The following is a 121,896-nucleotide window of genomic DNA, read 5'->3' on the forward strand; positions in this document are numbered from 1 at the left end:
TCTTGCAGTCATCTTTACAGGAAGACCGCGCCTAGGGAGAGTAGCAACAGTGCTGAACTTTCTCCATTTGTAGACAGTCTGTCTTACTGTGGACACATGAACATCAAGGCTTTAAGAGATACTTTTGTAACCCTTTCCAGCATCATGCAAGTCAACAACTCTTGATTGTAGGTCTTCTGAGAGCTCTTTTGTGCCAGGCATGGTTCACATCAGGCAATGCTTAATGAGAACAGCAAATTCAGAACTGGTGTGTGTTTTTTATAGGGCAGGGCAGCTTTAACCAACACATCCAATCCCATCACAATGATTGGACTCCAGGTTGGCTGACTCCTGCCTCCAATTAGCTCTTGGAGAAGTCATTAGCCTAGGGGTTCACATACTTTTTCCACTTTTTCCACCCTGCACTGTGAATGTTTACATGTTTTTTTCAATAAAAACATGAAAACATATCATTTTTTGTGCAGTAGTAGTTTAAGCAGACTGTGTTTGTCTATTGTTGTGACTTAGATGAAGATCAGAACACATTTTATGACCAATTTATGCAGAAATCCAAGAAATCCCAAAGGGTTCACATACTTTTCTAGCAACTGTATGTTAACTGGATGCACAGTGTATCCAGGTCAAATTCCCTCAGAATTTATGCATAGCTGGCCAATAAAGCTGATACTGATTTGGGTGAAAAAAACTCCAAAGAAATAAACTCATAGCATTAATTTCTTAGCTATAGCGGTGTTAGCCTGCTAGAAATCCTAAACTGATTACAATCTACAGAGTGAACAAGATAAAGAGAATAACTACAGCACAAACCACACAAACGCTAAACAAGAAGATAATACCAACCAAAACATATAAATACAGTACTTTACATAACTTTAAGGCATGTTTAGGCCAAAAATTGAGGCAGCAGTAGGGTAAGCTGCCTGAGGGCACCATCAGGAGTAAAGGAGGATTTACACAACACCAGTCATGATCTGGATCCCTTTGCATATTACCAGGAGTATGGGAAAATAATCTGTTGAAAAAAGTAAAGTCTGAAGGACTTCCAGCGTGTCTCCATCATGGCAGTAGCTTAAAAAGTGAGCTCCCCAACTTTGAGATGTAGAAGCTCTAAAAATAGTTGAGAGATAAAGAAATTTAAGTACAGTGTAATCTTACACACGGTGGGGCGTTTGATAATGCCTAGAGGGAGACAAAGGAAAACAACAGAAGAAAAGTTCACTCTTGAAGAAAGTACCAGACAAGCTAAGCTAGCAGCTGTGCTAACTACATTGGAGCACAAGACGGCAAAGCTAACAGGGGATAAGGTGAAGCTAGGGCGGAGATCTGGAACCCAGGCTCTCTGCAGCTGTGCCAAATTTGAAATAAAGGAAAGGTTGTTTTTTTTCACATTAGACGAATAATTTTTGTAATGCTATATAGAGAAAGTTTTGTATATTTTATCCAAAAAATGTATCTTAGTGCACATTTCCAAACATTTTGTGAGTGACTGTTGAATTTATAGTTAAAAGATTTTATTCTCTGTTTATATTGATAGCCTGAGCCCACTGACGTATTTTCTTGGGGTTAAATCAAGGCTTACTGACGCTGTAAAGCACATTAAGGGGTGAATTAAGAGAATTCACATCGTTATGCACTCTGAAAAGGTTGCCTTTGAGTTGTCAAAAATAAAATCCCTGCTACAAGAACCCCGTAGTTATTGTGTCCTGTGTGGCATTCTATTTTGGTGGGTTACAAGTGTCTTTATGACATTTTCAAAACCTGGCTTTTCAACAACACTGGGCTCATGTCTTTAGCGGCGTGTTGTTTTACTGCCGCCGTTATCTCGGAGTCATCTTGCAGCCTATTTAAACGATTACCGCTTGAGTTCAACCTCTTTCTTTTTAAAGCTGAACCCCTGGCAGATGACAGACCCAGCACTGTTTGTTGTTGTCTGTCTCTGAACGCAGATAACTAGCCGCTAACTCGCAATACTTTTCTGGATGGGTTGGGGGGTGAACGCTCTGCTGTGAGAGATGCATTCAGGGACAATGGGAGAAGCGTAACTTCAGTGAGAAATGCATGCTGACGGCTCAAAACTTCCACATTATTTATACTCGGATGTTCGCAATATAGTCATTTTATACAAAAGCCGCGATACATTGAGTATACTCGATTTATTGCCCACCCCTACATGATAAAGCAGTTAAGTAGTTTATATAAAGTTCTTCTGATAAAAAACACATGCATAGGTCTTTTAAGGGTTTTGTCAGTGAAAAATTAAAATCTGTGTTGATTTTTGGCAGCAGTCCGTCATTTTTTCTTCTTTCTTTGGTCCTGGGGGGACAGCTTTTCTGAGGTACATGTCGGGGGGCGCCAGGGAATAATGGTTGGGAAACACTGGTCTACACCTTTAGGGTGGAGTGCAGGGGTGGATGCTGCAAGTAAGCATGGCCTAAGGCAACATCTGGGTTGGAAGTAGGGTTGCCACGAGACCCTGGTCATGCTCAAGATGATCCAGGGGCCTGACAATCACTGCTGGTGTTCGAGTGTCACCAGGGGTGAAAGATCCAGGTAAAAGAAATGCTGTTGCTGATGTTGGCTTCCATGTGACAGAAGTGTTTCCTCCCCTGTCTCTAGCCCTGGGTTGTGGCACACAGGGCCTTGATGACTCCTTAGAGCCCTATATGCCTAAAACATATCAACATGACTGGATATGGGTGAATTTTTCATTAAACATTGTACTTCAGGGTTTTGCAAACCCCTTCTGGAAACTCTCAGACATTCAGCCAATCTCAATATGTCATACCATCATCCAAAATACAGTCAGTTATATTATGTAATGTCACTGGCAGATAGAGGACCACAAGCAGCTATGATACCCTGACACACCATCAACTATAATGTGCCAAAGGGTTTCTGCTTTTCTTCATGACGATTTGTTTAAATTCATTAAAAGCACTGTAAGCTGCCTATTGAAGTGATTTCAGATGTTCGGTAGTTTAATCAAACCAGGCTGAGGAGGTTTTAGGTACACTATTGGATCAACAAGGATAAATACGCTGCGTTCTGTGGTGCTGATCAGAGGCTGCTGTTGTCTGCATGTGGGCTTTAATTGCTGTTATAGAATCATGTAGAATAGTTGTGTGTCCATGTGGCATCCCGTTCTTCAACCAGCATTTGTTGCAGGTCAGCCAACATGGTTGTGTTGGTCACTCTGGCACGAACAGCACACCCAAGCTGATCCCACAGGTGTTCAGTGGGGTTGAGGTCAGGACTGCTGCCAGGCCACTCCATCCTCTCCACTCCCAAATTCTGGAGGTAGTCTCTGATAAACCCTGCTCTGTGGGGGCGAGTGTTGTCATCTTGGAGGATAGAGTTCTTGCTGACAGTGAGAAAACAGTATTCTTGGGGTGTTGTCTTTTTGGGACGCCCACTTCGCAGCCTGTCTCTGACATTCCCCGTTATATGAAACTTGTCCTTCAGTTTGGAGATGGTACTAGGGTTCATTCCAAACAATGCTGCAACTTGGTTTTGCATAACACCAGCTTGAAGTCGCCCAACCGTCAGGCTCTATCCAGATCAGTCAAACGTGACATGCCGATTCTTGAAGCAGACATCTACTGACCACTGAAGCAGGGCCCATGCTCTCAGGTGCTGCCAACTGGGAATACCAGAAGCTCTAAACAAGAGTCAATAGCAACAGCAAAATAAGCTGTTTGGCATTGGCAGAGAAGATTTGGCACATTTTTCATGGGCGCAACCCACATACTCAGCTCTGCTGCTCATTCCACAAATGCATGATCCTTACAAATGTGGCATCATTTAAAAGGGTAATAAACAGGCGTTCCAACCAAGAAGCATTGTTACAACAAAGAAATAATGTACCAAACACAAATCTCCTTACTTTTTGTTTTAAGTTTACATAGAATAGGCATTTCATTTTCCCCCAAACAGTGTCTCAGTTTCAATAATTCTACTTTAAGTTAAACATGGGGTTTATAAAGATTCCCACAAGGTTTTATTTACATCTGACACACAGTCCCATCTTTCTGGAGCCAGTTGCACATAATGTAGGGAATATTCGAACTCAAAACTACAAATCAAAATATTTGAGATGATCTCTTGCATTAATGCCTTTTTTGATTATAGTAGGTACAGATGGTAAGAATGATTGTTGGATTCATATCACTTTGGTGGTTTATCTTCATACCATGCTGTGTCACGCCCCAGCTCAATCAAAGTCCCGGACATTTGTTTCATGTCAAGCCTGTCTCCCCCTCTGCCCAATTTTACAGTCTCAGTTTTTGAACAACTTGTTGGACTCCACTAAATGCTTGAATAAATTAGGTCTACCTCCTCTGATCCAAAGTAGCCTTAACAATTTTCACACAGTGGATCTTGTTTCTGACATGTTTACAGCAAAGTGTCATCACGTCCGCCTGTGTCTGTCAGTCTAGTCTGTGGTGACGAACATGGTGTGTAACTGTGGTGTGTTTGCGTGCGCTGTCCACCGTCTTTGGTAGCTTCTGCAGCGTAAAGGTGTGATGTGAAGTGTGATTTTTGTGCTTAAAGTGAAAACATAACACATCTCTGGTAACACCTGTCAATCAAACATCTGAAGCTCATGTTTTCATGGGTCACTTCATTGGGGTCCATCCTGGATAGTTTTTCAGTTATTTTTTAATCATATTGGTTTTTTACATGGACCCATTAGAAGACCATGGGCCATGCCACACAACTCAAACAGAAAGCCCCAGTACTTTGCCTCAGTAACTCAGTGGTGAAAAAGATGACTCGAACTGCAGGCTTTAGATTTTGGGAACAATACCCCCAAAGGTCTGTGTGACATAGGCCGTTTTCCAGCTCAGTCATTTGTTAGTACAAACAACACTAAAGTTTCAGCTATAACAATGCTTTAAATCCTTGGTACCCAACCCGGGGTCTGGATCCCCCAGGGGGGAGCCAGAGATTTTGGGAAGGCGTGAGGCTCTGTCTGATCTGAGGCCGTTGAGCGTACATTAAAACAATAAATGCAAGATCATGAGAAAACAAACAAGTAGTATAAGTACACAAGGAACACAGGAAGTTAAAAACAGTTACACATACAGTCATGGACAAAAGTATTGGTACCCCTGGAATTTGTCCAGAAAATACACCATTTCTCCCAGAAATTATTGCAATTACAAATGATTTGATGTACACATGTTTATTTCCTTTATGTGCAATGGAACAACACAAAAAAACAGAAGAAAAAGGCCAAAATTTACATAATTTTGCACAAAACTCAAAAAATGGGTTGGACAAAATTGTTGGCAGCCTCAACTTAACATTTGGTTGCACACCCTTGGGATAAAAAAAAAAAAAAAAAAAAGAAACCAATTGTTTCCTATAACCATCAACAAGCTCCTTACACCTCTCAACTGGAATTTTGGACCACTCTTCTTTTGCAAACTGTTCCAGGTCTCTCAGATTTGAAGGGTGCCTTCTTGCAACAACAATTTTGAGATCTCTCCATAGGTGTTCAATGGAATTTAGATCCGGACTCATTACTGGCCATTTCAGAACTCTCCAGCACTTTGTCTCCAACTATTTCTTGGGGCTTTTTGAGGTATGTTTCGGGTCATTGTCCTGCTGGAACACCCAAGACCTCTGACATAGACCCAGCTCTCTAACACTAGGCCCTACATTGTGGCCCAAAATCTTTTGATAGTCTCAAGATTTCTTGATTCCTTGCACACAGTCAAGGCACCCAGTGCCAGAGGCAACAAAACAACCCCAAAACATCTTTGAACCTCCACCATGTTTGACTGTAGGTACTGTGCTCTTTTCCTTCTAGGCCTCATTCTGTTATCTGTAAACAGTAAAATGACGTGCTTTTCCAAAAAAGCTCTACCTTAGTCTCATCAGTCCACAAAATGTTCTCCCAGAAGGATTGAGGCTTACTCAGGTACATTTTTGCAAACTCCAGTCTGGCTTTTTTATGTCTCTTTGTCAGCAGTGGGGTTCTCCTCGGTCTCCTGCCATAGCGCTTCATCTCATTCAGATGACGATGTATGGTTTGAGCTGACACTTTTGCACCCTGAGTCTGCAGGACAGCCTTAATTTATGTGGAAGTTGACTGAAGATGTTTATCCACCATTCCAACTATCCTGCATTGCATTCTTTTGTCAATTTTTCTCTTCCGTCCACGTCCAGGGAGATTAGCCACAGTTCCATGGGTTATAAACTTGGACAAAGGAATTTCAAGATCTCTGGAGATGGTCTTGTTACCTTGAGATTGTTCATATTTTTCCACAATTTTGCTTCTCAAGTCCTCAGACAGTTCTGGGCTCTTCTTTCCCTTCTCCATGCTTGTTGTGACACACACAGGGGAAAGCTTTCTGGGGCCCGGCAAAATAAGGGGCCCAATGAAGTCAAGAAAATCATGGTCCATTGTTAAGTGAAAGGGTAAAAACAATATTTGACATTTAACCTGAATAATAACCGCTCCTATTAAAGCAACAAAAATGTTTGGTATTCATTTATGGTGTTGTACAATATTGCCTTCTCAAAATGTAAACTTATTTTATTCGAAAATAATTACCTTTCTATTTGTAATGTCAACAATGTGGGTTGCAAAAGTGTCAGGATACCAGAACAAACTAGGAAGAACTGAAATAACCATAAGGAAAAAAAAAGTTAAATAATTGCAGAATAAAGGCAGTAAGTGGTGAACACTGACTTACTGTAAGTGGCAAGAAACTGGCTGAAAGTGGCAAAATGGGCTGTGAAAATGGTGTAAAGCTGTTATGAAGTGGCAAAAATTGGGTAAGAGCAAAAAATAGGTTGCAAAATGGTAAAATTAAAAAAACATTTGAAAAGTGTCAAAAATTGGTTGAAAGTGGCAAAATAGGTTAAAAAAGGCATTTAAAGATAAAGCAGCAAATATTGTTTAATAGTGGAAAAAGTGATCAAAATGGGCATTAAAAATGATGAAAAAGGGGTCGCAGGTGGCCGAGTGGTTGAGGTGTGCCCCATGTGCAGGGACGGCCCGGGTTTGAGTCTGGCCTGGGGCCCTTTGCCGCATGTCTCTTCTCCGCTCTCATCCCTGTTTTTGACTCTGTCCACTTTTCTCTTCTGTCAAATGGAGGCATGAAAATGCCTGTGGAGAAGTGGAGAAAAAAAAGTCTAGTAATGTAAAAAAAAAAAAAATGTTTAAAGTGACAAAAATTTGCAAAAATAGGTGGTGAAAATGTTCAAAATGTGGCAAAAATTTGTTTCATGTTGCAGCAAAATGGTAAAAATGGGCAGCTAAAGTAGTGAAAAGGGTTAAAAGTAGCAAAATGTATGTGGCAAAATGGGCAAAAAAACAGCCCCAAATGATGTCACTGTTAGACAGGCTGCTAGCACCAATGCTACTGATGCAACAACATAAATGCATTGATAAAATCAATGAATCACAACTGGGGAGACCCCATTCACTGGGTTTATCAGGGACCTAGCCAACTCTGTGGGCAGGCCTGACTAATTTGTAGTATTGGTAAATCAGTACAAAACTGTCTCATCAGTGTGAAGGTGAGAATTCAAATGTGATAATACAAATGTAATGCTACAATAAATTGTGAAGGGTACAGGACCTAGGACCAAACCTTGAGGGACTCCATGTAATATTGTCTCATTAAGGACGTCATGAAAGCCTACATTACATAACCTCTGCAGAAGAACAGTAATGCAGTGCTAGTGCAGTGGCAGATATAGTACTGTGCTTGGCTCTGAAACTGGACTGGTGTGGGCTACAGTTTGTTGAGACAGATGATTTGAGCTTAATACTGATCAATGACTCCAGGATTTTGGCATTTAGTACAATTATTTTTATCACCACCCTTATGTAAAGGAACAACATGAACAGTTTTCCATATTTGAGGAGCAACTCCAGCATCAATAGAAAAGGGACTTTTTCAGTGGTGGTGGTGGGGGGGGGCATGGAGGTCAGCAAAACCGAGCTGCACCCCAACCGAAGGAGTTAACTCCATAGATAACTGCACAACACAAAACATGGTGACTGTAGACAAGCAAGTACATTATTTTTGTCCTTTTTGAAAGCAAACAACCCAAAGCTGTTCTTTGTTCTTCTTTTAACAAAGAAATGTCATCAAGTTCTGATAAAACTTGCGCTTCAGCAGCATCCACGCCAATCCCTTCCGCCATTACTGCACCAGCCTTTTCTTGCTGCTTGCGTATGTCAAGACTCCGCCGCGCCCGAAAGTACTGCCCCTCAACATTGATTAGTCCTGTCACTTTCTAACCAGATCCAACGGTCTCAGATGGGTGCTTTGCAAATTGGATTCGCCAGTGAGAAACACGTAAACTGGCATATCCATCTGCTTTGCAAGGTTATAAAATCGGTGGAAAAGGTGGTGAAATGGGATCTTGAAAGGAAGTGGTAAAAATGAGATAAAAGTGGCAAAAAAAAGCAAAAAATTGCAAAACTATGGGTTAAAGAGGCATAAACAGGCATACAAATCATCAAAAGGGATTACTAAAGTGCCTGAAATGTGTTTGCAGTGGCAAAAATCAGTGGGACATTTCGTGGAATGGGAAGGAAAATGGTTTAAATTGGCAAAAATTGGTAAACTGAGGCCAAAAACATGGAAGAAATGGGTTAAACTGACAAAGATGGGAGTAAAAAGATGTTAGTAGTGGCAATAATGGGTAAACAGAGGCAACAATAGGCAGAAAGTGGCAAAAATTCATGAACAAAAATGGGTTTTAAGTTAGGGTGTGACGAGATCTTGTGCCATGAGGTTTTGCGAGATCAAAACGTCACAAGATGTCTCGTCAAGGTGAAAATCATCTCGCGAGATCAGTATTGCCTAGACATCAGGAGCAGCAGCTCTCCTGACAGAAAACAATACCTAACTGGAATTTATAAAAAAAATCACAAAGATGCTCTGGACACTTTAAACTTGTTGGTTTGACAGCTAATGAAGAAACGGAGCTGATCCATGACCGATTCAGATCACCGCCCCAATCCCCACCCCCTCCTCGGCGTGGGCTACACAGGGCCGCACATGATCCGCAAATGCATAATAAGTTCATCATAACAGTGTGAAATGTGACTTTGTAACTTTGATTCAGTTGCTGCTTTGTCATGTCCACCTTTCGTCTCACTGTCTGTAAGTCACACATCCATCAGCTGTTGGCTGTGTGTATCATCAATCAGAAGCTTAACATGAGTAGCGCCACGGGTCGTTGTATGCTGCAGTGGTAAACTTAGCAAAACAAACTGTGAGAGCGCCATAGCGTCCACTGTTAGCTCCAAAAACCGAAGTTCTAGCCCCAGTTAAACGCGCCCTGTTTGTTGTCTAACAGCAGACAGAGCAGAGGCACACACTCACTTACGCACACACATTAACACACATGCTCATCTGTGCGTCATGTCCAACATTGTCAAAGCTCATATGAGAAAAAAAGACCACAAAACGATAAAATAAGCTTTCTCTAAATTACTGTAAAAAAGAAACATGTTATTGACAGAATTTTTTTTTTGAGTGTTTTAAATATGGATGTACATGAAGAGGATGAGAAACAGTATGATTTTACTGATGCAGCTCTTTATATTTCAGTCTGTTGTAAATAGTTTTTAAATTACTTCAAATTAATTAAATGCTTTTATTATTATTATTATTGTAATTGCAGCGATGAGTGCATAGTGTAGTAAATTAAAGATGTGGAAGAATATTAAAATGAAAGGTTTGATTTGAAGAGCATTGAAATGTACAGTTTGACTCAGAGTTAGACAAGATAAACTGTGTAAGCACTGATAGCCTATTCAGTACAAGAGGAGTTCAAACATTTCTGAATAGATGTGGTTGCTTCTCAATTATGACTTTCACCTTTATTAGGGACATATCTTCCACTCATATTTTTTTTCCAAAATTAAAAAAAGTGTAAAATCTCGTCTCATCTCGTGGGCCCAAATCTTGTCTCATCTTGTGAGATAAGCGTCTCGTCACACCACTAGTTTTGAGTGAAATAAATGTGGCCAAATTGGTGGGAAAAAGTGATGTTGACAGGTTAAAAGTAGTAATATGACTAATATGAATCTGAAATCTAGCAAGCCAGACTGAAAATGCCATACAAATAATTTTTGCCTTTGAGTTTAAAATTGCTCTGCATTACTTAGTTTTATCTCTCAAGCACATATAGTCCACTTGAGAGCTGGGCAATATGGCCTAAAATTGATGTCCCAATATATTTTTGCTATATCCTGATACACGATATATATTGGGATACTTTGAAATGTCCTTCAAGTGGCTGTATAATGTTAATCTAGCTCCAAATGACAATAGTTAGGTGATTAAAATAGACTGTTCTATTGGATTTTTAATAAAATTGTATGCAAAAATCAAAATTGTATGCAAAAATCAATCAATCAGTGCAAAAAGCCAAATTTAACACGCTGTTTTATTTTGAAAAGGACTTCATTCAAACTTTTACTAATAAATCAAACATGCATAAACAAAATACTTGTTTATAGTGTATGGACAGTCCTGAAATGTTTTCTGTGATATGTTTAGTATTGCTGATTATGAAATGATTATTTTCTCATTAAGGGTGGAGCAAGCCTACACAAAACTCACCAATCCTGCATGCAGCTGATGGCTAAAACCCTGCAGTCTAGTCCACCATTTAGGCTCACAGCTGTGATTACATTAGTCCGTTATCTGTGCCGATGAACGCTGGACCATTTTCTGACAAGTTCAGGTGAGCGTCTTTAGAGCTTATTTAAGAAGCTTATCCTGTGTGATCATGGGGGGGGGGGGGGGTTGTGTAGAGGCACAAAAATTTTAACTCTGCATTGATGGAGCTTTGAACTGTTAGGCTGAGATAAGGCTCCATAGTTGTGGAGAAGTGGATCACATTTGTCCGCTGCTGGGTCGTCTTTTCTCTGACACGCACGACTCTGGCAGGGAGTTTTTAGCATAATGTTTACGCCCAGTCAAATCACATATTCAGGGTTAAGTGTCTTTATGAAATTTTTAAATCCTGGCTTTTCAACAACACTGGGCTCATGTCTTTAGCAGCGTGTTGTGTTACTGCCGCCGTTATCTCGGAGTCATCTTGCGGCAAATTTTAACGATAATCCCGTGAGTTCGACCTCTTCCTTTTTAAAGCTGAACCCCTGCCAGATAACTCGCCACGCTGCTCTGTTTACCCATAGGGCTCTAATTTCATGGCGTAGCGCAAGGTGGCGCAGGGTGGCAGAGCGTGGCGCACCCCGCGCACTGGTAATTTCGTCTGGCGCACCACCATGCGCAGCCAATTTAGCAATTTGGTAGACCGGGCTGCGCCGAGATGGGTGTGGCGGTGCACCAGGGGGAGGTGTCAACAGATTCAGCTTGGCGCAGTGACAATTTCGTGCCAAAACACTGCGCAGAAGGTGCACTAAAAGCCCGCCAGCTCCAACCTGGTCTATTCTCGGCGCAGGCGAAGCACGCCCGATGTAGTGGTAATTCGGCTGACAGGCGCGCAGTGCGCACACGTCACCAAAACCTCAAAGGCAGGTTTCCAGAGTGTCAGGCACATTTCAATGCAATAAACAATCACAGCAACCACTATTTAATGTAACCATCTGAACCAGCATATACATTTGTATCTATATAAATTGTCCCATCACATCTGATGTCAGATCAAAGATGTTTGTCACGCGTAATTGAAACTCAACCTGATGGCAGCTGGGAGTGATAAAAACTAGCGAGTTCACATCTCTCAGCCAACCACAAACAGCCACAGCATCCGATACGGAGTATATATTCGGCTTCTGTCATCTCATGAAATTCAAAAGAAAAGAAAAAAAAGAGAGACACTCGCTGAATAAATGTAAGTCAGTCGGTGTCTTAAGGATTTACCTGTGATTGCCCATATTTCTCTGTTTTAATATTTATTCTTAACGTGATCTAAAAAGATGGAGTACATTATTGCAGGGAGGATGAGATACCATTACCATATATTTTGGTACTGCGAGCTTGCACCTCCCAGACCAGCACATCAGTTTCCTCCTGGGAGAAGTTTGGCCGCCTGGAGCTGCTGCTGCTGTCTTCGTCCATGGTGGTGGCGAGGTGAAATTGGCACTGCGCCTTGCCTGCAGCGCATTTAAAGGCAAGGAGAGGCATTCATTTGATTGGTGAAGATTACACTCAGCTGTGTTAAACCCACTCACGCCTTCTCTCCTCCCTCTTTGCCACTTGCGCCAGTGGGAGGGACGGAGGCACGGGTGCGCCGCGCCGTGCCAGACTGCGCCGTGCACGAAAATTGCAAAATGCCCTGGACACACCCCGTTGACGCGGCGAAAGCGCAGCGCAGGGCAGGTGCGCCACGCCTGCGCCTGATCTACGAAAATAGAGCCCATAGTGTTTACCTCGTCTCTCCTCCGCTGATACAAAAACGTGCATGTGCGGAGAAAGTTTTCTGAATAGGTGGGGGAATGAGCGCTCAGCCTTGAGAGATGCTTAAGGGACAATGGGAGAAGCGAAACTTCAGCGAGAAATGCACAGTGACGGCTCAAAACTTCCACATAATTTATGCTTGGATGTTCGCGATATAGTCATTTTATACATCATATACATCGAGTATACCCGATATATCGCCCACCCCAGTTTAACTTATGACCTAAGTGACCTAAGACCAGATAGTCTTGTGCTCAAGACTATTTAATAGTTTTAAAAGCCTTAATTTTGGCTAAATTGATTTATTAACCTTTAGTACTTTTTTAAGACCTCGCTGACACTCTGCTGTAAGAATCAAGAATTCCTATGGCTTTGAAAACTGTTGGGACATATCTGAGGTAATGTGAGTTCTTTCACTTTACATATTTATGACATCAAAGTAGTCATTTTTTAAAGTTAGTGTTGACATTTCCATGCAAAAAAAGTGCATAAGTCATATTTGCTTCTTCTTGAGGGAAATTGTGTGCAAATGCTTACATTTTAATTCAGCAAAAAAAGCTATTTAATGTTGTGGTATAAGGATCTATATGAAAGATATGATTTCAATTTTTTTTTTTTTTAACCACAGAAGAAGTATTTGTCAATGTTGTCACTTGTACCTTATGCCAATTTTTTATTGTGTATTGATGCTGATCAGGTTTCCTCCTCTCCATCCTATTTGTTTTATGCTGACAACCTTCTTCTGCTGTCTCCAGCTAGAGAACAATAGCAAATGTAACAAAGCACTACAGGGAAACCAGGCTCTGGCAGTAAACAGTATGAGCAAACATATGTCATGATTTCCCCCAAAATCCTTAAATATCCCAAAACAAAACACTTGTTTACCATAAATAATCATAAAATGCAGGATGAGTCATTTGGATTTTTAACCGTAACAGCATCATGATGGTTTAAAATGTCAGTAAATGCACTCGAAGTAAAAGGCTATAGAGCTTTTAATGCTATAAGAAGACAATACCATAATTATCAAATTCAAATTCTTTAAATAAATGTCATCTAGTCCTTTGGTCTGGAAGGATGGGCTCCACTTAGTCTTCATTGACCATTTTGGCAAGAAAAAAAAAACATCTGCAGAATTGTTTTAAACATACGGGGAAAAAACCCATCAAAACTGGAATTGATGTTTGGTGTGTTGTCTAAGTTTAAAACCCTTTTATTACTACAACCCCATCTAGGGACACTTATTAGTGTCAACTAAGTTATAAAGCAATATCAAGAAAACTGTAGTGGACACTGGAAAAACTGACATTTAGATAAGTGATAATTTGTCTGGAGCTAAAATGGTTATCATATACTGTAAGCTTTTAAGTTTAAAATGGCATTAACAGGAGTCGTCTGTGAATCTTTGCAATAAGCATAAGGGTCATCTAAGAGGAGAAGGAGCAGGAGGTTTCACAGTAAGTTTATCTGGAGCAGTTTTTACCCTGTACAGAGCGTGTGAAGCCCTGCCAGAATCAATCTGAGCGATCAATGTTAATAACTTTCTACCATGCTCGTGTGTGAACAGGAGGTTGCCTACGGGGGCGAGCGGTGTGATGGCAGGATGGTTCTTACATGACAGAACCACTGTCCTTTTAAATTTGCAGAGGAGACGCCAAGAGTATGGAGACATTTAGGCGACGACAAGTGCAAAAGGTGCAGTCTTCGCTACTGGAAACTAGACCTTCTTTGAACCTTGGTTACACACAAAAAGGGAAGCTTAGAAGATACATGACCTAATGTAAGATTAAGATTTTGTCAAATTAAGATGTTACTTAGCTGTCAGAGGGGAGGACTAGATGTAACCAATGGGTCAACAATGAGACAAATGATCTTTTTACATTCTTACAACAGCAGCATGAGCTTATATTAACCAAAAGTACTGGTTACCGTTCTTATCTCTCGTTTCCTGATTCTCTGATAATTAAACTTCCAGCGTTGAGACGTTTGTCACCGTCTTTGTAAAGGCAAAAGACAAAAAAATCCATGTGTAGTAGTGTCACTAGCTTATCTTACCTGTTGCACCTCACACGCCACAAAAGCCATGCCTCCTTCCAGCAGTGTCTGTTTTTATTTGCTGTCTCCAACAAGTTCACCCATTGCCTCTTCCTTTCCACACGCTCAACCTTTATTTCAAACATGAATCAAAACTTTGGGCATATTGTTTGATTGTAAAACATAAAAATAATATATGTACACAATGACTCTCAATAGCTGCCAATAAAATGGATGTTGACAATCTAATTTAGAAGTATTTGTGGTTTTCCTTAAAAATACACAAAACAAGGAGTTTACATCATACAGTTCTGTTACGTATTGAGACTGCAGTCTTATTGTCAGTGTAATAATTAATTGAATTATTAGTTAACTGACTGTATTAAGTTGTCTCTATATGGTGTATTAGAGCAGTATAAATAGTACTGAAAGGCTCAAGAAGAGCAAGTGCTGAGGACATTTTTTACAGGAGATTAATTGTACACATTATGTGATATATTGAGAACAATAAAAAAAAATCGTTTCAAGAAACTGGAAACCTTTGTTTTCCCCAATAGTGAAACCCTCAGAGATAACCAAGTGCAAGACAAAAATGATTAAGTCATTCTGTGTAATTATTTTATACAGTTGCAAGAAAAAGAATGTGAAGCCGTTAGGATTTCTTTGATTTCTGCATAAATTGGTCATAAAATGTGTTCTGATCTTCATCTAAGTCACAACAATAGACAAACACAGTCTGTTTAAACTACCACTGCACAAAAGTGATATGTTTTCATGTTTTTATTGAACAAAACATGTAAACATTCACAGTGCAGGGTGGAAAAAGTATGTGAACCCCTAGGCTAATGACTTCTGCAAGAGCTTATTTGGGCCAGGAGTCAGCCAACCTGGAGTTCAATCATTGTGATGAGATTTGATGTGTTAGTTAAAGCTGCCCTGCCCTGTAAAAAACACACACCAGTTTTGAGTTTGCTGTTCTCAAGAAGCATTGCCTGATGTGAACCATGCCTGGCACAGAAGACCTCTCAAAAGACCTAAGATCAAGAATTGTTGACTTGCATGAAGCTGGAAAGGGTTACAAAAGTATCTCTAAAAGCCTTGATGTTCATGTGTCCACGGTAAGACAGACTGTCTACAAATGGAGAAAATTCAGCACTGTTGCTACTCTCCCTAAGCGTGGTCGTCCTGTAAAGATGACTGCAAGAGCACAGCGCAGAATGCTCAATGAGGTGAAGAAGAATCCTAGAGTGTCAGCTAAAGACTTACAGAAGTCTCTAACATTTGTGCTGACAAATCTACAATAAGTAAAACATGAAACAAGAACGGAGTTCATGGGAGGACACCACAGAGGACACCACTGCTGTCCAAAAAAAAAAAAAAAAAAAAAAATTGCTGCATGCTTGAAGTTTGCAAAAGAGCACCTGGATGTTCCACAGCACTACTGGCAAAATATTCTGTGGACAGATGAAACCAAAATTGAGTCTGATCTCAGACTACATGATAAACTGGAACAAATCCACCACCCTCACAATAAATGTAGATACATCCCTTATCACATCACACATACCCCAATTACCACCCACTACTGGCAATATCACATACTTAGGCATACAATTCTCCACCAAGCTGTCAGAGTTGTTTCATCTGAATTTCACCCCATTTTTAAAAACAATACAGGACGACATAAACTGATGGATGACACTACCGATTTCAATTATAGGACGCATTGCCACAATAAAAATGATGATACTGCCAAAACGTAATTATTTATTCACAATGATCCCCATCCAACCCACATCAAAATGGTTTAACACACTGGACACAACAGTAACATCATTCTATTGGAAAAACAAAAAACCCAGGATAAAACTAATCACACTACACCAGTCAAAACTACAAGGAGGCCTAGAAGCACCTAATTTCCATCATTACTACCTATCCAATCAGTTACAATACCTCACCAAATGGATCCACTCAACCCATCACCATCACCCCTGGCTGGATATAGAACAGACAGACTGCCAAGACATTTCAATCAGAGACCTTCCGTTTATCAGTACCACAATCAAAAAACACAACTGTTTCAAAAACCCAGCAATCGCAACAACTCTGACAGCTTGGTGGAAGATCAACAAATTAAGAAACACATCATACTCACCCACAAGCCAAACACCCATATGGAACAACCCCGACTTCACTGCCAACAAATCGTCCCTAACAGGAACTAAATGGAAAGAAAAAGGAATCACGCACCTTCACCAGATCTTCCACAACAACACCTTGCTAACATTCCAGCAGCTCACTGACATATATAACATTGACAAGAAATACTTCCTCCAATATATCCAACTCAAAGAGTCAATCAAAACGAAAGTAAATATCACAAACATCCACCTAGAACATCCACCACTATTATACAGCATCAATAAAATAACACAGTCAAAGAAAAAAATAATCTCAAAACTATATAAAGTCATATCCTCCAACAACGACCCACATCACATACCAATAAACAAATGGGAAAGAGACCTCAATATCCACACTAACAGTCAATTTTGGAACACAGTCTGCACCAACATATTCTCCATGTCCAGCAACACAAAAATTCAGCTAATACAGTACAAAATCATCCATAGAACACACCTCACACAGCACAAGATGCACATCATGGGACTCACTGACACAGACATTTGACCACCTCCACGCACTCTGGCTCTGCCCATTAATTCACAGCTTTTGGAAACAAATAACCACCACCCTATCCCAATTCCTTGGCCACAACATCCCACTATCACCCTCCGTTTGCATACTTGGAAACTTAGAAGAACTAAACACTAACTCAAAACAAATCACAATACCCCTTCTTGTAGCCCTAACTATCGCCAAGAAAACAATACTGCTCAACTGGAAAAACAGAAAAAAACATCACAATAACACAATGGTTAGATCTTTTTACACAACATATATCAATGGAACAACAGTCAGCAGCTCATAAGAATCAATTACAAGAATTTGACAATATATACTCCACAGTTCTCACTGCCATCTCAGTACCAGTGAGTTAATGCCACAGCATAAGGATACAAAGGCTTGATCACATGGAGGAGAAGGGAAAATAAATAAATAAATAAATAAATAAAATGATTAAATAAATAAATAAATAAAAATAAATAAATAATTAATAAAAAGAATTTGAAAATGGAAATCTATCTGAACCTGAAAGGAAACCTACCATAACAAACACATCATGAAATACCTGCCAAAATGCCACTCTGTCTCATGCAAGATCACTTGGTTGCTACACTGTTTTGCCTTGTTTCCCCTCTTCCTTTGTCTTTCTGCTCTTACCTTTTTTTTAATTTATTTTTCTTTTATTGTCATTATTATTATTATTATTCTGTTTGCCTGCTTTCTGTCCTCCTTCTTTTCCTCCTTGATTTTTCCCTTCTTTTTCCTTCTTTTTGTCCACATCAATTTGTCTCTTATTTATTTTCATCATATGTATATAATTTTGTAAATCAACACTACAACTTGCCACCCGTTTATCTGTCTGTTCACATATATTTGTTTGTATGCACTTATTGGTGAATAAAGAATAAAAAAAAAAAAAAAATTGAGTTGTTTGGAAGGAACACACAACACTATGTATGGAGAAAAAAAGGCACAGCACACCAACATCAAAAACTCATCCCAACTGTGAAATATGGTGGAGGGGCCATCATGGTTTGGGGCTGCTTTGCTGCCTCAGGGCCTGGATGGATTGCTGTCGTTGACGGAAAAATGAATTCCCAAGTTTATCAAGACATTTTGCAGGAAAACTTAAGACCGTCTGTCCTCCAACTGAAGCTCAGCAGAGGATAGGTGATGCAACAGGACAGCGACCCAAAGCATAGAAGTAAATCAACAACAGAACGGCTTCAACAGAAGAAAATATGCCTTCTGGAGTGGCCCAGTCAGAGTCCTGACCTCAACCCAATTGAGATGCTGTGACATGACCTCAAGAGAGCGATTCACACCAGAGATCCCAATAATATTGCTGCACTAAAACAGTTTTGTAAAGAGGAATGGTCCAAAATTCCTCCTGACTGTTGTGCAGGTCTGATCTGCAACTACAGGAAATGTTTGGTTGAGGTTATTGCTGCCAAAGGAGGGTCAACCAGTTATTAAATCCAAAGGTTCACATACTTTTTCCACCCTGCACTGTGAATGTTTACATGTTTTGTTCAATAAAAACATGAAAACATATCATTTTAGTGCAGTATTACTTTAAGCAGACTGTGTTTGTCTATTGTTATGACTTAGATGAAGATCAGAACACATTTTATGACCAATTTATGCAGAAATCCAAGAAATCCTAAAGGGTTCATATACTTTTTCTTGCAAATGTATATTTGTATATATATCTAAGTGGGGCGTAGGCTTTTTAAAACAGTTGTTAATGAGAATAATTAAAAGCTACCCATTCAATGATTAAAAAAACATCAGAATTAATTAAACATTTACTTGTTTAAAATAAACACTGTATATCTAATTGCAATATCACGTCCTTGATAGGCCACTGCTGATGATGTGAGCTAGTCTCCTCTAGTCCATGACCATAAGTAATGATAAAGGAAGAACAGCTGATTTGTACTGCCACCCTGTGGCCATGAAAAGAAACACTAGCTAGTCGAACTCAATGTACCAGTTCAAGATTCTACCTACAGACTTATCACATCTGTTTTCTGGTGAAAAAGCCGTGCCGCACAGTGACAAAGGCCATTACACCACAAGAGCTAATCAGATTTAAGTACTAATGAGTCAATCTGTTTTTGATCAAAAAGTTATCTGATACAGATTTACAGAATGATGAAATCAAAGGTCAATGTATTGACGCAGAAACAGAAGTGAAGTATCCGGGAATCATTTTAGACTCTCAGTTAAATTATTAGAGCGATGTTAAGAGGATTTACCAAACCATTAAATGTATTTCTTTGCTGTTCTAAGAAACTTCTTGACAGTTGATTGTGCTATTCGGTTTTTAAATTGAATGATACTCTCACACCTGATGGTCTAACTGCCTGGCCTCAAGCGTATCAGTCAGTGCTCAAATCCTCAGAGTGCTGGTCTAAGAATCCTGAACAAAAAAAAAAAAAAAAAAAAAAAAAAACGAAATTAGACTTCATACTGCCGAGTCGTAAGTAAATACAAGATTTTAAGTTTCAGTAATTGCACCAATTTCCACTATGTAAAGTTTGTGTTCAAATGCTTAAATAAACTTGCTACTCTGCCTTTCTGAAAAGTGTCTGATGAAGGGCTAGGGCCTGAAACGTCACTTCTGTGGTGATGATCTTCATTAAATAAGCTTTGGAGCAGCTTCTGTTGTGCAGACTTATTTTTCTGTTGTACTCTGCCTTTCTTCTCATAAGGAGGCTACAGAGCTGCAGCACATCCACTACAGTGTCCTCAAATGGAAACTGTGTCATTTCAATCTGTAAAACATCATTCCTCCAGTTGAAACTTGGCACAAAAGTCACCACTAAAGAGCCACTAAACCTTGGTTATTTCAGCAACTGAGCTGCACTCATGTCTGACTCTCTGCAATACTGTCACTACTTCGTATGTTTGTACTGTCTCAGGTTGCATTCTTTTCCCTTTTTTATGAAGAGCTTTTACTTTTTATTCTTATAAAAGCCCTCCTAGGGAGGGGTGTTGCATATAAGCATTCGCAATAAACACTATGATCCTTACATGGAATAGCTGCTCTCAGTTTGTCAGTTTGTCCCTAACAAATACACTATAAACAAGTAAATAAGATTTAGACAGGCGTTCACCTGTAGTGGGTGCAACAAAGCCTATAGTCTTATGGATGTCAGTCAATGAGTCTGACTTTCATGCTGTAACAAGAAAACACAGTAACATCCCAAAATATCTCAATCCCATGGTTATTATTTGTGTTACTGTATCACTTAAGTAAGTGCATGCAGGCTAATAAGTGTTTCATTTGGTCTTGACTTTGCCCTTTGCTTTTGTAGTACTTCATGAGTCTCGTAGCCTCTCCACCAGGCCTGTGGGACACAAATAGCAGCTTGGGTCTTTGTAGATCCTTCTTCTCCTGTTTCCTCTTCTCTGTCTCTTCGTCTCTTGGATCTGGTTGAACTCCACTCTTGGACAGAAAAGGAGAGCTCCTGTACCCTCAGCTCCACCAGTTCTTTCTCATCATCCTTTCTAGTTGAATCCAGATGGGCCTACAATACAGAATAATAATATTTACAGTGTTTGGGTTAAAGCAGAAGAAAAACATTAAATGTGGAAAAAAATGACAGAGCATGACAATGTGTAAAAATATCTGATATAATTTGACAAAATCATAAAGTGATTGACTGATGAAGTGGTTGATAGATCTGGAAAAGGCTGGTAAATAGGTTGTCAAAATTTTCTATATGAGTATCTGAATATATTCAGTTAGATTAATCATCCTAAATAAAGTCTCAGTTGGTATATAAACTACTAGTGTATATTTTTCTAACCATACTTTCCAGGATTTGACTAGATTTTACTCTAAATGCTCCTGTGAGGAACTCTCAGTGTACGCTGATTTGGCATTCCTTGTGTAAAAAAGCAGTACCTCTTCATTAGTAACTTATTTTGTCATTTCAATATGTTGGATATTTTTACAGATAAAAACAATCTAATGTATCATTATTATTGTTTGTTTTCACAGTCAACAGTATCACTCCGTGAATCTTAGCTGTGAAAATGCTGCTTTGGCAGGAAGCAGTTAATTACTTAATCTGACAAATTACCAGGCGTGTATAGAATCATATCTTTTCAATTTTATTAAGTTCAAACTGTAGCCCATATAGATTAAATGTGAAAACAAATCAAGCATGCAGCTTAAAAACTTCTCATATTAGTTCTAAGGTGGTCAGAAATAAAGGTAAAGATACCAACTATGGGTTGACATCTTTTTTATTTCTTTTTTTTATATATATATATAATTTTTTTTATGAGGGACTCAAATCATGGTAGTGACATCTGGTAGTGGCACTTCTTGTGATAGGCTCAGATACCCCAGACTTGCCTCAGACTTGCTGCTGTGTAGAACACTTGTATGGAGTCATAATTGTTGCAAAAGTCAAGAGTGCATTTAAAAGTTTTAGGGCATAACTAATTGATTTTGGGCTCAGATTTTCCTTCAAACTTTCCATTAAAACTTGCCAAAAAAAAGGAAACTGAGTGGGAATTATTGGGATTGTATGTCGACAGAGATGATGTGAAATACATTGTAAATAAATATATCAATGGAAGTGAATATTTTCCCATAATATCAAGTGTCTGGGTCTCAAGTCTCTACTCCTCCTGAATTAAAAGTGTATTATATCTGTATTTATGGGAGTGTTTCTGGGTGAGGGAGTGTTTATGTTGGGAGAGCTTTCTATGTATATCATTGTTGCTGTCTTGTTATGCTCTTCTGTCTTATGTTGCCTGTATTGTAGCAGTCCTGTTGTTATGTTTTGTTTTGTCAGATTTATGTCTGGGACCCCATTGAAAACAAGATGTTTCATCTCAAGGTGCTTTCCCTCTAAAGTAAATTTAAATGTGCATGCATGTGATAGACTGTTATATCAAGTCACCTTCCAAAGTTTATTTTATCAGTCTATTTTTTTATTGGTGTAATAGCAAAAACAGACCAATGACTCTACAGACAAACAAAAAAGACAAGGAGACAACAAGACTGCTGAAACTAGCATTGTTAATTATGTGTCAATTTCAAATGGTATTGTTTAACACCACATAAAAAATATGTATCAGTATACACAGATATGAAGAAAAAATTTAATGATGTAAGGGGAAAAGAGAGCAAGAGGAAAAGAGGAAATAAGGAAAGGAAGTAATAAAAAGTTATTTTTAGAGAACTGACGTGTAAGATATTGTTGTATCTAGTATTCATACACTTATCTGTATCATGTATTACATATATCTGCAAAGACGGCAAAGGTTTTTTAAGTCTAGTAATAATAATAATAATAATCATAGATGAATTTATAAAGAGCTGCCAATCAAAGTTCTGTACTGAAACGGAAAATATAAAAAATGCAAAGAACATTTAAAAACTAAATAAACTTCTGAAAGTTTAAAATTGAAATAAAATTAATTATTGAAAACATGCGACATCATGGTACGCTTGCAAATTTACAGCCTGCCGTAAAGTGCTTCAGTGTCGTGATTATTTGTTGACCTAGCTGTGTTGTATATGTGCAGAGTTTGTAAATGCAGAGCGTTTCTAGCATCGTCCAGCCTCGAGCCTTATAAATCAAGGAAATATTAGTGTAAATGTTTGACTAGAGTGCTACGTAATCGGTTGAATGTTCTCAGAAGCAGCAAAGGCTATACGGAGATAATGCAGTGATGGGCAGAGATGGACTGTCTGAGCCTGTTAGCCTGACTGTGAACCAGTTGGTTCCGTGACAGATGCCATCTGTGCCAGGACAAAAACCAAATCTGATTCTGACAGACTGTACTCGGCATCCAAAGGCTACTAGATTAACCAAATGTATGGGCTTGTAGTTGGCTGTAATTCCGGTTAGGATAGAGTCAAAAGTCCTCGGTTATACGAGCTAACAGCTCACCTTAGCGTTAGCTAAGAAGATGTGCAGTCGTATCCTTGTTAGCGGAACAGACCATGTACTTCTTTAGCAAGTGCGTAGTGTAGATTAACTCGCCTAATTTAAACAAAGTACAGCTTGTTGCAGTCTGTGTAGCTGCCAGCATGGATGCTGACGACGACGTGCCTCTCATCTTGACCTGGGATGAAGCAAACAGCGGTCTACTCAGCGAGGAGACAGAGAGAGGAGACGAAAGTAAGTTTGTGCTGTAATGTCCTCTGATGTTTATGTAGAGCTATACATGATAAAAGCATGTCTAGGAGGCTAACTGGTGGCATGGTGTAGCATAAAAAATGAGAAAAAAATCCATAAATTTGCCAGCTTTTCGTTTATTTGGCACGCAAAATGATAAATGCTAAAAGCCTGTCATTAATCTTGCCTTCATGCAAGTCATAATGTGAAGAATTAGTGGGATGTGCTTGAAGTGTTGGTTCAGCATCATGCCTATTTGGAGGTTGTAATTTGTGGTGCTGTGTTATTCTAGGAGCATTTCTAATCTTAAATTTCCCCTAATATTGAATTAAAAAATTATACAGCCTCCAAATTCATGCACTACAGTTATTATGTGAAACATTGTCTTTCTTTCATGAATCTTCGTCATTATGTCTTTGTAGCTCAGTGATATAGGTTTTTTTAATTCACAAAAAGCGATTCAGTTATTTTGAAAATTAGGGCCTGTAAGGATGTTTAAAACAGCAATTTAACCGATGCCAGTACAGATGTTTTTTACTCCCTCTGTGCTAACTTTTCTGGAAGTTGAAAACAGATCAAAGTTTTTCCAATAGGGGACTTCTTCTGCCGGATTTAGGTCTTATTTGAATCATCAGGAAGGTGAACTCTGCCAGTGTCAAACTGATGGGAAACACCAGATAAACACTGGCTACTGATATCGATTCATACCCCATTTTTTGCAAATGGCTGATGTTTGACAACAGACCCGTTAAACTGAGTTAAAACTTTCTCCTGTGATTTACTTCAAACAGTCAAACTTTTATAAATTCTAGATTCATCTCATACAAAGTGAAATATGTAGTTGCTTTTGTTTTATTCTTGATGATTAAGATGTGAAGCTAAAAAATATATATAAAATCCACTATCTCAAAATATTAGAACATTGTGGAAAAGTCCAACCAGCAAAGGTTTCATGAGCTTCCATTCTCTCACTCTGGTTCAGTACACACAACTACAATCATAGGGAAGACTGCTGACTTGACAAATGTCTAGAAGACAACATTGACGCCCTTCAAAAAGAGGGTAAGCCACAGAAGGTCATTGCTGAAAGGGCAGGTTTTTCTCAGAGGCTTTATCAAAGCATGTTCATGGAAAGTTGACTGGAAGGGAAAGTGTGGTAAGAAAGGTGTACAAGCAACAGGGATGAGCTCAGCCTTCAGAAGACTGTCAAAAAAAAGCAGATTCAAGAACTTAGGGGAGCTTCACAAAGAGTGGACTGAGCCTGGAGTCAGTGGATCAAGAGCCACCACACAGACAAGTCCAGGAAATGGACTACATTGATTTGTTCCTGGTATCAAGCCTCTCCTGAACCACAGACTTCATCAGCTTCTCACATTGGCTAAGGAGGAAAATAACTGGACTGCTGTTCAGTGGTCCAAAGTCCTGCTTTCAGCTGAAACTAAATTTTGCATTTCATTTGAAAATCAAGGTCCCAGAGTCTTGAGGAAGATCAGAGAGCCACTGAATCCAAGGTGCTTGAAATCCAGTGTTTTCAGTTTCCACAGTCAGTGATGGTTTGAGCTGCCATGCCATCTGCTGCTGTTGGTCCACTGTGCTTTATTAAATCCAGAGTCAATGCTGTCTACCAAGAGACTTTAGCACTTTGTGCTTCCATTATAGGGATACTGATTTGGTATTACTGTGCTTGATTGGTCATCCAGCCTCCCTGACCTGAACCCCATAGAGAATCTCTGGGGGAATGTGAAGAGGAACATGAGACACCAGACTCAACAATACAGATGAGCTGAAGGCTGCTATCAAAGCAACTTGGGCTTCATGACACCACAGCAGTGACACAGACTAATTGGCTCCATCCCACTTTGCATAGATGCAGTAATTTGTACAAAAGAAGATCCAAGAAATTATTGAGTGCATAAATGAGCATAATTTTCCTGAAGTCAAAAAATGTTTGAACTGATGTTTTGTGATGTTATAATATTGCGAGATAGTTGATTTTTGTGGGCTGTAAGCTGTAGCTTAACCATCAACATTAAAACAAAAAAGTCTTGAAATATTTAACTTTGTAATGATGAATTTAGAATGTATGGAAGTTTACATTTTGAATAAAATCACAGGAAAAAAACAAACTTTTTCATGATATTCATTTTTTAAATGCACCTGTATGTTGAATATAACCAAAATACCAGCATATCAAAGGTCAATTCAATACTTTAAATCAGACATTACTCAAACTTGTTATGATGCGTTGGCAACAAAAATAGAAGTCTGATCCATTTTGGGTAATATCTTGTTTTGTAATTATTCAAGGTCTTCCCAGTTTATTTGTTCAGTTTAGCCAGTGTCTATGGGTTTATTTGACATTTATGATAGACTCCTGCCCTAAAGTATTTTTTCTACTATTTTTTAAATGAGTAGTCTGTACACAGCACTGTAAGGGACATAAAATTAAGTCTTTCTGGGACTCCACAGGGACTTTAGAAACATCAGTGTTTGCCAGTCTCGAGTTCTCTCTGGTTAAAAGTATGACTGAAGAGTCTTTTTGAGAACTTCAGTACTTTACTAATGATCCTTGATGATACAGGGTTTTAAAATGTGCAGTACTGAAAATTTTTAACCTTGATATGAAGTCAGTGTTACTTACCAGAGTTGCTCCTGTACAGCTTGAAGCCTTTGTTGGTGTTTACTCTCACTGCGTGCATGCTGCATGTCCATGTGTGTGAGCTCTATACTGGGTATCCATGCATCCAGTCTATATAGTAATCCTGCTGCTTTTGTGTTCCTTACATGTTATCTACAAAATGACCCTCCTTACTGCTGGTTCAGCAGGCCATGCGCCCCTCAGCCCCTCCCTGGACAGTATGTGCGTTGTGTGTGAATGTGTACAGCCTGTGTCTTGTGTGAGCTTGCTGGGACATTTTGGCTCTGGAGGTGGACAGGAAAAGGAGAGGGGTGCTCTTTTTCTCAGGATATTCAGGGAGAGGATAAAAAGGAGGAAGTGTCAAAATGTTCTTGCTGATTGCTGCTGAAACTCTTTGGAATGATAGGAAACTTGAACCTGGACACTGAGAAAGGAGGCTGCATTGTATCACCTCAGTGAAAGATCACATGCTTGGATGGAAGTTGAGTTTTATTGCAGGTTGTCAGGAGACTTCAGATTGCTACAGCGCTAGATTTTTATTTGATCTGGGAGAAGCAGTTCTAGCTGTGTAGCCTGTTTGTGATTCTGTAAGCTTGACACACCTGTTTTTTAACTGGGAACTTGGGAACAAACTTGTTATTGTTGTCGCACTAATGACGGGTCGGAGTCACAGTCTGCGGACACAGGATGCTCCTCTGCAAAGATAACAGCCAGGCTACTGCTGCTGCTGGACTGGAATTTGATCTTTACACTCTGCCTGCTGTTACCGTGACCAGGAAAAGCTTTTGACTGCATTTCAGAGACTCATATAGTCTTTTATTCCAAGGAGTCGGGCCTGAAGCAGAAACATGTGATATGCCGCATGTGAAAAGAGAACCCGGAAGGACCCAGACAGGATTAAATATGCAGCTGCACAAAGACACAAGGAGGGAAAATGTGTAAATCTGTAATATGAGGCTATTTAAAAGGCTTTTTTATAAATCTTTTTCTGTGCAGACTAAAAACATACCAACTATATCCTGTAAAAGTTTGCCTTTGATTGTCTGTGTCAGTCATCTTACTTTCTCTGTGTAAGCTAGATGTCTTTCTCTTCCTCTAGTAGGACAGGACTAATTTCTCTTGTGATATATCCGTACAGCGTCTGTATCCTGTGCCTGGCAGGAAGATGGTGTTATAGACAATGTGACATCAGTGCAAACACGGCATTTTCTCTGGGTTCAAAGTACAAACTCCATGGCTTCAGCAGGAGGGTCATTCCTCTCAAAAAGTTATGTTTTCACCACCACATGTGATCCTTTCTTCTATCACAAGAGATTTTTCCTAGATAAGTAACCCTTTGTGTAGGAGTTACACAGCTTTTTATTCATCCTCAGTTGTTCTGAATGTTTTTTTGTCGCTAGTTTCACTTTAAACCCTGAGCTTGGCCCAAAGATTTCCTGATCTGTGAGGAATTGCATCTTGAGCTTTGTGACTGTTTCTGGAGTTTGCATCAGGCTGAAGAGGAATGTTGAGCCATCTGTATCTCCAGATGTGTGTGGAGGCTGGAACTAGACCAGCGAACTGTGAATGACACATACACACATATTTGTGTTGTGGACTTTTAGGGGTTTTTTTATACTTTGACACAGCTGCAGCTCAAAGTAAAATCCAAACTGATCAATGGAGTGCTTATGCAGGCGGGCAGCTGGTTTCCATGAAGATCAGATCCACGCTGAGAGTCCGGTCGTGATCTCGTCTTACGCCTTACAGTTAGAGCTACACTCTGTTGGTAGGCACTGAAACCTTAATGTAGTGTGTCTGTCTGAGAGAGAGTGACCCATACAGTTTGGAAAATGTCACCATTCTTATTATTTTGCTTCCTTTCACCACCGCAATATGTTTGACAATTTTAATGTAAGGGGTTTCACAAAAACATGACATTTTTCATTTAATAATCACAGCCATTTTATTCATTATCAGCGGCTCAAAAGAATTTGAACAAACTAACATAGATAGAAACTAATTTTTAATACACTGGATGAGAATCCTTTACAATCAGTGGCTGCTTTATGTCTGGAGCCCATGGACATCACCAAAATCTGACATTTTCCTCTGGAGATGCTTTGCCAGGCCTTTGAAAACCTCTATAGGTTTTATATCAGGAACTTCACATGGCAATAGAAGAATATTCCATTTCTTTGCCTTCAGACACTCTGGGGTTGCTTTCTCAGTATGTTGTAGGTCATTATGCAACTGCACTGTAAAGCTAACCTGACATGCCAGATGGATTTGATTCGCCAGTGAGAAACACACAAACTGGTATATCCATCTGCTTTGCAAGGTTACTGTAAAGCTCTGTCTTACCAGTTTATTTAGCGCCACTTTGTCAGGGAACATATGATTTTAGTTATTTGCTATAAATATTTCAGCTCATCCTGGGGGATTCTAAGGTGTTCCAAGGCCAGCTGAGATATGTAATCCCTCCAGCGAGTCAGAGCAGTACTGAGAGCTGTTTAAATCAGGCAGCATCAGAGCGATTAGCCAACAGCATGCTCAGAGCGAATCAGCTGGCCATCAGCTGATGAGAGCTTGTGCTAGATCAGCTGATCTCAAATACATGGCATCGCTTGACTCAGTGGCTTGCCTGAACTAACACTGTACACTAGAGTTTTGCAGTATTTGGCTGAGTTTGAGCAGAGAGTACAGCCCTATGAACTTCAGGATTTATCTTGCTACTTCTTTCAGCAGTCACATCATCAATAAACACCAGTGAGCCTGTTCCATAAGCAGTCATATATGTTCCATGCCACAGCACTGCCTCTGCCATGTTTGACAGAGGGTGACAGATGAGCTGTTCATTTCCTTCTTCATACGTGTCTCTTCTCATTATTCTGCTACAAGTTTATCTTGGTTTTGTCAGATCTCTTAAACTTGAAGTCTACTCCTCAGTTAGATCTTTGTGATCTTATTTTAGATCCATTGAGGAGGTAAATAGGAGCAAAAGGATGGAAATAGTTTCATTTAATAAATAATTACAGGTGCTCAATGAAAGATAAATACCACAGTTAAAAAGATCATCAACTGATGTCTGAGTTTGTCGTTAGTTTGTTTATATGGGCTGTATCTGTGCACTAATCCATCACCTTTTTTTTCCAGATGGAGGAGGGGGAAATTATGACATAGTCAACAACGCAATAATCTCAACACCCGGGCCATCAAACCACAGAGCCCAGAATGTGTCCTTACGCCAAAGCTGGGAGATGAACTACCAAGAAGCAGCTATCTACCTACAGGTATTAAAGGGGACATATTTTACCCTTCTAAGACGAGTTTATATTGGTCTCAGAGGTCCCCAAAAACATGCCTGTGAAGTTTTTTGCTGAAAAAAACACTCTAGTATTGGATTTCTGCATGTCTAAAAACCCTTCAGTTTAAGCCCTGCTCAAAACGAGCCAGCACTCGTGATATTATAGACACTTTTTTCCCCCAGAGTTTAGACTTGGATTTGAACCATCAATCTCCCTGACTGTAGTCAGCAGGGTAACCCACTCAGCTATCCAGCATCTCAGCTGGCAGCTGAGAGGATCAGTAGAGGCGGTCAGAACTTTCCTCCAAGTGGGGGAGGACCAACCAAACCTGGGGGCAGGTGCTAAGGCCCCTGGTGAGGTCACTAAATGTAAAATCTGAGAACAGCTTGTTTCAGCACACATGAAAGGTGGAGAAAGAGAGGGGGAGAGGGAATAGATTTTTCTGGGACTTGAGGGGATTGTGGACAGGCCAGGGACACATATTTGTGCTAGAAAAGCCTGAAAAAGTGATTTTTGCATATGTCCCCTTTAACAAGCAGCCCACTGAAGCCTTTTTATGTTAGTGAGGGTACTCTTGGTAAAGGGAAACTGTGATCACAACAGCTTTATTTAAGACTACAAACTTTGTAGATGTTTAAACTGAATGTTCTTTCTATTGCCCAAATTAAAATTAACAAATACAAGTAATAAGTAAGTACTTATTTGGGTAATAAATTAAGAAAAGCTAAGACACAGCTGAAGAACTTAAAAATGTAAAGATAATGGCGAAGAACAAATTGGGATATCTTGGCTGATAACCAAAAGCCTTCACTTTTTTCACCTCAAGTACATACTTAAGGCAGAAGGCAGACTGTACCAGGATTGTATTTGGGTTTAGAGTTTCTGCATTGTGCTTGAGAATAATGAAATCCCTCTGTTATGACCCTGTAAAGCCGTTTTAAATTGGAAACTGTTTTCCTCCATATTTAAGTGCTTGCGGTATTCTTATTGTTGCCTTTATTTCTCATTACTAAATCTTTTCACCAACTTGTGATCAGTAGAATAGCTCTGAACCTGCTGCAGAAATGTGCTTTTGCTGCCAGTGTGTTTTTGCTCATATTACTGCAACCACAGGTATGCATCATAGAACTCTTCCCAAAATAACATTACAACCTTGAACCTCATGTATGGATCACTTACATCACACTTACAATAAGCACATTTAGGTGTAGGACTTGATGTTATCTGCCTTTTGAAGTCTCTGAAATCGTCTGTCTTTAAGTCTAGATCATAGTAGCTTGCAGTTGCTCAACATATTTTACATACAGAGTTCAGGATATTTTATAAAGCACGTATTCTAAGTCAACCCTGACTTGACTTCACAATTCATGGCCTTTTAACTGACTTGTAATAGAAGTAAAATTGCATTATTTCATGCAGAATTACTGAGGCTGTTGTTTGACTGCTGTGCAAATAGATGACTCATCTGCCCTGGCTATGTGCATCCACCTAGTCAGGGGAACACTCAACCTTGTTCATATGTTAAAAGATATAAGGGAAGGAAAAAGAAACACTAAATTGAATGTTCTAATTTGTGAATTTTTAAAGTCACTAATGCCTGATATGTCAGATTTACTCTTCGATTTTTTTGATGTTCTTTAAATTCCAAACACAGGAAGGAGAGAACAATGATAAATTCTTCACCCACCCTCGAAACCCAAAGGCACTGGCAGCGTACCTGTTTGCCCACAACCACCTTTTCTACATGATGGAGCTGCTGACAGGCCTGCTGCTGATGATGCTGTCTCTGTGTGAAGCTCCTGCTGTGCCCTCTCTGCGTCTGGATGTCTATGTAAGTTTCCACACGTCAGGCACGTCATACACTTTCACGTGTCATAAACCTGTTTTATACCTCTGCAGGTCCATGCCACCCTGGAGCTGCTGGCTTTGGTTATGGTGGCATTTGAGCTGTGCATGAAACTCCGCTGGTTAGGCTTCCACACCTTCATACGACATAAGAGGACCATGGTGAAGGTGACTGATGCATCATTGAATCTTTCTTATAGAATGGAGTACCTCTTCAGTAAACACAAAGGAATCCTTTTCTTCATGCTGGTTTTGGACCCGGTCTCCATTATTCTGGATTATTCATGTTGCCTCTCTGTTTGTGCAGACGTGTGTGTTGCTCCTGCAGTTTGTGGAGGCTATAGTGGTTCTGATCAGACAGACGTCCCATGTTCGAGTGACCAGAGCTCTCAGACCAATCTTCCTGGTGGACTGTAGATACTGTGGTGCTGTACGAAGGTACAGAATTACTCAGACATACTATCCTGGCATTAAATTATAAATTTCTAGCTAGTCTGTTGAGTTTTTTCTCATCAGCCCACACCAAGTTCTCTTTGTGTAGTAGACTATATTAACATTAATTTTCATTTTCTGCTTTGAGTGCAACCTTTCTATCTAGTCAAAAGCATTTGCAATTTTTTAACTGTGCACTAACCTTTAAAAATTTGTTCTAAAATGTATTTGAATGGTTTGCATTGATTTTGTCACTTGCATTTTTTTTTTTTTTTTTGTCCAATCAGAAACTTGCGTCAGATCTTCCAGTCCCTCCCTCCTTTCATTGACATCCTCCTCCTGCTGCTCTTCTTCATGGTTATTTTTGCTATCTTGGGTAAGAAATAAAATGTTTATTAAATACTTTTACTTCTTTTTTGCTCCCTATCACTTAGAACTGCTTAGTTGGTAGTGCCTGTGTTGTCAGACTGATGAATTCCATGTCCTCATAAGCTTCCAGTTTATTAGCCTAGAAAAATGTCCCCTTTATGCCCATATAAGGGCATGAGACTGCAGTGCTGTGTGCAATCACAGAAGGCACACAGGAATGAGAAGTTGTAAGAAGTCAGTAATATTAAAACCAAAATGAAATGTAAAAACAATCCTGCACTAAACTCCAAGTATAAGGCTTTCGTGCTGCTTGAAATGAACGCTTTGATTATTTATTCAGCACCAGTGATGGATATTAGATATACAGTGCATTCAGAAAGTATCCAGATGGCCTTCACTTTTTCAGTTTTGTTATGTTGCAGCCTGATGCAACAGTAAAAAAAGTATTTTCATTCTCATTATTCTACACTCAGTACTCCATCATGACGAAGTGAAAACAGAATTTTAAAAAATGTTGCGAATTAATTAAGAATTAAAAGACCAACATAAAACATTTACATAGGCATTAAGACCCAATGCAAAAATACTTGATACTTAGCTCAGGTTTCTCCTATTCCTCTAAAATTAAGTGGACTGAATGGAATTTGGAAAGGTACACATCTCTCTATAGGGGGCCTCACTGCTGACAATGCATATCAGAGCAAAAAGCAAGCCATGAGTTCAAAGGAACTGCCTGCAGAGCTCAGAGACAGGATTGTTGCAATGCACAGATCAGGGTATGCTACAAAAAAAAAGTTCTGTTATTGAAAGTTCATAAGAGCACAGTGGCCTCCATAATTTTCTTCTCTGGAAGAAGTTTGGCACAACCAGGACTCTTCCAAGAGCGGGTCACCTGGCCAAGCAGAGCGATGGGGGAGGGTGGCCTTAGGAAGTGGTGACCATGGTCACTCTGACTGAGCTCCAGAGATCCTGTGTGGAGAAAGTTTCAAAAGAATGACCATCGCTGCAGTGCTTCAATGATCTGGGCTTTCTGGCAGTGGCTCATGTCCAGTCAGTTTGTTTTACCATAGGTGGACTCCGATCAAGGTATAGAAATATCCCAGCAAAGATGGTGAGCAATGAGAGCCTGAGGGAACTTCAAGTGTTTTTGCAAAGAGTCTGAATACTAATGTCAATGTAATATTTCAGTTTTGCAATTTTTTAAAATTTTGTTTTCAGTTTGTCATGATGGGGTACTGAATTATAGCTCATTCAGGCAGCACTGACATCAGAGAAGGAGAGGATGCATTCCAGGTTAATTGAAACTTGTTAGATGAATGGGTGGTTTTGCTATTTTTGGAGGGAATATCATGTAAACAAAATTTAATACCCATATGTGAAGGTATGTTTTTTTCTGTTGTTTAAAATAACTGTTTACTGAAAAAATACCACTAATGTGCAAAATTAAAATCCATAATTCACATTTTACAGTTAAGATCAAACATTTTATGGTTGATTTAAAAGTTGACCATATTTAAGTAATGTATTTGTGCATATTTTTAATAATACAGAGGTGCTCAACTGATAAAAAATATAGTAAAATATAATTTCAAATTACAGGTTATCATGTCTTTGTTAATGTCGATTATTTGCTGATAAGTGTAATATTAATCCTTTTACTCAGATTGATCTTAAGTTTTCTTAGATTATGTTCTGTAGCTAAAAACAAATCACAGATAAGAAAACTTGGTCAATGTGAGAATATTCTTAACTGCATAAGAGGGTTTAAGACAAAAATCTCCTTAAGAACGGTTTGTGAATGAGCTCCATAGTTCAGGGTGACATGTCCTCTGTCTTCAGAGTGTCTTCTATATTTGATGTTTGACTTCTTCTTGTGTCTCCTCTCAGGTTTCTGCCTTTTCTCTACAAACACTTCTGACCCGGTATGTTGAGTCTTTAGTTCCCCTGGTGCAACTTTCTTTGAGTTATGTAAGATTTGAGACTTCGTTTTAGTCTATAGTGGTCAGAGTTCCTGACTGAGACTGTTTCCTCTCTCTGCAGTACTTCAGCACTCTAGAGAACAGCCTCGTCAGTCTGTTTGTGCTGCTGACCACAGCAAAGTAAGCACATTATCTGTATGTACATGGCATGGCAGTAGTACTTCCTACTTTCAGAGCTTATTTTATATATGTGTGTGTGTTTGTGTTTCGGCTGATTTCACAGTTTTGTGCTTGTACCTTGTGACTGTATCTCTTGCTTCTCTTTTCTTGTAGTTTTCCTGATGTGATGATGCCGTCCTACTCAAAGAGTCGTTGGTCCTGTGTTTTCTTCATTGTTTACCTCTCCATAGAGCTGTACTTCATCATGAACCTGGTAAACATGAGTTTATTCAATACCAGGAGCTATCAGTGCCGACTGACATAAAAGAACTGTTATTATAAAGATGTGTCTTCTTGTAAATAAACCCCTTTACATGAAAACTCATCAGTGTGACTTTTCTGTTCACTTCAGCTCTTGGCCGTGGTGTTTGATACGTTTAACGGTGTGGAGAAGATGAAGTTCAAATCTCTCTTGCTTCACAAGCGCTCTGCTATCGATCACGCATTTCAGCTGCTGGTCAGCCGGCAGGTACGACCTCACTGTTACATTTAGTTAAAATGCTTATTGGGTACATTTTTTAAACCAACCCTTATTTCTTTATTTGTTTGTGTTGCATCTTCTCCCCAGAGACCGATGGGTGTGTCGCTCAAACAGTTTGACGGTCTGATGCGGTTTTATAGACCGCGGATGTCTGCACGAGACCGCTTCCTCACATTTAAAGCTCTGAACACCTCAGGGGCTCCCATGCTCAGGTACACATAATCTATTAACAAGCTTACTTTGACTGTTTTTTTTTTTATGAACATCATTTAATGGAAGTCTGCTCTGTTACAGTCTGCAGGACTTTTATAAGTTCTATGAGGTCATTGGCCTTAAATGGAAGGTAGGTAGCCTTACATTTGTACTATGTACTTATCTAGATTTTATTCACTCTAGTTAAGGTTTTTGTCTGGGTTTTTTTGTCTGTTTCTAATGTAAATTAACTGTTTGTGGTGTTGTTCAGGCACGACGCAGTGGAGAGCACTGGTTTGATGACCTTCCACACACAACCTTTCTCATTTTTAAAGGCAAGCTTTACATTTCTTTGTTTCTCTGTTTTTCTTCACAAATCTCTCTCTGTAACTTCTTCTAAACCCACTTTTTTCTTCTAACAGGAATCAACCTGCTTGTGAAATCAAAGGGCTTCCAGTATGCCATGTGTAAGTGAAATCATTTATGTCCACGCAGATGCCCTGATTAAAACTCCTATAGTCATGACCTTTGTAACTCTTCCCTGTTATTCCAGATGCGGTGGTGGCTATCAACGGTGTGTGGATCCTCGTGGAGACGTACACGCTGAATAGTGAGATACCACACCACATCGTTAGCACACATCACTGAAGCGTTTCCTCCTGTCACATTTGGAAATCTTTCTTTGAATTTAAAGTGTAGCACTCAGGCGGTTTCAGTCTGACCTAACAGATCATAGTTTTTCCACCTGGGGATTTTTCCTCTGAGACAGTCCCACTTTCTTGTGGTGTCCCTCAAGGATTTGTTTTGGGCCCATCCTATTTCTCCATACATGCTAGCCCTTGGGTCTGCGTTGTAGAAGTATAATATCTTGTTACACTACTTTATGGATGTTTTTAACTTGCCATTTAAACTGAAAAGTAAGGGTTCATTGCAACCTTTACTTGATTGTCTAAAGGACTTTAAACTTCCCCAACCTAAATTAAAAAAAAAAAAACTGAATTCATTATGTTTGGACATCCTAAACAGTTCACCTTTCTTTTTAGAGTCTCTGTTTATTTTGCATGTTTTCCAATCTGACAGGTCAAGTGTGTCCAGTGCCTTTTAGTGGAAACCTCTGGTCCGTTTCTTTCTTGAAGATTTAGGGCAGTGGTTCTCAACTTGTGGGTCAGGACCCAAGAGTTGGTCAAAAACCTCTTTTGAGTGGGTTGCCAGTAAAAAAAATGTGGCACAAGTCTATGCACAGAAGCCCTTAGTGAACATACAGTAAATTTATACCTGTTTTTTTTTCTATGATGATTTGTAAATATTTTTTAAACAATCTCCTTTTCTTTGGATAAAGCAGCTGGTTTTCCCAAATAACAAGGAAACTTAAGGAGACTTCACCAAATTTCCTTGCTATCTTGGGAAAACAGAGTAAAATATGATGGATGCATGCACGTGCTTCTGTGATAATGTGGTTTTAAACATTTTTGTTTTGTACTGTACTCTTGTTTTGTATGCTTCAGCGTCCAAACAGTAACATTTCTTTAACTAAATTTGAGTGGTTGAACATTATCAAAAATAATGTTGCAGTTTCTCCTAAGGAGGTCGTAGTGGGTCTCAATGCCTGGCTAGTTGAGAGCCACAGATTTAGATGGTGATCAGTGCATTTATTAACCTGACGTGCCAGATGGATATGTTTCACACATCCATCTGGTAAACCTCTAATTCAGAGCGTTTGGGAAAGGGGCAGAGCCTTTGGAAAAAAAAAACGGGAGTGTGGTTGGATGAACATTCTGTCCGTCACATCTTTACGGGCCAATCGGAGCAACTAAACACATGACGTGGCCGCTAGTGAGGTGCGCCCCTGTCGAGGAGTAAGTTCCATAGAGAACTGAATAACGCGAAAAATGGCAGCTGTAGACATGTCAGTACATGACTTTTGTTGTTTTTGAAAAGAAAACAACTCACTGCTGTTCTTTCTTCTTATTTAAACAAAGAAATGTCGTCAAGTTCTGATAAGACAAGCGCTTTAGCAGCATCCAAGCTAATGTCTTCCTCCGTAATTGCACCAGCCTCTTGTTGCTGCTCACGTCACGACTCCGCCGCGCCTGAAAGTACTGCCTCTCCTCGCTGATTGGTCCTGTCACTTTCTAACCGGGCCCAAACGGTTCAGACAGGAGCTTTGAAAGATAAATTTGCCAGTGAGAAACATGGAAACGGGCGTATCCATCTGCTTTGCAATGTTATGCATTTATAACATTTCAGCTTGATTATTTTAGGTCTTTGTATGAAGATTTGGACTACTTCAAAATGCAGCTTCTCATCTCCTGATTTGTGAGAAAGATATGTAACAGCTTTGTTGCACTCCCTCCACTGGCATCTTGTCCATTTGGGATCAATCTTCAAATTTTGCTATTGGCTTCTGTGGCGCATATCCTCCTGGATGTGCCTTAAGATAGGTTTAAAACCACTATGATCACACCTTTGTAGTAGCTATCCTGAACCTTTGGAAAACTTCACCCCTAAAACGAGGTCTGCCCCCATTATTGAATGTTTTAAGTTTCTGTTGAAGACCTATCTCCTCTCTGTAGCTTTCTTTTTCAGATTATAACTATCCTAACAGATTTTACTGATGTTATGCTGATAGGTTGTGTGGTGGTGTTGCTTTCTCTTTATACCTTTTTATTTTGTTATTGCACTTTGGTCAGCCTTGGTTGTTCTTGACTTTGCATTACAGATTCTCTCTCCTTCTTCTCTTTATGCAGGTGGATTTTCCTGGTCCAGATTCGTCCCCTGGAGTTACATTGTTTTCCTGACAAGTGAGTAGGCTGCATGCTCAGTTTTCACATACTGTAAAGCACTGCTCATAGAGGGTGTTGGATGTATTTTACATGCACTTAGACCGACTTTCTGTTTTTCTACTTGTAGTTTATGGTGTAGAGGTGTTGTTAAAAATTTCCGGTTTGGGGCCAATGGCTTATTTCAGCTCTGGGTGGAATCTGTGAGTAAAAACTTGGATACTGGGTCTTTTTTCATGGAAATATTAGAAGAGTACTGAATCCAAGATGCAGATGTGTAGGTCAGGGGTTATGCAAGTAACCATGTGAGCGTAAGACTTTATAAAAACACAGATTTAACGTTTTTGAGTCTGTACATTTGGATTCAGTACTTTTACTCAAGCATCACTAATCCTATTCTGTTTTTTTTGTGACAAGTCAACAGATTCTCCTTTAATTTGCTTCGTATTTCAGGTTTGACTTCTCAGTGACAGTGTTTGCCTTCCTGGGCTTGATTGCCCTTGCCTTTGACATGGAGCCATTTTACTTTGTTGTGGTTCTGAGACCACTCCAGCTTCTCCGGTATGATTTTATTTCATGCATACAAGCATGTTTTATAAGCAGCATTATGCACATTTTTTATAACTAAATGTTCTGTCATCTTTCACAGTTTGTTTAAGATAAAGCAGCGGTATCGTAATGTCTTGGACACCATGTTTGAACTCTTTCCAAGGATGGCAAGTCTTGGTTTGACCCTAATCATCTTCTACTACTCCTTTGCCATCGTGGGGATGGAGTTCTTTGCTGATGTGGTGTATCCAAACTGCTGCAAGTGAGTCTGTAGTTTTTAAATGTCTTCTCAGTATTCCTCATATTAGCTGATTGGAATGCACTAGCTCTGGTCGACATATTTCCCTAAAGTTGGGCATTCACTGTATGAATTTCATCTGATTTAGATTGCATTTTGAGTTTAAGACTCGCTTGGAAGATGTGCCAACCTTTAGTCAGATCATGCTTGTCGTGTAGGGTACAGGGGGAGACGACAGCCGACTACAGCCCAACCAGCTGCTTCCGGCTGGTTGGATGGATTTTACAAGTTTGATATTTTGCGCACACTCCCAGGGTGAGAGCAGAGCTTTGGGCAGAATCCTCAACTTTGAGGCATTTTTTGTTTAACAGTCAGACAATGTCCTAAATCACCATGAAAACAGCAGGAATAACTTTTTAATTTGCCCCCCCCCCCCCAAATAATAAAGGAAATAGATGCGTGGGAAATATGCCTACCTTATTTCTCTAAACTTTTTCAAGGCAAACTCCCCAGATTTCTGTCGCAGTCTGCCCCAACTTTACTTGTACAGTGTACACACCCAAGCTGTGAACATGGGACCGTATAGTGTGAGCACATAAATCATGCACGATACTCGTGAGTCATAAGCAATTCAGTTGCACAGCATGTGCTGACATGCTGTAAATATTTTGACTGTTAAGAGAGTCAGGTGGAAATCGCACAGTGTATGCCCGGCTTTCCACCTGTGGATAAAAAATGTTTTCTTCCTCTAACCAGTGTGTTACTTTTACTGTTTTCCCAGCATGAGCACAGTGGCAGACTCATACAGACTAATCAACGTCACCTACGGCAACAAAACGGTGTTGGAGGAAGGCTATTATTATCTCAATAATTTCAACAACATTCTCAGCAGCTTTGGTGAGTCATTTACTTTTTAAAAAGTTGGAGTTTACTATGTATATTATACTTAGATTTCATGTCTCTTGGTCAATCTTTCTGACTTCTTCAGCTGTAAATAAAAAAGGAAGGAATTTTTTCTGTATGGCTATGCAGGTTTTATAAAACAAGGTTCAAACAGCAGGAAATAATGCTTCTATTAGAAACTGTTTTCTCTTAAGTGAGAGAAATAGTTCCTGTTTTAAAGTTTCCATTTCTGTCTGTTCATTCTCTCCTCCAGTGACTCTGTTTGAGCTGACTGTGGTCAATAACTGGTATATCACCATGGTGAGTACACTCATTAATCTGTGCACTTACATCAGGAAACACACTGCACTCTTGTCATCAGCCATTAGGTGTCGCCATTTGAACGCTGCTGTGTTTGCTTCCAGGAAGGAGTAACTTCTATGACAAGCCACTGGAGCCGGCTGTACTTCATGACCTTTTACATTGTTACCATGGTGAGGCCTGTGCAGTTGTTTACTGAAGGAGTTTGTGGAAATAACCACATTTTTGTCTTATCTTTACTTGTACAATGAGATAATTCTGATCATGTTTGCCCCACATTTTGTCTTTCCATGTGCAGGTTGTGATGACGATTATTGTTGCGTTCATTTTGGATGCGTTTGTGTTCCGCATGAACTACAGCCGCAAGAACCGAGAACCACTGGAGAACCCAGAGGGTGAGACAGAGAGAGTGTTTGTTGTGTATAAATTTATAGATAGTTTAGCTCTCTAAAACCAAAGAAATCTTGTCTTTTAAATTTCTTCTCACATTTCAGATAATAATTTGAATGAAAACCTTATTTTTTATAATATTAGGGTGCCAGTAATGTGTATCATTCTCATTTTTGTGCTCTAGATGAAAATGGGATCGTCTTTGAGGTGGAGGTGAGTCGAGAGGAATCTCTAGCTGCTTTAGAGCTGTACAAACAGATCGGCTCTGGACAGTCATCCCTGAGCTCTCTACAGGGAGTCCTACAGGCCATGGACAGGGGCGGGGTGAGAAACACTCTCATTCACATACTTTTACACTGCACATCAAAAGCCCCTCTAACTGTCTTTCCCTCCTGCTCTGGTGTGAACAGCACACGTCTCTGGTGTACATCGGCCGCAGGTCTAGGACCAAGAGTGACCTCAGCATAAGGATGTACGAGGAGGAGATCCAGGTAAGAAATTAAGTATTGTCTGAAATAGATACCTCAGCACTCTTTATGGCCACACTATAGTCTGCAGAAACATTGGCCTATATTAACTTTATGAGATGCACAAAATGTTTCACAAAAATTAAGTACAGGATGTCCTTGATGGCTGGTAAAAGATTTAAAATACTGTGCCATGAAAAAGTATTTGCCCTCTTTCTGATTCCTGAGTTTTTTGCATATTTATCACACTTAAATCTGTCAGATCATCAAACCAATTTTTGATGACAGCCAACCATTATATGACTGTAATATACTTAGGTGCAAAACATGATATATCCACACTGACAGCTTCTATTTAAGTGATTTCTTGATTCAACAAATCTGGCGGTAATCAGGTCTGGGTGTAGCCAGTGAAACTGAACTCAGCTTTCCAAGAACTCTGGTTAATCACAGTTAACTCATGATTTAACAAGGGGGGCAATTACTTTTTCACACAGGGCCGGATAGGTTTGGAAAATTATCTGGAAATGAGAGGTAACCCTGTACTGTCTTAGAGTCTTATTACCGGTACCATTGACGTTTAACCATTATTATTATTATTATTAATGTCTTGTTATTTGTCTTATCCTTTTCCTGATATAGACAACATTTAATTTCCTGTTTCCTTGTATGTAAGTTTATTGATCTGAGCTGTTGTCTTACTACTTGTTTTATCATTTTATCACAGTTTAAATATAGTTATTTCAGAAAGTATAGACCCCCTTCACTTCTTTGATTTTGTTATTTTGCAGCCTGATGCTACAGTTGTTTAAATCCTTTTTAATGTCTTTAATCTACACTCAGTACCCCATCATGACAAAGTGAAAACAGAATTTTACTTTTTTTTTTGCTAATTTATTAAAAAGACAAAACTGAAATATCATATCAACCCTTTGAAAGGGGTCAGAATACTTTCTCAATGCACTGTTTATGTTTTACTGTAGAAAATAAGACAACTCAAAAAGCATATTGAGAGAAAACAATAATCTAGGACACTGAAAGGTTTAGATATATGGTAATGCCCTAACTCACTCTCTATACATTTATTTCTCTAGGAGTGGTATGCAGAGTATTCAAGGGAAAATCTGCCTCAGCCAGACCAAAGCCTGGAGCAGGAGCTGGACAGTCCCCTCTCTAATGCCTCTCCCTTCTCAGAGCCTCAGCTCAACGCACAGACTGGACCTCACAGCATCAACTAACTCCTAACTGTTCAACACACTCCACAATACAAGTGTGTTTTATAAAAGCTAAGAAGCCCCGTCACTCCAGGAGTCTCTTTGCCCTCTCCATGCTCCATTTTTACCACAGTGGGAGAAATCTGGGACCTTTGGGATTCATGAGAGTGAGACGAGTTAAAGACAGCCTTTTTCCTGGAGAAGTAAAGGTGTGTCTCTGGACCAGTGAGGAGGGAACAATGCCCTCCTTTGGACATTTAAAAGACTGCAGTAAACATGAGCAGGGAGCGTGAGCCATCACAGTATGTTATGTACATATACTGCTGGAGGCCTCTTGTGCGCTCATGTTAATCTTAGAGAACTTTTACCTGATGCCTTAGTTCAGTGGCTCATATGATCGGTATTAACACAAACAAAACTAAAAGAAAAGACCAAAACGTAAAACAATTACACTCCTTTTAGATCAACTAATGTCTCAAAACTCATGAGTGTTTTACCTTTTTTTATAACTTCCTATTCTGTTATGTATTTTAGTTAGTTAATAATTGTTTTATTACACTGTTTAAATTGTCATGTGCATTGATGGGTTTTTTTGTTGTACTACCAAACTCTTGGTAACTGCATAATAAGCTACAGTATATAAATCAATAATGGAAATTAGGAAAGGACTAGCCAAGCATTCCTTCTGTAAAAACAGATACCAAACACAGATGAATTTAATGCCCCTTAATGCAGCTTTGTACAGGGTCATTTTAACATTTTGATTTCAGTACATTTAGTACATTCACAATGTTTGCATTTACAAATACATGTGTTTATTTCCCCTGTGGACTCACAAAGTGCCGTCACAGCCTCAGTCAGCACAAGTTGAATAAAGGCACAATGCGATAATTAGTTTGGGCTGTCCCTGTGCAGTAGAGTTTGTCAATTATTTGACGCCCTTTTTTATAGAAGAGTGGGCTAGTGCGCACAGTAAGATCATGATTGTTATATAAATAGTGCATTAATACGATGAGTAGATCTACACTAAGTGCAGCCTCTGCTCAAGTGTCTTATGGAGCTTTATAGTGAAGAATCCCTCTTTTCAGACTGGCCTCGGGATTAGATCTTTAGGACGTGGATCTCTCCGAACTCTGTCAGCAGTGCAATAATGAGGAAGATGACATAGAAGAGGAGGAGGAAGATGCCGTACGGTCGACCCATGTGGAACCGGCACAGAGGGACGATGACAAAGGACAGGACCAAAGACAGACCAAGAGCACCGGCAAGAACCCACGTCAGCAAACCCTCGACTTCAAACTGAGGAAGAGAGGGGAAAAAGAGAAACAGTGTCTGTCTTCTGTGTACACTGAAAAACATTTCTAGACTCTTCGCTCATTAGTTTTATAAAATTACCCGCACAAAAGAGTGTGTTTTGTATATTTGCATCAGACATCCTAAACCGACTCCAAATAGCATGTCTGAAGGAATACTGTCAAGGAAGGAGCCACTGAAAGAAACGGTTGCACAGCTCAAAACAAACTTGGCCACAATACAGAAAAAAGGATACTGAAAATAATGCCTCCAAAGCAGGCAGAAATGGCCATCCGTGGGTAACCCTGCCGAGCTATGGTAATGTCAGAGAAACAATCTGAAAATGCAAACATTTTTAGGTTAGACATTTTTCTGATAATATTCAAAAAGGTTATGTTTCTTAGATTTTACCTCCTATGCTGTTGCCCCAGGCCAACAGAGTTAGACCAAGTACAGTGTTGCTGAGACTGAGCACCACACCAAGCATGTGCAGAAGGCTGACCACTTCAGAGGCTGCTGCGCTGATCACTACTGCACTCACCACGAAGCCCAGGAGGGCAAACATCTGTAGACGGCAAACATAAACTTACATGAACCCCAGACACAGGGCATATTTCATCATTACACAAATAAAAGACTAGATTTATCAAATCTGGGGATAAAATACTACAAAAAGATAAACACTGGCAGTTAATATCTTGTGAGTGAAAGATATCTCTATATTTAATATGAAAGTAGTTTGGCTCCCTGGGAAAATCAGCCGGACCGAAGCAACTATGTTTGAAGTCTTTGTTTCAGACAGAAATCTTAATAACTGAGGAACAGTTCGCACTGATGTTTATTATTCCCTGAAGATGAAGCAGCACTGTTTGAGAGCCAAATCCTCATAAAACTCATGGCTCTGTAATAAGCCTGTACCTCCCTTGAATATGTTGTTTTGTAGTGCGAATTAGAAGATGTTCCTATGCTTACAATCTCAATGAGGTCAGCAAGAGCGATAAACCACATACTTTTTAAGACCAATATGTTGGCATCAAGTTAAAAATACAGTGCCTAAGTAGAGCCTCATGCGGCCACAATTAGTAGCAGATTAAAGTGGTCATGGCCCGTAGTCTTATTTTTTTGGGTCCCACCTTACTCATCATGCTTCACCAAGAAAAGTTAACTTGGTGCATTAAATCCTAATTGGTATTTATATGGCAGCACACACTTGCTGTAAAGGCTTAGTTACATATTTATTCTAGTGGCCTTTAGTAGCAATGCTACACTGAAAAAAGGCATTTTAAGTGACAACTGCTTTTAGAATCAATATTTTCTCTCTCACATTTGGACACAAAACAGACTTTATGAACATGGGCACAGGAGACCAGCTGCTGATTTGTTTGGTGAAATATGGCCCATTATATCAACCAATCAGGCTAATTTAAAAATAGATGTTTCTTATGAACAAATATGGCTCAGTTTTTTTCCTCTTTAAAAAAATCAACAGTCTGGCCTGTCCAGGGGCCCTTGCATACATGGGACCCCGAGGTTGCAGCCATGACTAGCTGGTTCATTAAGACACCCCAGGCCACAAGTATTTTTCAACTCTACCTGGAGTACTTACTGAATGATATCTTGGAGGACAATCGTTTGTGGTGGTGCAGAAGACAATCCCAGACAGGAAAAGCCCTAACAGCAGAATCAGCAGCCAGAGAGGAAACTGCCCTTTGATCATATAATCTCCATCTACAAGTTTAATTTAATTAAAAAGAAGATGAAGAGGATTTACTCATTTATCTTGTCAGAGCTGCTACAGTATGATGGCAGTATTCCCCATGAAAGTGATGCACCTACATATTCCAGACTGGAAGGCGAGCACGCACACCAGAGGAGACGTGATAAGATGAAGGCAGTTCAGCGGACGTCTCCAGTTCTTGTCCTCTTTATCAGGGTCAACTACGGGGATACAGAGCAGGAGCAGGAAATCTACAGGTGTCTGATGAGTGAGAGATAGAAGTGTCACGGGACCATTATTCAATCAGTTCATTCAGACATTGTGCCTTTCCCCTGGTGTCTGTCTGAAATTACCTTTAGCACTTTAAGAGCTCTCCACCGCCATGCTTTCCTTCTCCACTTCCTGCAGTCCACAGGGTTCAGAGCGTTCAGCAGGATCTGAGCTGTGCCCTCTGAGTATGGCAGGAGTGGTCTGTACTCTGATTCTGAAACACATATCCACACTTAATGCAGAAGCATTTTAGTGTACATTAATAATGTTCCTTATAGGAAAATGCTGCTCCTACCGTACTCGTGCTGAATGGAGCCTTCGAGCACGCAGGGAACATCATCATCAGACGAGTCAGACGAATGAAAATCAGCTGCTGAGACAGAAAATATCCACGCTTGGAATCACTGAAATGTACTTTCTTTTTTGCCTTTGTAAAGGTGTTTGTGTTTCTAACCTGGAACACGTGGGATGGTCTGGTCACTTGAGAGAAGTGAATTTTTCTGCCGGTTGTAGATGTACGCGCTGATGATAACAGTCAGTACGTAGACCACATACAGACCCAGGTAGCCTACAGAGAGAAAACAAAGCATGAAGGTAAAGTTTAACGTGTTTTCTAGAAACAGCTGAATGCTTAGAGTGAAACCTGACACAAAGGTTTCAGAGAAAGTTAACTTAAGTAGGCAGAAGAATCATCAAGGTTTAAGCAGCTGTTGTGCCACCAAAGACTGAAGGTGAGTTAAAAGTATGTCTAGTTTAGTACCATATGCAAGTATTTGGGGTATTTATGGAAGTCCTTATTTGAGCCTAAATTTGAAGCAATTTATACTTTGATTATGTATTTTTCAGCCACAAGTTAGAAATTGTTTTAAGATTTGGGGTACATATCAGAGTTCCTGCACGCTTTTAAAAATCCAATGGAAGGTTTTAAGACCTTAAAAGACCCAAATTGACAAATGAAAACCACTTTTTGTGCAGCAAATGGTGAAAGATGAAAAGCACATTAGATTTCTCGGTACACCGGAGCAGGGCTGAAATTTATACATTTATAGGGCAAAGACATTGTAAGGTCATTATTGCCAAAATTTAATGATTTTAGTCACATTTAATGCATCTATTCTATCAATATATATTAATCATAACACATTTTGCAGGCTAATTTCTTTTGTTAAGGAGGACTTGTTAAAATAAGGGTGGGCTGCATGATTTTTTTTTTTTCTTAAGTGGGCAACTCTGTAGCCCAGTATTAGACCTTGACAAGTGTTTTATGACAGTACGGAGTTTATTTTACCACAGTAAGTACTATAAAATAAGAGGGGGGTCTGTGGGTCCTCCCTCAGGAAATTTTGAGCATCTAACACTGAATGCCCTAAATGCTGTTAATTGTTATGTGGACAAGGACTATATGCAAAAATTTAAAAAAGGTTAAAAAAAGGTTAGCTAGACAACAAAGACTGGATAAAGACATGTCTTATGCAATGTGCCTTTCAAAATTCATGACATCTGACAGGTAAAAAACAAAACAAAACAAAACAAAACAAAAAAACTTTTTAAGGCCCTAAATCTAAAATGTCCAATTTAAGTCTTTCAAGGATCTGTAGGAGCCCTGGTATATACACATTTTACCGACTTAAGAATAATGTATGATTTATGAGAAAGCTCTAAAAATAGGAGTGAGATGAGTTTTAACAGTTGTAACAGTTATTTACACAGTAATGTTAGACAAATGATGACTCGCTCCAGTCTTTAGGTAACCATTCTACATTTGGTTTAAATACGTCTTTGGCTTTACTTATGACTAGGGATGACTGCTACTTTAAACTATTTTGACTTCTACCATTTAAAAAAAAATTTTTTTTTACACTATAGCAGTGCAAACTTCTGAGTTCTTCTGAGTCCAAAGCAAAGAAAAGCATTCTGGGATTGTTTTTTGCCATAAAGCTGTTGATATTACAACCTGGATCTGATGTTGGCTCCAGAACAACAAAACACTGAAACTGCAGAGGCTGCAAGACCCTCTTCATGTTGAACTAATAAAATTGGATTTACAGGGATTTTAAGGGACAATAAACCAAGATATATTTCACATTTTAACAGTTTCATAACTAAATAAAAGCATCACTTTTTATCCTGCTTCGCTTTCACCTGAGTCTCTTAGAAAACAGTTGGTGTGCAACCAGAACAAAAGACTGGCTGTGAAGCAAAACAAATAAACTGTTGAGGCTGGTGAGGTCAAGAACCGATAACTCCAACAGGGGATTATTATTTTATCTACCTGTATCAAAGAGGTGGGTTTCAATTACTTATATTTAATATACAGATACTGTTTACTGGAAAAATTTGCTAAAACCTAATAAAGGTTCAACTTCTTGTGAAGAACTTTTGGTCTGCACAGACTTGGCGGCCGTTAACAAAGTAAAGTATCTTATCTTGGTGTTGATGCTGTCCTGTGCATGTGTAACAGGACCAACAGCAAGCAAATCTTGCTTTAATCTAATAATAATATAAAATGTATTAGTCACTGTGAATATTTTCTATGAAAAATATATTTAAAAACTAGGGCTGCAAGCAGCACTGGAGGGCCCTTACACCCCAGGTGTGTCGCAACCGCTGGTTTGTGGGAATAGTTGGGTTGTGGCAAACCTGGGCAGTGTGCTGCAGAGCTTAAAGGTTAAGTACAGCAAGAGTAATGAAGATGTGACCCATTTGTGTCACTTCCTGTTGCCAGTAGGGGGCGCTATGATGAGCTTTTTTCTTTTCTTTTCTTTTTTTTTTTTATGTAGACAAGCTCATTGTGACACTTGTGATTTCCATGCATGTAGGTCTTACCCAGGGCCCTATCTCACTTTGGCGCCCCCCAGAGGCAACTGTGTGATGGATTTGCACCATTCCTCTATCAGATTGCTATTTCCACAAGGGGACAATTTTTGTGAAAAAAAGGACTTTTCACATATATCAAGGCTTCCAAAACAGGCCTCAAATTGCCTGAAAATTTTAGATGAACAAAACACAATGGGGTCCCTGCCAACCCTAGGTCAGTGCTTAAGCATTAAAAAAACAATCTGATAAAACTAAAATTTTGCAGTTGACTTATCTGACACCTATCACGTGACAGCAGTTAAAGGCCTTGAAAATAACTAGGTAGAAATAATCAGTTTTGTTGCTGATGATATGGCTTGCTTCAGTAGGTCATAAAGTGGCAGCAGTTTTAATTTCAGACTGTTTAATCCTCAGCTGAAAAATCCTCACAAAAGCTTTAAATAAACCTGCATTCAAAAACAGATTTAAGTGGCAAATTAGTTCAGGCTATAAATGCTGTAGTGTGTTGCAATGGTTTATTTGCTTCATACTTGTCCTTATGAAAATAAATAGCAAATAAACCAACAAAAATGTAGGATCTATCCATATATATGCGTGTTTGTGCATGTACCAAGTGTTTCTTTCAGTGTTGTTGTTCCTCTGTACAACATGAAGAAAGTCCAAAACACGCCCGCCATGTAGAAGGTGACATCACGCAGGAATGGGCGTGAGGCCACGGTGAATGGCTTCACCAGAGCGACGCTGCCTGCGACCACTGTGGTGACGAATATCCCAGCTCCTAAGCAGGGAGGGAGATGAACATGATGACGAGAAACCAGCAGCTCTGAATATAAATGAAGCTTGAGTTTTTTTATTCATCATGATGTGGGTGAAACTGTGATCACCAAACAAGGCTCCGACAGCCAGTCCAGCAGTGTGAGGGTTGGAGAAAGCTGCGATAGCACTAAAGATGTCTGGAGCTCCGTTCCCGAGAGCAAGAAAAGTTACACCCTCAGCAAGTTAAAGAATACATTTCTTTAGAAAAGTATTTCACAACTCTAAAATGAGTTCAACAAGGAGAAAGAGAAAGTACACAAATCCCACACAGAGGAACTGAGTCAGCAGTGTAACCGCTCTGATCTGACGCACTGTACATAAACATAATAAAAAATCATAAACTTAGATCTGGTGAGGATTATAGTGAATAAATACAAAGGATACAGCCACATTGTGAGTGAGGTGCAGACTGGTAGAGATGGCTGACAGGTTGGGACAGAAACTGTGGACAAAAATCAGTTAAAAAATTATTGAGGTTATAGGATTATATAATTTTCAACTAAGAAAATAGACAAAATATAATTTAACTTCCACCAAGTTTTATAAAGCAGGTTTGGGAACAAACATCGTGGCTCATCCCATTCCTGTGTCCAGGTATTAACCATGCTGTGTCTGTTTCTTCATGCTTTGACTTTGTTTTCTTCTCCCTGCCCAGAACCCCTCTGCTCTTTCTTTGCTGTCTGTACCACTTTTTCCCTTTCTTTCCCAATACAGCAACCACCAGGGGCTTTTTCTGCCACAGCTTAAAGCAACAGCTCCAAGACACCAAGTGGTGATGGTGCTGCTGGTTCCTTCAACCCCCGAATCCCTCAATCTTACCCTGAGCCATTTTGTTTCAATCCTACCCTTGTCCCTTCATTACTTCCTATTTTCATCCCTCAGATTTTACCCTCACTCCTTAATCCCTTGATTTTTACATCATCTATTGTCATGCATCACCTACATCCATTCATCCAGTGACGAATACTTTCATCCCTCTGCCCTCTCCTTTAACCGGCGAAACTTATCTTCATCCCAAAGCCGTCAGCATCATCGCTCTACCCTTACCTTCACCCCACAGCCTCCATCTTCATGCCTCTACCCTTACCTTCATCCTTCCTCCCTTAAATTCATCCCTCTACCCTTACCTTCATCCCTACTCCCTTACCTTCATCCCACTACTTTTACCTTCATCCCTACTCCCTTACCTTCATCCCACTACTCTTACCTTCATCCCACTACTCTTACCTTCATCCCACTACTCTTACCTTCATCCCACTACTCTTACCTTCATCCCACTACTCTTACCTTCATCTCTCTACCCATACATTTATCCCTCTACCCTTACCTCTATCCCACAGCCCCTACCTTCATCCCTTTACCCTTACCTTAATCCCTTCTCCCTTACATTCATCCCTCTACCCTTACCTTCATCACACTACTCTTACCTTCATCCCTCTACCCTTACCTTCATCCCACTACTCTTACCTTAATCTCACAACCATTACCTTCAGCCCTCTACCCTTAACTTCACCCCTCTTCCCTTATCTTCATCCCACAACAATTACCTTCATCCCTCTACTCTTTCCTTTGTACCATCCTTAGAATTTTCCCTTGTGGGCCTAATAAAGGAATATCTTATCTTATCTTATTTAATCTTATCTTATCTTATCTTATCTTATCTTATCTTATCTTATCTTATCTTATCTTATCTTAATCCTTCCCTTGTGTCCTTATCTCCCTGTCAAAAATAGTTATTTCTATTCATGCCAGCTATTTTTCAAAATACCATCTAAATTCACTCCTCTTTTGAGTGGTCCCTGTATGTATTTATTTATTATACAGCTACTTCTTGCACCAGTTTTTAGTGAAGTGAGGGTATGTGAAATGCAGAACAAACTACTTCCTTCAATGAAATCTCACAGTTCTGCCACTTTTTTCCATCACACAAAACTCTCTACAGTCATCTGACCGTTAAGCTAGCCACACAGAGGGCATAAGTCTGTATGTGCATGATCTGCACACAAGGGCCTGTAAATATGGTTTTCCACCTTCTCTGGCTGAAACTAATCAATGAAAACGAATACTTAAGTCCAGCTAACACAAACAGTGGGAGAGGCACTTACAATTTTGATGCTGTGAGTCCAAGGATAACAAACAGAAAGAGGAGCCATATAATCTGTGGAGAGAAAGAAAAATGTCTTACAACACAGTCAGAGGACACACAAGTGCTGCTTGAGCCGGTCACGCTGAGAGAAAAGTGCAGGATAAACAAGAACCAGGCTGAAAAAGTTGAACTTTATAAACATGGCCTTATTCGACCATGCTGATCCTGTTTAATCTTTAATGTAACCAACAGTTTAAACGCAGACAGATTTACGCTTCACTCAGGGTCACACTATTCTTACTTATGTTGCAAACAGATATTCAACCAGGACACTTTCTCCTACAAAAAAATCCATTATTTAGCAAAGAGAGAAACCACAAGTTTGATCACTCCCTGTCTGCCTCAGATGAGTTAACTTCCTTAAATGATCAGCTAGTGCTGGGAGCCAGTTTAACACATGAACTTGCGTCTTACACAGAGAGTGATGACGAGGGGTGTGAGGTTATCAGGCAGTAGACAGAAGGCCACTCTTATGTAGTTGATGAAGCCATCCTCCATGCTACAGTCGGACGTGTTTCTCACGAAGGCACAGCGGTCTGAAGCATTGATGTTCATCACAAGGTCACACTTAAACACACAAAGAGAAATAATCTGTTTTACTTCTCACTGTATAAATATTGCTAAATGTAGCTACATGCAATGGTGTGTCGAAACAATTGGTAACTGAAATAGAAAAAAAAGTAATCCCTTTGAAATAAATTGCAATCAATACAAGAGCCCATTCATTCATTTATTCACCTTCTTTCAATCCATGCTATTAATTTTATCAATTTTATTGTTGTGTAGTCTGTAGTGGTAACAGCTGCATCACATAGAAAGGTGTCTTGTAATTTACAGCATGAGGAAGGCAGGATTTTAGACAGCATTAGATTGAGAAAAATCATATGCAACGTTGAATTAAAGCTTAGCTTTGTGTAGATAAAACATGTGCCAGAGCAGCTGCACTGGCCTCTACTGGAATGAAAATGATTGCATTGGATGAAACAGACCCTCAGGCCAAATATGAGCTGAAATAATACAGGTTTTTAAATAAGCCTTAGGTTTAAAGTCCCCCTATAAATCTTCCAAAGCGGTGCTTCCTAAAGTGTGGGCCAGGGACCACTGGTGGGCCCCAGAGGTACAGTAAGTGGGCATAAAAGGCCATCTACAATAACTAAAAATTGTATTATTTGAAAAGAAAAAAGTGTTTTAAATTAACATAAAATACTGGACTGCATGTTATCATTTAAGCCTCATAATTAACATAACAGCCCGAAGTTTTAACTAATGTCACCTTTATATCATTTATTTTTTCTGATGTATACAGCTGATGTTGTGGTTTAACTGGTGTTGGATTAACTGATGACACACTGTTAAAAATTATACTATGCTACTCCCTTCATGATTTTAAGAATTTGCCAGTCTTCAGAGACAAATGCTTGGGAATAGTTTGCTTGGCCACAAAGTAAATTTTGAGATTAATATTAGAGCTAGAATTAGAATAAAACTAAAGTGCCTTGCAGATACCTGATTAAAACATAATAAATGGTAGTGGGTTATTAATTGAACATTGTGGCCCAAAAAACACTTCCCAAGAAATGTCAAAGTATCTGAAAGCAAAGTATTTGCTTTTAAATGCCCTCTTATGAAACAAAAATGTAATAAATAAAAGGTAAATATCTGAGTGTCATGTTATGGTTGAACAAGTATTTCGGGCTGCAGTATAGTGAAGTTTGGGAAAGGCTGTTCTAAACTTGATATAATCAGTGATACAAGTGATACATCGGTTTTGATTACTTTTGTCTGAAGCTCTGATCAGCTGTGATAGAAATGAGTTCTCTTATTTCTTTTAAATGAGGAAATAGTTGCCCCAAAATGACATAGGTGATAACATGCTATGACACCAGCTTATGCCCCCATTTCACACTATATACAATACCTTACATGCTCATTCTTGCCTAGCTGGAAGCCATAATGTAAACGCCTGCCCTGCTGTCATGTGGACATGCACATGCCACATTTAACAGAGCTGTTAAACTTTATTAATGTCTGTTGTCGCTTATACTAGTCATGTGACAGCTTGAAAACCTGCTGACGACCCAGGCTGCTTCACGCCACCCTGCGCACCGTAAACACACCTGGAGACAGAATATTAAAAGACAGACAGTAAACACGATGGTATAATCGCTTTGATCAATTCTCACGAACCTTATCATCCTTGCCTTGAAGCATCGTGGCTGTTGTTGAGTTAAAAGACCACTCTGCCTGGTTCATGGGAATGTAGGAGCCCGAGCTGACCCGCTGCTGACACGAAAACACAGCCAGCAGTGACAGAAAGACAGCGGGAGACATGATTCACTTTACCCAGGAGCTGCATCCATTCTGTTGCTTTCTTCACAGGACTAGGTTTGGAAATTTCAGCTCTGAGGTCCAGACCTTTCGGCTTCAGTTGAACAAAAAAATCCGGTAGTTTTTCAAAAAAAACCACAGCTTCATATAAAATCTGTCGTATCTTCAAGTCTTGTGCGTGTGCCCAGTTTCAATGTTCGCGTACACTGTGTACGCCTTCGCTTTAAGCTCCGCCCACTCCTTGCTCAAACAGGGTAGGAGGCCTTCAGGGTCGCCTCGTAAACTCAGAACTCCAAAATCGAAACTCCAACCAATCAAAAAGGTAGTACGGAAGCGGATAAAGGCCAATTTTGATGGAGAAAATAATTTTGGGCAAGTCGAGATTAAAGTCAAAATGACGAGAATAAAGTCGAAATTTCGAGAATAAAGTCGAAATTTCGAGAATAAAGTGGAAACACAATTTCGCGATTAAAGTCGAAATGACGAGGAAAAAATCGAAACTTGTTATTACTAAGAGCGGATCATAGACGCTGTGTGTTTGTGGCAATGAGAGAATCTCTTTGCTGTTAAAACCGATAATAAGGTATAATTTCACATATTCATTGATATGAGATACGAGGTATTTTGTAGAGACAAGTCAGGATTCCAGTCGACTTTATTCTCATCATTTTGACTTTAATCTCGACTTGCCCAAAATTATTTTCTCCATCAAAAATGGCCCTAATCCACTTCCGTAAGGGTACGAAGAAACAAATGACTCAACCTGTGGCATTTATTTCTTTACTTATCCCTTTGCTCATCATAATCAAACCAAATACATATTCCTAAAGTACAATACAACCACTGACAGCCTGGAAAGCAGTTTGCTTACCTTATTTTAAATAGTCCATTTAGTTTAGCCGTTTTCTTAGCTTCTTTCTATAGTGAGTGTTTTTTATTTAAAAAAAAATCTCCCGAACTAAATAATATGTATTGTAATTTCGCACTTGCTTAGTTATCTTATCAAATTATGAAAAGCTCAATATAAAGGGACAAAATGCAAAACCATTTTGTTTTGATTTAAGCAATTTCTTCAACAGTTCTTGAACACAGCATGTAAGTGACCCTCCCTCCTGCAGTCAGAGCTCTTCTTGCTTTTGACCTGTGCTCCAGTTTATATTCTGGTTTGTTTATCTTTGCTTCATCTGGCTGTTTAATCAGCAATTAATCTACGTTGGCACCTGGGATTATGTCCTATTTATTCAAATAATGAATGTACTGCTCAATATTTATTGCAGACAAGAATGCATGTTAGATACTTTATATAGAGTGGTAAGTAGCAAAACCACAATCACACAAATGAAAAGACTTAGGGGAGAGTGGGGTGAGTTGTGCCAGTTTTTACTCAAAGTGACTTTAAAGTGAGGCCATCACAGTAATGCCTCCAACTTAAGTATATAGATATATTTCAGGATGTGGTGCATCCCTGGGAACAATAACATTGGATCTGAAATAAACTGTTTGAGAAATATAGCTTTCAGAAAAAAGTGGTCTCGTGGCACAACTTGCCCCCGGTGCAGGGTAAATTGTACCTTTGGTGAAAATACGTTGGGGTAAATTGTGCCAGTCATTATTGAAGTAAAACAGAACATTTTAATCTCATAAACTGTAATGCTATATAAAAGCAAGACAAATTCAATACAAAATTACTAATTTGGGGTTTATTTAGATATCATCACCCTATTAAACTAATGGCATAAGACATATTTTCTAGTTTTTGGGAAAACACAAAAAAACTTAAAACAAAATATTGATGTTTGTGAATCATTTCAGGCAAAAAGGCTTTGGTATTAGATGCCTGTTGACATACATAGAACGCTATCTGTCAATCATGTGACACACGAATAAAGTGATTTAGGCCAGTTTCTGAACATCTCATTGTGGCTTAGGCCACATAAAAACTGAATAAAACTGCTCTTTACTAACATAGTGCAAACTCAAAACTGAAATCAGTGTTAGCTAAATTAAACAAATGGGAGGTAAATCAAACACTGATGAGGCATGCCCATCTCCTCACTACTCCAGACGTTCTTGGCCCTTCTTTGTTGGGTTCTAGGTGTGTAGGTTTCGGTGTGTGGTTGTGTTGATTTGTTAGGGTGGTTGTGTCGGTGTGTGGGTCTGGGTGAGAGGGTGTGTGGGTTAGGGTCTAGGTCTGTTGGTCTGGGACTTGTGTCTCTGGGTGTGTGGGTCTGCATGTGTGGGTCTAGATTTGTGGGTATTTGGGTCTGGTTGTGTGGGTGTCAGGGTTTGGGTGTGTCTGTGGGTCTGCGTTTTGTGGGTGTGCCACTGGCACAACTTAACCGAGGCCCTTTGGCACAAATCACCCCAGCCCCTCCATTTTAAAAAACTAGCATGATCCAGCATTTTAGAGCTAACATCATGCTAACTATGTAGACTCACTGTGTAGCCTACTAAAGCACTAAAACATGTGAGAAATGTTTTCAAACTTGTCTATAAACCTTTAGACACAAGAATCAAAAAACCTTGATCATAGAAATTTTACTTTGAAAGGCAAAAAACAGTTTTTTGAGCTAAAATGTGCTTACATCTTATGCCATGTGTATGTCCTTTATGCAGGATGAGTAAAATGTATGGCTCTTTAAAAATATTTGGTCACATGACCAATTTCTTCTATGGTTTTCTAGAAACAAGGGGTGGCACTACTTCCCCCTGGCACAAATCCCCCCACTCTCCCCTATGTGTTAGAAACGTATTTTCCAGCTTCATTGCTGTATTTATATATGAGTCAATGACATGATATGCATATTTTTGTGTCAGCATCTAACATTTCCTTTTGAAAAAAAAAAAAAAAAAAGATTAGTACATTACATATTTCAATTTGTTTTATGAAAACTACTTTGAATACCTTTTCAGTGTATTTTATCAGATTATATTTCGGCATCGAAAACCCTAAAAATGTCAGGTGGTGCAACCGTCCAAGTAAATGAACAGATTATTGACCCTATTAAAAATGGTATTTTAATGGTGACAAACTCAAATTAGTATACTTCAACATTATTCTATGGCTGAAATCTTTGAATTAAACAGATGTTATGAAAACATATCTTTTTTTGTATCATGCAAATTTTTAAATATCAGGGTGGTGAAACTATAATCATTGGGCTTTTACTTTGAAATGAAGTGATAAAAACAGATTGTAGCATAGTTTGTCATTTATCTGATTCCAGCTGACACTCATGGCCAACTGAAATGGTTTGTAGATCCTTCTCCAGTAAAAATGAAAACATTTTCAGTCACAGGTGGACGGGTACACATTCAATGTTTCAAAAATATTTATTTCCACTTTCTAACAAGAAAAAAGTAACGTGTAAAAGTATTTACCGGTTTACTTTGACATTAGTTGCAAATGTCAGATGCCACAACTAAAATGAATAAAGCCTTATACGTCATTGACTCATATATAGGTGTAATTCTTCATGAAACACAATCTTAGTCATTTACAACATAACAAATGTTTGACACCAGCAAGATCTGATACGATGATAGTGAGTGAGGCACAGAAATAGCAGACAAAATCACAGATTAATCAGTTATCATTTAACTCCTTCAGTCCTGGATTGGCCGGTCGTACACAAGTGCAGCATCAAGAGGAGGAGTGTTTGGATCATAGCAGCCTCTCCTCTGTTTAGTCGCCACAGGGCACAAGTCCTGCTCACACCACCTGATACAGAAAACATTCCTCATGAGCTAATGCAACATTTGTGTTGAATGTGTTTTAGCTAGAAAGACATTTGCCCTTTTTTCTTTTACCTTAGAGCAGCATAAGTGTCTGATGAGGAGGCTCCTTTCCAGCATGCATGGTCAATAAGAAGAGCCCCTGTAGATGTGAAAACAGTTAAAGTGTATTATACGCATGAAAGTCTGTTTATGATTGGTCTTGGGAAGTGCTTTTTGGGGACAACTTCCCCTGCCTAATGAGTCTCTGCTCTGGGCTAACAACTCAAGTTCAGACATGAACTAATCCACTGGTGGTAAAGTGCATTATGGGTAATGTATTTCCCAGGTTACAAAAATGCAGGAGAGTGTGTGGATGAAAAAAAGATATTTCACCTCTGATTTTGCTGCAAAATATTTATTTTGTCTTTCTAAAGAGAGTACATCAATGATGTAGGAGTGCAATGCTAAATCAGTTACTTCACTACTTACCTGTGTAGATGCGAGCCAGGCTGTATGCTAGGTCTCTGGCTGCTAACTCCAAGTAACCAGGTTCTCTGGTAGCTGCTAACTGAACAAAATCCTTCAGTTCAGACAGAGCAGCATCTACTGCTTTCACAGCTGAGGCCAATGAGGAAACACCTGCTGCACCTGAAAGCAGAGACTACAAGAAGAGGGAAACAATTGCATCACATTCCTGTTCAGCTCTGTCATAATGAAGTTACCAAACATGCCTGACAGGGCCAGTCCCTGACTCTGTACCTTAGTGTGAGAAAAGTAAGCGTGAAGAACCATTCCTGAGCTACGAGCCACACAGCGCAAGACATCCAGAGACAGAACATTTGTGGTTCCTTCCCATATACTCAACACCTGACAGAGAGAAAAACAGGTTAGCTTAAAAGAACAACAAAATATGAACTCAAAAATACTATTGCATGCATTTACCCCACCTGTACATCAAAACGCAACAGAGGAAGAGAAAGGCTGGCTTAAAAAAACAAGATATGAACTCTAAAGTACTACTGCATGCTTTTACCTTACCTGTGCATCACGAAGCATTGCAGGCAGCCCAGTATCCTCAATGTAGCCCTGTCCACCAAAACTTTCCAAACCTTCAGACACAACAGCCACTGCCTGAAAAAAGCACAGTAAGGTTCACCACAACACAAAGATATTAGTAATCCCACTGAGTACGATATTATAGGATATGATACAATATGGTACATAGAATCAATAAATGAAGCATAGCGGTAGTTCATGCAGGACATGGTAGTCATACACTCAGCCCTGATCAGCTGGCGGCCATGTGATCCTAATTAACACCGTCCAACCCCCACAGCCAATCACAGCTCTCTCTCTCAACATAGCAGTGTATCTAAATATGACACACTTCTCACTAATCCCTACTTGCACAAATGCTGATGCACCACATTGCTGCTGCTGGCAAAGCTTAACCTCCTCCAACCCAGCCTCCTCGTTTATGGCATAAAGCTTGTTGCACCCACATATTCACATTCATGCTCTGGATTAATTGCTTTTGAACTAATTTTATTATATTCAATATGTATCGTCATAAATGTATCTATCCATATGCTGGTTTCTAGCCATGTGCTCCCTAGAAAGTCAAAGCATGCTGCCTGACTAACCCAGAGAGCATCTTTTTAGCAGAGCCTTCTCCACCGAGTAAAACTATACATCCATTTTGCAATAAAATGGTTAACTGTATCACAAGAGTGTTCTGGTCTGAAAAAGAAAGAAAATAAACAAAAAATAATAAGTATGGCATGAAATCTGTGCACCTGCTTCCCAGTGTACAGTTTAACCACAGGAGTGAGCAGACGCAGCAGGTGTGAATCCAGCTGACTTGCCACGCCACTCTCCTCTCGGCCCAGAAGACGACACACATCCATCACCAGCAGGAACGCTCCACGGGTCTCCACCTGTTCACATCATAGTTCTACATGAGTAAGGCATGATGGGAAACACTGCACTGAGTTAATGTATGTGTTTATTTCACTCTCTGCCAGCTCACCTCCATCCTAGCCAGAGTCTGCATGTGCAGTGGGTGGTCTTTAAGGAGCTTTCCAAAGGCAGTGCGGCGAGTGGCATAGTCACGAGCTAACTGCACCAGCCTGTGATCACACATAGACATACACATTTTTAATCAGCTTATGAAGCTTTGAGAATTAAACAGATATTACAACAGAATGTGTGTGTGTGTGTGGGTGGGGTGTGTGGGTGGGGTGGGTTGGTGGGGGGTAATTTCTTGCCTTCTCATTGCAGCTGCTGCAGAGATGCTGTTGTGGATCCGAGTTATTGTTAGCATGTTAGCTATGGAGGCCACACCTCTACCTTCCTCTGAAAGCTGTAAATGTAGAGAGTAAATAAATATAACACAAACCTCCTTGTCAACTAAATCACAATAAAGTGTCCACAGTTGCTGAAATAAAGCATGGGGCAATAGAACTTGTCTGATTGCGGGATCAATGACTTAATCAGTGCTCCACAAAGACTCATTCTAGATAATGATGTAACTTATAAAGGGCTGAGAATCATAGGGTAACTCATGATATGATACAAAACAATACACGGCACAAGATTTAGGAATGTGCACTGTTGGATATCTGCTGATCTCAGACATGCTGATATTTACTATTTTCTTTAGAGGCAAGACTTTCAAATTAACTGAAATGAAATAGATATCTTACCCCAAATAACATGTTGTATTAGCGTTGATATTTTCTTTCAAAATGTAAATATGGCAAGCAAATTATTTTAGCTCCATATTCTAGGACTATCATGCTGTCCATCACTAGGCTTGTTTCTAATATGGTGTGTCCTGATTGGTTAAAAAAAAAAACAAATGGAGGAAAAAGACCTTTTTTTTTTTTTTTTTTTTTAAATTCTCAGGCAGGAAAATCAAAATCTTCTAGAGCCTGAAATGAAATTGAAACAGAAAACTGCAGATTTATTCTAGACTGGACTGATAAGTACGTGTTAATCATGCATGATATTTACTGACAAAAGCTGGCAGGTGGATTTCTGCCAAAAAACATCAAACATGAAGTCATCGCTGATAAAACTGTTGCAATCTTGGTATTTTTGGGGATAATTTGATCGCTGTAGGCATTTAAAAACAAAAGATGCCCCCCTAAAAAACTCTCATGTATTTTTCCTCCTCATATTTCAGAATTTAATCATCTTTTGGGGCCAGATGGGAAGCTTTAAGGGGTCTGATATTGCCCCCTAGCTGCCAGGTGATGATCACCAATGTAGACGGTATGGATCATGGACTTGTGTCACTCCATTGAAGTGTGTTTACTCTAGCATAACAATAAAGATTATGTTTTTAAGACTCTTCAAAGAACACATGAAACAGAAACTGTTGCGTGTTGTGAAAGCTTTATAGAGTTGAACTTTGATATTACCGCTAATCACTGACTAATGCAGCTCTATTCAGCTGCCAGCTGCTTTCAGCTCATGGCTTTTGTTTGCTGCTCAGTAATGCTTGTCAAAGCAGCGTTCATTCCTGTTATGTAATGCTTTCTTAAATTGCTGCCATCAATAGGCTTCAATCGGCAGAGGAAAACTGATCAAAAATGATTGTCAATGGTTCCCTCTTAAAAAAGTGGGAGACAACATCACTGTAAATAAAACACTTAGCAGAGTAACAGTAGAATGCTTGAGCTTTTTCTTTAGCTGCTCATTTTTATTGTTTCTACTTCTTTTTATCATTCCTTTCATTTTTAATTTATTTGTACTGCTTCATCTGTTCTTATCATTTTTATTTATGATTGTTTTAAGCTTACAACTTTGGTTCTCTGGCCTCAATTTTTGTTGCCTGTGTTGTCTCAGTTTTTCTCTGGCTTTTACAATGTTCGGGTTATTTATTTAAGTTTGGTATATTTGCATGGGTTCTTTTGCTCAAAATCGTCTTTGTTTTTATAATTTAGGTTATTCTGTGTCCGTGTATTTATAAGGGCTGTCAAAAGATAAAAACTTTTTTTAATCACGATGAATCACATCCTTTATATCACATTTCAAAATTCAATTATTTTGCATTTAGAACTAAGAGTAATAATTGACTTCCTTTATAGATAGCCATCTATAGCTGCTTTTACAGGTACATTGAAGATTATTACATGAATTTAAACATGGAAAAAGGATCTTGTTGTAGATTGAAAAGAAAATAAAGGGACACTAAAAAAATAAATATTTGAACCAAAGTGTATTAAAGGGACAAAGCATGAGATTAATCACGATTAAAAAGAATTAGTGCACAAACTGTGGACCTTAGTTAATCCCGATGAATGAAATTACTCATGACATCCCTAGATTTTATGATTAGTGCTATACAAATAAAATTATTACAATTAGAAATTGATGTTTATTTCTGCAAGGCAAAGTTTTAGTTTCTACAGTATGGGCTGTACCTGACCCAGCATGACTCCTTTATGGAGCAGTAATGATCATTTGTGCATCGACTGGTGGTGGAAGCTTCAGACTTTCATAACTGTAATTATTAACAGTGTATGACTGACCCTGTGTGCAGGTAGGCCGTCCAGCAGCAGCTCAGCTGTTGGCATCTGTCTCGTACCCAGCTTATCCTTCAGTCTCTGAACCTCAATGCCCTTCAGCCGACCATCCTCACCTCTGCACACCTCTGCATAGAACAAAGACAAACCCCTGCTACCCTGCGGCACAGAGACACACACAGATCACTTTATAAGTCCTTCAAAATGAACAACGATTAATGTTCACGGAGAGAAAAAGTCAGCAGTACTGGTGTTGTGGCTCCGGTTTGGTCCTGGGTTCTGGCCAGAGTGAGAGTCATGTCAGCGTCTGTGGCAGAGGTGAACCACTTGAAGCCTTGAAGTTTGTATGAACCATCTGTCTGTGAAACAGCTACCGTCTCTGTGCCGCTGGCTGAGGAAATGCAAGACAGTAGGAAACAAAGACTGCCAATGATGTCACTTTAGTTATATAGTTATAAAGTTATAGTATAGTTAATAGTTACTAGTTTTATTCTGCACTTAAATCAACAGTGAATGTAAATATGAGGTTTTGGTGAGTGTACTACGCTAAATGGAAACCTACTGACCCACATCAGATCCTCCCTGTCTCTCTGTCATCCACTGCCCAGACGTCCAGAAGCGTTCAGGCTGACGAGTGGTCAGCCGACTGTAGGCTTCATCCACTGGCTGTGAAACTCCTAAAGACTAAGCATTCACAGTCAGAACAGCACTCACATTGTTCACAAGCACAGAAAATAAGTTTGGTTCAAAACTGTTTCAACAATAATCAGACTTCTCTAAAACCCAGGATTACATGCAGCTGTATAAAAATTCCTGACATGATCACATTATGTTATTTTTTCATTACTTTCGGTGTTTCTGCAAGTCTAAAGTAATTTTTCTTTTGGACACTGCTTCAAAAGGTCTTTCTCTTAATGCTACTCTCATTCTTCACCATCCTGCATACTGGAACTAGTTATGAACTTGTTTATGTTACGTTGGAGAAATGCAGGTTACTGCAAAAGGGCAAAAATAGTCTTTTTTGTGAGCATGCATACACAGCTACTGTTAAACTAACATCATTTAAAGGTAATGCTGGTGTTATATACATGTAAAAATGTTTTTGTGACACACCTGGATGACTTTAGCAGCTCCATCCGTCATGGCCAGAGGACAGGTGTAAAGACCAGAGGAGGGGGAGAAGATGTACAGCTTGCTCATCTGATACACACGACTAGAACAAACACAATTCCCCTGAGTTACTAATTTCAACAGCTCTTCCTGTAAGAAACTGAAAACAGCTCACCGAAGTGAAATTTTGCATAAAAACAAAACTGAAAAAATGAAGTAAACAGTTACAAACCTCCACTCCCCACATGACCTCTCATATCCAATGGCAACAAGACCCTCCTGCGCTGACAGGTCTTTCATGCGTTTCCAGGCCGGGGAGGTCACAATGTGGTCCACTCTGCGACCCCAGGGGTCAAAGTGAACCAATCGAGGAGGAGTAACTTCACACTCACGGCCCCATTCGTCCACCTCAGCTGCCACACGCTCTCCAAATGAACACAAGTCTGAGGATACTGCCTGTGAAAACAAGTTTACACATAAAAAGGACCATTGCTTTATTTACCTGTTAAGATCCTAGCCAGCTGGAAGTCAAGTTCTCACAAATTAACACATTTCTTTTGGACAGAATAAAAGTAAGATGGCTTTTTTACTTGTTTTGATTCAGAAAACTTGATATTTGATGCAGTGGTTAAAAGCTGTGACAAAAAAAATGTGAGAGAAAGAAATTTTTCCTTTTTTAAGTCGGTGCAGAAAACGATTGAAAACTACATCAGGCTTCAAACTCTGTAAACACAGCAATATCTAGTGGTCAATAAGCAGTATAACAGTGTTCATAACTTCAGCTTTAGCACCACCACACCTCACTGATAATAAAGGTTACACAGTCTCATATGTGAACAATAACTCTAACTGTAATAATCTGCTTCTGTTCGTGACTTTGCATAGTCATTAAAGAAAAACATAAAAACAGAGTCTGAAATGATTGTTTTTTAAAAACAGAACTGTTAAAACTGTTTTGTTGGCATAATATGTAAATGTGCTACTGTGGTCATGTTTTATTGTTTCAGTGATGTTTTATAGTGTTAGTGTTAAAGGAATAATATTTATGTTAATTTCCTTAGCAAACTAGGATACATTCATGACATATTCAATTGGTTATAGCTGGTAATGCTGTCATTCATGCTTTTTTAGGGACATTCTTGTCTAAGGACAGTCATATCTGATAGGTCAGATTCTACTAATTAATGACAAGGAATATGACTCTGCTTTGCTGTGCTCTCTTCTCACCTCTTCTGGCAGGTGTCTCCTCAGGTATCCTCTGAGTAAGGCATCCTCACGAAACGGGTTCTTCAGCACAGGTCTGTCCTGAAAGAAAGATCCGATCTTGGCTCCAGAGAATGGCAGGTAGCTTCCTGCCTCCCAGAATGACTCTTCATCAGATCTTCTTGTCCCTGGCTTGGCTGCACTGGCGGATCTGATGTGAACAAGAGGTCGAGAAACACCACACCACACTCTGCTGCAGTTCCCAGCTAAATGACGGTTCAGTAGAGCTGAGCTCACAGACATGGCTCAAGAACTGCAGCCTGAGAAAGAGAGAGAAGAATAAGCACTGAGCTGCAAGATGAAGCTTCCACTGATCAACAATGTACAAGTTATTTAAACTCTTAAAGAAATTACCATTTAATGGCAACAATAATATAAATTAAATATAACCCACAAACAATGTTACTTTGCAATAAACTTTGTAACCTGATATAATATAAAGATTTTTTTCCATTTTGACTAATTCATAGATTTGTTAACTTTTTATGTCTTTCTTCCACAGAAGATAAAAATATTAAGAAAAAAAGGGAAAACGGGGATGGCATTATGTACTTCGGGCTGAAAAACGCCGTACATCACATTAAAACCAGACATGTTAGACTAGAAACATTTGATTAAATATCAAAAACGATGTTTTAGGTTCACATGAAAAATGCTTTGCATAATCAAGGGTGTTGGCAGGTCCTCAATGACGGGCAGTAATGCCTAAGGCAACTAACTGACAACATTTGTCTGGAATAATTCTTACATTATGTTTCCGATCTTAAACTTGCTTATAAATTTTGGTAAGTACTCAGAAATGTTGAGTCCTAACCAGTTGTCTTGTTGACAACATTATGAGTGGTGACATCAGGAGGGAATAGAATATAAAAAGTTACATACCAATTGTTAAAAACACGCAGCTGTCTTGGACTAGTATGTAGGTCGTTTTTATCATTTGTTGATCATTGGTATTTTTTTCTGTCTGCATACATAATATATAACGCTTAACATTTCATTATATAACCTATAATGCTTAAATTAAGTTCATGGTCGTGCTTATTTATTATTCATAATCTTTATGTTTTTTTTAATCCTGTAGTTCTTAATTAATGGCTTTATAATGAGAAATCTAAAGATGTTTTCTTTTAACTGCTTCATGTGTAACTCACCAAGAAACGACTAAGAGCAAAGAAAAGATCGGGATCAAATCCCGTATGTGTCCTCAAACTAAGGGTGTATTTACACCTGTGGCTCGTTTGCTTTGTTCCGATTCAGGGACAAAACCGATACATTTGTTTCAGTTGTCACTTGGTTCGTTTGTGTTCACACGGCAAAAGTCTCTTGCGGTCCAAAGTTGTAAACTAATGCCCCGTGCGCTCCAATTCGTCTCTCATTGGTCAGAAATCTTACTCGGAAGGCGGGGGAGTTTCCTTATCTTCATTCATTCATTCATTCAGGTTCTTACCCGCTTTCCACTGGCAAAAACAACAGCCATGGAGCATCAGCAGCGTGTGTGGCCGTTTTTTTTAATAGCGTTCATCTGGCTAATGGACCAGTGTTCGCTAAATCAACAAAACATGCATTTTTTTCGACAGTCCAGACTGCGTCTGGAAAATAATGTGCTGATGCACTTGTTAAAACGAAGACGTGCCGCCTCACGGAGCCACGATTATTACCAGATCTATTGTTTTTCTGTCTTCTCTTCTTCTTCTGCTGTTGCTGATGCTTCTGTTCCTTCTTCTTCTATTGTTTTAATTGATCGGTTGGCAACCGGGTACATTACTGCCCCCACGACCACAGTGAGTACTACACTTATGAGTCAGCTGAGCCGGTTTCTGAGGTGATTGTGTTCTCACTGCGAAGGAACCGCTACAGGGCTCGAATGGAAGCGAGCCGTGACCGCCCTATTTTGGCGATCTCGGCCCGCTTGTTTTGTCCCGCATCCGAGTGCGACTGCTGTGTTCACAAATGTCCAAACGAACCGGACTTTAGGGGGTCCGCTCACTGGTTCGGAACAACTGCCCTAAACGAGCCAGGTGTGAATACACCCTAAATAAGCTAATGTGGTCAACTTAGGGCACGAGCCCGAAAATGTCTGGCTGGTTGGACATGGACAGCCATGATTTGGAAGAAAAGAGCCGGAAAAAATGATTTTTACACGTCGTTTAACGTGAACAATATTGACCTGGAGAAAAATATATATTTTTTTCTCGTTAATTAAGAAAATAATAAAAATTTCATTATTATTACATTGTAAGAGAATCCGTAAGTAAAGCTAGCTGTTAGCATTACCTAACTGGGTCAAAGTTCAGTCCGTTTCTTTTTGTATTTCTGCAGATTTAAGCGACCAATCTGAATATCACTTGTTTAGATTATGTTTAAATGATTAAAATGGGCAAGTATACACCAGCCTACCTGTTACCCCTGTCACCTGCCGTTAAACTGTGTACTTTGTTGTCACCTGAAGTGACCCAAACCCTGCAACCACTGCAGTTAACGAGCAAGCTAACAGCTACATAGATGTTCTTAGTTCATTGCAGTGACTCTAACACTAATGTATACTTAACACTGAACCTAAAACACGATATCATTAGCATGCCAAGCGTATAAACTGTATATAAGAATGAAACTATTTCAATAATCGTACCTGTCGTAGTGACCACCAAGTGTTTACATTGAGCACGGATGTAGATTCTGGCCTTCAAAATAAAGGTAAAGGGCTCGTTCGCCTAAATTCAGTGTTTTATATAAAACAAGCACATTTGAATGTTCATATTGTTTTCTCTAGTCTGGAAAACAAAATATTTAAAAGGTTATTTACAATTGTTTATAAGACATTTATACATTTTCAATGCACTAAGAGCAACTTTAATAAACTTTGACTTAAAAGTAAAAATCCACTTGTTTTAAGCTATGATTTCATCTAAAATGTTATCAGGAGTCCCCATGTATTAACCAAAAAGGCAAACATCCGTCCTGAATTGTTGCTGAACCTGTTTTATTGTTTTGGGTAAACATTTGTCAAAAATACAGAATCCTTTGTTCCAATCAGAACATAAAGACTGAAGCATGCACTGTTTAATAAAACCTTTTCTGTGACATGTTAAAAATCTGTTCAAAAAGAAGGACACAGGCACTAAATAATTTTGAACAATGTCTGCATTTAAATGAGAATGTTTTCTCTCCATAAAATAAACACAGAACAGTCTTGGTTTAAATCGAGGGGTATGAGAGAATAATCATACTGATAAAACCCAGTAAGAAGACCTTATTTGTGTGTGTGTAACACATCACCCAACTGTAAAACATTAACTTGGTAAAGGTAATGGGAAACACTGAAGTATTTTTAGTGTAAAAAAATAAATGTTAATGCTTCAGTACAGTCAGGGGTGCAGAACACCAACCAGTCAAGCCCAAGTCTTGGGTCACTTTGTGTCTGTTTCTCACCTATCGACCAAAACAACAACAAATGTACTCCACAGTTTAATCAGCATTAGTCGACTTTTAGAAGGGAGAAAATTTGTATTAGGCCTATACAAACAACTTTAAAGATCAATGAGGAAAGAATGGCTTAAACACTGACTAACATTTATAAGCAGCGATATAAAAATAACTAAAGAAAAAAAAAAAACAGGCCTGAAGGCTAACCAACAATGCAGAAACTGAAAGAGTATGAATAAACAAATGAAAAAAGATGACAATCAGATTTAAGAAGTGGAGGGATCAATAATGAAAATATCCCCAAATATGCCCAGCCAACTATGCACATGAGCATGAGTCCTTGGGGAGAGCCAACAGCAAGCAACTGCTGGAAAGAAAACTGCCAGTCTGTTTATGTGCAGGTCCTCTTCTCTCAGTTTTGTCTGCTTTAATCACCTTTGGTTAAAAGGTCCTCAATGTATGCATCAAGCTCATCATCTGTGTTGATGTCAATGTCCTAAAATTTTAGAAAATGAAAAGAAAGATGTTATATTTACAGTGAAGTTTTTACAAACAAAAGAACTACATACAAAAGATTCATAGACAGGTTAAGTCTCGCCTACACTTTGAGACTTCTAATGTTTACATGCTAAAAATATGAGGGACTTCACTCATGACAACATAAAATGACAGAGTTCAGTTTGTTCCTATAGTGTCTGGAGAGCAACACTATGACAAATACTGTAACAAAGAAGAACAGGTCATGACCCTCCATACTGTAAGTAAACAAGCACTGCAAATGCTGAGAATAATATGCTTCTTATACTGAAAAATAAATAATTGTAGCGACAAGTGAACAGACGAGTTGCGAAAGAGCAAAATTAAGATTTGCTACATTTGTTGTGCTTCCTTCGTCGGTCATCTTGCTTTTCAATGGACTGTCATTTAGTTCAGATGGCAAATCACAGCACATACCCAACTGTCCTCCAGGCTTTCTCCACTCATCAGGATGTGGCATCATATATACTGAATGTTCTATAGTTACAGTTTCAAATCCATGCTGGTCGGCTTTTCTCTGCACAGATTATCACTATTAACACATCTCTACTAACACATCTCACACAGAGGGAAAATCTGTTAAAATAATCTTCAGAAGCATCAAAATCCTGAATTTGCTTTGTATTTGTTGAAAGGGGGGATCAGGATCAGAATCAGCCTGATGACCTTGCGGTATGCTCTCAGCTTGTAAGGAGCAGTATATTTTGTCACAATCTTTGCTGATAATCTGTAGAGATGAAGCTGAAAGTCTTACCTCTTGTACTTTTTGCAAGAGTGCCACAATGTTTGTTCGTAGCTTTTGAAGTTTCTCGTCTGCCTCCTTCAGTTTGACTTCAGTGCTGTTGCTCTTCTCCTCCACAGCTTTGGCCCTGGCATCTGCCCTGCTCTGGTACGAGTTACACAAGGACTGCAGACCTGACTCATACTGCTGGAAATACTCTTTCTACATTAAAAAGGGAAAAGAAGATGATATAACAGCACTGAAAACAAAAGACACTGAATAAAATTACTGCAGTTCTATTTTGTGTTTACATTTATGGACACAATCCATCTTCTACTCCATGATCTTTAAGTTAAACTTTAATTTCTGGGGTGCTGATGGTCAAGTGGTTATGTCAACCCTGCCCTTACGTTCCCCAGTTCCTGACTCTATCCACTTCTAGATCTAAATGAGGACATTAAAGCCCCAAAACAGATATATCTCACCAAAGGAAAGGCCACCAACTCCTCAGCCGTCATGCTGTTAACATCATCTTTTGGAATCCGAAAAGCAGGAGGGAAGAAGTAACGTAGCATTGTCCTGGAAGAAACAAACAGGAGACACTTAAATGACAAACTCGCACTGGTTGTTGTGTAGGAATGACATCATTTCGTCATAATCAGCTCACCTTAGCATGGTGACCAGACTATCTGTCACCTCTCGGCTGGTTCCTGGTTGAGTCGTGTCTGGCTCCATGGGTGCTGGGCCCTTTTCGGTCTCCTGTTGGGTGTCAGGCGTCTGAGAGATGGGAGATGGCGGCCGCATCAGTCGGACCTCGTCGCTGCCTTTGAACACCCTTCACAGACGCAGACATAAAAGTGAATTAAAATAAATGATGCTGACCACCTGGCAGGTAAACAAAATGTGCCCTGGGGCAGCAACATAGACAAATCACCTTACCATCTGTCTTTAGGAGTGGATCGAGGCACATAGTCAAATTTCACCTTCCAGCGCACACTTTGTTTATTTGCCTCCACAGCGATGACTTTGCCTGTGTACCACTCCTTGTTGACACGTACTTCAACTAGCAGACCCTTATCTGCAGGAAAAACACAAATAGCAATTTAGCATTGCTTTTACAGCTTCTTTTGGAGCTACATGTACATACATTTAAGTTTAGTGTCATCTATCTCACCATTTTTAGGGTCGCTCTCTGGTTCCTGCTGTGGTGGCTTCTCAGGTGCCTGAAAGAACAAAACAATTGTCACCATCACTCTGGTCAGAGAAAGATTTTCTACCCGACAGATTGTGAAGAAATGAGTTGCATCCCCTTAATGAAAGAAGTGAAAACCCACGAGTGACCTCAGACCTTAGAGGAAAGCAGCATGCTCAATACAGAGTGGTTAAGAGTGAGATAACTTTGATTCAAGACAGTGTTGTTAGACAAGAGAATGATGATCTCATATCCCATCCAGATCAGCTGAAAGTTAGAATTTCATGACTGTTAGAAGCTGTGAGAGTACATTCAGCTTTATTTCAAGGTATTAGAGAGGGTGACCGAATAAAGCTACCTTTGCTTTAGCAACATGCGGCTGCATGGAAATAGATTTAAGGCCAGAGGACGGTGTGGTCGGCGTCTGCTGTGTGGGAGTAGAAACTCCTTTCTTCTCGGGTTGTGAGCGTTTGTTGACCTGCGGGGTCAACAGCAGAAGGGCTCTGATTTGAGTTTCAGAAACCTACTTAGCCATCCAGGAGTGCTTGTGCATGCAAGACGTGTGAGGCTGAAACTAATTCACTGTCACCATCTTATCAGCCATCTAAATATGTTTGAGGTGAAGCAAGCTGCGGTCTCAGTGCAGTCTACTATCTCATTTCATCATTTCATAAAAGCTTGGGTGAGGAGTTTTTTAATTTTGTCATGAAGCAGACTGTAACCAACACTGATGTATATATGTGACTTAAACCACAGACCATCAGCAAGACGATTATAACTATAAAGTTAATTGTAACTCCTGTAAACTCTGATGCAAGGTTGGAAGCAGACAAGAAGATGAAGAGCTTGTGCCTTTGTCTAAAAGCCTTTGTTTACATTTTTTCATGGCTGTGACGAGACCTAACATTTCACACATGCACAGGACAGGATAAGAATATAACATAAAAATCAAAATCATACATACACCAAAATTCCTTCTAAGAAATGTTAATCAATTCTGCACTTGAGCTGCTCAAAAAAAATTTTTAATCGCCAATTACAGCTTACTTCACAATTCTCAAAAAGAAAAAAAAAGTATTTTTATTTGTTTCAGTTCTGATAAAAGCTCCAATCAGCTAATGAAACCCAAAACACCTGCAATGGTTTCCTAAGCCTTTTCCCTGTCACTCTGGTGCAGTATACACCCCCCCACACACATCCACAATCATGGGGAAAACTGCTGACTTGACAGTTGTCCAGAAGACAATCACTTACACCCATTAGAAGGAGGGTAAGTCACAGAAGGTCACTGCCGAAAAGGGTAGGTTGTAATCAGAGGCTGTATCAAATTATATTTATGAAAAGTTGGCTGGAAGGGAAAACATGCACAAGCATCAAGGATGAGCTCAGCCTTGAGAGGACTATCCAACAAAGCAGACTCAAGAACTTAATAGTGCATCACAAGTAGTGGACTAGAGCTGTAATCAGTGGATCAAGAGCCACCTCACACAGATTTTAGATAAAAGTAAATTTTGAATTTCATTTGGATATCAAGGTCCCAGTGGCAAAAAGTTTGAATTTTCCAGGGTGGCCTCCTGCGGCCTCCTTGTGGAGGATGTCAGTGATGGTCTTTAGGACCCATGTCAAGTCAGCAGTCTTTCCAATGATGTTGATTGTGTGTACTGAACCAGGGTGAGAGAATGAAGGTTCAGGAAACCTTTGCAAGAGTTTTTGATTTCATCAGCTGATTAGAGCTTTTTAGGATTGAAATAACTGACACGATGTTTCCACAATATTCTTGCACAGACAGAAAAAAAACATTGAAATATTTCAGTTTTGTGTGTGATAAATCTAGTATGTATGAATGACTTTCTGAATTGAATGAGCTAGAAAAAACAGAGCCTTTTAATGACATTCTCATTTGCTGAGATGCACTTACAAGTTTATCTACCAGAAAACAGGCCATACTCTAAAAGTGTTTTTTTTATTAATTAGCTATAAGGGTGATAAAATTGTGATACATTATTCATGCTGGACTAAAGAAAAGTGCAGATAACAATCATCTGGCCCCTTTCTGTCCTTCCCCTTTCTGTGACCCAGTTCACATTTACTTTGTGGTCTGAGTTCCTCCACGTCTGTCTCTGGTGGTAGATCAGAGGTAATAGAGGAAGCAAGCAGCAGAGAAGAGGCAGATATTTCATCACAGCACAATCCTGACAGCATGCTGTAACTGCACACAATGAGCCACTCACCCCAACTGACCCAGAGGATGATTCTCAGGATCACTTTAAAAGACCAAAGCACTTTTGTAGCTTTTCCTTGGCTACCTTTTTATTCCCTTACTGTTTACATCTTTACGTATTGACATGCCCTAAAATAAGAGGAAGTCTACGATTGAGGATCTCCCATAAGGAGAAAACGATTTAAACTAGCTTCCTGTGTGACAATTTCTACTGTGGTTAGCAAAGTCCACAACGTGTATCTTTTAGTGCCTTCTGATATTGCCATGTAAAGTTTGTACATGAGTTTGCTTCTGTTAGTCACCACTATGGTAATTTAGTTCTCTCAGCCTATGGTAATGTTAATAGTTATGAAGTGCAGATTCACACTTTGCCCTTAGTAGAGCTGTCTACTGGTAAGAGTTTATGCCTTTTTAATCAAACTAGCAGTCCAATTAATTATTAATTCAATCAAGAGTATAGCTGGGGACGTAGATGGCCTAGTGGTTAGGTCCTGCCCCATTTACACAGGCGGCCTGGGTTCTAGTCCAGCCGATGGCCCCTTTCCTGCATAATTCTTCCCCACTTTCTCATCCCCATTTCTGAGTCTATCCACTGTCCTTCTATATCAACAAAGGCACAAAAAGCTAAAAAAAATTATTAATCTTCAAAAAAGAGGTTTAGCGCTGTTTTCTGTATCTGAAGGTTCATGACCTAATGAGGAGCAAAGCAGCTACAAAGTGCATTGCCATGCATCATACTGCCACATGGCTGCTTGCATTACACAATAAATTGGGCTAATTTCCAATCCCATGAGGTTGCACACTATGTGACTGTGGGCACTGCACTCGAATCGTAACTGCACATTTATACTGGTATACTTATCACAACAATATATATACGATGCAGTCCACATTTTAGGCAAAAAAAAAAAAGAGTACAAAAGTGTCTTGTACAGTGGTTTTTATGATACTTCATTTTCATAAAACATTGAGCTTTAACCTGTGATTTAGGGTGCATCTTTACCTCATCCAGCTTGCCACGTTTTGGAGGTGTTGCTTTCTCGACCACTTTTCCACGGTTAGCGACTGCTGCAGCCATCTTAGATTTCTTAGTCTGTGGTTGTTCCTCTTCGCTCTCCTCCTCACTCTCATCGTCTTCCTTCTCCTCTTCCTCTTCTTCTTCTTCTTCCTCCTCCTCTTCGCTGTCCTCCTCTATGATTCTCTTGCGTTGTGCAGGAGCTGCTGGTTTTGGTGATGCTTTGGCGGGTGTCTAAATAAAGATAAGTGTATTCAGAATTGGTTTAGAGTTAAACTTGAACATGCTGGCATACATGATCAACAGAGTGTTTCACTGGTACTGCTTGGTTCTGGTGGAAATCTTTAAAAAAATGATTAACTCACCCGTGAGCTGCGGCTAGGTGGGGGTGTTTTGGCAGAGGCTTTGGGTACAGGCTTTGCTGAAGGTGGAGGAGGCTTTGCTGCAGCTCTCGACCTGGATGTATCGACTTTGGGAGGCGGAGGGGCGGGTGTCCGAGTGGTGCGCTGGGAAGCTGCACGGGATGGTGGGGTACTCTGGGCATTTTTGAGGTGAGCTGGGAGAGGTGGGGAGCGAGGGCGTGTTATGGACCTTTCAGAAGACCTAGTTGCCTGAAAATTAGAGCATGAGAGGACAAAAAAAAAAACAAAAGAAAAACCCAAAGACCACGGTAAGATGATGATTGAAAACAAGACAGCATGGTTTAAAACTTGTGAAAACTATGTGAAGCATAGTACCTGAGAGGTGCTCTCTGTTGGTTTCGTGCTGACCTCCAGTGGTAGCTTCTTTATATCTGCTGCAGATTTGATGGTGTTGGTTTTCTGACAAATTAAAATAAACTTTGTTATGTTCTGAAAGACACTGGGCAGAGGGCGACAGAATGAGGATGGAGAGAGAAGGGTATAAGGTACCTGCAGTGCCTGAAGTTTCTCCTGCTGATTCTTGATTTTCTCTGCCAGCTCTTTCTGTTTGTCTTCAGCTGTTTGCTTGTCCTTCTTCAGAACACCACAAGGAAAATTCTGTTTCTGTTCAGGAGCATCACACCTAAAAACACAGAAAACAGCATACAGCATACGGCATTAAGACACGCTTCACTCATCCCAAAACAGAGCTAGGAAGACAGTGATTAAATTGCTATGAATTTCATGTATTGAATTTATAATTATACAAAAAAGTGAAAGATGTGGTTTAGTAAAAATACCCTATATAGAAAATAATCTTAACCTGTCCTGAGTGCTGTCAGGGTTCATGAGACAAACCCAGCTGTCAGGGTAGCGTTTGTCCACAGCATCCATCTGGAAAGGCAGCGTTCTCCACTTCAAACATTTGTCTGCCAATAAAAAAACAGGGTTTATACAGAAAATCTGACATTACTTTTGAAGCACTTTTTTAAAGACCCTCTTCATATATTTTAAAATCTATCATATCTTCAATTTCCAACCAGTTCTATTAACAGTTAGATATATGTTTAGTGCCGATAATAAGGCAAAAATGTGACAAAAAGAAAATGTCAATAGTATTTTCACCGTAGTATGCAAATTAAGATTTCTTGGAGTATTTTGAGATTAGACTGTGAGAAAAAGAAAAAACTGATAACAAAAGGTAGATGAAGGGAAGGTCTTATTTTTACTTAAGTGGCCTAAAAGTAGATCTACCACAATCTAGAACTACCTATTTACAAAACTATGGTAAAAAAAGAAAAAAAAAAAAAAAACTTCATCAGCCTACAATTAACCTGACACTAAATAGACTGATTTTAAAGCATTGATGTGTCAATGATCACTTGGCTGTAGCAAGCAAGTAGCAAGCGGAGTTGTATTAATTTATAATACATCTATCTCCATAAGTCTGGGAAGAATTCAGGTCAAATCTGTCAGAGATCCTAGAAATTTCATGTATAATTAAATCTAAATATAGAGAACAAAGGCAGAAAATTTTGCCTACAACCCCTTGGATGATTAGGCTATAAAATAATCAAACAAAAATGAAAAATAAATACCCTGTAGACGTGCTTTTAAGACTTTTTCATACTTTTTAAGACTGTGACTGCACCCTTAAAACACAGGCAGAGTCAGTGTGGGTTCATGGTCACAAGTGCATTGAGGTAGTGTGTGCTGTTTGTGTGTGAACGGATCCATAACATACCACACTGAATAGTAATGGGTATCTCCATGGCTCGACGTCTCTTGTATCTAGGCTCTGATGATGGTGGTGCTGACCAGCTGGCAGACAGGTATCCAAACTCATCCCAGAACTTCACAATTCCTTTTTGAGCTGTATACCACACATGAATGTTCAGTATTTTAAAACAGCAACAAGTAATTCATTAGATGTAAAAATAGAAGTCACGGAGGTAAATGTTTCTGATGTCAAGCTTCTGAAACTTTCTTAAATGTGTTTCCACATCAAGGGAATAATCCGAAGGACGGACACCTAGGATGCAATGATGTTGGAATTTTAGCCTGTCTTCAAGTGTTGCCATTCAGAACACAAACAGACTCTTTTGCCTTTAAGTATGAATATGTAATATGATCATGTTTGGCCATTCACAAACTCCTCCTCTTTAATGGAACCAGTTTAAGGTGTTGTACTTATGACCGTTATGTCTCACTTGCACTAAGTAAGGCACAGAATTGGAACAGTGGGGTTGAGTCAACATCCTGACCATGACCCATCACTGGAGGTACTAACAGAGGAATAATTGTAGGAATGTGTTGGGAATGTGCAACTTCATAGCTGGCATGTTGGTCAGTGCGGTGCGTGTATGTCTGACTCAATGTCTATATTAAGCTCCTTGGTGTCTTCATGCTGTTCCTCTCAGGCTTCTGTAACACTGTAATGTAATGTGAACCCAGATTCTAAGACAACAACACTGTACCACAATAAAACGTAAAGCTGGACCTTATCACATCACTGTGATCACTGACTGTGATGTGAGCGTGGCAGTCAAACAAAAGGAAGGACACTTTTCTTTGCCCCATTAGATATAATAGAGCTCTCTTTAGCTACTCTTTTTACAAGAACAAGGACACAAAGAAACAACAGAAATAAAAAAAATCAAAAAGACTTACCAATGTTAGTGTCTTTCCAGTACTGAGCTAAATGCTCCCCCATCGATTTCAGTAAATGTCGATACTCTTTTGCATCTGCAAAGTCTTGTTTGTTGTGAGTTGGCTCTAAAACTAAATATGGGACATCAACGACTCCAACCACACCTCCACAGGCCCTAAAACATGAAAATCATTTAACTAACAATGTAACATTACCTCTAACATTCTTGTAATCATTCAAAAATCTTTTTTCAGCCTCTGTGTTGGTTTTACTCACATGCCTCCCTCCAGCTGTGGGCCTGTCTTCTCGTACATCTTGATAAGACGTGAGCAATTATACACAAACATCCCATCCAGCTCCCTCTGTTCAATGTTCACTCCAAATATAAAGTTCAGCTCCTTGGGCTCCTTCAGTGCTCTGAAATACAAGAAAAATTTAGGAAAATGATTGAAACAGACAATGTCCAGCGACGAGCAAAGAGATTTAGAGTGTTGTTGGGCAGTCTTTTCAAAGAAGTCTTCTCCTTTCATGTAAAAAAAAAACAAACAAAAAAAAAAAACACATGGCTGAAAAACTAGTAAAATAACTTTAACTCCAGTTAAAGCCAGTCTAAAAAGAAGATAGAATTATAGGAATACCAGCTTATAGGGGTTTTTGCTAAATTGTGTTTTAGAAATGAAGACAGTGAATTTATTTTTTAAATCTCACTTCTGTTTGGCCTCAAGAATCATTTTCTTCATGTCCGCATCCCTTCGAAGCATCATGGCTGAATCTTGAACCTTTCTCAAAACTGCCTAAGGAAACACAGAATGTATGAGAACATTAGTTGAGACAATAAAGCTTTGATTAAAGCCTGCTTGAGCAGTAATGTTATGTTTGCATTTGACAAATAAAATAAAATGGTCTTTTTGGCTTACCCTTGACTCTTTCGACACGTCGTCTCCTAGTCTGGTCTCCAAAGCTATGCGCTTGCTCTCTGCCTCTCTGGCTTTCTCTGCCGCTAAAAATAAAAATAAGCAAAACCAATGAAAGTAAGGTTAGAAAGTGAGGTTAGTCACATCAAGTTTAAATGTGGATAGACATTACTTTTACAACTCACTCACCGATCTTAGAAAGGTGATCTGCTTTCTTCACTTCCTGCTCAGCACGTGTTTTGAATCGAGTCGATGAGTATTTATAAACCCTTTAATAAAACCAGAATACTAATGAAAGAGTTGTTAAAGGAATCCAGCATTCATTGACATTTTACATGTTCATCATATTACCTTGGTTTATAAAGACAACAAGACAATCTCTTGGTCCTGACTTTGTGCCCCTGGATGAAAATCCTCATGCGTGGGTCAATGTACAGCACAGCAGCGTAAGCCCTGAAAGACCTCTTTTCAGGCTTCCTGTGAGAGATGCAAGGGTAGGAATATCAGCATTAATGGAAACTGTAATTAGTTCGAACAACAAAAAAAGGAATTCAAAGATAACTAGAAAGTACTCTGAGAGCGCAGACCTCCACCATTAGCCCTATGTCCCAATAGTGAAGAATCCTTTAAAAAATTCCTGGATCCATCCCCATGTGCCCCCCACCACGGCATTTCGCTGATTACTCCCTCCCCAGTTGGAAACACGGTGAGGCAAAGCATTGGCTTCGCTATAGGTAGACTGTCATGGTGGAAGCATTGCCTGCTGGTGTCAAGATGCACTGACAGTCTTACCCATGGTCTCAGTGGATGACTGGGAGTCATGGCAGAGGGTGAATATTCCTCTATTCCTCCCAGCATTGTGAGTATTCTCACTACAATTCGCTGTCTTTCTCTCTGTTACGCTACGACTTGTCTCCTTGACCGGGTGCGCGTCTTTCAAACTCTCTAAACTCCAAAACTTTGAATAGAAACACACCAAAAATGCTGCTGGGATTGAAGTTACTCATGTCCGCCATCTCCTGACGTAACGTGGTAACAGCACAGACCTACGCCATTAGCCCTATCTCCCAATAGTACAGAATCCTTAAAAAAAAACATTTCTGAATCCAGACGGTGATCTGGATCAGTCCCAAAATCTAATCAGTTCTTCCTTATGCCATTTCTGACATTTCCTGAAAATTTCATCAACATCCGTCCACAACTTTTTGAGCTATGTTGCTAACAAACAAACAAACCCACCCGATCACATAACCTCCTTGGCGGAGGTAAAAATATAGAGCTTAATGATTATGTGGTTAAATGAGTCAATAAAAGTAAGATACTCACACTCCTTCTGCTATTGTCCCAGCCATTAGAATATCCTGATGATCTGTCTCTACATCCAGCTCAGGTTCTCCGTTGTCCATCAGCTTAAGATTATAGATGATGACGAGAGTTCCTTTACATGAAATTAAACAGAAAATAACGATTATAATTATTATACTAATCCAATCATTATTGAACAATTGAGCTTAAAGCCATTTACTAGCTGTATACTTTAAGTTCAAGTTCATAATCATCATGTACATACCACTGCTACTTTCTATTTTGTTGAATTGCTCCATCAGCTGCTGTTCATTCTTAAAAGGTGAGTATTTGAAGATCAGCTCTGTCTCTATAGCGTACTTCTCTGGATCAGAGGTTAGAGGCTCTTTGGTCTTCAGATCCCAGGAAGGGAGGGGCACTATCACCTGAAGAGAGACGATCAAAGGGCTTAAATTAAAAAGTAAAAAGATGTTGATGAACCTGAAGACAAAAAAAAAACAAAACAAAAAAGAATCTTAACAGCAAAACCTCAGTCACAAATATTAAAGATGAGGCAAAACTCAGTCCTGCTGCACTACAGCTATGATAAAAAGCTGTAACCATAGGATAAGTCTTCATTTAACCAAAGACATAATCTACATTATATCTCATCTCTTTAAGTGTATTTAATTTTAATGATTTAAGTTGCTTCCGCAGCCCAGGTGAACTTTAGGAAAACAGTTTGACAATCTCAGTACCTATCATTAATGAAAACAACTCTTATAAACAGATACCTCATCCAGTCCTTCTTCTTCATGGAAAGTCCTTGACAGGAAAAGGCAGGTGAGTGTGTCGCCCTTTTTCGTGAACAGGATGAAATCTTTCCCGATACGCATAGAGCCACTATAAGAAGAAGGAAGAAAAAACACAGATACGGGAATAAGTAAAAAACCAGATACCAAATGTAAACCATCAATAATTATACTAGATTAGATTACAGTCTTACGATTTCAATCCGTTTCCATATTGGCCAATCTGAGTTGACTCAGGGGATCGTTTGCTTGACTTTCCAAACTGAATAACATGGGTAGCCTCGTCTAATAAAAGACAATTATTCCACATCATGTTTTGAACAAAAAATACAACAAAATTACTCAGTTACTCAAGTACCACTTACTTGGGTCCATTCCAATACCATCATCCAGAAAACAGAGCATGTAGCCCCCCCGCGTCTCTGGATTTGTTTCTGTCATGAAGGTTAAAGAATAATCTTAGTAGCAAGATTAAACATGTGCAAACATTGTGAGTGTTTTCCTGATTTCTAATTTACCTGTGTATATGTCTATACGTGTGGCATTGGCATCTCTGTGAAAGAAAAAGCAACTCTGAGACATTTGCTTAAACAAGACAGATGACTTAAATTTTCCATGCTGCATTGCTTGATAACTAGAAGCTCTTATTGTGGGTACCTTGAATTGTCAACAAGTTCTGCCAAGGCTCCAAATAAGAACTCGTGGGTTGTCCTGAAAACAGACAATAATTTGAATTCAGTTTAAATGATTTTTAAGTTTTTAGTTAACAAGGAAATCTGTTTGAAAACGGAATCAAATGAGATTTATTTATATGATCTAAGCTTCATATGAATGATTAGTGAGTGGCTGTTATTTAGTAATACAAGCTAAATTTCAAAAAGTCCATTAAAAGATTTATTTTAATATACACAGGGCAAAGGACTGTTATAACTATGTTCACTAGTTTACATTTGATGACTGGTTTTCATATCATCCCGTCTTCTAGGACTCCAATTCTTATGATTGTAAAATACTTATTTTTTCAAACTTAAAGGCACCTTCTTTTGTGACAAATCAGCAAAGCCTGTAGGTTGTTGCTTTAGAATACACTTCTACTAAATATTCAAATCTCTTATCCAGAAGAACAAAACTAACTATACCTGTTTCATCATAATCTCCATCATTATTTACCCAACTCAATATAACATCTTGAAACAGATGGCAACCACGGTGTAAGCTATTTAATACTGTACATTAATACAAAGTGGACTAATTAGTTTTAGCCATACTAGTAGTTTACCATTACATATTTTACCGTTTGCCTCACTGTTCAGTGCAGCCACATTTCAAGAACATGCCTAAGTCACTTTGTGTTTCAGAAAGCCTTAGTTCCACTGTAACCTCTGGAGAAACATAACAGCAGACATAAACCACAACATTTTTGGGAGACTTATGTTAAGTGTGACAAAGTTTTTGTTAATATTTTCAACATTAATTGAATGAACAACTCCATCACTGACACATAAAGGAAAGGTACTTGTGAGTTAAAACCCATTGTGGTAAATTCCACTAGGCTTGACATCACCTTCAATGTTCTTGTTAAGGCAGCTTTGAATACACTCTTTACAAACCTAGCATTTTAAGCCCTCAAGGACGGCATCTTTATATTTCAAGCCTTTTATTTTAATCACAGCACTGGATTGACATGTTACGTGCAGAGCAGCACTTTCTTCACTGGAGGGTTTCAATAAAAGCAACTGTTATGACTAACAAATACCAGCATTCACTTTAAATCAAGAAAGATCAAGGTAGAATGTCAGTGTCTCAATATGACAACACTGAAGATACAGGCCAGTTAGTGTACCCAGTTAGGACTGAGGAAGGAATCTCATATAACATGTTTGTGTACATTGCTTAATCTATACACTTGCAAGGTGTCTGAAGAAGGGCTGGGCAATTAATCGTAAATTAGATTAAATCGCAATATTGTGTGCTGTAATTTTCAAATCACAGATGGTGCAATATTTCTTTAACCTGAAATTTGTGCCAAAATACCAGTTTACAACTTTTTTGCAGCAGAGACATTATGTTTTACATATCATTAAATCATTCAAGTCACATTTTTTTAGAATAGTCTAAAAAAAATCCTATTTTCTTCCTTTTTTCTACATTATTCTTGTTGAATATTAAAATTATATAAAAATTACCACTCCCTATAACACAAGAATTCATATCTGATTTGCAATACAAGTCAAATTCAGTACAATAACTATTTTTAATAAAGTTTTTTAGCCCTTGTTTAATCTAATATTGTGTTGGTGTTAGTATAGAATGATTTATTGCTTGGGTCTGTTGGAAGTGACATAAGGTAAGGAACTTAAGAAATAATCGCATATCAAATCCCAATCGCAATATTGGAGAAAAAAAATCGCAATTAGATTATTGTCCCAAATTGTTCAGCCCTAGTCTGAAGACATACGGAGAAATGGAGAAACAGTCATTTTTGAGTCAAAAAACATGTTTCCATTCAACACTTAGCACGAGGAGGGAACGGTGAACAGATGATAGTGAGCATAGATTAAAACTATCTATTAACATAATATGATGCTTCATGCAATCTAAAAAAGAGAGCAAAGTCTTATCAAAGACAGTGAATGAAATTAGTGCATATTTTCCACTTTTCTGGGTAGATGACAGTGTTTGACAGCATTAATCCTGATCATCTATCCTCATTCAGATCGGACATATCTTTGTGACAGCAACGTGCGGGTATTTATCTGATGTCCCCTCCCTGTCTTTGGGTTATGACAGAACATTAGTAAAATATGGATTGGGTTGAGTGTAAGGGTATAATCACACATGAATTCACAGCAAGTTGGCACTTACGAATTAGTGTGCAGGTACTCAAAGGTAAGCTGAGCCCTGCTCAGGCTGCTGTAGTTGGAGTAAGCCATGGTCATTCAGCTATTTCTTCTTTTACTTTGTGTTTCCGTCTTCTGTCCAGCAGAGCTTTAGTCCAGACCTTCCATCCTAAACAGGGAGCAAACTATTACAGGTCTTCTCTACAAACCTGAACAGGTTTTACCACCATTTAGTAAAGTCATCGTCATGACAAGAGCTGATGTGAACGCACAACATCAAGTCAAAAGGTCAGGTTAACACCCACTCCTCAATTAAAGCCTTGCCTAAATAAGAGGGGCACCATGTGAGAGGCCTGACCAGAAAACAACACAGCATTATAATACGACCAAAGTACGACTTTAGGCAAGCTCTCAGCTACATACATTGACATTAATTTAGTAATGCACTTGTCAGTTAATGGTCTCGCAAAACATCTATACATGCAGACAGAATCATGTTACATAAAAAACAATGACATTAACAGTTTGGCAGTTATGCATTAACTGTTTCTAACGCTTCAACGTTAGGCTAACACGGCTAGCTAGCGAGCGTTAGCGTTTGCTACATTGACTGTCGTGGAACGACAGCTAGCTAGCTAGCTAGCTTCATACTGTTAAACATGTAGCCGACGGTGGCCATAGTAAGTACATTTTACCGACTTTGCAGCCCGTTTCATATGACGGAGGCTTTGTAGTGGCTTCGATGTAGTGTAATAATCAGTCCACGGAGTAACAGATACTTTATAACGTTACGTTTCCTTTTTTTTAACATAAAACAATCCACCAGGCCGCGAAGGATCCAACCACCTCGACTCTGTACTGGAGAAATCCCGCCTCTATTTTTCTGTAAAGGGCCAATAGTAGAACACCAAGTAAAAATACATAACGGTGATTGGCTAACACATCTTCCCTCGTCTACGAGGGACATACCGGTGCATCAGTCCGGTGGTTGCTTGCTCCTCAGGTCCCAGACGGTTGTCTGGTATGAAAAATAAAATTTTTCATGATTAAATACAACAATATTTGCAGAGGAAAATATTGTAATGTATGTTGGACAACCATATTTGACTATACCATTTAACGCCTAAAAATATAATTTCCATACCTTTTGCTGCTGATAACAATGGCATTTTGTCATTATTATCATTAATATTATTAAGTGTACAATCAAATTATATTCAAACCACAGATCTGAGGTCAAAAAGACAGCAACACAACACAAAATGGACCACTCAATACATCCATGTTTTCATAAAAGCACAATTAAAGTTCATAATTTATATTCCGTGTAAATTCATTTACACTGAAAAGAGGCATTTGTACCAATGTCTCTATAACGGTGACATGGATCCAACAGTTTTGTATCTGATGTCAGTCAGAACCAATATGATTTAGTTCCCAGAGGAATCAAGTTGGTATATGAATTTGTACACAAGATTTCATAACAGGCTACAGCTACAGGCTACTAATGACCTCTGCCATTAGCCCTATCTCCCAATAGTAAAGAATGCTTTAAAAAATTCCTGGATCCAGACAGTGATCCAGATCACTCACAAACTCAAATCAGTTCTTCCTTATGCCATTTCTGACATTTCCTGAAAATTTCCATCAAAATCCATCCATAACTTTTGAGTTATTTTGCTAACAAACTAACTAACTAACTAACTAACTAACTAACTAACTAACTAACTAACTAACCCTGCCAATCACATAACCTCCTTGGTGGAGGTAATTATAGACATCAAGACAACTGTATGAAAAAAGTCATTGCTTAATGACAGATATATTTGCTGGCTTTCCTCATAAGAATTACTCACAAAAGAGCTGTAAATTCTTTCACAGAGAAACTCAACTTCCCAGTCAGAATAAACACAGAAGCTTTCAATTCATATTTTCTCTTTTAATGTTTAATTCTTGTAAAATCAAGAACAAAGGAGTTGGAATGTAGGATGCCTGCAGTCATCCTGTTTCTGAACTGTTTCTATCAGTCACTTGATGTGAAAACTTTACAGGTGTATCCTTTTTATTGTGTAGAAGAAAACAAATTGAAAAAAACTCTGCTAAATCAAGGCAACTTTAGCACAAATTAAACTTTTTAAATTTTCCTTATATTATATTATGTTAACCTTATGTTACTCAAAAGTTCAGATAGGGGTCATTCTTTTAGCTTTTTTCCATCACTCACTTCTGAAAATTTCAATACTTGGGCAAGTAAAACAGATTGTAGTTCATTTTAAAAAGCATTAATGTATCTGGAAACAATTAGCTGTAAATGTTAAAAACGTGTAAATTAAAAGAGGCAAACAGCATTGTACTTCCAAGTATTTGGTCCAGTAAACTGTATGAAGAGAAATATTTTTTTCTGATAGAATAGAGTGTGTAATATTTCTTCTTTCAGTTTAAAACACATTCATTTTTTCATTTAAATTGTTTTACACATAAACAAAACTTAATGCATCAATGCAACTTGAGAGTATTTCTGAGAAATGTGTGAACTGGAAAAGACAAATAATTTCAATTTCAGTGGAATGCATAACTACATGGTTGCATAAATGCCCCCAAAAGACTGAACAGTGATCAACTAACAGCCGAAGGTATGAGTATGGCCAGTGAGGGGCTGTTCCCATTGCACCATGGTCCATCACGTAATACTCTCCTCCTCTGTCAAAAACAGGTCAATTGATCGGTCAGGTTGATTAAGTGTTGCTCTTTCTAAGAGTTAGGAAACCAGTTTAAAAAAAACATTAAAATGGTCATTTTTACACTGCCTGTACTGTTTCCTCTGAGTAAGCCTGGCTTGAGATTTGCTACGTAATAATAAGCCTTCATACCCAAGTTGAGATGACTGATGACGTCAACAACATTCCTCCTCCAGCGTTAGAGAGCTGTGTCAAGAGGATATACAAATGTATTCACTGACAGAGAACTCCTGATGAAGTTATTTGTGAATCAGCAGAATGTCCCTGTGAAACTGGCATTTCATATTGCTCTTCTCTCATATTTGACAACTGATTTCTTCAGGGGAACATTCAGCTGTCAATTAAGGGCTCCTGCAAATAAAGCAAGAAAATAAGGTTAGTGCAAAACAACAGACATGTATAAAACACACAAAACTCAGATATATAAAAAAGACACTTAAAAATACGTCAAAAACTATATAAGCTACTGTCTTTTATAAATAAACAGCAGTTTTTCAAACAATAAATTGTTTTATGTTCCTGTCTGTATAGTCCTTTAATTCACCATAGAGAGAAAAGTACAGATGATAGGATATAACATTTCTTACATTTTGAAGATCTAGTCCATTCCAGTGGTGGCGTCGTACAAGTGAATGTGTCAGACTGGCAGCTAAACAGAGAATCACACAGACTCCAAGCAGACACACACTAACTTCCAACAGATGTCGCACTGCCACATTCCTCTCCTCCTACAAAACAAAAGTAGAGAATGACTGAAATTAAGACACCTGAGTTTCTTGTAACAGAGCAAGATTTATTTTTCATATGTTACACACCATACCTGTGTTAACATAACTGTGAGTGAAGGGTCATTTTCAGAGTGTAAACTGTAGCAGGTTTGTGACCCTGTAGGCAGCTGTTTCTTTGCTTCCACACGGATGGGTGAAATGTTTTTCTCAGATGCAGTGCACTCTAATGGAAGTCTACATAAAAGAATAAATAATAGAATAATATAATAGCCATGCATTCATGAGTTACCAGACATTGTTTATGTATTTATTTACAGACAAAAAAATAAGGATTCAATGTAAGGAGGTTTAGAAACGCACAATGTAGAGTGTGGATGAACTTACAGGCTCATGGGCAGGAGGTGAGTTGGAGCACTTATGGTGAGGCAGGTGTAAGTGTCATTTCCAGAAACAACCTCTAGAGTCATATTAACACTGTCATTGCCTGAGGAGAAAAAAATCAAACTCTTGAGTAAAAATGTTGGATATGCACACTTTAGTCCACCACTAAACCTACAATACAAACCTCCAAGATGAAGCTGACTGCTGTTAAAGGCAGTGAGTAGAGCCAAATCTTTTAAGGAGCCACTGTTTGAGTGTGAAGTGACCGTCAGAGGAACCTTGAGATGTAAAGTGGTTACAGATGGAGTGTTTCTGGGGTGAACTGAAGCATCTCTTTTTACCAGAGGAGAGGGGGCTGATGAGACAAGCTCAGGTGAACTTGCATTGGCGTTAACACACAGTTGAAATTGTGATAAGGAGGACAACAGATGGTTCCAGTCCTAGGACAGGAATAATGTGCACAGTTTAGACATCAGTATGAGCTCATAACACCCAGCATAACAGCCTGCACAGCATTATGTATCCGTATCAAACTAGCAAAACGACCTTTTTTTAATTATTCAGTCTCAGTGTACTAAGACGACACTAGCCATAACAGCTGACAAGCTTGTATTTGCGTTTCAAATCTAGTTCAGTCCTACATTTCAAAGAGATAACTTCCATTTATAATAAAGTGGATTCGGATAAATGGGTCCTTACCTTTGCTGTGTCAGGGTTAGGCACACTGTGACTGTAGCTGTAAGAGCTGAGGGAGATGAAGGTGACAGCCAGAGTCAGTAGGCACAAGAAAAAAGTCACCATCGGAGGATTCTGGGATACATAATCTCTGAGATTGGTGAGCGGATGCCAGAACCCCATCACCAGACTGAAAACACCCCTGAGATGTGACCAGCTGTAATCAGAGAGGGGCACAGAGGTTTGTTACTAAAGATGAGAGGTGACACAGCTGTCTGTACAGTTTCATTTGTGCATGATCGTTTCCAGTTCGGATGAAAGGTACAACCGAAATAGCACGCTATCGTTTACACAATTTTGGTTGCATATAGGTTTTAAAAGTTCAGAATGAGGATAAAAACTGTTGTGAAATTATTTAAATTGTAATAGGTCTTATGACTTTACAACAAGAACAGGAATTGCCTTCTGCAGTTAACCATTACAAAAACCCACCTTCGATTGATACGGTTATTAAAAGATACAGAATTTTAGTTGTTTCAGGTGAAATATAAGAAGTCCAGTCTATAAAGAAATAAGGAAACGTGTAACTTGTCTTATCAGCCAGCCAGCCCTCTGTATCATCTATGTTTAACTGTCAGAGTAATGTTGCTAGCTAACTAACAAGCATAAAAGATGAGCTACGTACCGTAAATTTAATGCGTCTTCTCTATTAACGTCAACCGTTCTAGTAATTTGCAAAGTAGCCAAAATTTTCCGTAGTTGAACAAGCCGGAGTTTGACATTTGGAAATGTTTAAAGTTCAGTTACAGCAGCACGACAACGACGCGACAGTAGCGTCGATTTACGGGGTGCACTGCTATGACGACGGTAAAGGCGTCAGTCACGTGGCTAGTAGCCAGATTAGGGCCTAGTGATGGGAAATCCGGGTCTTTTCAGTGATCCGTGCTGGTATTTTACTCCAGCAATGCTATGTTTTAAAACTGGAGGAAATGTCATGTAATAATTTTTTCAAAATATTCTTTCTCCCCAAAACACCTTGCAGGTCAAATGACGTCTTCTCACTGGTTTGACTGTCTGACACACCTGATATAAAACATTCATGTTACTTAAGTACTTAATCCATGGTGTGCCAGTGGTAGAATAATGTGGCGAAACAATAAGCCCTACTGATTGATCACATAGAACAAAGACACACAATCATATATAGAAATAATAATAGTAATAATGTTATAAAACAGCCCTCAAACAGGATCCAGATCTTATCATCGCAAAAGAGCTGGCTCTTTGAACCAGCTGGTTCATGAACAACCCTGCAGCAGCAGCCAACACAAAATTCATCATAATGCATGAGGGACTGAATGAGCACTGATGTTGAAATATTTATAATAGGCAGCTAAATATACTTAGGTTCTCTGAGTTTCTGCCACAGCGGCTTCCTCGTTTATTATAGGGTAAATGTGATAAATACCAGAGGCAGAAGGTAACTAATTACATTTACTCAAATCACTTTGATTGAGAAGGGTTTATTTGGGGGAATTGTGCTTTTTTGAGTATATTTTGAAATTGTTAATTTTTCAAATTTACAGAAGTTGCAATATTTCTTTGACCTGAAATGAGTCAAAACAGGGTCCAGCCCTAGTTTTAATGATGACCTTTAAGTTAAACAAATCTGTTTATTTACCACCGTGCTCAAATTAGATGAAGATACATAACTCAAATTTATTCATGCATTATGCCATGTCATCCTAACACATAATTCTGGCCAACAGGAAAGAGAAGTTTCTTTTAACTCTTACTAATATAGTGTTGGTAATAATGTAGAATAATTTATTGCATTCTGTGGGTTTAAAAATACGAGACGTGGAATTTAAAAGGTTGAGCATGTCAATTTCAAATGCAGTATTGAAAAAGAAATGGCTATGAGATTTCCCCAAATCATTCAGCACCAGGAGCTACTCAGCACTTAAACTTCAAATGTAATACTTTTTACATCAGTAAATTTATAGACCAGTACTTTTACTTTAGTAAGTTTTAACCAACGTAACTGTACTTTACTTGATTATAATAGTTGTGTACTTTTTCCACCTTTGCTATATACTGTAAAGAATGTCCAGTGTTATTCAAACAGCAGACTAAACTAATGACTCTGAGTTTGCTTTTGGAGACCATTATTCCCCTTGTAAAATTGTCCAAATTAAACAGTAGGCACAATTTTAATAAGTAATCCACTGCTGTAGTATGAATGACAGACAATAAAAAAAGGGACTGATGATAAATATTAAAAAAAAAAAAGCACACCAATCAGGGTTTTTTTTACATTTAGACAATGTCCCATCAAAATGTGAGTGTTTATAGGAGAATAAAGAACAACACAACATACTCAACACATTATCACTGCTTTCAATAGTTTTTTTGATCATTTCTCAATAAAAAAGCTGAAGTGGTCTGTCAGAGATTTCACAACAATAATTCACAAAGGCAAAAACATTGAGTGTTGTTTATATTTTTACACGTGTTATAAAATGGAGGACATGAAAAGCAGATAGGCTCTTACGTAGAAGCTTCAGTAAGGTGCAGAAAGCATGTTGCCTAACAGTCGATTATTTATGTAAATAGTGCAAATTCCCTGTACCAAATCCTTCCATAACATTGCAGCCATTATCACATCCACACCTTTGCTATTATTGCCATTCTAGTAAGAACTAAAACCATATTAATGTTTAGAAAATCCCTTTCATAAAATTATTGTATAATTTCCCTTCTTTTAAAAATTATAAACAGCAAAGCTTGTAGCATTCAAAATAATACATTTGTATGTATTATTTGATTTTTAAAAATTAATGGGTCCAGGTGACTTTTATAGGTTTAAATGTCCAAGTGTCAGGGTGACCCATGTGGATCAGGTCTTTGTAAGGGGAGGTGCTCCACTGGAAAGGTGGCACCTGGTCCCATGTGGGTCCGCTCACTGCCAGCATACCGTAGTCCCGAAACATCTCATAAGAGGTCATCTGCACCCAAACAAATGTAACACACGTAAGATAGCTGCAGGATGAACAACTGTCCACTTAAAATCACACAGTTACTATTTGGGCAGAGACTAGAGATAGGTGATAGAAGAAAATACAAACCTTCATATCCGTTCCTCCATGTGGTCTCTGCTTTAAGGCGCCAAATGGATACGTTCCATTTGCTGGGTTCAGGTCAGAACGGGCTGAGATTGCATTCTCTCCATTTCCAGGTGGATCACAGCCATCGCACCTTGACAAAGGGTCTTCTTTAAAGTTATTATACCTGAGGAGAAAAAATGCCTCTCATAAATATCCATCAATTCACTATCTTTACTGCTTATCCTCTCAGGGTCATAGGGGGGCTGGAGCTGACCCCAGCTGTCACTGGACCTTGAGCTGGTCGCCAGTCAATCAAAGGGCTGACATATTGGGAAAAAAAAACAATAAGGCAGAGTACTGGCAGAGAACCAATGCATGTACAGGGCATAGACTCAAACTCCACACAGAACAGCCCTGTTTATTAACAGGAACTCCAATCAGGAACTTTCTGGCTGAGAGGCAATAGTGTGTTCGGCCCATCTCATAAGCAATTTCAAATATAAAATTTATGTCAAAGAAGTTGGTTTTGTTATAATGTTGGCAAAATATCCATCTGTAAACTGGTATCACACAGATCTCACCTCATGAGACGGATCATTGAATCCACATCAGTGACAGCTGTCTGGTTTCTCCTGAAAATCTGAGCACGAGGATTCTGATCCAGAGAGAACCAAGGGCCGAACTTCTCAACCAGCTCATTGCAGCCACTGGCATTAAATATGTCCACATAGTACCTGCACACAAGCAGAGGTGAATGAAGAACACTTTACACAGAACACTGATACAACATAAATTATTTGTACAAATGTGAACATAAAACTTGATAACTGAAACTCACGGTATGTTATAACTTGCCCAGTACCCTTTCTCCATCAGTTCCTCAGTTTTATCGGCGTAAACAATCATTCCCCTGCAGCATAAAGTGGAGGGGAAATTTAAGGTTTGAGAATTAAAGGTAAAACACACCAAAATAATCTTGATTTTGACTTAATCTGTTTGTGAAGACTTACGGAATCTGCTCCAGCACAACAAAGAGGTCCTTTTTAATGTCAGCCTTTCCTGGAGTAAAGTGGTTATAGTCCACAATCATCCACTGGTTGTTGTACCTACAATTCACACAAATAAACAACAGACATAAACATACTCGAGTCAAAGCTTCAGTGAAGAAATGTCTTTGCCCTTTCCTGTGCACATGTAAGTACTGTTAATAACATGCTGGTAGGGCAGGGGCCTCATGAACACAGTTGTGCATGGTCGTAGGTCAATTCCCGATCCTGATGCTGTTTGGTGCATGCCATCCCCCACCCTTTATCTCCCCACATTTCTTGTCACTTTATAGCTTTCCCATCATAATAAGGGCAAAACCGTAAAAAACAAAGATGATTAAAAAACAAAAAGAATCTTTGCCATGGGAAATGTGATAAAAGGTCTGTTTTTGCAGTGCACAGGCAATCATTTAGTCTGGCCCCAACCCCCCTCAATTGTTTCAATCATATAGAATAATATATCTTATGGTGTTGCTTATGATCTTGTATGCTTTTCCAGTCACAATGAGACTTCAGTATTTATTTCAGTCTGCTTCATAACTGGTGAAGAAACTCCAAATAGGATTTTTTTCTGGTTTCTTTTCCTTTTTTATTATATATCTTTATATTATTACTATTATAGCATTATATTATTATTTATGTCTTTATAAGGAAAAAATAAAGCATTTTTTGTGAACTATATATCCATGTAACTGCATTCACAAACACTCAGCCTAATGCCCTTTTCACAGCTGTGTGACCAGACTGACTTCTCACATGACTCATGGTTATCAATGCCCTTCTTTCTGCTTCCTTTACTGCTTCCTCACTGCGATCAGCCCACGTTAAAATCAAAGGTCACATAATATCTTATCAAAACTCCTCACGCATTGGGAATTTGAACACAAGATACAGCAAACAGCAGAGCCCAGAGTCTGCTCAGGAGATTGTTCTCTAAACTAAAAGGAGATACAGCTGGTTAAAAAGTCATGAGAACAGGTTTCTCTCTCTGGTGTGTACAACATACGTTCCACTGTTGAACATGCTGAATATCTTGGCCCACTCCCTGCCGGTAGCAGCCAGTCGATTAGCCACAATGTTTCTCAGCCACTCCATGACGGTTCCTGTTGGCTGAACAAACTTCCAGAGAGCAGGATTACTGTTCCCAATGGTGGTTTCTAAAGTCACCTGGAGACACAAGTAGATAAGGAAAAAAACGCTGTTACATTTTTCTTCATACTTTACTTTATCAAGCCAAATGGGAAGAGTTTACTTACCAAGCCGCTACTCAAGATATAAAAGTCGTCCCCAGAGAAGATAGATCCAGGATATGATGAGAAGGCCTGAACTACTCCAGGGACAAGAGGCCCACCTGAAAATAAATACACTAAAAGCTCATGATTAAATAACTAGCTACTGGTTTGAAATGAAGCCTTGAGTTAGGAGCCATTTTGCTTAGCTTAGCATAGAAAGTAGATACAACAAACCTGGCATTTTTTCCTCCCAGTAAAAAGCATCTCTGGTTCTTATTCATATGATGTATTTCAGTTATTTGATCTCGTTTAAGTTAAAAACTGATTTGGTTCTGTATGCATTGCATATTCTCAAAACCTGCCATTGTTGTGACTTTGCAAGAGAAGCAATGAAACCTCTAGAAGGTCACAATTTTTTCAATTTACTTAGATCAAGGCTAACGTGTTCAGCCTCTGTGCTTAGCTAGGTGGCTATAGCATTTTTATGATTGTAACTTTAATTCTATAACACATTAAAAAAAAACAACAAAAGTTTAAAAAGTACTTGACGGGAAAAGAACAGACAGGAACTCTGGGAAACATCACAATAGGAAATAGAGCAGGAGCAGTGATAGACAGGAGACACCATCAGAAATCTACCTGAAGGAGAAACCTGAAATGGAAAGATGTATTTCTTCATGATGCGCAGCATGGCCTGGTACGTGTTCCAGGTGTCATGTGACACCAGCAGCTCCTTGTTGTTTGGCAGCAGCTTAATGAGAGCAGAACAAGAGCCAGAACCAAGAGGTCGAGTTTGGCTGGATTTATTCAGAGCTGATTCCAGGTCTTCTAGATCACCACCCATTTGGAAAAGTCTGTTGAAAAGAGTATTGGAGGAGATAACAGTTTTTAAGTTTATGATACCAGGAGTTGTCTTGAGACTTTTTGATTACTTTTAAACAGTAATGACCACATACAGGAAGCCAAATGGATTGAGGGTGAGAGATCCTGTAGGAAATGCCAGCTGGTCATTGTAGCTGTCCTCCAGGCCTTTTAGCTGCAGAAGCGCTAGGCGCACCTGGCAAGCAAACACTGACAATTGAATATTGTATTTCTAGCCTATTTACTATTGTAATTAAGTACCAATTAATTACCTGATACCAGTAGAATGAACTTGGCTCCTCCTCTATTTGCTTCTGAACCCACTGCATGTTAGTCGCAATGAAAGCCTTAAGACGCTCGCAGTACCCCGTTTGAGATGTGAAGGGTCCGCAGTAACCCATCAGAGTGTTCATCCAGTGCTTATAGATGAGCTAAACAAAAAGTATTCAAACTGAATCAAAGGTAAAACAAGTGCACAGAACATTTTCACTGTTTGCCAAGTCAGGCATAAACAGAGCTGTAGATGTAAGGCTTTCAGCTGACCTGAGATGTGAGTGCAGCCTCCACCGCACCAGCAGCATAAGCCTGCAGACTGTCATTGTATAGACTGCTGGTCGTGACCTCCAAGAACGACCAGCTGAAAAGAGAGAGGTGAGGATAAGAAGAACAGACAGGTTGTAACAATAGGTAAAAACAGAAAACTTTTATTGTATTAACTGAACACTGCTTCAGGTCTTTTGACCATGCTCTGGATTCACTGGTGATTATCATGTAGACCTTCATATTTGAAAACGGGTCAATCCAGCAAGACCAGTATTATTTGCAGAGTTGGAAAAAAGCTAATTATTCAAAGCACTATTTTTTTATTTTTTAGGTGTGTACTTTTTGAGTACATTTTGAAATCAGAACTTTAACTTCTACCTATGTAATTTTTTTTTCAGCCTTTTTGCCTTTATTGGATAGGACGATGGATAGAGTTGGAAACAGGGAAGAGAGCGGGGAGGGACATGCAGGAAATAGTGCCACAAGCCAGATTTGAACCCGGGTCGCCTGCGTATATGGCGCATGCCTTAACCACTCGACTACTGGCGCGCCCACCTATGTAATTTTTAACCAGAGAAACTATACTTTTACTTGAGTATAGTACTCAAGTACTTTTTCCACCTCTGAATCTGGGATGTGTGTGTGGGCAGAGTTCCCCATCATGCCCTTGGGCAGAGCATTTAGATGTATTTTAGATGCATTTATCTGTGTCAGTTATGTTTTGATGTTGCCTGTTGTATGGTGATCCCTGCAGTGGTTCTTTTGTTCATGATTCTGGTAGATTGCTGTTTTTGATGTGAGACACATCTGCACCATGAGTGAAGTTATCCGCTGGGTTATATATTAACATCAGCTTTTCCTAGAAGACACATAGTATTCTTAATCCATATGTGTTGCCTTGCTATGAGGTTGACTCTCTGCTTTGTTCTTACCAGTGAAGTCCCAGATTGCCCCAGATTTTTAAGAGTAACTGCAGCTCTGTAATATTGTAAAATATTGAAAAATTTCAAAAGTGAAGTTCAACTATATGTAGTGTGGACCAATATAACAAGTATAAAGGGCTAAGTTTAACCCTATATAAATTGATTAACAGTGTCAATTTTGCTGTAAATTTTTATTTATTATAGGGGTGATCTATTTATCTATTCTCTTGTTGTTCTTGCCTATAAGGAAAAGTTATATTAGAATTTAAAACTCCTCCATAGTTGTTCAGTAATAAGTGTTAAACTTTAAGTGAAATCCTTCTTACTTTTACTTGAGTAGATTTATAGACCAGCTTTTTTATTTGTACTTAAGTCAATTTAAACCTGAGTAACTTTACTTATACTTGAGTACAATAGTCATGTACTTTTCCACCTCTGATTATCTGAGAACTAGCATTTTTTTTCCTATTGATTTTTGTGGTTTTTGTTTTCCTTTAAAAATTTATTTTTGTCTTCATATGATTTTGCAATAAGCCAAGTTTCTGTTTATTTTCCTACTTTATTTTTTCGGGGGACAAATTTATATTGGATCATCTTTGGACTGAGGTCGAACTAAAGTTTACTTAGATCTCGTCTGTCACTAGTTTTACTCCTCTTTTCTGTTTGCGTAGGGTAAGCCAAAGCACTGTTCAATAACAGAAAACAGTCGACATCCATTAACGGTTAGGCAAGCAATTCCTATAGTCAAAAATGCCAAACCTTTATTGATTTGCAGGTTGTTATGCCGATTATCTGTTTGACTTCTTTTGAAACCCCGACACTCCCATGCCTATTCCGTTGTTATTTAATCTGACAGAGGCTAACTATATTTTAAAGACTTTTTAATGAGTATTATCGTATAATTATTGTTATAGATGTCGGTTCTCTGAGTAGTTTCAACCTTTAAATTTTAAATATAAAAGGCAAGCCACCTTGTAAGATAGTTTAGCTGCTCAAGATAATTCAGTTCACATAGGCTTTACAACAGAAATGGTTTTGCAAGCTTTAAAAGGTAAAGGATGTGAATCTGTAGCGTCATTGAACTTACCCTGATGCTTTTATGTCATCAGTGAAGTTTCCCCATGCTACAAAATCCTCCCTGAATCCCTCTGTGACGGACAGCTGTCCGCTTTGTTTGTCAAGAACAACGCTTCGTATTTCAGCCCGAACAGACACACATATCGCACTCAGATAGAATAACACTGCTAAAACGTTTAAAATATTCTTAACACCTACAAAGGCCAAATCCTTCGTCTGCTTGGTCGCCATGTTTACAAGCAGACGTCACGTGATAATCCGGCTGAGCAGTCACTTTCTAGGGATGGGACTTTCAAAATAAAAGCCAATCTATTTTTAATTTCAGTACAAACATTAAAAAATGCATTACAACCACACAACTCTTATGAAATGAAATACAATTTTATAAAAGAAGTGACATCAGTTTCACAATCTGTCTTTTAAGTATATTTTAATACAAATATGTAAATAAGAAATTCAGGATTTTCAGTGTGGCATAGCTGTGATGAGCTGATTAATTCATAACATGGACTCTTTCAGCAGATGTCACACTAGTCCGTATTTTATATGCGGTCCTTTATTTACAAAAAACTGAAGCACTGGGCAGGCAGAGTCAACAGTTACAGGATCTCAGTCTTCATCCACTCCTCCGGTTTCCATTGTCTCCAGAATTCCCTCCAGAACCTCAGATTTTCTCTGCTTTTTGGCAGCGACTGACAGAGAGAACAAATGACATGATAACATCAGTTAGTAAACTTAAGGGTTACAACTATTCCTGCATGTCATTGCAAACATTTTATACATTTACCATGAAAATGATCAGCTGTTTTCCGTCTCAATGTCTCGACTGAATCCTCAGCATCAGCCCACTCTAGCACAAGGCGTCTCCCATAGAGATGGGTGCTGTGGCACAGTGCAGCAAATGCTTTCTGTGTAGAAAACAGGGCATAGGACTTAACATAAGTGTCCACTCTAACTACACACTAGAGGACAGAACATTGCATTCAAAAAATGGAGTGTAGCACACAAACCTTTGCATCTTGTTTAGTGATGAAGTCAATGAAACCAAAGCCTCTATGATTCCCTGAACCAGCTGCTTTCTTTGGAAGACGGACTGTCTTCAGCTCTCCAAATGTACTACAAAACAGAGCAAGTGATGTAAAGTAAGTTTATTCTATCTTTTGACAAACACCTGGAGCTAAAAACACTTGATGCCTATGTATCAGTTACCAGAAGAGTTCCCGAATTTCCCTGGTGGTGGCCTGGAAGGGGACATTTCGCACAAGGATCTTCGATCCTGTCTGTTTCTTCTCCACTTGCTTCTTCTTGTGTGACAATTCAGTAGTCCTGCACAAAAAGAAACAAACGTGAATATAAATTCTGCCCAGTTCATACTAACAGATGTCCTGAAAATAGAAAAAAGTTTCTCCTTTTGCTTTTTATAACATTGAAATTTTAATCAGCGCTAACAGGCCATACTGTTTTTAACATTTGAAGTTTCTAATTTCCTGTACCAACAGTGTAACTTTAGGACACACAGCACATGCAGATGCTTATATTACTTTATTAACAACTGCTCTTGTTAAACAAACTACTATTACAACAATTATGTAATATGATGATCCTTGTATTCATATTTCCTACATTTCCATAAGCCATACTGTGTAAGAGCAACAGCTGTGAGCAAATTTCTCTTCAGGGATTAAAACATTTTGTCTGATTCTGGCTTTATATGGCCTAAAATCTCCATATACTATTGTAAGTGAGTAATTCCATACCCTTTGTAAACCCAGCTTCAGACCACTATTTGGATAATTAACCTCAGTCAAAGTTTACAAAAACCCCCTTTGAAGCAAGTCTTACCTTGTGGCTCTCTCAGAAATCTTCAGCTCTAAATGGTGATCATCCACAGTACAGCGCTGGTGGAGGGACAAGACAAAGCACACACGTTAGTTTAAAATCAGCCTGCAGAAAAAGGTTTGGAGGTTTCGACACGCTAAAATTAAAGATACCTGGAGTTGTCTCAGAGCTTTCTGTGCTGCCTCTGCTGTCTGATACTGGACAAAACCATAGCCCATGGACAACAATTTTCCTGGAAAGAAAAATGACAGGATCAGAAAGGTTTTAACACTGATTCAGAAACACAATATGTCACCCATCCATCTCTGATTATCGCTGATGTAGGCATTCAACCATTTTCAACTGATAATGTTAGTGTTTCTTCATAATAGAAGTTCAATCCTGTGTAACTTTGGTTCATCTAAAAGGCTATTTTGTCCTAACCAAAGTATAGATGGATTAATTATCTTAATTGCATGTGAGAAAAAACCCTACTTCTTATCTTCAGTACCTGTTTTATCCTTCTTTTTGGAGATAGAGCATGACTTGACTTTGCCACATTTGGAGAATGTCTGAAATAAATTGAGACAACATAAACAACAACATGTTACTACATAACAATAATGGATGCTTGTGATCATCACGCCCTCAGGCAACACTGCATTAAAAGCAGGCCTAATTCTGCACTGGAAATCATGGCATGGGCTCAGGATCACTTCCAGAAACCCTTGTCTGTCAACACAGTTGGCCATGCCATCAACAAATGCGAGTTAAAGCTGTTTCATGCAAACAAGAGGCCACAAGTGAAGATGATCAAGAAACAGGGCTGTTTTCTGGACTCAGCCAAAATGGAGAACTGTTCTGTGGTCAGATTAATCAAAATTTGAAACTCTTTGTGTAAAACATGGATGTCAAAACCAAGGATTTGTATTTCAGATCAACCTACCTCTTGTAGTTTCTCCTCTGTGGTGCTGAAATTAAGATTCTTAATGAAAAGGGTGGAACCAGGAGCAGCCTCCTCCTCCTCTTCCTCTTCTTCTTCCTCATTGTCATCCTTCTTCTCTTCTTTCTCCATCTCTTGTTTGTCTTGTACTTAACAAATTTAAGAGATTTGATCATTAAAAAACAGTTACTATCTTCATAATACCAAATCTGAGAAAGATTTTCAGATTTATGTATTTGTAGAAACGTACCTGGTTTTGGTTTGCCTTCAACAAACACTCCCACAGGCGCCCACTCCAAATACAGCGGGACATGCTGAAACTTGGGTTCAGAGAAAGGTGGAGGGTTAAAAGGGGATGGCACATAAATGCTGGGTCTTTAGGAATGGTTGATATGAAGATGTACACACCTTGCTGTATGCGAGCCGAGTGAAGGCTCGTTTGGCCTCAGTTGGCTCCAAGAACTCGATGATGGCTGTAAGTCCAGAGGGTGGTAGTAGGACTCTACCTAAAGAGCCATGAGGTGAGAAAAGCCCCTCCAACTCTGACACAGTCACTCCAGCTGGAAGGTTTTTCACCAGGATCACAGTTGTGCTCCTTGCTGCTGCCGCCTGTACACAAGGAGGAAACAACGGCAGCAAAGATGACTAGTCTGTGGAAGTTGTCAATAGACCATTTATCAATAAGAGAATGAGAGTTTGTTTCTTATTTACCTGACCAAAGGAATCCAGGCTGACGCCGTTGTCAAGTAAAAACTGTCGAGTTTCTTGAACAATCTGTGTCTCTCCGAGAGCCATCCGCACTGCAACACTTCCCTTTGATTCCTGTAGAGTAAAAAAGGACCAAACAGATGTAAAGAAAATTTAGATGTGCACTGAATTATTCTCATTTTTACACAGCAGATACAGGTGAAAGAAAGACCCAGAGGAAGTATATCAGGCCTTGCTCTACTCATAAATTCACAGATTCCAGGCAGATTTTTTAAAATCTAATGACGAATATCTACTGCTTACCAAGACAAAAGTGTAGGACAGATAAAGCACTGCTGTCAAGTTGACTTTCCATTGCTTTTTCATCCTCCCCATTATTCCGTTGATCACTATGCAGTGATTTGGCATCCTAAAAGCTGACTACATCAGGGAAAGCTTACTGAACTTGGAGGAGATTTTATCTTCCTAAGGACATGTGAATTGTTGGCTATCCATAGCTTAGGGCTGTCAGTCTAAATACTCACAGTCTTATACAGATAGTAAAAGAAGGCAGCGCTACTCACATGGTCCAGCACTTGGCTTTTCGTGGTGTTGTATTTTTCTGCGATGGCATCTGCCACTGCACTCGTGCCCAGGAAAAGAGTGTTCCAGTTGTGGGAGCTGAAAAGACAGTTTAAATTAATAATCTGAATGGATCATGGCGTCTTCTGGACACAGTTATAAAGTAAGCTGTTAATTCATATCAGCAAAATAAAGCAAAAATCAAACAGAAGCGCCAGCGGTCATTTTGGTCATATACCTGGAACTTGAAGCTTTGTTTTTTGCATCTTTTAGTCGTTTGTAGGAAGAAGAGCCGGGACCACCAGAATCGGATGTGTCTGACTTTTCCTTCTTTACTGTGGAGGGCAGCAGATGAAGCATCCTCCCCTGAAAACACAAAAATGAATGAGTCTAACCCCCCTCAACTTCGTGTAGAAATCTCAAAATCATAAGGCAGAGAAGAATGTAAAATTAAAGAAATCAAATACCTGAAACACATGTCCATCTAGCTGAGCCAGAGCAGACACTGCATTTTCTGGTATCATGTATGTTACAAAAGCAAATCCTTTTGGTTTCTTTGTGAGATTGTCAATTGGAAATAGTACCTCTGATAGTGGACCTGTAGAGACAGTACATTAGTAATAAACTTAAACCAGAGATGCATCGTTTTTCATACAGGTGCGGGCCTTTAATTTATCTACCATGTTTAGCAAATAGCTGCTTGAGTTCCTCCTCGCTGCAGGTATAAGGAAGGTTTCTGACAAAGAGTCGACCTGACTCTGCTACATCTTCCTCCTCCTCATCCTCCTTGAGTTTTCTAGTGAAGTTTCTGTCAATTTCTTTGCTCTTTTTGTCTCTATTAGCTTTACTCCCAGAAGCATCCACACGGAAGACCTCGATGTAACGCCCACCTGAGAACACAGATGTCATGGTAAACCAGGCGACTTTATCCAACAAAAAATCTTACCAAAACATGCTAAGTACTTTGAAATTTAAGCATCTCTAATTTGTCATGTCTGTATAAAATATACACAATATTTACTCAACATAACATTAAATAACTGTATGAAAGTAGTGGCACTTACAGGTGAATATAGGTAAAGTGTTATCATTAGGGCTGTCAAAACATTAAAATTTTAATTGAGATTAATGTCAGGATTTCTGGAGTCAATCACACCCTTTCTACCCCATTCTAAAATTCCTCTATTTTGCATTTAATCTGTTTTGTGTCATTTTAGATTTTTCTATTGTCTTAAACTAAGGGTAACCGACTTCCAGTTATGATACAGACCTGCTTTTCCAGATCAATTTAATATTTTAACATGAACTTAACCGCAGAGAAAGAAATTTGTTATGTACTGAAAAGGAACTACATGAACACTAAACAGTAAATGTTTGACAACACAATGTTCAGGTGACTTCAGATTTGCCCAGTGCGCTGTCTTTAAACTTTTAAAACTCTAATGAGACTCTGAGGATCAGTGGTGGATTCATTTTACATCACTGAGGTTGCAGGGGGACATCGCTGGGGCTTAAACAAAGTTTTCTGAAGGCAAAAATAAGGCATGTGAGTAATTGCAATTAAAAAATATTAGTGTACTAAATGTAGATCGTAGTTGATCAGATTTTATGCAATTAATCTTGGCAGCCCTATTTATTATATTCATTAGTTATGAGGATCAACAAGGGTGCTCAAATATTTGCATGTTATTTTGCAATTAAAAGCAGAATTAAAGACTGGTTGGACAATTTTTTTTAAATGCTCAAAAAAAACAAGAGTCAAAGATAACTTCATCATATGTTCCTCTTCATAATTTATTAGTTCTTACTTTGCAATTTGGAAAGGAAAAAGGTCAAGAAATGGGATACATTTTCCAAGAAAAAAACCTTTACCAAGATACTTGCTTTCTAGTTGTGTCAAACAATTAACTATTCAAATCGTGCAGTTCAGGAAAAAAACATTTAAAACATTATATAAATGTAAAATATTTCTAGTGTGCCATATCCCCTAAATTTACTCAAAAAGGAGAGGGAAAAAAAAGAAAAAAAGAAAAAAAAGAAAAGGTTGTCACCTATGTAGTCTTTGTTCTTCTTCAAGGCTTTTTCCACCTGTTCTTCAGAGTGCAAGTCCACATATACATATCCTAAACACAGAAGATCTGAGATATTGGCTGATATACAGAAAATACAACAATACAAAGTATTATTTGTAATTAAAACATGAAAACATTGTACTGTATGCTGACACCAGGGACTTATTGTCACATACCTGTTCTATTTCCACTTTCGTTCCTTCCAATCCTGATGGCTGCAGGCTTTAACGGGGTCATAAACTCTCTGATTTGTAGCTGGTAATGTCACAGAAATATTTCTTTGTTAAAGGATGACTCATAATAAACAAATGTTTTTACACCTCTGATATCAGGAAGCTCAGTGTCACTCACCTCTTTGACAGTGAAGGGAACTCCTCTCAGCTTCACAGTAAACTCTGTCGCCGGCTCCGTCTACAAAGAGCAGATGTTTGTGTAAACTAGTTCATACTGAAATTATGACTGTACTGAATTGAGTCCTAATATTTAACGTGAACGTCTCTGAGAAAAGTCACCTCTTGTTTGGCTGACTTCTTTGCTTTACTCATCTTCTTTTCCTCGGGGGAAGCTGTGCTTTGTTTCTTTGAGATGTTTTCTCTGTCTCCACTCTCGTAGGCGCTGTCTGCGTGCTGCGCAGGAACATGATCCGCATTTTCATCTTCACCCTCTTCATTACCATCCTCCTCTTCACTCTCCTCCATGATGTCATCTTTTTTCATCACCTTTGAGCGCAGGTACTCCATGTCCGATAAACCGGACTTTAGTGCTTCTTTTGTGGTACCTGAAAGGACAAAAAGAAAGAAAAAACACATTTAATGCCTAAGGTAGTCACCTCATTTGTACATTACTCAACCAAGTTTTGGTTCTTTCTTGTTCAGTTTTATTATGTATAATTGGGTATGCTTGTATAAACATTTCCTTATAAATTAGTACCATTAGTATAAAGCAACTACACCCATGTCAACTTCATATATACAATGCATCTGGAAAGTACTCACAGCGCTTCACTTTTTTCACATTTTGTTATGTTACAGCCTCATTCCAAAATGGAATAAATTCTTTTTTTTTCCTCAAAATTCTGTGAATACTTTCCGGATGCACTGTATTTGTTACTCTATGTATAGTGAGGATCTCTACTGAAAGACCTAAGTTAAAACATGTGTATTTTGTGTAATAAACATTAATTTTGCCCAAGTTCAGGAAATGCAACCTCAAAGATTAAAACATGTCTGCAAAGTTAAATATTTTCATTTTTAAAACTAAAAGATGACCTAAGGTGTCGGAAAGATGAAGGCATCTGTGGATCCCTAAATTGACACATACCTTTCATCTACCTCCACTAATGGACTCATGTTACCAACCTTCATCTTCGCCGCTTTCTTCTTCCCTCTCCTCTTCCTCTTCTTCTGATTGGTCTGAATCAAAGTTGAGGTAATCATCTGAAGTGGGTTTCTTTTTGCTCTGAACCTTTGACTGTACACTGTTAGGATCAGCTGTTTGCTGCATGCTGTCATTCGCCCACGTTGGTGCCTGGCTTCGATTCTGATGTACTGACAGAAACTCCTTAAAGCCCTGATCCTCTTCCAGCTGACACACACAACAAATAGACGCACAGGGATTAAAATATTGCTTAAACAAAAAGCATCAGCAAAGGAATGAACATTAACCTTTACTGGGTGATTTCAAAGTGAGATTAATTATTACAGAACGATATAATGCATAATTTATTAGAGAAATAACACACGATTTAGAATGGCCAATCAATTCACAGTACAAGCTGCTGTTAATGCATTGTTACCCAAAGGTTTCATAAACAGTGCAAGAATGGTTCCACTTGATAGTATTATAACAGGTACACAACAGCAAACAATGACACATCTACTCACATTTCCAAGGGTTCTTGTTTCCTTTTTTTCTTTCTTTTTCTGAGAAAACAAAAAAGACATAAACAACAGTAATTAAAAAGGGTAAAGCTGGATTTGGAAGACCTGTGATGATTTTTTAGCTAGTTATAGCAGACTGAAATGAATACTGATGAAGACCTACTAAATCACACAAGACCCACAGCAACATTAATAACGGCTGTTATTATTAAAGCCTAAAATGACTGCAGCAGGGTAGGGGATGCATGAAAGAACTATTGGCATGCTGCCAAAACAACTTTCTTTTTTTAAAAACAACTATTCTTCATGAGTGATCATTTTGACTGTTAAAATAAGCAAGATGAAAATTTTCATCGGAAAACATGACTTATACATGCAGTTATAGGACAAAACCATAGAGTTACTCTGATGACCACTCAACAGTCGCAGAGGGCTAGAAAAAAGGACTTTCATTTAACAAGCACATTAGCCCTGGATTATGTAAAATATCCTGCACTTTCTCTTACTGCTTTACTGATCTCAAATACAATAAGAAACTCAATGTGGTGAAAAAAACCCTCATCTCATATGCACATTTGCATTCATTGATCTAGTAACTGTAACTTAAATCACTGTGGTAAAATACCTCATCTAATATGCAGTAACATATTTGCACAAATTAATCTTCTGACTGTAGTAATTACCTCCGCCAAGGAGGTTATGTGATCGGGTAGGTTTGTTTGTTCGCTTGTTAGCAACATAACTCATAAAGTCATGGACGGATTTTCATGAAATTTTCAGGAAATGTCAGAAGGAAGAACTTATTAGATTTTGGGACTGATCCGGATCACTGTCTGGATCCAGGAAATTTTTAAAGATTCTGTACTATTGGGAGATACGGCTAATGGTGGAGGTCTGAGCTGTTACCACTTTACACCATGAGATGGTGAACATAAGTAACTTCAATCCCAGCAGCAGATTTTGGTGAGTTTCTATTTAAAGTTTTGGAGTTTAGAGAGTTTGAAAGATGCACACCCGGCCGAGGAGACGAGTCGGAGCATAACATGAAAGACAGCAAATTGTTGCGAGAATACTCACAATGCTGGGAGGAATAGAGGAATATTCACCATCTGCCATGACTTCCATTCATCTGGTGAGACCTTGGGTGCTTCCGCCATGACAGTACACACGTGGCGAAGCCAATGCTTTGCCTCACCGTGTCTCCACCCCACCGGGGTGAGAGTAATCGGCGAGTTAGATTTTGGGAGTGATCCGGATCACCATCTGGATCCAGGAATGTTTTTAAAGGATTCTTCATTATTAGGAGATAGGGCTGATGGTGGAGGTCTGCGCTCTCTGAGTGCTTTTCTAGTTACTAATATAATCTATTTACCATACTCAGATGCTGTAAGTAATTAATCTATTCATTGTAACTCCAATACCGTAAGAAGGCTCTCTGTGGTAAAATGCCTCACTTCATATGCACACGTGTACTAATCAAATATCTTAATTATCTTATCCACCTCATGTAAATCTGCCCACATCCTTACATATTTCATACATTTGATCATGTCCTGTTGGCAGTCTTGCATCCATTAATTAAAACCAGCAACGACATAGTAAGTACTGTCTACTCCACAGTGGCTGCAAAACTGGACTCAAACCTCACAAGAGCTTTAGCCCTCCTGTGTCCCTAAGGGTATTTATTTTTTTTTACCCTGGTGGACTTTCTTTTGTGGATAACTTTATTTGTGTTGATAAATATGGCATAAATTTTGCTGAGGGTGTGTACTTTGGGATGAATTTTGGTATTTTGGGAAATAAATATTTTAAGTCTTTAATTCACTGTGTAAAAAAATAGTCACACCTGTGTCTCTAAGGGTATTTTTATGGAGCTTTTATTGTTGCAAAAGCATTTGCAAATGTGTACAAAGATCTGTGCACAAATCCACAAATGCATGTAAAGATCTGCAAATCCGTGTAAAGATCTGCAAATGTGTGCAAAGTTTTGCAAATTTGTACAAAGATCTACAAATGTGTGCACTAATCTGCAAATATGTAGACTAATTGTAATTGTGGACTTAGTTCATTTTGGTTCAGAATCTGCCTCTCAATTGGCTGTCATACACACATGACTTTGGCAACACTTGTACCGCGCACAATTTGTACTCAGATCCGTAAGCATGTACTTGGACCTGTAAGCGTAAAGGCTGGGTCTGTTGCCCTCAGTGCAGGCTCACAGGCAAGGCTGCCTTTCTCATCACATCGGCATCACTCAGGAGGCAGCAGTTAAGACTCAGTAATGGCTCTATAAAACATCAATGTGAAAGGAGAAATGTTATCATATTTTGTTGTTATTGTTATTATTCATATTTTCATTGAAAGAGTGAAGAAAATAATGACTTCCTTGTCTCCAAAATCGTATCACAGGACAGGGGTTTATTATGTTGTATTTAACAGAAATCCCCATTATGACGCTGTATGAGCCGGGTGATGTTAGCAATAAGATTGATAGATGGAGTGGTCTGTATCATTTATATTTATGTAAATAACAGGGGAAGGGAAAGATTGTCGTTTTTGCACGGATATGCTAAATGGCACCGTCCAATGTTGACATTTAAATCACATTATGACACCATTAGGGGATGTGTTGTTGTAGTGGCTGAGTGGCAGTGTCGTGGTCCTCCAATCATGAAGTCCAGGGTTTGAATCTTGCAATGTCCTGAAGACGTATTTCTTATAACCTGTTTGTTTTTGCTGGTAACTCTTATGCACTGCTCATTAATTTAATCACTCAGGCCAGGAAATATATAGGACTTGAAAAACTGAACTATCGGCGTGATGTCAAAGCAAATAATCAAAATATTAAAACGACTGTGTAGTGCAAACTGTAATGGACTGAAAATGAGTATTTCATTAGGTCATTTTGATCACACATTAAAGCAAAATTTCAAGTCCTAAAATAAATATTTAGAAAAAAAAAAAAAAAAAGGATTTAGGTGTGTTCTAGGGGTATCATAGTGTTGTGTGAAAGTGTGTATTGAGAAATTGGTGTGTGCGTGTGTGTAGCCAAAACACAGCCACTGAAATCATGGTCAGTGCAATGTGAAATGATGAACCCTATTTTACCATGTTTGCATGATTTTTCAGTTAAAAACCAATCTTTATGCCAATCTTTGACACTCCCGGGCTTAGATAATTCCACCCCCCCCCCAAAAAAAAAAAAAAACCACACAAACAATTTTGCATGTATGTGATGGAAAAAAATTCACTTTTTTTGTTTGAACAAAAAATCAAGTTATGATCACAAAAACTGGCATTTAAGGGGTTAAAATTTTGAAACTGAAAATTTCATTATACTTGTTGAGGAATAAAGTTACTTTAAGTGTTTATGCAAAAAATTGGAATGATACATTAACACATTTTTTTATGGCAGTCCTTATTGGAGGGTATTTTTTACCCTTAGGGACAAGGGTGTCGCACTTTTAGGGATGCAGGAGGGTTAAATGTGGGTGTAAATATAAGGTAACTTCAATGCTGGGACGGTCATGTATTATCATTCATTTGTGTCAGCATGTACCTTTTGCTTTTCCGGTCCTGAGCTTTGGGTATGTTTGCTCCAGGCTCTGGCTTTAGTGGGATCTCCAAACGCCTTGCACATCTCCACCTAGAATAAATCATAACTAAGTGTATAATTCTGAAAAACAATAACAATGTCATAGGCATTATTAATATTACAGTAATACCTGTACCTTACCATTACTCTCGACGTGTCCACGAAGCTCTTGTTGAAGTGTTTCAAAGCTCTGTTAGCATCATCTTCTTCTTTAAAACCCACAAAACCAAACTTACGGAACTTTCCGTCCTTGGTGAACTTTAGAGAGCAGTCAGTCACGGTGCCAAAAGCAGCAAACATGGACCTGAATCTCTCCTCCTTCATCTGCACACAAAATAATACAGTTACATTTAAGTCATAGAAACTGTCTTCTGACAAAAGGACAAGTTACTTACCCCATTAGGGAGATTTTTGACGATGAGTCTCGACATATTTACAAACGTTTAAAATCCTCTTATCCTCAAAAGCGTGTCTTGTGAAAATATGTCAACAAACGAGCATGGATCCTCTGCTAGGTTGCCATCTTGAATAGGAGGGGCCTTCTTCTTCTTCTTTGAACAAAAACCTGTGATTCAGGCCTTTTTGGGCACTTTACCACCACCTGCTGGACCCGAGTGTAATGAAGGGAAAACTGCACTCCAAAAATAAATGTTGGACCGCCTTTGAAAATGCTTCAGCTAATAACAAGCACAAGAACGAAGTTGTTTTTTAGCTCAAGTTGACAAGTTGCACCAACTTAACTTGAGTCTCGTACTGCTAACGTGATTAGAAAACTTAATTCAAATAAATTCAGTTGAAGCAAGTAGGTTCAGAGTTGTTTCTAGTTTTTTTAACGAATCACATCACATTTTCCTCAATTAGAATTTCCTTGAATACTGTCTTTTTGGATGAGTTTACGTTAATAAAACGGTATAATCAGTCTCTAAGTCTGTTCTTGTTTAGGTAAATATACAATGTCCATAAAAATATTCACCTCCTTCAATGTTTTACTCTTTAAATGATTTTATAAATCAACAAGGGTTAATATAATTTGGCTTTTCGACAAAAAAATACAAAAAAAACCTTTTTAATGTCAAAGTAAAAACATATTTTTACAAAGTAATGTAAATTAACAAAAATATGTAAAGAAAAAATAAATGGCTGCATAAATATTCACCCACTTTAAAGTGACTGACCAAATTCAACGGTGCTAGTAGTCTCACTATTAGCCAAATGGGGACCACCTGGGTGCAGTGAATGTGTCTCAAGTTGCAGTATAGACACCTGTGACTGGAAGGTCCAGTCACTGGTTAATCAGTATTCCTGACTACCATTACACTGTGAAGACAAAAGATCACTCCAAGCAACTCAGAGAAAAGGTTATTGAAAAGTATAAGTCAGGGGATTGATAAAAAAGATTTTCAAGGCACTGAACATCCCCCAGACTTGAGCTAAATCCATCATCAAGAAATGTAAGGAATATGGTGTATGTGTTAATCTGCCTAGATCAGGCTGTTCTCACAAACTGAGTGATTGTGCAAGAAGGACACTAGTGAGAGAGGCCACCAAGACATCTATGACTACTCTGATGGGGTTTCAGGCTCCAGCACATGAGACTAAAGAGACGCAGCGTATAACAACTGTTGCCCCGGTTCTTTACCAGTCAAAGCTTTATGAGAGAGTGGATAAAGAAAACCACTAGTGAAGAAAACTCACATTAAATCTTGACTACAATTCCCCTGAAGGCATTTGGAAGACCCCATGGTTGAGTGGAATAAAAACTTTTGGTCTAATGAGACCAAAATGATGCTTTTTGGCCATCAGACAAAACACTATGTTTGGCAAACATAAAACACAGCACATCACCACAAACACAACATCGCCACTGTGAAGCACAGTGATGGCAGCACCATGCTGTGGGGATGTTTCTTGGCAGCCACTTGAAGGAGGTGGATATTTATGCACTCAATTATTTTATATTTTTATCTAACTGACATTTCTTTGTAGAAATCTGTCTTCATTTTGACATTAAAAGTTTTTTTCTAATGTTTTTTTGGTCATAAAAGTAAAATTATATTGCCCATGACTGATTTATAGAATCATTGAAAGAATAAAACATTGAAGGGGGTTAATACTTCTTGTAGGTACTGCCTTGCATAGCAGAAAAGGTGCCTTGCTTGATGCTGTATCCCTTGAATCTGTTAAAAGTATATTCTTATGATTCCACTCTGACAACACACCATCACATTATTTGACAACATATTTAGAAGTTACTGTGAAGGATAAGGTTTTCAAGTAACTATATGTGTTATTCACTTCATTATCTTTTTCTGCATATTAAGATACAGAGACAGATGTTGTCATGTAGGTACATTTAAAAAAGATGTTAGCTGTTAATGATATATTGATAGGGCTGTGATTGGCCTTAATTGGACGGCAATAAACAGTTCAATTTCTCACTTTGTCTTCCTGATTTTAACTGATCAGTTTGTTCATTTTTTGTTAAAAATTATCTTATTTTCTCCATATCTGCAATAAAATCTCCCAAAATTGAAAGGAATCTGTTGAGCCTTGGCACCCTAACTGCTTAAACCAAAGTAATCCTGAGCTCTGGGGTCTTGAGCCAAATGTAGTGATTTACTCAAATTATTACACGCAGTTTGACAGCGTGACTGAAGAATCCAAATGTTTCAAATATTCCAAATATTTTAAGTGAAAAAATGCATTTAATGTCACAAAAAAACATGTTGTCGACCCTGCATGTGCCGTAAGGAATAGTACAAGTTGTAAACTAGTCTCACAGGTCATCTTACAATGAATATAATTGTTTTTTATTTGTAGTTACAATATGGAAAGTTGAATTGCTGGAGGAACATGAAAAATGCTTGTTGACTGCATGTCAATTTACTGTGTTCATTTTATTACACAAACAGAGTGTGCACCACTAATATCATCTGAAAAGATAAACTCCTTAAGGCAGGACGTTTTATTGCTTTAACGTCAGGTCATGCTGTTTGCAGCGACCGTGTGTCAGAGCCTTATTAGAAAACTTTACCATTGTTGCTTATGTGAACAGAGTCTCAACCTGGGACCGTGCACTTTTAAAAAGATTTTCAAAAGGTACAAATTAGTCTGTCTTGTTAATTTTTTGTGTGGATGGTTCATTCACACTGGCAGAGAGAACAGAAGGGATGTTTAACAGGGGGTCCACAGCTTAATCATTTCCCCTTGTGGATTAATGTGGCCATGTGTGGTCTGTGCTGCAGACAAAGAACAACTTCAGACTAAACCTGTCACATTTCTATAAAAAAAAAGTCTGTCATACAAAAGAAATTAAATCAAGGATTAGTGACACATAAGGACGAACAGCATTCCTGAAGGAAATAAAAGACTGGATGCTGCTTTACTCTAATTCACCAGTATCTGAATGTGAATGTATGTGCTCATTTGCCTCTCAAATGTAAACATAATTTGAACGTTTGCTTGATTGGCAAGATAAATAGTTTTTGGCACAAAAAGTGAATGCATTTGATTCCAATTCGTTTATGGCTTGCATAACTCATTTAAAAGTTAGGTGGAAGCTTACTTTATGAGCTGGGAATTTGAGCCAAACACTTGAGAGCAGCACTCAGCAGGATTACTTTAATGAAGTTGCCCTTTGCCTGTTATTTTTCTGAGGGAAATAAGGTTCATTAAACAAATATTTAAGGGACAGGTTTTCTGTTTCTACCCAAACAGCCTTAATGAGTGCGTTTGATCTGGAGGGTTGTTAATTTGACATGAGTTCAGACTTAAATAGTTACCGTTAGCTCCTGTAAGCAAACTGCTGCCCTTTCATTTATCTCTGTAATATTTTGGTTGTTCAATAAATATTGAATGCAGGACTCAACACTTGTAATACTATGTTTTCTTCTTGCAACCCTCTGGATAGAGAAGTCTGCATGGGACATGTAAACGGGTTTTTATCAAAGACAGAACCATCCTTTATGAAAGTTGTACAAACCAACATTTATTTTCATGAAAATATTACAGATTAAGATGAATTAAATGTAAATCCATGTGTGACTTAACAAAACCTAATCATTACTGAAACAGTACACCAAAGTTCAAGCAAGGTCCATAACTTAAAGCACCTTTATTATCATGCTACATGTTCTAAAGTATATTACTGGTCTTTGTGATACAAGTAAACTCTATATAAAGATAAAAATATTAATGTATGACCCCTGAGTCACAGCTTGTACTTCAAATAGAAGTTGATAACAAAACTGCTCCTGCTCCATCCATTCCATTCGCCTTCTTGTGGTTGTTGGACTGGAATGCGGTCTCGATTTCAAGGAATGTTTTGTTTTTGGTTTCAGGAACAACCAGGCAAATGTAAGTGGCCACTGAGGCACTGATGACCAAGAACACGAGGAAACAGTACTGCTTAAGTCCGATCTGCGAAAATTGAACAAAACACAAGTCAATACACCTCTCAAAGATTTGTGCCCCCATCAAACCACGCCTGGTTGTGATAAAATATCTGTATTTACCACAATAAAAGGGAAGGCCAAGCCAATGAAGAAGAAGCTGAACCAGTTGAGTGACCCTGAGATAATATATGCAGCAGGGCGTGTGCTTTGTGTAAACAGTTCAGCGGTCAAGATGTTTGTCACACCACCTTCATGGAATAAGAGACAACAAAAGACATCCCTGTTTTAACCATCATGCCATGAAGTAGTCACTGAAACTATATGTGGAGGTGACTGATTCAGAAACTTACCTGGTCCTAGACCAAAACTCAAAATAAAAGCAAACACACACGCCATACTCAAGTATGGAACGATTGGGTTGGCCTCCTGTGAGAAGGAAACAAATGAAAGCACAAGTGTTATCTAGTGTCATGTGTTTGAAAATTGCATGTCTTATTTGTTTAAACTGTAGTAAATCAAGAAGTCCCCAGTGATAGAAAAAATACATCCCAGATTGATAAAGAATACAAGATGAACTGGACAAGATCAAGCTAATCAGTTTTACTTTTCACAGTGTTCAATTCGAGCTTTGAACTTTGAAAGAGGGAAACTGATGTAAGATTCCAAAATCTTTCCATGGCCAGGGTGCAGGATACAAAAATGTTGCTCCAAAATGTTTACCATGGCTCCAGGGAACCTGGTGGAGACGTCTCTACAGTGTAAAACCATAACAAATATTGGTGAGTGATAGGAAAATGAAGGGAGTTTAGCATGGGTCAGAACATAAAATTTGCTGCTGCCTCTCAGTCTTAACAAAGACCAGGAAACCAGCACAAAAAGTTTACTGTGGCCAAAAGAGGTAGCACAACAGGGATAATATGATCAGAACTTGGCCTGTGAGTTTTCTTGGCTGCTTAATGAAGACATACCCTGTTTCTGTTGTAGAAACTAGGCCAACCTTTGGTTTCCTCAACAGATTCTTCCTCTGAAAGATAACATGCCATTGCCAAATACTTAAAGGGCAATATTGTTTCACTGGATTCCCCTCTTGTGGATTGAATACCATCATGAGATATTGTAAAGCAGTCTCTGGAAGAGATCAAAAATTGAACTCAAGCTAATGAATAGACTATTGTATCATCTGCATTAAGATGCACTTTAGATTCAAGCACGTCCCTCCAAATGTTTATTTAACCCAATGAGCTCTATGAAGTCTGACTTGTGACTGTCTGTATGCACATGGGATCTGAAAAGGTCCTGAACTCTTGACAGCCTCGTCAGCCCAACTGACATATTGAGTCCGTAGATCAACAGCCAACAGAATCAGTGCCTTAAAATGAAAAAAAAAAACTAAACAGCCGAATTAAAACGGGGTTGACGTTTTTCCCAAAAGTTTGTTGCAAAAAAAACAACCTTTTACAGCAGACAGTTGACTTACAAATTCTTGGCACAAGTGAAAGTTTGGACAAAAAGTAGTAGTAGTTGTGTAAAAGCCCCCTCACCCCTCAGTAAGGGGAGAACATCAGCTGCCTTCCTGGATAAAGAATCCAATATGAGCAAAAGGCTTAGCGATGAAAATCAGCTGAAAGCTCTTAAAGTATCAAGACTTCTTTGTTAGATAGTTTCTCTATGTACAAATGGTACATTTTTAAATAAAAAATCCTGTTGCTCAAAAAGAAATACCCTCTTCTTTATTCCCACTTATGTTAATAATCAGTGCTCAGTTGTCCCTCTCAATTAAACAGGATGCTCTAAACAGAACTGTAAATGTTGTGTAAGAAATTTGAATCAGTGAAACTGAGAAGGTTTGAAGATTACTTGAGTGGTAAATGCAATGTGTCCAAGTTGATGGTCTCCTTTGTAGTTTCCTAAATATATAAAATAGTGTCCCACAAGGGTCACCAGCGGTTCATCTTTCTTTAATTATCTATAAATAGTTAATGTAGAAATGTTACTGATGCAGAGTTTTATTTTTAGGCTGATGAACAAAGACACAAGTATTACAGTATCCACTATCAGCTTCATCTAAAGGTCCAACTTACAAACCATATCACTCTGAAAACTAACGACCCTAAAATCCTTAAGAATGATCGGCTATCTGTGTTGTCAGCCATGAAGGGAAAATTATAATTTAGATGGTTTTAACGCATATTCAGCTACTAAGCATATATTAACCTAAACTGGATGGGTTATACCAACTTTATTACACTAAAGGTAAGATTGATGAAAGTGGCCCAGTCATCATTTTCAGTATGTGGCCCTCAGTTGAAAAAACTGGGCACATAATTAGCCTGACTAAACAGTGAAACGCAGAATTTTTCCTTGAACCATCAGATGATTGATGAATTTGTCCCAACATTACAATATTGTCATTTCTTTTGCTAGAAGCCAGAAATTTCTGCTTAATCAGAATACTGTCTAATCAAAAAAGAAATTATGAAGGAAATGCAATTAGGTTTCTTCTACAATAATGAATGCTGTTTCTCCTCTGCAACAATATTTGTAACTGACTATTCCTTTACTTAATGTCAGAGTACCACACAGTGTTGTCATTTGTCTGTTTTGTTTCCAGGTCACAATGTCACTTATGAGAAGGTGGGTTTGTCTTTCTTATGCAACATCAGTAAATCTTGTTTATAAAGCCTTGTGGCATGACCTTATTTTTGGTCACTACTGACTCCTAAATTCTCAGAAACCTTCAGCTCTTTGGGGCACATCATGTACGAAATTTTATGAATTCATTCTGCCATTGGTAAAAGTGCTTCTAATGTTTTGTTTCTCATTTTGGTTTTAGCCACAGGGCCATCAAAAACTAGAGCATCTTCTTTTCTCAAAGATTGCAAAACCAGGATAAAGGAACCATTATCTAACTTTGCTGGGCAATGGTAATCTTAGTGACTGTTCTAAGTTTTGTTTGCTGTTGTTCTTTATGTTAAATGTATCATGCCTCTGCACCGGTTATAGCTGAGGCCTAAATTGTTTTATTTTTAGGTTGTCTGTCAGTCTGTCCATATGGCTTTACATTCATTCACAAGTCTTGTGAACCTTAATTTTTAAAAACCTTTGGACAGCCTTTCTTCACACTTAGGGATTCACTGATTATCAGCCGATAGTTGGTATGCGGCTGATTATTTGTATCACTGATTGACGACAAAATCCGATTATTAAAAACTGCAATACTTTGGGTCTGCTGCCGGTGTGTTGGCTCTGCTTTCACTCTCCACAGTCCAAATCTTGACCTATTTATATTTAAATTTAAAATTTATAATTCATTAGTACAATATGTTTTACTGAAATGCAATTTTTCTTTTGTTACAGTTAGTATATTTTGTGTCATAATCATAATAAATTGAAAATCTACATTACTACTGGTTAATACAAACATGTAATTTGTGTACATTTTTCCTAGATAAAAACTCATCTTAATTGCTGTCGTACACATTCATATGTAGGCTAGTTTTTTTCTTTTTAAAGATTTATTTTTGGGCTTTTTGTGCCCTTAGAAATGATTCATTTTACTGTAAATTCGTATCATTTCCGAATATTGGTTATTGGTCTCATAACCTACGTATAATCTTATCAATATCAGCCCAGACAAAAATGTCCACTCTGACTCAAGGGTGATCTGATTGGACTTTGGAGGTCATAGGTCAAAGGTCAGGATCATTTGGTCTCATTTTCTTCCCCTGCTTATCAGATTTTTTACTTATCATACTACCACAAGAACTATCCCTTCTTTAGTACGCTCCACTGTACTTTCACTGTCCAGCAACAACATGTCTTATGGAGGCACATACACTGAAAAATGAAAATTGTGGACCTACTTAGAAAAATGCTTTGATTTGTTGCTATCAACTGAATTAAGTTTACTGAACTCAAGTAACTAAGGTGAAGCTAAAGTTAACTTAATGCAGCGTGTTAGCTTGAGTTGAATAAGCTTAACTGAGTTGCTAGTGCTGTGCCTCACAGCAAAAAGGTTCCTGGTTGGCTTCCTGGTCAGGGCCTTTCTGTGGGGGGGTTGCATGTTCTCCCCATACATGCAACCCAGGGTATACCCTGCCTCTGGCCCTATGACAGCTAATAGGCTCCCCCAGTGGGATAAGTGGTGTAGAAAACGGATGGAAGGATGGGAACGATGAAGTTGCTTGAAACAAGTTGAAGCAATGTTTTTAGGTAGGGCCACAGTTTTCTTTATTCAGTGTAGCCGTTCTACTCTCACTAGCCTTGGACTCCAGTGTAAAAGAGATTTCAGTATTAATGGGAATACTCCCAGAAAAATAAACATTGAAATGAAAAAGTATGTATTATATCCTATCCTATACATATTCTCTAACAGATTTCACATCCAACCCAAATATTTATGATGTATACAAGGCGGTGTATACATCTTTTTCCTGTGCATCATTTAGCATGAAATTGTATCCACTAATGAAAAGCAAGCCTGGATTTTCCCTCACAGCCATAATAAACCTCACACAACAGTTAATAATCACCATTTGACAATATGCATGTGTTTTGGTTCGGTCTCAGTAGCTTCTTCTTCAACACAATAGACCTGAGCTTGCTCACATTGCAGTCCTTCCATGCACATTATTTCATTCACCACTCTCCTGGCTGGAAAGCCTAATCTCCTTACATGGACTAAACTCTGCAGATTTGTTTTTATCTTTGAGTTTTGCACTAGAGAAGCATTACTTCGTTTCCTTATTCTAACACTCAGTGTTTTAATGCTATTAGAGGCAGAGGAAGTATTACAAAACAGTGATTTATATATGTGTTGAGTCAGTATTTTCTTTTACCTGAAAAGTGAGTGTAAGTGTGATCAAAACGCAGCAGACACTCATCAGTGTGTATCCTCCTGCGATGAGCACTTTCCTTCCCAGACGGTCAATGAGCAGACCCTGTGAGACACACAGCATGTCACAAGATCAAGATGACTCCTCGGGTAAATACTTTCTTTGAATGATATTCTGGCCTTTCATGGTCATGTTCTCATTTGATTCAGTCAAATACTCCTAGACAATTTTTTTCTTTTTACATTTATTACATTCAATATATAAAAGGCTATATAGCTGCTCTGATTTCTTAATATAGACTTCTGCATGGACAACTGAGTTATATTTAATATGTTTCGTAACTTCAGGAGGGTTACAAACTTTTATCAAAAGCCTGAGGCTTTCATCAGAAATCCACTATGATGGATTTAAGCCTTATTTTTGTGCACCTATCCCTACTTATATTTTTCCTACAGCATCAAGAAAAACAGAAAGAGGCTGACAGAAGGAATGCACACCCAAGAAAATGTGAAATTAAACTTACACATGTTAAAGCCGTGACACACTCACAAGCACCAGTGCCAATGGTCACATATGGTATCTTCTCAGCAGGGATACCAGCTTGTTTGAACAAGTAATCTGCATAAAAATAAATCTACAGGAAAAACAGGTAAGCAGACCAAACTACAAATATAACAAATCTTTCAACGTTCTGACTCTGAGGAAGTGAAAAAATCACAACAGCGATGCCACCGTTTACATACAGCATTGATGCCGTTCAGCTGCTGTGCAGCGTTGAGCAGCAAGATGGTGAGAAGCTGCCAGCGAATAGTACGATCAGTGAAGAGCTCCCAGGGTTTCTTTGCTTTGAAACCTACAAAATTATTTCTCTCTTTCTCTATTTCTTCCAATTCACCAATACAGCCAACTCCTCCGTGCAGCTGCTTCAGAGCTGCAGAAAGAAGAGCACATGACTCACTTGTTAATTGTAGATTTTTTTCTGCATTCTACATTCATTTAATCTGATTGTAGCAGAGGGTCTGTTTTTTTCGTATAAAACCATCAGAAGGTTTAAAGCATCAAATCTGTTTCTTTTCACATAACCAGACTGTGAGCCCATGTGTGAATCACATGAATGACTTTCTATTGAGCCGGGACGAAAAGGCTCCACAAATGTTCAAACAAACTGATGCTGTATCAAATCAAAATATTACAGAAAAAAGAAGCAAGTAACAATTTACCTTTCTTACACCTGGCATCATCTCCTTTGTCGATGAACAGGTAGCGTGGGCTCTCTGGGAACCAGGGCAGAAACAGGAGCTGCATGATGGCAGGAACACACGTGGTAGCAAGCAGGAGATGCCAATGCTCTTCTCTGCCCAGGAGCTCTCTGTCAAATCAAACTGAGATGTTGAATCTTGCTAAAACAGATTATGAGGTAAGATATATACTGTATATGTTTACAGAATTTACTTGAGGCCAATCACTTGTCCTGTCAAAATCCCACCAGTGATGAAAATAGAAGTCCCAGTTCCCATCGCACCACGGAGAGAAGTTGGAGCTATTTCCCCCAAATACAGAGGTTGGACACAAAGTCCAATTCCTTTATGAAAAATACAACACAAATAAATGTTGCTCATTTAATCAATATTTAATAAGATGATATTTTATAATGAAATATATAATTAAAGTTGTATTTTATTGCAATGCAGGGATACATTCTTAATACACAGTAATAGTAATTCACCTGCGTTTATTCCACAGAAAAGACGTCCAACAATGAGTAACTCAAAGTATCCCAAAGGGTAACTCAGACCCATCAGCAGAGCAGCCACTAATGCAAATATATTATTGGACAACAGTGCCCCTTTCCTAGACAAAAAATACAACACAGCCTTGTTACTTAAATAACAAAGAAGAAAAAAAAAGAGTTAAGTCTTATTCGGTCCATACCTCCCCAATATCATAGACATGGTCCCACCGATTGTTACTCCAATAAGTCCTCCTACTGTGAACATAGACACAATTGTGGACCACAGCAGGGTGAGAACATGGTCAGAGATGGCTGATTGGTACCGTTCACTCCAGGTTTGGTTGATGAAATTATGAACATACTGGAGAGAAAAAGAAAAAACAACAATCAAACCCAGCAGGTAAAATCAAAATGATGGAACCTGATCAAAAATGTAAAAAAACAAAAAACAAAAAAAACACAAGTATTCCTCAATGAATCATTCTTTATTTGTACAGTATAACATCAATCATATCCAATGTTATCTTAAAACAGCTATAAACTATTCCTACAAAGTTGATAAGTAGTGTGTATTTTGGATATTTGTCATTAATGTACTGCATCTTCAGACGAGACACACACTGTCCACAAACACTATAAAGTTAATTCATACTGAATCACAGTGTTGTAGATCTCATAATGATGCTCTTACCATTGTAGGTGCACTGATGACAGATACATTGTATCCATACTGAAATGTTCCCCCAATACAAGCCGCACATACAGCCAGTAGAAGTGATTTGTTTGGAAACTGCAATAAAAAACAGAAACAGATACACAGAAAATCTGCATACATTAAACAGAAAAAGAGCTGCACCCCATCTTGCTTCATCGTAATCTACATACCGTTGGTTGCTTTGATTCTTTGATGCCTTTAATAAGCAGCGGTTGGTACTCGTCCATAAATTCTTTAGGCATTTTGAAGCTGATGTTTTGCTCAGAGTATGGTCCAATAAAGTTTGTGCACAGAGGCAAGTCTTTCCTTCATGTAAAGAGTTTGCTCTCAAGTGGAAACTTGAGTCTGACGAGATGCCAAGTTTATCCTGAGGATGATACAATTGATCTGTTGTCATAGAGTGACCGCGTGGTGGAGAGAATTGGCTGTACCGTGCAAACTATGATTTCATGGCATCGGATCTGAATCAAATCGCCAGATTCGGCTGGGTTGTGTTGCTCTGAGTGAATAGAAGGGGGATGTACTACAGCCAGGAGCGTCAGACTGGGCAAAGGGGGGGCATATAAAGCCCTCACGTGAGAAGGAGTTCGAATGGAAATAGATGGGAGGAAGCTCTCATTCTGTATCCATATGTACAGGACCCTGAGTTTTGTGCCACGCCCCTGACTGCAGCAATCCAAGCACATGGTGCTGTGCCAAATTCAAAGGTCAGAAGACTGGAAATTTGTGAATGAATAGCTGTGTAGTGATGAGTACATTAAAAGCCTCACAAACAGCTGCGAAGGAGGTGGATAGTTAGGAAGCGGACTGCTGGGAGATAAACTGCAGACAATAGGCTCACTGAGAAACAGCAAGCATTTAATGCTTTATGTTTTAATGTCTTTTTCTCAGTGACAGAAACGTCAGTGAGCTCTAAAACAGGCCTGTAATAAGTTAGTTGCAGAAAATAAAAGGTAAATATCTAGACTGAATGAAAGAACTCATCTGAGTTCTTCTGTGTTTAAAGTTAACAAGAGCAGGCATCAGAGTGATGTTTAACATCTGTGGCAAACAAAATCTGCCTGAATATATGGTGTAAAAGGGTTATTGAGAGAAATGGTTCTCAACCTGAGGGTTGAGTCCCCCTTTGGAGGTCCTAAGACAACGAGAGTGAGTCACTGGATGCCTTACAAAGAATATTTAAAGATTATTTCAAATAGTATATTTTACCCATTTTATGAAAAAAAATATGCAAAAAACTAATAAATGCAAAAAAAAACAAACCTGTTCTTTTAGTGAGATTTATGTTCTGATTAAAGTCATGTTTGAAAAATCCTTAAAATGTAAGTCTGCACATGACTATTTCTGAATGAGCATGCCTGTGCTCAACTATACTTCAACCACCCTCTGGTATAGTGGGGGGCCCCGTTCTCTGGCACCCATATTTTGGGAGTGTCAGGCTGAAAAGTTTGAGAACCCCTGCAATAGAGTTAGCAGAGATAGAAAAATGATTATGTCACCATTATGATTTCCTTGTCCTTTATCTTCATTAATGACAGGTATCAAGGACTTTAGAGATTCCAAATATTGCCTTAAGTTTAATAAATAAGCCATACAAATAGTTCACAAAGCCATTCATAATATAAGAATCATAATTTATAAATATTTATAATCTTATTATTAAAATCCTAAAGATCAACACACGAAATTAAAAAAACCTTGGTAACACAAAACTTCCTCCTGTTAAAGGCTTTCAACTATCCAATAAGCAGGAACATTCCTGATCTGTTTATCAGTTTTATAAATAATTTATAAATAACCATGAATAACTCCTTTACAAAGAGTGCCTCATAAACAGTAGAAGCAGTAGTAGATGTAGTAGGAATAGTAGTAGTAGGCCCAGTCACAATCTATGACCACATTTGAATATGTTTACCTTGTCTTCTTCACTTTGACTTGTCCAATGAAAGCTTACATTTACTTAAAGGAATCATCCTCCAATAATTAGAAGTAAAAAATAAAAACAAAAATAGCTGTTGCGTAAACTTCTGATTTCCAGGTCAAACCTCACCCAACTGCCCTTACATGGTCTTGTCGCAGGCTGTGCCAATGATCAAATGATTATGCATATGTGCAAATACATTCATATTCATATCAATTTGGCTTCAGGTCAAATATGAATCACGTGGAAAGCACACATTTGAATCTAAGCCTTCTCAGGCGCTAAATGGTTATTAAGAAATGAGCTCCAGTGGGTTGATTCTTACTCACCACTTTCTCTAACTCTGACTCTCCATCTCCATCTCCATCGTTGATTCTCATTTTGGGTGGAAAATAAAGTAGGGATGATCAACAGATAACGATGTTCCACTTTGGTCTCTACCCTTAGAAAATGAACCCCTGTTGTCAGGTGCAGCATATGATCTCAGGAGAGGCGGGGGCATCTGACTCATTAACTTCTCAAACACATTCCTAGCCCCTGGGTGGCCGGATGAAAGGAATGCTGAGTCAAATTCACAAATAATAATGTCCCTTTTAAAGTCAAAGTGATATCTAGTAAGAGCAGTCTTAAGTATTTGTATCATTTTGAGATAACTTTTCCCCACAAACTCATAATAATCATATTAAAATAATCTCCATGATCCACTTTGAGACGTTAACACTTTTCTCCATTCAGCCTCAGCAGAGAGAATCATACAACTGCAGTGCAAGTTTATTTTTTCAAGTATAAAAGATGAGTGTCAGATATATGAGTGATTATGAAAAAGGACAAGTCTGGCAATGTTTTGAAATGTGCATACGTGTTGCTCTACACTTCTTCAACTGTATGTGAAGTCTGTGAGCCTCCTTAACATCAGTTACATCAACACTTACGTTACAAGCTGACGAAATCTAGGTCACTGGTATAACTATTTTTTTCTACATTTTACATAATAGGTACAGTAGATTGCTGACAATATTGGCCCATAAGCTCTGTGAGGCTTTTCAAAGGCATGCTGCTCTGCACGAGTTGAGAATTTTACAGCCATAAACTTTTAATCCTGCATCAGCTTCTGAGAATTTGTGAACAGTGGGAATTTGAGCCTTAAAGTGAAAATACTCCTTGCACATTGAAATAAAACATGCCATTTTCTCATAATGAGAGTCCCTGTTAGATGTGCAAGCAGAAGACAGTGTGAAATTATTGTGCCAACCTCAGACAGTAGACAAGGGAAACACTCATGTGATGGGTGTTTTGGCAATCTAGCAACACATGAGATTCAAGGCTGGAAGGTTTTTCCAAAGTAAAATCTATGTCAGCGGAATATGTTACATAACATGTTTGAGCTACCATATTCAGTAACAGTCAGATGTTTGTGTGCATGCTTGTTTTATATGGTACAGTGCCTATAAAAAAGGATTCACCCCCTTGGATGTTTAACCCTTTTTTTGATTTTATAAATCAGTCATGGTCAGTACAATTTGCCTTTTCTGACAAAAAAAAAATACAAAAAACTTATTTGATGTCAAAGTGAAAACAAATTTCTTGAAGAAATGTCAAGTAAATAAAAATATATTGTATAAATCTCCACTTACAATTTACCAAAAGGCATGTAGGAGACTCTGTAGTCAATTGTAGGAAAGTTTTTTGGTCTGATGACACCAAAATTGTGCTTTTTTTTTTGCCATCAGACAAGACGCTATGTTTGGCAGACACCAAATACTGCACATCACCACAAACACAACATCCCCACTGTGAAGCATGGTGATGGCAGCATGTTTGGTGCAATTCTTTCTCCTGCTTTTCCTCCTCATATTTCCTGTCTCACTTAAGTTATGCTGTCTAAATC

The 121,896-nt window shown here is 38.7% G+C and overlaps 8 protein-coding genes across 17 annotated transcripts; 1 reads left to right on the plus strand and 7 right to left on the minus strand.

Annotated features, from left to right (window-relative positions):
- Positions 1 to 22,661: 22,661 nt before the first annotated feature.
- tpcn1 (two pore segment channel 1) lies at positions 22,662 to 42,071 on the plus strand. Of its 2 annotated transcripts, none has more exons than XM_041787151.1 (26): positions 22,662 to 23,284; positions 29,055 to 29,191; positions 30,861 to 31,037; positions 31,106 to 31,219; positions 31,359 to 31,489; positions 31,771 to 31,859; positions 33,740 to 33,774; positions 33,893 to 33,951; positions 34,105 to 34,204; positions 34,343 to 34,459; positions 34,559 to 34,683; positions 34,766 to 34,814; positions 34,935 to 34,998; positions 35,086 to 35,130; positions 35,217 to 35,273; positions 37,411 to 37,464; positions 37,574 to 37,646; positions 37,897 to 38,004; positions 38,093 to 38,254; positions 39,012 to 39,127; positions 39,387 to 39,433; positions 39,538 to 39,606; positions 39,732 to 39,828; positions 40,008 to 40,147; positions 40,234 to 40,314; positions 41,385 to 42,071. In XM_041787151.1, the coding sequence occupies exons 1-26, from the start codon at positions 23,194 to 23,196 to the stop codon at positions 41,526 to 41,528; spliced, it is 2,481 nt and encodes an 826-aa protein (XP_041643085.1). In that variant the 5' UTR covers positions 22,662 to 23,193; the 3' UTR covers positions 41,529 to 42,071. The 2 variants fall into 2 exon arrangements, with proteins under 2 accessions (XP_041643085.1, XP_041643084.1); XM_041787150.1 differs by lacking the exon at positions 22,662 to 23,284 and adding an exon at positions 26,349 to 27,687.
- Positions 42,072 to 42,215: 144 nt separating this feature from the next.
- Positions 42,216 to 53,100, minus strand: slc8b1 (solute carrier family 8 member B1). 3 transcript variants are annotated; one of them, XM_041787153.1, is made up of 15 exons: positions 52,751 to 53,100; positions 50,978 to 51,130; positions 50,523 to 50,575; positions 48,802 to 48,859; positions 48,486 to 48,591; positions 48,212 to 48,379; positions 45,239 to 45,352; positions 45,080 to 45,154; positions 44,868 to 44,998; positions 44,634 to 44,775; positions 44,404 to 44,525; positions 43,209 to 43,362; positions 43,054 to 43,134; positions 42,900 to 42,964; positions 42,216 to 42,803 (listed from the first exon to the last, which is right to left on the minus strand). In XM_041787153.1, exons 1-15 carry the CDS (start codon positions 52,892 to 52,894, stop codon positions 42,606 to 42,608), a joined length of 1,764 nt encoding a protein of 587 aa, XP_041643087.1. In that variant the 5' UTR covers positions 52,895 to 53,100; the 3' UTR covers positions 42,216 to 42,605. The 3 variants fall into 3 exon arrangements, with proteins under 3 accessions (XP_041643087.1, XP_041643086.1, XP_041643088.1); XM_041787152.1 differs by having other exon boundaries at positions 45,080 to 45,157; XM_041787154.1 differs by lacking the exon at positions 52,751 to 53,100 and adding an exon at positions 52,482 to 52,744 and having other exon boundaries at positions 45,080 to 45,157.
- A 544-nt stretch (positions 53,101 to 53,644) lies between these two features.
- Positions 53,645 to 66,193, minus strand: LOC121510442 (acyl-CoA dehydrogenase family member 11-like). 3 transcript variants are annotated; one of them, XM_041788485.1, is made up of 15 exons: positions 65,911 to 66,060; positions 63,478 to 63,773; positions 62,483 to 62,706; positions 62,254 to 62,353; positions 61,707 to 61,824; positions 61,389 to 61,531; positions 61,147 to 61,299; positions 58,876 to 58,970; positions 58,638 to 58,737; positions 58,405 to 58,545; positions 57,647 to 57,739; positions 57,368 to 57,475; positions 57,098 to 57,269; positions 56,702 to 56,768; positions 53,645 to 56,612 (listed from the first exon to the last, which is right to left on the minus strand). In XM_041788485.1, the coding sequence occupies exons 2-15, from the start codon at positions 63,754 to 63,756 to the stop codon at positions 56,498 to 56,500; spliced, it is 1,908 nt and encodes a 635-aa protein (XP_041644419.1). In that variant the 5' UTR covers positions 63,757 to 63,773; positions 65,911 to 66,060; the 3' UTR covers positions 53,645 to 56,497. The 3 variants fall into 3 exon arrangements, with proteins under 3 accessions (XP_041644419.1, XP_041644421.1, XP_041644420.1); XM_041788487.1 differs by lacking the exon at positions 65,911 to 66,060 and adding an exon at positions 65,172 to 65,204; XM_041788486.1 differs by lacking the exon at positions 65,911 to 66,060 and adding an exon at positions 66,143 to 66,193 and having other exon boundaries at positions 53,646 to 56,612.
- A 283-nt stretch (positions 66,194 to 66,476) lies between these two features.
- On the minus strand, positions 66,477 to 82,381 carry morc2 (MORC family CW-type zinc finger 2). 3 transcript variants are annotated; one of them, XM_041787883.1, is made up of 28 exons: positions 82,223 to 82,381; positions 81,549 to 81,692; positions 79,341 to 79,394; positions 79,202 to 79,236; positions 79,049 to 79,117; positions 78,878 to 78,968; positions 78,666 to 78,774; positions 78,158 to 78,317; positions 77,914 to 78,025; positions 76,939 to 77,064; positions 76,777 to 76,856; positions 76,591 to 76,673; positions 76,382 to 76,467; positions 75,950 to 76,090; positions 75,694 to 75,848; positions 74,768 to 74,896; positions 73,847 to 73,952; positions 73,534 to 73,666; positions 73,360 to 73,443; positions 72,988 to 73,233; positions 72,611 to 72,856; positions 69,745 to 69,864; positions 69,369 to 69,417; positions 69,134 to 69,272; positions 68,862 to 69,029; positions 68,680 to 68,773; positions 68,228 to 68,416; positions 66,477 to 67,432 (listed from the first exon to the last, which is right to left on the minus strand). In XM_041787883.1, exons 2-28 carry the CDS (start codon positions 81,620 to 81,622, stop codon positions 67,364 to 67,366), a joined length of 3,147 nt encoding a protein of 1,048 aa, XP_041643817.1. In that variant the 5' UTR covers positions 81,623 to 81,692; positions 82,223 to 82,381; the 3' UTR covers positions 66,477 to 67,363. The 3 variants fall into 3 exon arrangements, with proteins under 3 accessions (XP_041643817.1, XP_041643818.1, XP_041643819.1); XM_041787884.1 differs by having other exon boundaries at positions 82,219 to 82,381; XM_041787885.1 differs by lacking the exon at positions 69,745 to 69,864.
- Positions 82,382 to 83,463: 1,082 nt separating this feature from the next.
- zgc:158398 (uncharacterized protein LOC568894 homolog) lies at positions 83,464 to 86,885 on the minus strand. Of its 2 annotated transcripts, none has more exons than XM_041787757.1 (7): positions 86,731 to 86,885; positions 86,070 to 86,262; positions 85,555 to 85,810; positions 85,374 to 85,473; positions 85,082 to 85,223; positions 84,849 to 84,989; positions 83,464 to 84,612 (listed from the first exon to the last, which is right to left on the minus strand). In XM_041787757.1, the coding sequence occupies exons 2-7, from the start codon at positions 86,226 to 86,228 to the stop codon at positions 84,592 to 84,594; spliced, it is 819 nt and encodes a 272-aa protein (XP_041643691.1). In that variant the 5' UTR covers positions 86,229 to 86,262; positions 86,731 to 86,885; the 3' UTR covers positions 83,464 to 84,591. The 2 variants fall into 2 exon arrangements, with proteins under 2 accessions (XP_041643691.1, XP_041643692.1); XM_041787758.1 differs by lacking the exon at positions 86,731 to 86,885 and adding an exon at positions 86,538 to 86,677.
- A 1,494-nt stretch (positions 86,886 to 88,379) lies between these two features.
- On the minus strand, positions 88,380 to 95,073 carry plbd2 (phospholipase B domain containing 2). Its single transcript, XM_041786427.1, has 12 exons — positions 94,845 to 95,073; positions 92,835 to 92,928; positions 92,564 to 92,722; positions 92,387 to 92,487; positions 92,070 to 92,284; positions 91,455 to 91,549; positions 91,205 to 91,365; positions 90,163 to 90,258; positions 89,991 to 90,062; positions 89,734 to 89,886; positions 89,174 to 89,336; positions 88,380 to 89,053 (listed from the first exon to the last, which is right to left on the minus strand). Exons 1-12 carry the CDS (start codon positions 95,063 to 95,065, stop codon positions 88,883 to 88,885), a joined length of 1,701 nt encoding a protein of 566 aa, XP_041642361.1. The 5' UTR covers positions 95,066 to 95,073; the 3' UTR covers positions 88,380 to 88,882.
- Positions 95,074 to 95,132: 59 nt separating this feature from the next.
- Positions 95,133 to 106,944, minus strand: rbm19 (RNA binding motif protein 19). Its single transcript, XM_041786433.1, has 24 exons — positions 106,807 to 106,944; positions 106,553 to 106,735; positions 106,376 to 106,462; positions 102,820 to 102,858; positions 102,295 to 102,520; positions 101,449 to 101,714; positions 101,288 to 101,347; positions 101,113 to 101,191; positions 100,916 to 100,987; positions 99,545 to 99,754; positions 99,332 to 99,462; positions 99,103 to 99,230; positions 98,867 to 98,963; positions 98,307 to 98,417; positions 98,004 to 98,204; positions 97,846 to 97,915; positions 97,599 to 97,744; positions 97,164 to 97,224; positions 96,826 to 96,905; positions 96,677 to 96,732; positions 96,044 to 96,160; positions 95,845 to 95,950; positions 95,622 to 95,742; positions 95,133 to 95,526 (listed from the first exon to the last, which is right to left on the minus strand). The coding sequence occupies exons 1-24, from the start codon at positions 106,840 to 106,842 to the stop codon at positions 95,444 to 95,446; spliced, it is 2,766 nt and encodes a 921-aa protein (XP_041642367.1). The 5' UTR covers positions 106,843 to 106,944; the 3' UTR covers positions 95,133 to 95,443.
- A 3,556-nt stretch (positions 106,945 to 110,500) lies between these two features.
- slc2a11b (solute carrier family 2 member 11b) lies at positions 110,501 to 120,469 on the minus strand. Of its 2 annotated transcripts, XM_041788095.1 has the most exons (13): positions 120,338 to 120,469; positions 118,258 to 118,454; positions 118,064 to 118,162; positions 117,573 to 117,733; positions 117,367 to 117,491; positions 117,093 to 117,222; positions 116,861 to 117,009; positions 116,384 to 116,571; positions 116,164 to 116,274; positions 115,644 to 115,745; positions 111,156 to 111,231; positions 110,926 to 111,053; positions 110,501 to 110,830 (listed from the first exon to the last, which is right to left on the minus strand). In XM_041788095.1, the coding sequence occupies exons 2-13, from the start codon at positions 118,327 to 118,329 to the stop codon at positions 110,636 to 110,638; spliced, it is 1,536 nt and encodes a 511-aa protein (XP_041644029.1). In that variant the 5' UTR covers positions 118,330 to 118,454; positions 120,338 to 120,469; the 3' UTR covers positions 110,501 to 110,635. The 2 variants fall into 2 exon arrangements, with proteins under 2 accessions (XP_041644029.1, XP_041644030.1); XM_041788096.1 differs by lacking the exon at positions 118,258 to 118,454 and having other exon boundaries at positions 120,338 to 120,442.
- Between the last annotated feature and the right edge of the window lie 1,427 nt (positions 120,470 to 121,896).

Source organism: Cheilinus undulatus, linkage group 5 (genome assembly GCF_018320785.1).
Source record: "Cheilinus undulatus linkage group 5, ASM1832078v1, whole genome shotgun sequence".
Taxonomy (NCBI): Eukaryota; Metazoa; Chordata; class Actinopteri; order Labriformes; family Labridae; genus Cheilinus; species Cheilinus undulatus.

Coding starts and splice junctions, on each gene's coding strand:
- tpcn1 (XM_041787150.1), top strand. CDS start 27,579: ATGGAGTGCTTATGCAGGCGGGCAGCTGGTTTCCATGAAGATCAGATC. Junction 37,647..37,896: donor TTCAGCTCTGGGTGGAATCT/GTGAGTAAAAAC, acceptor TTCGTATTTCAG/GTTTGACTTCTCAGTGACAG. Junction 39,829..40,007: donor ACCACTGGAGAACCCAGAGG/GTGAGACAGAGA, acceptor TTTGTGCTCTAG/ATGAAAATGGGATCGTCTTT.
- slc8b1 (XM_041787152.1), bottom strand. CDS start 52,894: ATGTCTCCCGCTGTCTTTCTGTCACTGCTGGCTGTGTTTTCGTGTCAG. Junction 44,999..45,079: donor CTCCATTCAGCACGAGTACG/GTAGGAGCAGCA, acceptor TATGTGTTTCAG/AATCAGAGTACAGACCACTC. Junction 42,804..42,899: donor AAACACACTCTTTTGTGCGG/GTAATTTTATAA, acceptor TCTCTTCCTCAG/TTTGAAGTCGAGGGTTTGCT.
- LOC121510442 (XM_041788485.1), bottom strand. CDS start 63,756: ATGTCTGTGAGCTCAGCTCTACTGAACCGTCATTTAGCTGGGAACTGC. Junction 61,825..62,253: donor GAGCTGCTAAAGTCATCCAG/GTGTGTCACAAA, acceptor GTGAATGCTTAG/TCTTTAGGAGTTTCACAGCC. Junction 58,971..61,146: donor ACGGCCTACCTGCACACAGG/GTCAGTCATACA, acceptor CTACATTTACAG/CTTTCAGAGGAAGGTAGAGG.
- morc2 (XM_041787883.1), bottom strand. CDS start 81,622: ATGACCATGGCTTACTCCAACTACAGCAGCCTGAGCAGGGCTCAGCTT. Junction 75,849..75,949: donor CCACAGCTGGAGGGAGGCAT/GTGAGTAAAACC, acceptor TTCATGTTTTAG/GGCCTGTGGAGGTGTGGTTG. Junction 72,857..72,987: donor CACCTAGCCGCAGCTCACGG/GTGAGTTAATCA, acceptor ATCTTTATTTAG/ACACCCGCCAAAGCATCACC.
- zgc:158398 (XM_041787757.1), bottom strand. CDS start 86,228: ATGGGGTTCTGGCATCCGCTCACCAATCTCAGAGATTATGTATCCCAG. Junction 85,811..86,069: donor CTAACCCTGACACAGCAAAG/GTAAGGACCCAT, acceptor TTCCTGTCCTAG/GACTGGAACCATCTGTTGTC. Junction 85,224..85,373: donor CACCTCCTGCCCATGAGCCT/GTAAGTTCATCC, acceptor TCTTTTATGTAG/ACTTCCATTAGAGTGCACTG.
- plbd2 (XM_041786427.1), bottom strand. CDS start 95,065: ATGGCGACCAAGCAGACGAAGGATTTGGCCTTTGTAGGTGTTAAGAAT. Junction 90,259..91,204: donor AGCATGTTCAACAGTGGAAC/GTATGTTGTACA, acceptor TGTGAATTGTAG/GTACAACAACCAGTGGATGA. Junction 89,054..89,173: donor ATGGAGGAACGGATATGAAG/GTTTGTATTTTC, acceptor GTTTGGGTGCAG/ATGACCTCTTATGAGATGTT.
- rbm19 (XM_041786433.1), bottom strand. CDS start 106,842: ATGTCGAGACTCATCGTCAAAAATCTCCCTAATGGG. Junction 97,225..97,598: donor CAGAGGAGAAACTACAAGAG/GTAGGTTGATCT, acceptor AATTTATTTCAG/ACATTCTCCAAATGTGGCAA. Junction 96,161..96,676: donor ATTTCTGAGAGAGCCACAAG/GTAAGACTTGCT, acceptor CTTTTTGTGCAG/GACTACTGAATTGTCACACA.
- slc2a11b (XM_041788095.1), bottom strand. CDS start 118,329: ATGCCTAAAGAATTTATGGACGAGTACCAACCGCTGCTTATTAAAGGC. Junction 116,572..116,860: donor TGATGCCAGGTGTAAGAAAG/GTAAATTGTTAC, acceptor TTCTTTCTGCAG/CTCTGAAGCAGCTGCACGGA. Junction 111,232..115,643: donor CACTTACACTCACTTTTCAG/GTAAAAGAAAAT, acceptor TCCTTCTCACAG/GAGGCCAACCCAATCGTTCC.